Below are 144,179 nucleotides of genomic sequence, written 5' to 3' on the forward strand. Positions count from 1 at the left end.
AATACAGATTTCAGAGAAGCTATAACAGCTAAATATCGTCTGATAATAAGATATTTAGCATCTGGAGACAGTTACAAAAGTCGACACAATTTGTTTAAAGTATTCACCCAGGCAATATCAAAAATTATACCTGAAGTCTGCAGAGCTATTAATAACGTTCTGAAAGATTAAATGAAGGTAATGTGAAACATGTTTGATATTTTGTTTTTAATATTTTTTATTAGTTTGAAGAGCTAGGTGTACAAAAATATTAATCAGTGTTCTGTACAATTGTTATTACTTATACACTAGTATCTTTGTAAGTTTTCTTGAATGCTTTGTTAATAATGTTTTGTCTATGAGGCATGATTATTTTATCAGATACTGGTACCAGTATTACTGTAATTGTAGAGGTGGGCTTTGAAGGGTTGGATTCGGTTGAGTAAATAGTTATGTTGTCATCTCTATTTCGAGGATGTGGTGGTGGTAAAGGAGTGGAGGATCTTTCAAAATTTTAGATGGAATTGGTAGTGAAGGGGTCATGACTTGGAGTAGAAGGTTCAAAAATGACCTTTGAACACGTGCTGAGCAGTTTGGTACTATTATATATCCACTTGACACTGATGATGGTCTAGAATATTGAAATGAATTATGAGGGGATGGTGTTTCACACGAAAATGACTTCTGTTTAATTCTTTTGATAAATAAATCATCTATTTCCTGTCATCTTGAGGAAGTTCCTGCATCTTTTTGGCTAATAGCTTAGCGTACAGATCACATTCATCATCTTCAGCATTTGCACATGATGGATGTTGACTAAGTACATTCGTTAATTGACCAAATTCTGTGGCCATTTGTCACAGTTATTATCTATAGTTAGTTTAAATATTCATTTACAGTGTAATAGCTATTATTTAGTAAATATTTTTTAGTCTTTGGCTAAAGGTGTGGGTATCATTTATATTTTTTATTTCTTGGGGGTTAATTATGCTGCCAGAAAAATCTTTGGTCTTTTGCGAAAAAGCATTAAAAGTCTGTCAGATAGCCTGCCAACATTTAAAAACAAATTATGGTGAAGAAATCGTAGATGCAGGAGTCGAGGAACCCATCACACTGTTATAATTTTCTGTCTCCTCGGTTTCATCCACTGTTTCTTCGCCAGCTGTTTCTGATGATCTTGACTACTGCAAAAATTACATTTTATTGATAATTCTACGGCGCAAAAAAATTATTTCAAATTTTAATTATTATTTTAACATTATCTTTTCAGATGCCCTCTACAGCGGAAGATTGGATTAATATAGAAAGCGGATACAGCAGTAAATTCGCGCATTGTGTGGGATCGTTGGATGGCAAACATATAGTTATCGAGTGACCGCCTCATAGTGGAACTGAATATTTCAACTACAAGAAAACTTTCGGTACAGTGATTTTGGCATTAGTTGATAACAATTATAACTTTATATTTGTTTATATAGGATGTCAAGGAAGGATTAGCGAAGGTGGTATTTTTAACAATTCATTATTATGGCGAAGAATCTGCAGAAACGAAATGAACTTCCCCACACCATGCCCACTTCCTGGATCGAATAAGAACGTAAATGTGCCATATGTATTTTTAGCAGATGGAGCCTTTGCACTCAGTACGCATGCTATGAAGCCTTACCCTGGACATCATGAGATAGGATCACCAAAAAGAAAATTTAACGAACAATTGTGTAGAACCAGGATTGGAGTGGAGAATAATTTTGGCATTTTAACTTCAGTGTTCAGAATTTTTCAAAGACCTATTAATTTAGATCTCGAAACTGTGAAAGAACTTTCTATGACCTGTGTACTACTACATAACTTTCTCAGAAAAAGTATATCTTCTTCAGAAAGATATATTCTCCCTGGAACTTTGTATGTATGGGATAGTAATGGGAATCTGATAATACCTGGTGCATGGCGGAATATAAAAGAATATAATGCAATAAAAAATTTGCCACTTGTACCTCGAAGATCACCGCTAAATGACGTCAAGATCAGGGATGAATTTACTTCATATTTTTGTAGGAGTACGAATGCTTCATGGGGAGTTCTGACTTCTTAATTTTAGAGCATGTACTTCATATTACAGAAACAGTAAAAATCAAAATTGATAGATTGCAAAATACTGAAGTGTTTTTGCTTACTGTATCTGAGTTCAAACCAATCTTGTTGGTATGTATTGGCAGAAGAAACGATTACATAAGCTGGTATGCAAACCAAACTGGTTCGTAAATATCTTCTTCGACTCCTAAGGGAGAATTATTATTACTTATTATTTACGTCATATACATACTTATTTTGTTAGTATCACAACTATTTTAGTAAAAATAAATATGGAACTTTGGAAAATATACACTTTGTTCCAATCATCTATTTATGAAATTTATTGTATATATCCTGTAAATATTAATAAATAAATAAATTTGTTCCTGAGCCAGAACGAATAGAATCTTGTTTCTTCTTTAAATGTTTACGAAATGTGACCATAATAGTTTCCTTTTTGTTTTCAATCTCCTGGACAGGTTTCTTTAAAACTTCACTGAGACGACTCCAGGCGTCAGCCACTTTTTTGTATCTTTATGGTCTTTATTCCTCGGGTCCCAAACGCAGGGTTCTGCTTGATAACATTCGATGAATTGTAATGTTTCCTTGTTGGACCAGTTACCGGTATTCATTTTCCCTGCTGTAGCCTACTTCTATACAAAGAAGGAACGCACTTCTATCCGCCGCCAATGCACAAACAATACTAAGTCCACAACAAACGTGTGGACGCATCGCAAGAACCTCCTTTGATTTGTGCCAAAAAATCGACGCTCGACCGGATCGACCACAAGCGCTAGCAAGCCTACGCAAGTCAAGCCAAACGCCCCATCCACACGTTTGAATTTGTGATTGCTTGTCGAGGTTTGGCAAGCTTGTGGACGCGGTATGAAAGGAATAATGACCACCGATCAAATAAGAACTGAATTACCTGCGTACACAAAACAAGTGACTTGCTGCCAGTTGTGTCTACATTCCCATTGATTATGTATCACAATATATTCTGAAGGCGTGTTAGCATTTACTAATGTCTCCTCTACAGAGTGTGTCTGTTTAAGGCTAAAAGTTACCTTCCTGTAATTTTTTTTAATAATGGTGGCTAAATAGTGCTACAAGCAAAAATAAAAGTAGCCCCCTTGGTGTGTGACAGGTGTGAGTTCTTTGCCTGTGTTATGTTGTCGCCATACGTAAACACGTAGCAGCGTGCTCAGTGTTTTGATGATGTGGATACCGACTGTTTTCCTTTGATGTTTGAAGTGTAGTTAATAAATTGCCCATCCTGCTCATTGCCATGCCCGAGGAGGTTTTGCTGCGAGAAAAGTACGGTCCCTTCGGCCGAGAAAAAATTTACGTTAAACCAGAATGTAAGATATTCATTTCGTGTATTTGGGTTTTACTGCTTGACGCTTTTTGCTGTTAGCATCGTCTTTATAAAATCATGTCGACCTACCTTCTTACTGCTTTTGCTTCTGTAATAGTTTTTCGTTGCGTCCTATTGTCACGCGTTGATATTTTGCGGGCTAGGTAGTGCGTAGTCGGTGGCTTGTTATAAAAGCATGTATCAAAAATAGTTTTGTCAGGTTATAATAATCTTACACATCAAAACATGCAAATTTACGAAAGAAGTCGAGTTAGTACACATAAAGTCATCAGAATAATAAGATCGTGTTCATAAATAACCTGTAATGCATACGAATTAATAGGTGTAATGCTGCTCCTTCCAAGACAGTAACCATTCTGTTCAGCAGCTCTTCCGATTCCTTTGCCATTTCATTCATAATTACGATGTCATTGGCGAACCTCAGTGTTATTATTTCATTTCCTTGAACTTTAATCCGGTTTCCGAATTCCACCAAGGTTTTCTTTATGGCTTGCCCATTGTACAGATTGAACAACTTTGGGGATACACAACAACCAAGCCTCACTGCTATTTCGACCACTTTCCCTTCCATGTCGTATGACCCATGTAACTGCGGTCTTTGTGCACAAATCGCAAATTTAACCATTTGGTTCGTGCATTTTATACCTGCTGCCTTCAGAATTTCGGAGAGTGTAAATCTGTCAACATTGTAGAAGCTTTCTTTAAATTTATAAATGCTGCAAACGTTTGTTTGTGTTTTTTTAACCCATCTTCTGAAATAAATTGTAGTGTCTGTAATTCCTTTCATGTTTCTTCATTTCACTAGAACACATAGTCATCTCCCTTGAATTTGGCTTATTCAAAGATTGTAACTTTTCATAGATAATAATTTAAACAATGTTTAAGAGATTGTACTTTAATAGATCACATTCTCATATGACATGGTTAACAAGAGTAACGAACTGACTGGTTAATGAACAATCATAATACTGCCTGAAAAAGACAGGGAACATATATATGAACACCATACATGACAAGTAGCAACAAAACTTCAGTAAAGAAAAAAATTAACTCTGAACACTCTTACTCAATTATTTTTGTTTTTAATTGTTCAGCTTTCAACATGTTTTAAATTGATAGTCTCTCCATGAATGTTGTTAAATGAACTTTTATGAAGTTTCTGTGTGTCTCTTGCCTCACGTAATTTTGCCTTTTATGTTTTTTTTCCTCATGTTGTTTTTCGTTTTCAGTATGTTGTTTTCATTATGTTATTTTTCCTTCGTGAGTATTGTTTAATGTATATATGACAGCTTAATTGTCAACACACAGTTCTGTTGCCTGGTTCAACGTGAAAGTTCAAGTTCTTCTCCATGATGTTGTATTCAACATTATATCTTTGACTGAAGAGACAGCGGCTCTGTAATCTGTTTCGGCTGTTGAATTTGCCACAGGACATTGCTTTTGCTCTTACTAAATAATGGGTCATCCTCACATGAAAGGAACTCTGCTGGTGGAGCATGTAATTGCGATACCACCTCAATAATCAGAATCACTCCAGACAGCAGTGCGGAGCCTCCATCAAAGAATACACCATATTACATAGTTCCTTTTAGGTGCAGAAAAATACATTTTACTATTTTCCATTGTCTAATGGCTTATTGCTAAATCTGTTTAAGTAATTAATAACAAAATAATTATATATCGTTTCAAGGTACAGTAGACTCCGTGTAGCTTCTTGATAGCATTCAGTTCTTTCATTTGGCTCATCATTGACAAAATTTTCTTCGTCTGTCACCATTCCACACTCTGTGGATGTATCTATTGGATTTAAATCATGGAACTAAAAATGTCATAAAATGGATATGTAGTTTGTATACAAAAATTCCCTGTGAACTTATTTTGGCAAATTTTTAAGATATGATATTTGATTTTGAAATGTCCTGACAAGCATTGTTTTAAAATTTGATTCAGCTTCTTCACAACATCATAATGTTGTCTGTCTTCTGTTCAATAACTAGTCCTTCATCGCCATTGAACTTTGCTTTCATAATTTTTCTTACTCTATACTATATATGAGGATCATCATCAGTGTTTACATATCCAGGTGTCATAATATAATTTGAGATATTCTTGTTACAGTTTTATGGAGCTTATTCTAGGCAATATAACTCTTATTCAGCTTACTACAAACTCTTATTTGTATGACAGTTAAATTCATCAGGCTGCATCATGTAAAATTCCTTATGCAGATCACTGAAATGCTGTCCTTACATCAAAACTGTTGTTTTAACTTTATTTGTTACTGCAAGACTAAGAAGCATTGTAATTGACCCATAATGAGCTATAGCACTAAAAGATTCTGAATGTCTAGCCTACCCTCTTGCTTAAAACCTCTTGTAACTGGTCTGGCTTTATAACATCTGTCTTGCTTTTTACGCAGTACTCTGACACAAGTTAAAGGTTTTACATTCTAGTTTATTTTGTGAAAGTCTTAACTACAGTAACTTCATCTTTATCTTTGATTATTATGCCAAGTATGACATTACCTTAGGCAGGATGGTTGATTGCTCTTTGCAGTCGCCTACATTTAGTACGCAATCAAGGTCTCAGAAAGTCAGTTTTTGACAAAATAGCACGCGCGCGCGTGCCCACACATGCACGCGCGCGCGCGCCCACACACACACACACACACACACACACACACACACACACACACACACACACACACAGACTGTGGTCGTGTGTGTGTGTGTGTGTGTGAGAGAGAGAGAGAGAGAGTTGCGTTTGCGTGAGTGTATGTTATATCTCCAGTGAATATCTTGTTGGCCGAACGCTCATTTTCTTACAGGACTTCTTTTTGTTGTGCCTATCTGCCACTCAGCGTCTCCACTACACGGTGAGAAGCAACTATCCTTTGAATAATATTTTTTCCCATTTCTGAAGATGAAGCTGTTTCCAAACTGGTAACTTTCTTGAAAATGGTACCAAAATCAAATATGCTCTCACTAGAGATTTTCTTTATGAACTTGAAGTTTTTTCATATCAAAGCAAAAATGTGCACACTTTAACGAAAGGAAAAAACTGAAAGAGAAATGTACATAGTTATTGAGTAAGAACATATGCATGAAACCTGACTGAGAATCTGTGGGCTATAGCAATAAATTATGCAGTCTTTATGCTAAATCAAACTGGAAGAAGTTTAGGAGGAGGAAAAAGACTCACTGAATTGTGATTTGGACAAAAAATGGATCTTATTAATTTGAAAAGTTTTGAATATGGCTGCTATGTTCTAACTGAGGATCACAGAAAGACCGGAAAAAAATCAATGAAAAGAGCCTTTAACACATATGATATGCTATTTTGTCAAAAACTGACTTTCTGAGACTGTATCCAAAGGATGGAATGTAACAGTATTATGAAAAGGACAGTCGCTACTTACCATATAGCGGAGGTGCTGAGTTGCAGGTAGGCACAACGAAAGACTATCAGACAATGAGCTTTCAGTCAACGAGTCTTTCATTAGAGATAGAACAGATGAACACACATTCATTCGAACACAAAACACACACACACACACACACACACACACACACACGGCAACAGTCTGGCTGCTGAGGCTGTGTGTGTGTGAGTGTGTGTGTGTGTGTGTGTGTGTGTGTGTGTGTGTGTGTTTTGTGTTATGTTCGCATGAGTGTGTGTTGTCTGTTCTATCTCCAACAAAGGGCTTGTTGATGAAAGCTCATTGTCTGATAGTCTTTTGTTGTGCCTACCTGTGACTCGGCACATCCGCTATATGGTGAGTAGCAACTGTCCTTTTCATAATACTATTACATTCCGTCCAGCATTTTCAATTGTTGAAATATGGTAAAAATTGTCTTTAACCAACAAAAAATATCTATCAACAACATGAGATTCATTTCACCTATGCCAACATTAATTAAGCCCACATTTGTTGGATGAGATTTGTGAGTGTTTGCTGTAGATAGAACCAGCATATGGGTATTCATTCCAGTGTTTCATGTAATCAGTGCTATTTCATTTTATCACGTCTCTGATGTATGAGACATTTGATGTGCTAAATTTTTGTGCCACACATTTGTTAAATTCTGTTGTATGAAACATTTTATACAGCTGTCTTTTGTGTCTGCCTGTTGCAACAGATCCCAGATTGTCAGTGGTTTTCAAAATGGAGATATGTACAGTCTGAGCCTTTATGTAAGATTTCAATAAGAGGAAATAATTTAAAAGTTTTATTTGGTACATATAAAATGTTTAACATAAAGTTTTGTGTGTTTGATACCATGACATAATGTAAAAAACTAGGACTACAGAAATGTCCCATTCCACATGTCTGCTTTAACCCATGACATATCATCAGTAAGGCGGAAATGGTTATTCTAAGCATCTCCAATACGGTGCCTATGACATGAAAATACATATAAATAAAACAATAACATCTCCCTCCAAAAATACAATCAAAGTAATAGGACAATTGTGGGTAATTAGGCATTTTATGGTGGGGACAAGCTAAATAAAACAGTAACAAAAAGCAAACTATGATCCCGAAACACAACATCATGAAAAAAAAAAAAAAGTTTACAACATTCCACTACACCAACAGAATCTACAGGAATCTTGACACTTCCCTTGACCTATATAGGTCACTCACAGCTGACGCTACCAAAACACCAACACCTACAACTACAACTAAAACTATGAAAATTGGAATCGGTCGTTTCCCTTGACCTATATAGGTCAACTACAACTGTTGATACTAGAAAGCCAACACCTACAAGTATGAAAAACAAAAGCAAAACCAGAACACCTCAAAAAACCAAACATCCCTACGTACATTAAAACATGTTCAGTACACCCTAAATACACGAAACATCACAACTCGAGAAGAGTAGACCCAAAAAAACAATTACATACCACCAACAAATTCCAGCACTGCAAACTAGGTCGGCCATCCCAACTCCTCCCCCCCCCCCCCCCGCCCCTCCTTCACACACACACACACACACACACACACACACACACAAATACCACCACCACATGTTCCTGGCCCAGGACGTCAGAACTCTGCTCAACCTCATGTTCTTGCGACAAATACTACACTTCACAATCTCAGCAATCATTCAAAATAACTGGATGAATTTAATAATGGACAACATGTCCTCCCCATCTCCGAACACAACATAGCACTGTTATGTTTAATCATATCCGTACCTAACAACAGAAGCCACACAATAAATTAAATGTCTTGCTGCACCACAGACATCAAACCAATAACACCTAATAAAAATGCCAAACATGTAAACAAAAAAAGAAACAAAAAAATGGTAAATCACTGAAAAAACTTCCAAACTTTACGTTTGGAACTACAAACACTGCCAAAGACTTCATACATCCAACACCAAGGCTCAAATGATCTGTACAAACACAACCAACTCAAACTCCTTGCCGTATTGATGTTGCAGACCACAACACCCTTACGTCACAGGTCAAAGTAGACGGGTGGAATTGGGCACTTCCATTGACCCAATAACTATACTGTAAGAAACTAACATTTCAGTCACACTTGAAGTGCCCTCCTCTTGGGACTACACACAGTAGACTCTTAAGAAGGCCTGTGTAGTCATGGGCAAAATTCGCTGTTTTCTCCAGTAGGCCTATTTATTTCTTTTTTTTTACATTGTGATGTGGTATCATACCCAGAAAACCTTTGTGTTAACAGACTTCTGCCGCAGAAACATATGTTGTTAAATACAAAACATTCTCTGGAATTAAAGTAGTAGTGGAAGTCTGTAATTCGACATCTGCAACTCAAATTCTTTCTAACTCGGCAGCAACACGTTCGTACATTGATTCAGTTTTATGTAATTTGTTAACCAGACTTTTCTAATTGTCATGTGTTGGATGGTGGTTCAGTCTTCCTACCAGATGCTTTCTCAGTCAATCACCAATTTATGACATTTATGTTTTCAGTTGATAATCTAACAGTAACTAATGCTTGCTGCTTGAACTTTTTAATTCTTTATGACTTTTATTTCCCCTCATCTCATTTCTGTCTTATGTTTCATTTATACATTTGCTTGTGAAATAACCCTTTTGTTTATGGTTGTTACACGATTAATTCTCTCTACAGTATACTAAGTATTTGGCACGTGGTTTATTTCTGCAGTGTTCCTTCACATGTTTATTTTTGCCACATTTGAAACAATGAACTGTAGACTCTTCTTGCTGACTTGCTTTGACAAAGTGTTTGTTTTGTTTTGAGAGGAAAGCATTTCAGGACATGCTTGACTATTCTGTGTCATTTAATCTCTCTTCATCCAGTTACAAACATTCAAATAATGTTTTGAGGTTATTTTCAGCTGCTACTTAATTATCCCATGCAGTACGGATGGTAACATTCCAAGAATTTTTAACATAATCCAGCTGTCCTTCACAGCTTCACCTTCTGCTGCTAAATCCTCCACATGTTCTTGAGCTTATGTACAGTTTTTAGTAGCTGACTTACTAATATTGTATTTATAACTGAAGAAATTTCTCGACAAACCCTAACTTGTTAAATTTAATTCCTTGCTACACAGCTTGTGTAATTTTTTAAGCAGTTGACTACCCAACTTGTATTTGCTATTTTCCTGCCTATATTGCTTGTGCTATTCAGACATATAAAAATTTGTGCCTGAAGATCTTTCTCAATCCAAAGCATCACATGTTGTTCAGTTTTTCTTCCTGTCAGTTTAACTTTCTGTCCATGTGTTACTAATTATAACATCTTTAACTTCAGTGTTGTTGAAATTGTCAGGAAACACATGTAACATTTCCGTATTGGTCCTCGCTTGAAAGTTCTGACAAACAAAAATTTGCTGTGTGCCCTTGAAACATGTAATTGATCTGACTGCACTTTGTCTTTCAGCTGGTAGAATAATTCTGCTACTTTTATTTACTGATAGGCCTACTGCTTTTCACTATTTGCTGATTAGGAATTCATCACTGACATGCACATGTATTACTTCATAAAATCTGGTGAACGGTCACGTATGCAATTTTTGATACCTGCCCACAACCTGTTGAAAGATTCTAATGTTGTCAAGATAATTCACTTACGGAGTTATTTATGCAGTGCACTTGAAAGACTTGAATGAAAAGTACTGTTGGAACAGTGTTTAAAAGAGGGATCACATTCTTGTACAACATCCCTGCATTCTTATGCAACACCCTTAACAACAGTAACTATCTGACTGATCAAAGTGTAATTATTACAACCAAGAGTATCTGTGTAGTCGATGCTCATTACTTTCTCTTGGGGAGCATTGATAAGAATAGTGTAATAGTAACTGCACCCTACACCGCTGCAGGGCCACTCCTCATATTGAGGAGTCCAGTCTATAAACGTCTCTTGCTGCCTGCCATTCATAAACTGGTTTTTCTTTAGGAAATAAGGACTGTGCTACTGCTCTCTTTCAACTGTCAGTTGTTTATTTTCCATTGGATCATGCTGATATGTTCCTCATGTCAGCCATAGGTTTGAGGTGCCCATTCATCCATGGATGTACAGTTAGTAGAAATATTGTTGGATGATGACCACGGCATCTGATTATTGATGAACGCCTTACATCACTTTTGAGCTGTAGCTTTGTGCGAGGGTTGTTTTTTAAGTAAGGGCCGTTCGCGCGTATAGTCCCATAGTTCGCGCGGATGCCGCAATAAGCCACCGCGCCACTTGCCGGCATCCTTCCCGTTCACACTGATGCAAGTTGCAGCTCTGTAGCTGACATGTACGCATCGCTGTGCTACTTTATAATGTTTACGATTATTGAATCGCCCGCCGCGTGTGAGATACAGTCAGTGATACGTTTTTTGACCGCGAGAAGCCTATCAGCTGCAGAAATTCATCGTCAGTTAACAGAAGTTTATGGCTTGAATGCAATGAGTGAAGGTAAAGTGCGTCAATGGGTTAGAGAGTTTAAAAATGGCCGTCAAAACGTCCATGACGAAGAATGCTCAGGCCGGCCCTCTGTGATCACTGATGATTTGGTGGCTGCAGTCTAAACAAAGATTCGTGAGGACAGAAGATTCACAATTTCCACTCTTTCTTTGGAATTTCCACAAGTTTCAAGATCGGTTTTGTACAAAATTGTGTCTGAAAACCTAAACTTTAAGAAACTGTGTTCTCGGTGGGTACCCAGACTCCTCACAGAGGACCACAAAAGGAAGAGATTTGCCACTTCATTGGACTTTTTGATTCATTACGAGGAAGAAGGGGATGACATGTTGAGTCAAATTGTCACTGGAGATGAAACATGGGTATCCCATATCACTCCAGAAAGCAAGCGACAATCGATGGAATAGCGACACACAACCTCACCCATCAAGGTCAAAGCCAAACAGACGCTGTCAAAGCGCAAGATTATGGCAACTGTGTTCTGGGACCGGCATGGTGTTTTGCTAGTGGACTTTATGCCACGAGGAACGACAGTCAACTCAGATGCCTACTGTGCAACTCTAAAGAAGCTCCGCAGAGCAATTCAAAACAAAAGGCGCGGCATGCTGACAAAAGGAGTTTTGCTCCTGCACGATAACGCTAGGCCTCACACCTCTCAAAAGACTCGGGATTTGATTGATTCTTTTGGCTGGGAAGTTTTGGACCATGCACCATACAGCCCCGACCTTGCTCCTAGCGATTTTCACCTTTTCCGGTACCTGAAACACCATCTTGGCGGGCAACGCTTCAATGACAACAATGGAGTGAAAGCGGCCGTGAACTCTTGGCTGTCGGAGCAGGCGGCCGAATTCTTTGAAGAGGGAATTAAAAACTTAGTTGTACGGTATGACAAGTGCTTAAATAAACAAGGCAACTATGTAGAAAAATAGGTAAAAGTGTGTAGAATCGAAAAATAAAAGTTTTTTTACAAAAGTATTTGTATCTTTTTTTAAAAATAAAAATGGCCCTTATTTAAAAAACAACCCTCGTACTTTGTGTAGCAACAGTTCTTTTCAGTGATTGGAGGCCACAGTAAATGAATATTGATTTTTATGCACATGTTACACATTATCAGTCAAATATACTTTCTATGTAGATAGTGAGGCAACAAATATATTTAGCCTTCATGTGCTAAGGTGAATCATATGAATACTGTAAATTACCTCCAGTTTAATAATGTGTGCAAAATGCTTATATGTTTCCATGTAATTTTATATGTATGGTATTTTGTAATATGGTCGAATGACATATAAGTAATATGGTTACTACATACTGCCATCAATCTGTTCATGATGAGAATCAGAGCCATTTCACTTCACATATGTATATTCAGTTTCACAGACAAATGATGCAGAGTACAGATCTGAGAATTGCAAGCTATAGATCCATCACAACAATGATTACTGTTATCAATTCACAGAAATACCATATTCAGGGTAATTATATGCAGTTTAATTAATTTTATCATAAGTGTTGAATCATATCAGTAACTGGAAGTAACAACTGTAGTGCAGATAAATAACTACTCTTCCAGCAGAGATAGAATCCAAGAATTAACAAGACCCGCAGTGCAGGATGGGAAAAGCTTTTGAGCCTTTCCTCAACTCATTCCAACTACTAGAGGACATACCACCAGAGTATCTAAACATCTACAAAAAACCATCCCAGTACGTAGACCTACTTACTAAAAAACAGTTGAAAAGAGAAATGTGATTGAATTATTGAGCAAAAAGAAACAAACACAACATACCTTCACAAACAGTGGAACAAGAATATTGGTTGGTATGTTCAAAGCAGAACTCTGTAGTTTGAAGGTTTCCAACAGAAAACCCTAAACTGTAAATGAATTAAGACTGAGAATAGGATGAAAATTTTTGGTTACACACGTATTAAAATACAGAATATACTGCCCATTTTTTTCCCTCTACAAATAAAAATGTAATTATATGTGTGTCATATAACTGCAAATCCTCTGCTTAGATAATGAATACAAACAAATTTGGTAGTGTTAGCATGATAGTATCTCTTTTTGCTAGATGGCCAAGAAAAGTGACATTCTTAACAATGTATTGTGAGTGTTACTGATACAGCTGCCCAGAGACATAAATCCATGCCCATAAGGTAAATAAATTACTGACATGCCAATGAAAATTATTTGTTGTTGTCGTTATTGTGGTCTTCAGCTTGAAAACCAGTTTGATACAGCTATTGATGGTTCCTTGATACCTCAGAATGTGTCCTATCAAGCAGATCCCTTCTTTTGGTCACATTATGACACAAATTTCTTGTCTCCCAAATTCTATTAGTGTCTCCTCATTAGTTACGTGTACAGCATTTTTCTCTAACACCACATCTCAAAAGCTTCAATTCTCTTGCCTGAACTGCTTGTTGTCCATGTTTCACTTCTGTACAAGCCTACACCCCTGACAAATATCTTCAGAAAAGACTTGTTAACACAAATCAACACCAGATGTTAACAAATTCCTCAGCTTCAGAAACACTTTTCATGCCACTGCCAGTCTGTGTTGTATATCCGTTCTACTTCAGCCATAGTAAGTTATTTTCCTGCCCAAATAACAAAACTCATGCATTACTTTTAGGTCTCATTTCCTAATCCCCCCAGGGGGCTCATGGGTCTTTCGTGAGTTCGTGCATGGCGCAGATGGGGCCCCAAGCTAGTGCAGCCAATTTTTCCTTCTGTGGATGCATTTCCTTCTCCCTGCCCTCCCTCCCTCTCCTCGCTCCTTCCCCATTGCCACCTCCTTCCCTCTCTTGGTGTTCTGATTTCTGTTGACATGGTTATCCACTTGGTTTCCTGTGTTTGTTCCTCTTGCCTGTTCTTCCATCATTTTTGGCGTTTAGATCCCCACTTGAGGTTTGACCTTCACTATTTCCTGTTTTTAGTGTGACCCATGTAGGGAAGAACTCCCTCCCTAGCATCTACGGTGTGGATCCCTCTCCCCCTTCTCCCCCCTATCCCCCCTCTCTTCCCTCTCCCTTCCCTATTGTAGCCACCTTCCACCATGCTAGGTCACCAGCACGTGTAGCCAGTCCATGTGGAGGGGCTGTTATGAACCCATATGGCTGAGCCCCCTGACAACACAGGGCTCACACTACCAATACCTGAGGTGTTCCCTGTCCATGCAAGCCAAGGAATGGTTGCTTGTCATCTTGGATTATAGGAACTCCTGGCAATGGCCGCCATGCCAGGTGGCTCTTGCTGTGGCTAGATGGCGCCCATGGGGAGAGCCCTGGTCAGAGTGGATAGTATCAGAATGGATGCTTGGAGCATGAAGCGTATCAAACTGCAAAAATCCGACCGTTCTCAAATGGCCGTCTCTTTGAATGGTGAAGGATCATTAAATACTGCTTCATATGACCCGGCATCCTTCCCTTCCCTGGCTACACCATGGGAGGAGGGCCAGGCTCACCACCACCTATGCAGTGCTTGCGTTTTGGGCATATGTCTTCCCGCTGTACTGTGGTCCTTCTGTGTGGTGACTGTGGCCACCCACTCCATGAGGGAAGCCCCTGCATTCCACAATCTGCGTGTGTCAGATGTGTTGACCGGCATTCCCTTTGATCACTAGATTGCGCAGTGTACAAGAGAGAAAAGAAGGTCCAAGAATACTAGTCCCTGGATCACCTGTCTTATGCTGAGGCTCGCCAGAAGTACGCGAGACTCCATCCAGTGTCACTATTTCAACTTTTGCCTCTGTTACTTCATTTCCTTCTCCTCCCCCATCCTTAACCCAGACCTGTCCCTCCCCTCCCCTCCCCTCCCCTCCCCTCCCCTCCCCTCTCCTCCCCTCCCCTCCCCTGCAGTTCCCACAACCTCCCATCACAGAGCCGCTCGCCCTGTCCGGCCCAAGAAGTGCCACCCTTTATTAGCATCTGCTGGTGATCAGGCTCCTCTTGGGACCCTCGGCATTTCTCAGGCCAGAAGACCACCACTTGGTCACGAGATGCACCATCTGTGCACCCCAAGGTCACCCGCTCTCATTCGGTTCCAGATCTTTCAGAAGCCTGTACACCCCCTGTGCCCTGCCCTCCTCCACCTCAGAAAGAGAAGAAGAAGAGACACAAATCCCAAGACAAGGCGCTCCCAGTGCCCCTGGAGGTGCCATCTTCCCTCCTCGCAACCTGAGTCTGACATCTTATTTATGTATGTGACCCCATCGTTGTCAGTGACTACTATGAACCAAGTGACCTGTCCTCCTCCTCGGCTCTTGTCTCCTCCTATTCTGCATTCTGTCTTGTTCTTCAAGGAACACATTTCTGTGATGACCACTCTCCAACATATCGTGGTTATCAGGCATTCTGTCGGAACTGTAGTGGCCCCGGGGTAGTATCTGGTGTGGTCTGCATTTTGGTTTGCTCTGATGTCATTAGTGAGTGGATCCCCCTACGTACCAACTCAGAAGCGATAGTGGTTCGAGTGCAAATGACTCCGGCAATCACCATTTGCAATGTCTACGTCCCTCCAGGTAGGCCACTTCCTTATATTGCACCGCCTACCTTAATCCAGCAACTCCCGCCCACTTTTCTCCTCCTTGGGGACTTCAATGGCCAACATCCACTGTGGGGGAGTGTCACTTCAATGGGTAGGGGTATCCTAATTGACGAACTTATCACAGACCTTGATTTGTGTTTCCTCAATGACGGTTCCCCTACCCACTTCAGTGCCGCTCATGGCACCTTCTCTGCAATCAATCTCACAATCTCCTCCCTTGCCCTCGTGACTCCCCTACATTGGTCATTCCATGATGACATTTGTGACAGCAACCACTCTCCAGTGATTCTATCGTTGCCCTGCTGCCACCAGGCAGACAGGCCCCCATGTTGGTCATTTTGCATGGCCAATTGGCCTTTATATACATATTCTGTGCGCTTTTGACACCTCCCACTCGAATTCCATTGATATAGTTGTACAAGGCATCTCTGCCATTATTCTTCATGCTGCTGGCACTGCTGTCCCCCGATCCATAGATCGCCCTCGTCATTGACTGATACTGTACTGGACCGCAGATATTGCAGTCGCTGTCTGGGACCACCAACAGGCACTGCAATGATTGAAGCGACACACTTCACAGATTAACCTCCTCACTTTGAAGCATCTCTGTGCTAAGGCTTGTTACCTTATTAGGTGGAGTAAAAAGGAATGCTGGGAGCACTATGTTTTCTCCCAGGGGACATATGTCTCTTCATTGCAGGTTTGGTCGAAGCTTCGTAGCCTTCTGGGCTGCCACCAACAGTCCACTGTCCAGGGCCTGAACCTTCAAGGTTCTCTGTGCACTGATCCATTGGTCCTCGCAGAACACATTGCAACACAATTTGTGATGGCATCATCATCATCTTCCTAGCCTACTACCTTGTTCCAACAGAAATGCAGAGTCAAACAGACCCACCTCGGGGCATTTAGCCCAATAGTGCCCCATTCACTAAATGGGAATTGGTGCAGGCTCTTAGTTCCCCGCAAGATACAGCCCCCGGCCCGGATTCCTTCCATAGCCAGATGATGCAACATTTGGAAGTTCTCCAGAGGCAACAGCTCCTCAGTGTCTTCAACCACATTTTGCTCATGGGTGCTTTACCGTCACAATGGCAGGACAGTACAGTTATCCCCATCCTTAAGTCTGGGAAAAACCCAATGTCTCTAGACACCTATTGCCAAAGTAGCCTGACGAATGTACTTTGTAAACTGCTCGAATGGGTGGTCAGCTTCAGATTATGTTGGGTACTCGAATCCCACGGCCTTTTGTCCCCATATCAGAAGAGGTTAGCACTGGAAAGGAATTTGTGGCGGGCCGCATCAAACCAGTCAGTAGACTGATGACCAAAAAGAAAAATCAGTGTGGCTTCCAGGCAGGGCTATCTCCAACTGAACATTTACTTCAATTGGAATAAGCCATCCGACAGGCTTTTACTCACCACCAGCATCTTGTCGCAGTCTTCTTTGACCTATATAAGGCGTATGACATGGCTTTGCGCCATCACATTTTAGTTACCCTCCATGACTGGGACTTCCATGGTCCCCTTCTGATTTTTGTCCGCGAGTTTTTATCTCACTGGCTCTTCCGGGTTCGAGTTGGCACTTCACTCGGTGCCCCTCGGATCCAGGAGAATTGCATCCCACGGGATTCTGTGCTAAGGGTCACACTCTTCCTCATTGTCAACTACGGGCTTGTGACCTCTGTTGGGCCTCTGGTTACCCCGGCATTGTACGTTGACGATTTTTGCATCTGATGCAGCTCCCAATCGGTAGCATCTGCTGAGTGCCAGCTCCAAGGTGCCATCTGACAGGCCTCTGCATAGACCACCACCCATGGCATCAAGTTTTCTCCCTCCAAAAAGCAGGTTATGCATTTTTGTCATCAACGCACAGCACACCCCAACCCAGAACTTTATTTAGGCAACCAGCTCCTAAATGTTGTAGGACAGTCCTGTTTCTTGGGCCTGATTTTTGATAACAAATTGACATGGCTGCCCCACATTTGCCACCTAAAGACTACACATATGCGAAAGCTTAATGCTCTCCGCCTCCTGGCTCACACATCTTGGTGTGCAGACCGTTCCACTCTTCTCCATCTTTACCGTGCTCTGGTAGTCAGGCTTATGGCTCAGCATTTCCTGCCACTTTGAAACTCCTTGACCCTGTCCGTCATTGTGGGCTTTCGCACTAGTCCTGTTGATAGTCTCCTCACAGAAGTGGGGATTCCCACTCTACACATGTGTCCCCTGTGCTCTTTGCCAATGAGGGATGTCTCCGGCCTAACACCTGCCCACGGGTGGGATTGCTGGTTGGCATGTGTCTCACTTCCCTCTATCGGGATCTCCATCTCCACTCATTTGACTGCACCCCATGTCTCTCCTCCCATACCCCGCCTCCTTGTATGGTTCCTAGACCATGGATTAGGACCAATTTATTCCAGGATCCTAAGGTCTCTGTCGCTCCTGTGGTTTTCGGTGTCTTGTATGTTCCATCCTTACGGAGTTATAGGTTTCCACCATTTTTTACACTGATGGTTCTAAGACAGTCGATAAGGTGGGATATGCTTTCATGTCTCCTACTGGCTTTGAACACCATTTATTGCTGGGATCATGTAGTGAGCTTCTAGCCATTAACAGGGCCCTCCTTTTTGTTTCTCAGGCCTCTCTTCACAGTGTTTTAATTTGTTCAGACTCCATGAGCAGCTTGCAGGCTATCGACCAATGCTATTCTCGTCACCCTTTGGTCTCTGCTATCCATGACCTACTCTCTGCCCTTGAGCGTGCCACCTGTTCACTCATCTTTCTTTGTGTCCCAAGTCATGAGGGCATCCCAGGGAATGAACTGGCTGACCATTTGGCTAGAGAAGCAGATACTTACCACCCATTTCCTTTCATGATTCCAGCTACGGACATGCGGATCTATGTCAGATCTCTCTCTGCCCAATAGTGGAATGCCATCTAGAGCACTACTACTCATAGTAATAATCTCTGCACAATCAAGGAGTCTACTGCAGTTTGGTACTCTTCCTTCCACTCCTCTCAGGAGTAGTCCACTGTTTCATGCATTTTACACATTAGTCATAGCTGGCTCACCCATTGTTTCCTCCTATGTAATGACCCAGCCCCACAATGTAGTTATGGAGCCAGAATGACGATATCTCACATATTGGTGGAATGTCCCCATCTTTTGGCCCTTCGTGTTAAATATAGTCTTCTCAGTTCCTTAAATTTAATATTAGCAGATGATCCACAGATGGTTGAACTGGTCCTGTGTCCACAGTAAAAGTGGTTTTTCTCTTCAAAGTCCTTCACTGTCGTTGGCAGAACTACACTATCATCAGCAAACCTCAAAGTTTTTATTTCTTCTCCCTTAATTTCAATTCTTACTCCAAATTTTTATTTGGTTTTGTTTGCTGCTTGCTGATTGTACAAATTGAATACCACTGAGGATAGGCTACAACCCTGTGTGACTCTCTTCATTACCGTTACCATCACTTTTCTTTCGTATCTCTGTACCACTCTGCTTTCTGGTTTCTGCACATGTTGTAGATAGCTTTTTGCTCTCTGTTTTTTACCCCTGCTACCTTCAGAATTTCAAAGAGAGTATTCCTGTCAGCTTTGTTAAAAGCTTTCTCTAAGTCTACAAATGCTATAAACATAGGTCTGCCTTTTCTTAAACAGTCTTCTAAGAGAAGTTGTAGGGCCAGTATGGCCTTGTGTTTTCTTACATAGGTCCAGAATCCAAACTGATCTTCCCCAAGATTAGCCTCTACCAATTTTTCCATTTTTCTATAAAGAATTCATGTTAATATTTTGCAACTATGACTTATTAAATTTGAAATTATTACATTCTTCTTGAAGTCTGAGGGTATTGTGCCTATCTCGTATGTCTTGTGTACAAGCTGGATTAGTTTTGTAATGGCTGGCTCTCCCAAATCTATCAGTTGTTCTGACAGAATCTTGTGTACTCCAGGGGTCTTGTTTCCACTTTGGTCTTTCAGTGCTTTGTCAAATTCGTTTTTCAGTTTCACATCTCCCAGCTCATCTTCAGCTATGTCCTCTTCCTTTTCTATAATACTGCTTTTAAAGTTAATCTCCCTTGTATAGACCCTCCTGATACTCTTCCACCTTTCCCATCTTTGCTTTTGTACTGCTTTTACATTTGAGCTCTTGATACCTATGGTACAGCTATCTGTATTGTTGAGGCATGCAAGCCACCCCACCAATGGCAAGGTCCGTGGTTAAGTGGGGAAAGAGGGAGGGGTGATTATTTAACTATTCAGAATATTTTTAAATATTTGGTTTAGAAAAGATTCATGAAGGTAGTGTTAGGCCTGAGATAACAATGCCCTCAGTGACTCAGCATTCATTTGCTGAGTATGGTGTGGTGAAACCGAGGTTCATGAGCTGGAGACTGGTATGCGCTGCCAGTCCTCTGTCACTGTAAGCTGTGGGCATGCTTCAGCGAACACCATGTGGTGTGGGATGGAACATTGTATGTCTCAGGGAACAGGGTATTGGCTTGATCATCTGGATTTTGAGGATGGAATAAATCTCTATGAAAAAAAAAAAAACTCATCTCAAGATGTGCTGCGTGCTGATGAGATGCATGGATGTTGCGGTAGAACCTCTGGATGTTGAGGGCAACCTCTGGGGAACCTGGCACACCTCAGCTTATTCAGGCACATGGGTCTCTGTTTGAGTGGACCATTAATTCCATAGTTGCTCATGGGACCAAGATGGAACCCTTCAAATCTTCTTCTTCTCCTCCTCCTCCCAGCAGGAAGGCTGTACCACCTGGGAGTATGCACACTCAGTCCAAGAACGAGGGAGGCTAGCCCTCCTGACAATCAGGATCAGTTGAACTATAGTATCAGACTTCAAGAATTCATAAATCAGAATGTTTTTTTCGTAATTAACATTTGAAAATGTGTTGCCCTTGTACATCCATAAAGGCTTGGATGGACTTGCTGGTAGCCTGAAGTGTATAAAGCAACTGAGGAATGGGTCCCTACTGGTTGAGACTAACAAGTCAAAGCAGGTGGAACTACTTAGGAAGTCCAAAAAAAATAGGTGAAAATGATGTAATTGTTAAATTGCATAACTCCCTTGACTCGAGCAAGTGTGTGATCTCATGCCAAACTTAAATAGGGATGGGCATTACTGGGGATTGTGGATGTAGAGCAAATGATACACAGGAATAATGGAGAAATTGAGAAAAAAACACCTTTATTCTGACCTTCAGTTTTCCAGTGCTGCATGAACACATAATGGCAGGTTCCACTGATTTGGGGTTAGGCCTTATGTTCCCAACCCTACGCAGTGCTACAAATGTCAACAATTTGGTCTTACAGTGCTGAGTTTTGGTGGTGAAATGACCTGTGGGAAATGTGGAAAAACAACCCATGAAGCTGGGATTGACTGTCTATCTCCAGCGGTCTGTGTTAACTGCTCTGGGTGCCATCCAGTCTGGAGTCAAGACTGCCCTGTTTCTGCAGAGGAATGAAAAATTCAGGAGCTAAAATCCAAGTGGATCCCCTATGCAGAAGCCAAAAGAATATAAGGTGATGAAACCTCCCATCTTTACCTCTCCCTATGCTTCTGTGGTGCAGAAACCTGTTCCTAATGTCGACACATATGACGCCCAGTGTACAACCATCCACCACCACCACTATACTTGCCTGTGTACATGCCAAGGCAAAGCTAGTAAAGATAAAGCAATCCAAGCAGCTGCCACAGGAAAGACCAGCAACAGTTCTGCAGTGAGTGTCAAGAAGAGAGACGACAAGCAGGGTGCTTCTCAATGCTCCCTTTCCTCCTCACCCTCAGAGGGACAGGGTGCAGACAAAGGATCGTGAGGTTTGGGTCAAAAGCTGTCCGGAGTGCCATCAGACATAATTCTTTCATGTCTGACTGTTGGAGAAGGACATTATGGAGTTAGATGCCTCAGTTCCCGGCAACCCCTCCACTCCCCTCTGTCTTCAAGTGCTTCACCTCTGCAGTGCAAAGATAGGGGTAAATTGAAACAACACCAATGAAATGGCTCCCATACTACAGTAGAACTTGCAGGGATTCAAGACGTGTGTGGAAGAACTCCGTCTACTACCTCAGAGTAGACCACTGTGTCTGTGTCTCCAAGGGACGAGGTTCAATCAATTTTATACCCCTGAGCTACAAGGCTATGTACTCCACAAAAAGGACAATCCGAATGGAAAGACAGCTAGAAGAGGTGGAGGTATTTTCGTCAGTATCGACAACCACTCCTTGCCTCTCCCCCTTACAATGAATTTACAAGCAGTTGCCATAACAGTGCACATGCATCAATCGTCGACAGTATGTTCCCTTTACCTGCCCCCACATGATGTGCTCGACAAAGATGCCCTAACCAACCTCAATACACAGCTCCTCCATCACTTTAACCTGTGTGGTGATTTTAATGCACACAATGTGCTTTGGGGCTATACAACTACCTGCCCCACCTGTAGAGAAATTGAGAGACTTCTCATGTCATCACATCATCATGTGCATATTTGCTAAATATGGGACAGAGCATGCATTTCTGCATTGCAACTGGGTCATTTTCTGCCATCGATGGAGTGCGAAAGGAAACCGCTGTGATGGATGCTCAGTAAAATACACGGGACATTTAATAGCCAGTTGTTCCAATTTGAACATTGTGCCAATGTCTAGGTATGGGTGGATCATATTACCAAAATGATCCACCATGCCTCTGAAGCACCCAGTCCACTGGACAACTGAAGAGGCAACCTATCCCTTGATGGAGTGATGAATGCCACTCTGCAATCATCACTAGGAGTGCAGCTCTACGTAGGTTCAAGTGTTGGACAACGGCAGGGAATCTTGCAGCCTTTCGGATGTCGAGGGCACAGTGTCGCCAGATTATTCAAGAGAGCAAGAAGAGTTTGTGGGAACAGTTCCTGAACATTGTTGATTATTCCATGAAGAGTTCCGTTGTATGGGAGACCATCAGGAGAATTTCTGGGAGAGGAGGGAGATGCTCCTTGGCTGATGTAATGGGAGAATGGCACTCTCCAAACCAAGCCAAGAGACATTGCCCAGACTATGGCAGCCTATTTTGCCACAGTTACTGCAACCACCAATCAGGATCCAGGTTTCCAGCACCATAGAGCAGTTGCTGAATGGAGCATCTACTGCTACATCTATGTTATTGCTCTGCTATTCATAGTAAAGTGCTGGCAGAGGGTCCAGTGAACCACTTTCAAGCTGTCTCTCTACCGTTCCACTCTCGAACAGCGCATGGGAAAAACAAGCACTTAAATTTTTCTGTGTGAGTCCTGAATTCTCATATTTTATCATGATCATCATTTCTCGCTATATAGGTGGGTGTCAATAGAATGTTTTCGCAATCGAAGGAGAAAACTGTGATTGAAATTTCGTGAGAAGATCCTGTCACAATGAAAACGCCTTTGTTTTAGTGATTGCCACTCCAATTCATGTTTCATGTCTGTGGCAGTATCTCCCCTATTTTGCAATAGAACAAAATGAGCTGCCCTTCTTTGAACTTTTTCGATGTCATCTGTCAGTCCCACCTGATGCAGTTCCCACACCACACAGAAATACTCCAGAATAGGGCGGAAAAGTGTGGTGTAAGCAGTCCCTTTAGTAGACCTGTTGCACCTTCTAAGTGTTCTGCCAATGAATCACAGTCTTTGGTTTGCTCTACCCACAACATTATCTATGTGATCATTCCAATTTAGGTTATTTTTAATTGTAATCCCTAAATGTTTAGTCGAATTTACAGTCTTCAGGTTTGAGTGGCATATCGCATAGTTGAAATTTAGTGGATTTCTTTTAATACTCTTACAAAAAACTTCACACTTTTCTTTATTCAGGGTCAATTGCCACTTTTTGCACCATACAGTTGTTTTATGTAAATCTTTTGCAATTCGTTTTGGTCATCTGATGACTTTAAAAGACAGTAAATGACAGAATCATCTGCAAACAATCTAATAGGGCTACTCAGATTGTCTCCTATGTTGTTAATATCGATCAGAAACAATAGAGGGCCTATAACACTTCCTTGGGGAACACCAGATATTACTTCTGTTTTACTCGATGATTTTCTGTCTATTACTATGAACTGTGACCTTTCTGAATCCAGTCTAAAAATATGGAATCAGTTTGACATCCCCTGTCGATAGCACTCATTACTTAATGAGTATAAAGAGCTAGTTGTGTTTTGCAAGAACGATATTTTCTGAATCCATGCTGACTATGTGTTAATAAATTGTTTTCTTCGAGGTCCTTCATAACGTTCGAACACAGTATATGTTCCAAAACCGTACTGCAAATCAACGTTAATGATATGGGGTTGGAATTCAGCGGATTACCCCTATTTCCCTTTTTTGGGTATTGGTGTGACTTGAGGAATTTTCCAATCTTTAGGTACAGAACTTTCTGTGAGTGAGTGGTTGTATATAATTGCTAAATATGGAGCTATTGTATCAGCATACTCTGAAAGGAACCTGACTGGTATACAATCAACTGCTTTGCTACACCGAGGATATATACTTTTACGTTTCTCATCTTGGCAGTTGTTCTTGATTGGAATTCAGGAATATTTACTTCACCTTCTTTGGTGAAGTAGCTTCAGAAAATTGTTTTTAATAACTCTGCTTTAGTGGCACTGTCATCAGTGACTTCACCATTGTTATCACGCCGTGAAGGTATTGATTGCATCTTGTCACTGGTGTGCTTTACATATGACCAGAATCTCTTTGGGTTTTCTGCCAGCAGTTTGGACTTCCGGTCCACCTCTGATGAAAATTGCAACTGCCCATTTTCCGTGAGGGAGCTGGATTCTGCATTGTTTGCTGCTCATGACATATAACCTGGTCACAGTAAAATCAATTGCAGTGTCACCTCACAAGGCGAATCAAAGATATCCTCCTCACACTTTTTATTGCCATTTGTGCGTCAGTCACTTGCCCAACTAATGGTGGGAGGCAACTTTAATTTTTCTTTTAAAACCTGGGAAAGACCATATGTGCCCGAGTAGTTATCATAGTGTTGCCCTCACCAGCTGTGTGGGGAAGACCTTGGAGCAGATGGTCAACTGCCACCTTGTCTGGATCTTACAACCAGGCAACTCCTTAATTGCTTTCACTGGTTCAGGAGGTATCACTCCATCTTTGATAATATGGCCCTCCTGGAGGCGGGCATTCAACAGGCTTTCCTGTGAAACTTCCTGGCAGATTAAAACTGTGTGCCCGACTGAGACTCGAACTCACTGCAGAGTGAAACAGAGGCTTTCCTGTGCCGGCATCACCTTATAGGTATATTTTTTGACATTGAGAAGGCCTCTGATACTACTTGGAGGCATCTTATCCTCGAACAGCTTCACAAATGGGCTTTTCGTGGAAGTCTTCTCATTTTTATTCAGTCCTTTCTCCCACCTTGGTATTTTTGATACCGAGTTGGTGACATCCTGTCTGATCCCTTTCAGCAGGAGAATGGTGTCCCTCAAGGTAGCATTTTAAGTGTGACTGTCTTTGCAATAGCTATTAGTAATATTATGTCAGTAATGAAAAGTCCAGTCCAGTGTTCTGTGTTTGTGGATGAGTTGTGTGTGTTTTGCTCATCTTCACGCTTTGCAACGACAACATGTCAGTTGCAACTAACTCTTCAACATTTGGATGAATAGGTGCAGAAGAGCAGTTTTAAGTTTTCAACTGAGAAATCTGTGTGTGTTCTTTTTAACCATTCTTGTTCCATTTTGAACTTTTCTAAGTTGAGGAATAGAAACACTGTCCGTACTTTTAAAGACACATGATGTTTCTGGGCGTCATATTTGACTGTAAACTTACATGGTTGCCACATCTTAAGAACCTGAAAAAACTTTCCCTTAAGTATTTTAAAATGTCTTAGCCACAATACATGAGGAGAGAGGGGGGGTCAGACAGGACGTGTCTGCCCTGGTTTTACAGGGCATTTGTGCGATCTTGGCTAGATTATGGGTGCACAGTGTATGAGTCTTCTAGACTCTCTTATTTAAAGACATTGGATGTGGTGCACCATGAAGAGATTTGGTTGGCCACTGGGATGTTTAGAACAAGCCCCATACCAAGCCTCTGTGCAGAGGCTGGTAAACTGCCATATCACATCAGGCAACAGCTACTTACAGTGCACCAGGCATATAAAACACTGTGCACACAATAACACCTGCATACCATACCATTGCGTGGCCCCAATGGAAATGCTTTTTCGTAACCAACAATGGGCAACAAGGCTGTATGGGATTCGCCCATAGGATTGCCTTTTAGAGATGGTTGTGGTCCGTCTTCCAGCAGATTTCCAGCTTGGCTCCCCCGGAAGTCCAGACTTATTTTAGACTTCACCAATTTTAAGAAAGATCATACATCACATTTTACACTTCAATCTCTATTTTTTAACGTTTTAGATATGCATCACGGTTTTACCGTAGTGTACAGTGATGACTCCAAACAAGGGAATTCCGTTGGCTGCTCTATCGAGTTCCCTGACCCTGTCACCAGGATTTGCCTTCGTGACAAGAGTACCATTTTCTCTGAGGAGCTCCATGCGATCCTGAAGGCACTGGAGCAGATGTGTCGGGCAAAGGGTTTCTCAAGTGCCCCCAATTCCCTCTGTGCCTTACAGTCGTTACAGAATCTGCAGAGGACTGAATGTGGCACATTTTCCTATTCACTTGCAGGCTGTCATTTCTGCATTACATAGGAAGTTCGTGCAGGTATGGGGTGAGGAATGACTGGTGATGAGGGACAGAAAGCTGCAGTTGGTGAAGTCAGCTATGTGGCAGTGGCGTTCCTCCTGCCAGTTGCTCAGGTGGGATGAAGTGACCCTTACACTTCTCATCGGGCACTGCCTTCTTACAAGTGGTTTCTTAACTATGGCAAGAGGATCTGCCATTTTGTGACGCTTGTGGCGTGGAAATCACTATACGCCATATTTTAACAGAGTGCATTTTATACCGTGATACAAGGGCAGAGGCAAATTTCGTTGCCGATCTGCCCTCTATTTTAGCTGATGCAGACACAAGTGTGATTAAAGTTTTAAAGTTTTGTGATGTGTCTGGACTCTGGCCTATACTTTTAGACTGGAGGTTTTAGTGTGTTTGCAGAGTGGCCAGCTCCTCTTTTTTTATTCTTATGGTCAGCCCATCACATCCATCAGATACATTGTTTTAACTCCTTGTACCACTTTCTTCCTGTTTCATTAAGGTTCTAATATTGGCATGATACCTCATTTCATGCTTCCTTGTGGGTACACTCATAGTTTTCAACTGTTTGTTCCTTTAGTTTCCATGTTGTTTTATACCATGTTTGGAGTCCTTTTCTGAACTCGTCTCAAACTGTTTTCAAATGGCTGCTAAAGACCTTGCTGTTGTGTGCTCTTCCCTACATATCTGCAACCACACATTGAGATAGCAATCCACAATAAAAGTTTGACAATTTTTGTCACTGTCATTAAGAGCAAATGATTATGACAGATTTACTTCTTCCCACATGAGGCTTTTTTTAAAATCCTTTATTTGTCAGGTTTATTACATAAATTGCCATTTTATGGACTTGGCTTGGTTAGCACTTGCCTAGTTAGTCAGTAAATGTGCATCTACATACATCTTTCTGATTTTCCCAATTTGCGAATCAGCTATTGTGATATTATTCAGTGCATTAGCAAAGTAAATACTACTAATGTGATTATTATTTATCTCAAGTTGAAAGTGCAGCAACAATGACATGGCATCTAAATAAATTGTTTGTATGAGCGAGCGCTGCCTGTTCTTTCAGACACTTAGTCACCTCAATGGGCTGTGAATCCACCACCTTTAGTGTGTATGCACCATCACGTTTAACCTCCTGTGGGAACCTCAAAGTAGCGAGCATGGAGGACATGGATGGGGACTGGAGATAGGTGGCACTCTGTGGGAGAGTGGGTCAGCCGAGTGGCGTACCGAGATAGTTCCCGCAGTTATGATAAATACTGTGTCGGTGTGGCACAGTACTTAACCCAATTGCCTAGTAAGCAGATCCCAGGTTGAAATCCTGATCTGGCACACATTTTCAGTTAGCACCACTAACGCCACATAAAGTCCCGATGCAGGTGACATCATGAGCTCCTTCCCTTTCCTCTCCTTCCCTCCTCCCCAACACCCCTTCTCCCCCCATCCTTTATCTTCAGTTGTTGACACAATAGCAAAAACTAGCATTAATTACACCTGGATGTAGCATGATGTCATGAGGAATTGGTCACAGTATTCGACTTCTGATCATGTGTGAGCAATCACCGTATTCATCTTGCTAATGGCGTTATCAGTCTTAAATGTATCCAGAATATCAAATACTTATTGAGAGGAGACATTAAATTTTCGCTATCCTTTGCTCATAACTTGAAAATTTTCTGATACAGTAATGTTGATTTTATTGACAATAACTCAGTTTTTCTGTAGGAAACAAGGCAAAGCCGTGGACCCAATTTGTCAACAAGGCACTGTGCAAGCTACTGCTGGCTCCATAACGGTGTGGGCTGTGTTTACACGGAATGGAGTGGGTCCTCTGGTCCAAATGAACTGATCATTGACCGGAAATGGATATGTTTGGCTACTTGAAGACCGTTTGCAGTAAATGATGATGGAATTTTTATGGATGACAGTGTGCCATGCCACCAGGCCACAACTGTTCATGACTGATCTAAAGAACATTCTGGAAAATTCAAGCGAATAATTTGGACTGTGGTTTTTAGAGACTAGGACTGTGGTTTTTACAGAATACTTGAGACACTCCGTGTCAAACATGATAATTCAGTGAGAAAGAAATGTAGTGAACCATTTGAAGATTATATCGGACTATATGACTAGGCATAGACCACCGATACTGTATCATGTTTTCTTCTATTTTCTGATTTTGTTTTCCATGTTAGAGATGTGCTTCATTAACAACTGAAATTCATATTCTCTGTTTCAGTAGTCAGTAACACACCATTCTGCTTTTAGAAGATGTTAGTGGATTTCTGGTAAACTAAACAAACTGATGAAAGTCATGAGATACCTCCTAATATCGTGTTGGACCTTCTTCTGCCCAGTGTATTGCAGCTATTCCACATAGCAAGGATTCAACAAGACGTTGGATGTTCCCTGCAGAAATATTGGGCCATGCTGCGTCTATAGCCGTCCATAATTACGAAATTGTTGCCAGTTCTGGATTTTGTGCACAAACTGAACTCTCAATTATGTCCAATAAATATTCGATGGGATTCTTTTCAGGCAACCTTAATGGCCAAATTATTTGCTCCAATTGTCCAGAATATTCTTCAGACCAGTCATGAACAGTTGTTCGCATTGCTCATTGTCATCCAAATTTTGTATTGTCACCCAAAAAAATTCCATTGTTTGCTGCAAATGGTATTCAAGTAGCCAAATATATCCATTTCCAGTCGATGATCATTTCTTTTGGACCAGAGGATCCAGTCCATTCCATGTCAACACAGCCCACACCATTATGAGCAACCACTTGCTTGCACAGTGCCATGTTGACAACTCAAGTCATTGCTGTAGGGAGTCTGCAACACACTCGGACCCAACCATCATCTCTTACCAACTTAAATGTGGACTCATCTGACCAGGCCATGCTTTTCCAGTCATGTAATGTTCAATCGATATGGTCACGATCCCAGGAGAGGCACTTCGGAGAGTGTCTTGCTGTCAGAAAAGGCATTCACATTGGTTGCCTTCTGCCATAGCCCATTAATGCCAGATTTTGTATCACTGTCCTAATGGATATGTTCATTGTACATCGGGCATTGATTTCTGTGGTTATTTCACAGTGTGTTACTTATTTGTTAGCACTGGTGACTCTGTCCAAACACCGCCGTTCTTGGTTGTTAAGTGAAGGCCATTGACCACTGTCCTGTGCTTGGTGAGAGGTAATGCCTGAAATTTGGTGTTCTCAGCACACTCTTGACACTATGGATCTTGGAGTATTGAGTTCCCAAACGATTTCTGAAATGGAATGGCAAACATGCATCACTCCAACTACCATGCCATGTTCGATGTCTGTTAATTTCTATTGTGCAGCCATAACCACATGGAAACCTTTTCGCATGAATCACCTGAGTACAAATGACAGCTCCACCAATGTGCTACCCTTTTATACCTTACGTATGCGATACTACCGCCATCTGTACATGTGCATGTAACTATCTCATGACTTTTGTCACCACAGTGTGTCCAGGTTTGTGCAATTACTTCTTGCAGGTGAGATCGTCTTTGAGGCAAATAGCATGGAATGTAGAAATGGAAAATAAGTAATTCAGTTTGAAAAAATAGTGTAAGATACACCCCCTCCCTATCCTCAACCCACACAGATTAAGCTCAGGCTAAAAAAAAAAAAAAAAAAAAAATAGCAAAGACTCCATGGATTGATGATATTTTATGCTCCTGAAATGGTTAGTAGCTGTGTCATTCCTATATTTTCCAGTAGCAAGCACCTCTCTTTTTTTGTTTGGATAGCTGCAGGACAGAGTTCTTCCATGATGTCAGCATTGTCAAAACAGTCTTTGCCCTTTTTTTTTCCCAATATGAACCACACTCTCTTATTGAATCTGACCTTCAGTCTCCTTGAAATATGTTTGAAACATGGAAACATTCAATACTGCACTCATATTGTTAAAACTTGTACTGTTCAAATCATTGCAGGTAGTAACAATATTCTTTATGTCCTCAGTTCGGGACGACATTGTTTGTGTGGAATCATCAGTTTCTTATACTCACACATATCGTGTCCGTCTCTTGGAGTTCCTACGCCAAGTGTTTCTGCCACAAGGCTACCCTGATAGTGTTAGCAGTGACTACTTCAACTACCAGATATGGGATACAGTTCAGGTGAGATGACAGTTTCTGTAGCTTGTAAATTTTTAGGCTACTTTACAGGCGAATTTAATTTTGAGTACACACGTAATTTATTTATTCATTTATTTATTTCATTTTTGAGAGTTTTGATGCTATTGATGGTTATGGTTTGTGCAAATTGAGCAATAGATAGGATACATACAACAACAATAAAAACAGTTAAATCATGTAGATTTACATACATGCAATGCAATAAGTTAAAATTTTAGGTCTTTTTTTGCACAGTAAAAAAATTCCTCTATTGCACTAAAAGCCTTCTTTTTCAGCCTGTTTTGTAGAAGATTTCTGAAGGTTTGTAATGAGGTAGTAAGTGCTTTTGGTGGCAGTGCATTGAACAATTTTATGCGAAGGTATGTACAGCTGCACTCTGCAGAGTGAAAATCTCATTCTGGAAACATCCTCCAGGCTGTGGCTAAGCCATGTCTCCGCAGTACCCTTTCTTTCAGGAGTGTTAGTTCTTCAAGGTCTGCAGGAGAGCTTCTGTAAAGTTTGGAAGGTGGGAGACGAGGTACCGGCAGAAGTAACGCTGTGAGGACAGGGCGTGAGTCGTGCTTGGGTAGCTCAGTTGGTAGAACACTTGCCCGCGAAAGGCAAAGGTCCCGAGTTCGAGCCTCGGTCCGGCACACAGTTTTAATCTGCCAAGAAGTTTCAATGATGGTATTGGTCATCACATCTGCAGTGATGATTGGCCCCTCTCGAATTATACCGAGGGTCTCACTGAGTTCTTCACAGCGTGTAATTATCCTCCCAACCTTGTACAAAAACAAATCTCCAGTGCCTTATTTTTCCACTCTACAACCAACACAATATACTCATCCGTCCCTATGCAACCCCTGCTCCCAGCCCCGTACCTCATGGGTCATACCTTTGTAATAGACCTAGATGCAAGACCTGTCCCATTCATCCTCTCATCACCACCTGTTCCAGTCCAGTAATGAAACATCACCTATCCTATGAAAGGCAGGGCTACCTGTGAAACCAAACGTGTCATCTACAAGCTAAGCTGCAACCACAGTGCTGCATTCTATGTGGGCTTGACAATCAACAAGCTATCTGTCATAGCCGTGAGCAACAGGCGAGCAATGCACGGCAGAGAATAGATGAGAAGCCACCAGGTAGGGAGCTGCTGGAGGTATCGCTAACAATGAAAAGACAGGACAGATGAACAAGTAGGGCACAGCAGACACTATGACCGACCAGAACAGAACACAAAGCAAGCAAGCAAGAACTGAGGTAATAAACATGGCCAGATGACAACAATGCAGGAACACTCCAAACAATGACAATATGTATCTCAACATACAGAACTAGAATGCAGTACGGCCGATATGCACACACAAACTGCAGCGAGTACCAGATTGCTGGGATAGCACCATGTGGCCACCTAAATACGTGACCACGGGAAACACGATTGGCCGTGGACTTCACGTGGTACAAAGAATGGTACACTCGCACGGCGAGGCTCGCGGCGCAGATGCACACGAGAGCACAGATACCCCTAGTGGGTATCCAGGTCCATACCCTATGGCGCGCATTCAACTTCCGCGCCTTTCAACACCAGATTTTCTGTCCGCATGAATAGCCACCGACAAACTGTGGCCAAGAAACAAGTGGACCACCCTGTTGCTGAGCACACTGCCAAACATGACATCCTTCGTTTCAGTGACTGCTTCACGGCCTGTGCCATATGGATCCTTCCAACCAACACCAGATTCTCTGAACTGCGCAGGTGAGAACTTTCCATGCAATATATCCTATGTTCCCGTAACCCTCCCGACCTCAACCTTCATTAGTCGTCATCCTCACCCATCCAGCCCCTTCCCTGTTCCCATTCCAGCACTACACAGCCCTCATTCCACCATCAAACCCAGTCTTTTTACATCTCTCCTTTTCCGCTACCCTCCCCACCTCTCCCCTGCCCTCTGTCTAACTTCCCAACTGTACATAACTGCCCTACACCCTCTCTCCACCTCATCCCTGTGCACTCATCAGCACCACTGCACTGACAGTCACCCATATCCTACTATCCCTCCCCCCTCCCATGCCAGACTGCTCCTTACCACCAACCAGTCGCTACTCCCATCATGCATGGTGCTGCTGCTCGCAGTGTGGCTTCAGGTGCCTGAGACTGCAGGTGTGTCCGCTATATAGTGAGTAGCAACTTTCCTTTTCATAATATTGTTACATTCCATCCTGTATTTTCCATTGTTTGATTAGTTGAGTTATTTGTAGGATCACTTATCTTTCTGGGACAGTGTCATTCAGAAGATCAAAAATCTTTGTATTGTAGTCCAGATGTGACATTAGGTCCATAGTGTTGCCCTTGTCAGCAGCAGAATTAGTTGCCTTGTCCTCTCACAGATTTTACAGTGGTACTCGTTCTTTCTTGGAGGTGTTGGATCTTATCATTGGTGCATACCTCTTCTACTGCTTCCGGTGGTAGTAAAGCTGCAATATGCTCAACAGAGCTAATATAATCTTCTGTTGGTAGCATTTTTGCAGTGGGTGCAAAATTTAACCCCCTTAAATCCTTGTCCAAATGTTTGCCAGTGAGATTAATTACTGTTGGGCTGTGTGCGCTGTGGCTTGGCTTTTTGTGCAAGATGTCAAGGTTTTCTTCCTAGCATACAGACACTAAGGGAATGTGTGTTTCAAGGAATATCAGTAAAGGCTATGAATAACAAAAGAGAACCCTATCATGTAGGTGGCATTGGTAGTCACTTCGCTATAAACAGTGACCCGGGGCCAAAAGTAGTTCATAGTCGAGTTGGAGTCCAGTGAGTGAGCACACTTAACAGCAAAACAGCATCTGAAGAAGATGAGTGGGTTGGTTGGCAAAGTATTGTACATAAAATGTAACCAACAGCTTTGTTGTGTACCAGGAAGTAACCATTATGCAGGAGTACCTCTGGGAAGTATGGAAGATACGAGTGAGTTACCAGTGGAAGTGAACTTGAGAGGGTGGGTTGTGAGTCGTGCATGGATAGATGAGTCAGGAAAGCAATAGCCCATGAACGACGAAGGTTCCTATTTCAAGACCTGAACCAGCACACAGTTTCAATCTTACAGAAAGATTTAAATCTATGCTTACATCACTGCACAGAGATGATTCATTCTCAGGACAGAATTGCTATCGAACTCAGTAATTATATATAACAGTTATGAAAATTCATGGATGGAACAATACATAAAATAAAGGAAAGGGAACCACTCATCTGTAGCTGATAAATGCATGGAGCACAGGAACACATAACAGAAAACAGCGTTCACACTAGCGTTTGAGCAAGAGCTCTTTTTTTAACCAAAGTACGCACATACACACACAACCACTCAGACATCCAAACATACGCTCCTGTAGCCACAGTGAGACTAATCATGGACACTTGATTATTGAAAGCAGTTGGGAAAAGGTAAGGTGAGGGAGTGGGAAAAGGTTAGCAGAGGTATGGCCAGGGGCCTTTGAGTATCTAAATGATGTGCATAGTGGAACCACTGTTGAAGTCATCTGTAATGTTACTTAAAATCCGTCTTGATTGCAAAAAAATTTTTTATTATTCATATGACCGGTTTCAGATCTGAAGATGGTTCTGAATGAACCGAAACCGGTCATATGAATAATAAAAAAATTTTTTGCAATCAAGACGGATTTTAAGTAACATTATAAAATCACTGATTGCTGTTATCCCATAAGACATTATGTCTGTTTTTGCGAAGTCATCTGTGTTGTGAGAAGCAGTTACAAACACTGGATAGTCACGTTTGTGGCTTGCCACAGTTTGGCTTTGGCCATTCGTGTAAATTGACTGTTGGTCATTTGTCATGCGCACATTGAATGCTGTATAGTAATAGCAGCATGGCTAATATATAACATGGCTGATTTCAAAATGGTCATGCCTTTTATTAGGTAGAAAACACCTGTGACTGGACTATGGTAGGAGGTAGTTTGTGGATGTATGGGACAGGACTTGCACCTTGGCCGACGACAAGGGACTGTCCCATGGCGGTGCAGGATTGGGAGTAGGATTGTAATAGGGATGGACAAGGATATTCTGTAGGTTAGGTTGGCAGTGGAGCACTATTTGTGGGTAGTATTTTGGGTAAGATAGCCTTCATGCTGGGGCATGAAAAGAAGTAGTTGAAGCCCTGGTGTAGGATGTGGTTGAGATCTAAAAGGCCAGGGTGATATTGGGTGACCAGAGTTGTACGGTGGCTGGTTAACAAATTTTTAGGTGTCAGAGGAGCAGATGGCATGGAAGATTAGTTTGCAAATGAGCTTAGTAGTGTATTGTATGTCAGTAAAGGCTCTGGTAAGGTAACCATTATATTTCAATAACTCCTGCTTACCACTGTTGATGCAGCATCCATGGATGGCAAGGCTGCAAGGAAGATATTTTAACATGGAATGGTTGAGAGCTGTGAGAGTGGAGGCACTGTTGGAGGTTGGTGGACTTGATATGGATGGATGTACATGTTTGTTGAGCCAAGTGAGAGGTGGTGATCGATATAAAGGCAGGTTCGCTTTTGTGTTGAGAAGGATCGGGTGAAGTGGTTTTGGGAATACGTGATTAGGTTATGGAGGGAGGAGCAAAGTATGTCCTTGATGTGAGTCCAGATCATGAAACTGTCATCAGTGAAACTGAACCAGATAGGTGGTTTTAGGTGTTAACTGTGTAGAAAAGATCCCTCCAGATGGCCCATAAACAAGCTGGCATAGGATAGCACCATGAGAGTACCCATGGCAGTACCAGGGATTTGTTTGTAGATTTGTCTTTCAAAAGTGAAATAGTTTTGGATCAGGATGTGGTTGGTTAGGAGGATGAGGAAAAAGGTGGTGAGTTTGGTATCAGAAGAATGATTGGAAAGGTAGTGTTCCATGGCCACAAGGTGTACAAGAATGTTGTGTCCAAATTGACTAACAAGGAGTCTGTTGGTAACAGGACAGGAAATGTGGAGAGGCGGTGAAGGAAGTGAGCAGTGTCTTGAATGTAGGATGGTGGGGTATGGACAATTGTTTGAAGGTTTTGGTTAACAAAGGCAGAGGTTCACTCTGTGTGAGCATTGTACCCAACCACAATTGGGCACAACTGGTAGAGAGGCCTGCGGGGTTGGGTTTGCAGAGTTTGGTAAGTAGGTGTGAGTGGGAGTGTGGGGAAATTCCTGGTTTGAGGAGGTAGATGCATTCAGATGTCAGGTTTTTGGATGGACCTAAGGCCTTGAGGAGGTGCTTGAGATCATGTTGGACTTCTTGGATAGTACCATGGTTGTAATGTATGCGTGTTTTTCCTTCCTACATTGTTTTTTGCTATACCTTCTGTACTTTTTTTGTATTGCACAGCCACACACACATCTGGCCAAAGACCTGTCTCTTTCCTGCTACCCCCTCTTCGTGTCCTTCCTTATCCCCTCCCCACCTTCATCAGTTCAGACAACTGCTTTCAATAATCAGTCAATAATTAGTCCTCCCATGGACATGAAAGTATTCATTTGGGTGTCTGCTTGGATGTGTGTGTGCACTTTGGTTAGAAAAAGAGCTATTTCTCAAAAGCTATTGTGAATGCTATTATCTGTAAGGTGTTTCTGTGCTCCATGCATTGATTCACTATAGATGAGTGGTTACCTTTATTTTTTGTAAAATTTGTAATTAAATGTAATTATAAAAGTTGGCACTTAGTTTTTGCATTATTGTCTGTGTTGAATCCAGATATCAAACAGCAGCAGAAGTGTTAGATAAAAAAAAAGAGAGAAAAGACAAGGGCAGTTGTCAAAATATTTCATGAAAATGAAAGTGACAGCTTGTCTGGGTACCCAGAAGGGCGTGTTTTTTATGTAAATTTGGAAATGATTGAAAGCTTGCAATACAGCCAGTTATCGCGTAATTTTAAGAAAGGAATTCATAGCATGGACACTTTGACATGTCTTGATTTCAAAAACTAAGAATAGAAGCAACTGTAATGAATGACTGAAACTCTTAAAATATTCAGAGTTCTCTGACAAAGTTCTTCTGACAGTTTTGTTTTCTTTGGTGCTAGGCCTTCTGCAGCACACTGACAGGTACTTTGGCAGCACGTGCCATCATGGCTGGTATTGGGGTTGGTAGTGCTGATGCAACACCACTGGCAGCTGCCATAACCTGGATATTTAAAGATGGCACTGGTATGGTTGGAAGTATATGTTTCGCATGGTGGAAGGGGTAAGCTTTCTTAGTCATAGTAAAATTAACTGTGATGTGCATTCCCAGAGCTGGCTGCTGTGGCCAAGCAGTTCTAGGTGCTTCAGTCTGGAACCATGCTGCTGCTATGGTCACAGGTTCAAATCCTGCCTCGGGCATGTATGTGTGTGATGTCCTTAGGTTAGTTAGGTTTAAGTAGTTCTAAGTTCTAGGGGACTGATGACCACAGATGTTAAGTCCCATAGTGCTCAGAGCCATTTGAAGCATTTTTTTGCATTCCAGAAGCAAGTTCTGTTGTTAAATCTTGGCTACGTTGCAGTCGTCTGTTATACTATATATGTCATGATAGGTTTGTTGTTTTTGGCTGTGAATACATGCTAGTTGCATTTTCTTGGCAATTGCTTATTAGTGAAGACAGGTTTGAGTGTTAAGTTGAATAAAGGAAACTGCACCAAAACTGAAATATATGGGCAGTTATTTATTTATTCCACATGTAAAATATAACAACAGCAACAGATAGTCATCATCAAATGTGCAGATTTTATGGGAAAGAAAGCTGGATCCAGATTTTCAGTGCGGGAGGTGAGAATGTTTGCAATTAACTGTGATGTGAGAGTCTGTGGAAGATGACTCGGAAATTAAGGGAAGGGTGAACATAGCAAAAGAGAATGAATGTTGCATGATGTTAACACTTGTATTTCAGTTTGTAAATGTTTCATGGACAATTATACATGAAATTGTGATTATCAGATTCAATTATAATAAAGTATGTGCTCACAGGTTATTGATAGTAGCAACAGAAGAATAAAAAAATGAAATTACATCACATTGTAAGGGGCTTCTTGAACTAATACAGAGCTGAATGTGATGACATCTTAAGCTCTGTCATCACAGAGGACAAGGTACTGCAAACATAAACTGAAACAGAATGACAATCAGGAGAGTGGAAGTTACTGTTATTTTACAAAACAAATATGTAGCCAGTACGACTATGCGTGGCAGGGAGATTTGATGGGACAATTTCCTCTTCCTCCTTGCTGTCCTTATCTGACTGCTAGTTATCTTTAGTTTTTTCTGCACCTTGAATTGTTTATTTCTGAATTATTCTTCTATTATTATAATGATTTCAAAAAAAAAAAGAAAGAGCTTTCAACAGTCAGTCATCACTAGTGTAAATTTTAGTGATGAGGGCAGATGCCGTCTTTCCGAAAAGTTCCATGACTGATTTTATTCAAGGCATATAAGCAATGTCAGTGCAGTAACTATGGTGGCAGTTCGAACTGTAAACAACAGCTGTGCATTCAACCAGTCGGTTGTAGGCAGGCAGTGTTAAGTGGTGGATGTGCAGTGGTAATGTGCCTATGTTGTGTCACAAATTGCAGTAGAGCAACATCTCTTAATCAAGTGCTCTGGACGTTGTCCAGAATTCTTTGAAGAAAAGAAAAGTGTATGCTATACGTTTCCCTGTTAAATATATGTGCATTCACATTGGGATTTATTGCCTACTCATGCTCCAAATGTACACACCTTAACTCAAATTTACTTCTAACAGTGCCCGTGCGGGACCTGACATACCTTGACACTGATGCAGTTGTGCCTGTGACTTACATGGCTTAACTCCTTTGGCCCCTAAGGGGGCATAGGGCATCCAGGAGTACTCACCATCCATCTCAGTCTTTGCCATTTCTCAGTTCCACCCAGGTCTTTCAACTCAACTTGCTTCTCCTTCCCTTGTCCTCTTCCATGTAGAACTAGGCTTGCGTCTCTTCCTTTTTCCCTGGAGATTCCATGGCAGAACCTTTGTAACTGCTTTGTCTGGCTTTCTGGGTGTGTGCATCAGGTATTTTCACTTTCCCATATGTGGTCTTTGTTATTTATCTGGTTTGCTTTCCTCCATAGCTCGTGATTATTTTTTCAGGCCACTAGATATTCATGGTGGAGATACATATTTATAAAGCTCTGTAACTGTGATGATGTTACTTTCTTGTCTACTTTCTGACTTTCACTGCTTATAGGGCACCTTAAAATATCAATTTTTGTTTTGCTTGTGATTTTTCTGTTTTCCACATTGAATATGATTATATGAAGGCAGCATTTGCCTTCTTTATGCTGTTCACCACATCTTCTCCAGCTCCATCATCATCTGTCACCACACTACACAGATAGAAGAATGCATTGACAGTCTCTGCCAGCTGCCCCCATATAAAGAGACACACTTCCATGTTCCCAGAATTTACTCTCATTTCCTTTATTTTATGTACATTTATCTTGAGGCAGCAATCTCTGCTTCTTTTTTTGGTGAGTTTAATTTAATTTTCATATCTGTCGGCCTTTGAGCTAACAAAACTACCGTATTTACTCAAATCTAAGCTGCGCTTGAATCTAAGCTGCACCTGAAAAATGAGACTCGAAATCAAGGAAAAAAAATTTTCCCGTATCTAAGCCACACCTGAAATTTGAGACTCGAAATTCAAGGGGAGAGAAAAGTTTTAGGCCGCACCTCCAAATCGAAACAAAGATGGTCCATTGTAATATGAGACACAATTTAGGTCGAATGAATGACGATACAGCTACAGTAGTTTGGTTCGAGTCGCAAGCTTAGCAGTTAAGCTTTACCAGGTAGCCATTGCTATGCGTCAGGCGCTCCGTCTGTATTTATACAAGTACCCTTCGTTTTTCACGTGCTTCATCTGGTGTCAATTGATTGCTCGTTTTTCTTTGATCTGATAAGTGCCGTTCTCTTTGTTATAGGTGTTTATGTCACTCTAAGCTGAAAATGCATTACTGTACTGTGTCATGCATTGTTTGTCGCATTCTGATAATGAGTGTTCACAACCTGTTGCCGCTCGTGGCATGGCTTGCTTTTGTGCGCGCTGCCGTCGCTTACAATTAGAAAAAAAAAAAAGAGAGGAATTGTCTCATTAGCGAAACAATGGCAAGAGACTGCTGTTTGTTGTTACTTACACTGCTGCTTTCTTTGATAATGATCAACAAGAACCAAATAATAAACTGCGTATGATAGGAGATGTTCTGAACAAGATTTTAGCGAAAATTTTTCTCCGTTTGAAAATCTTTGCAGATGCCTCTTTAGTACATTACTTTCTGCACAGAAATTAGAGTCATCTTAGATTTAAAAATCTAGTCAATTGCTGTGCTTCATTTCTGACTGTATCACTATTAGGCATAAGAATAATATGAATGTAAACATGACATGATATGTGTATTCTTCCGCATTTGCTGTTGTCTCACTCTAGTTTCGTAGTTTATTAGGCAGACAGGATTTAAATGAGATAGCAGCAAACACGAAAGAATACATGGGAAAATGTTTATACTCGTATTATTCTTATGGTGAAGAGAATACTGCATGTGATTCACAATTCATAAAAGTTCCTATTAGCAAACATCTCTTCTCACAGGTAGGAAAAAATTCAGAACATAAAGTTGGTCATATTGACAAACTTTCCAAACAGTCTTGCCTGTCAGATTTTCATAGTACATTGAAAAGCTGCTACATTCGAAGATGAACAATATGGAATTTGTATTTACTTCGTTGGATAATGTATGAAAATTTAGTGGTCGAAATTCTGGGCGGAGAAAAAAGCTCGTCTTCCACCTTTTTTTTAAATTTATTTACTGACGCAGAGGTTTTGGCTCCAGTATTTATCTTTGTGCCTGAAAAGCATGCCTGTGTAGCGCTACATATATTCGACGGCAGAAGTTATTTGTGGCGGCACCTACCAACATATTTCAGAACTCGATTCTAAGCCGCAGTTTTTTGGATTACAAAAACCGAAAAAAAAAGTGTGGCTTAGATTCGAGTAAGTACTGTATGTTGTCTGCAAAATCCAGATCCTCCATTCATTCATGGATCCGCCATTGGATTCCTCTTCTGCCATCTGCAGTCAATCTTTTCATTACTGAGTCAAGGATAAGTAGAAAAAGCATTGATGACAAAGTATAACCCTGCTGGGCTCCAGTTATTGCCTTTATTGGATCTGTGAGATTTCCATTTCAGAGCACACAACATCTGGAGCCATCATACAGATCTTTGATGATGTTCAGAATCTTCTGTGGTATACCATACTTCTTCAACACCTATATGATTTTACAAAATTTATGGCCTTTTTGAAATCAATCAGTGCCAGGTTCATGGTTGCTTGGAATTCTTTACTTTTCTGTAAGATGATCCTTAGAGCATTAATAAGATCAAAACAACTGTGTTGTGTCATAAAACAGCCTGTTCTTTTTTCACTTGCTTTTCAAGTGAATCTTTAAATATGATTAAAAGAATTCTGGTGAGGTCCTTGCAGGACACTAACACCAATGTAATACAGGGTCCCACACCAGTTTTTATGAACTGTCAAATTTCCGTTTTTGTGGGAGCTTTACCCCCAGTCCATTTTTCCACTTCATTGTGGATTTCTATTAGAGCCAAATATGCTTCAACAGCAACAGGGGGTGGTGGATTTTAGCAGTAATTGCAAGATTGGCTTTTGATAACTCTGTTGCTATGTTTTGTACCCTGGAACCATTGCATTTTTATGCGTCTCAAAAGAATCCTAATTTTATCTGTTGTGGAAACATCTCTCACCTGTTGCTCGAAAATTGTCTTCAAAATTTAACATCTCCTTGAAATGCTCTCCCCATCTTTGTAGCTGTGCCTGTTGAGTCCTAATCACCACACCTTCCTTCCTCTTAGCTGATCCTTCCTGTTTAAAGTTTTTCATTGACAGCCGTTCGTTGATTTTGTGCTCTTTTATAATTTCGCCCCCGCCCCCATCTTGCTGCCTTGTTTGCTAATTGTGCCTGATTATCTATCCATTTCCGTTTACTCACCTTGTTCATAGTTTTAGTTTTAGTTCTTTCTTGCTGTCACTGTGATTCCACGTCATCAGAAATCCATTCTTTCCTTTTTTTCCCAGTGAGAACCTGAAATCTGTTTTGTAGTTCAACAGCAAATCTTTCGTTGATGCACTGGTTTTATAACATTTCTGTGTGTGTTTCCTTTTCTTTTCTTTTTTGCTCCTATGAATGAGCTTGGTTTTATTTGCCCTTCTTCAATCAAAACTCTATCAAAACTAGGTGGTGGTCACTTCCAGTGTCTGCTCCCTTTCTATTTCCACATGGAACAGTGTGTGTTGAAATGGTTTGTGGCTATGTGATCTATTTGATTTACATTGACATTATGTGGTGAGACCCATGTTGTCTTAGGGCAGGTATGATGTGGAAACAGTGTACCTCCAGTGATTAATTCATGCTCAGCACACAGCAGTTCACCATTTACATTTTTGTTTCCAATGCCATGGACACCCATGATGTGTTCAAACCCTTCATTTTCTGAATCAACCTTTGCGTTCAAGCACCACATTAAAATTTTTATATCTCCAATTAGTTTGTCCAAGGACTCCATGTAGCTCTGTATAAAATGCATCTTTTAACTGTCCTTCATCCACTTCAGCTGCTGAATATCATTGAATTTCAATGATATTTTGCACATTTGTTTTAAAGCACATGATTATTATCCTTTCTGAGACTGGTTTCCACTCCACTCCAGTAAGCTCCTTTTGCAGTTCTTAGATTGTAAGAGCCCTACACTAATCCTGGGCAATGCATCTTCACCCGTCTGTCATACATACAACAGAACTCCAACATTTTGTATGAGCTTTCCATACTCTGGTTACCTAGTTTCACAAAGGTCCAGTAAACCCAATTGGTAGTCCTCCATCTCTCTTTTCTGGTTTAATCTTCCTGCCTCTCTGAATGTTCTTACATTCCAAAATATAACATGTGTTTTCCTTTTCAGACCAGAGTTCATATCCTTAAGACCCATCCAATTATTTCTCCATTTACGTTCTGTATTTCAGTTTATTTATTTATTCACACATTTTTTTGGTGGTGCAGGTTATCAGTCCACATCCCTCAATTGTGGTGGTAGGACTGCCACCTCATGGCTTGGACACCTGCAAGGTTTTATTTCAGGGCCATACGCAATAAATAGCTCATCACCACCTCGACTGCAGACTATTTCTTCATAAACACTAGTCTGTAGTGCATGTAGTCACTTCTGCAATTCATCAAATTTTCTGCTGTCGACTTGGTTGCTGGGGACAACAACAGCATTTTTCAATAAATCTTCAATTTCTTCTTACATCTAATTTACAGTAAATCTTCTTTTTAAATTTTTATCTCTCTCCAGTGTATTATAATTATTCTGGTTTGTGTCATGATCTCCAAAATGCAGTGTTTCCCTTTAAATACGAGGCGCATTCAAGTTCTAAGGCCTCCGATTTTTTTTCTAACTAACTACTCACCCGAAATCGATGAAACTGGCATTACTTCTCGACGTAATCGCCCTGCAGACGAACACATTTTTCTCAATGCTGACGCCATGATTCCATGGCAGCGGCGAAGGCTTCTTTAGGAGTCTGTTTTGACCACTGGAAAATCACTGAGGCAATAGCAGCACGGCTGGTGAATGTGCAGCCACGGAGAGTGTCTTTCATTGTTGGAAAAAGCCAAAAGTCACTAGGAGCCAGGTCAGGTGAGTAGGGAGCATGAGGAATCACATCAAAGTTGTTATCACGAAGAAACTGTTGCATAACATTAGCTCGATGTGCGGGTGTGTTGTCTTGGTGAAAGAGCACACGCACAGCCCTTCCCGGACGTTTTTGTTGCAGTGCAGGAAGGAATTTATTCTTCAAAACATTTTCGTAGGATGCACCTGTTACCGTAGTGCCCTTTGGAGTGCAATGGGTAAGGATTACGCCCTCGCTGTCCCAGAACATGGACACCATCATTTTTTCAGCTCTGGCAGTTACTCGAAATTTTTTTGGTGGTGGTGAATCTGTGTGCTTCCATTGAGCTGAGTGGCGCTTTGTTTCTGGATTGAAAAATGGCATCCACGTCTCATCCATTGTCACAACCGACGAAAAGAAAGTCCCATTCGTGCTGTTGTTGCGCGTCAACATTGCTTGGCAACATGCCACATGGGCAGCCGTGTGGTCGTCCGTCAGCGTTTGTGGCACCCACCTGGATGACACTTTTCGCATTTTCAGGTCGTCATGCAGGATTGTGTGCACAGAACCCACAGGAATGCCAACTCTGGAGGCGATCTGTTCAACAGTCATTCGGCGATCCCCCAAAACAATTCTCTCCACTTTCTCGATCATGTCGTCAGACCGGCTTGTGCGAGCCCGAGGTTGTTTCGGTTTGTTGTCACACAATGTTCTGCCTTCATTAAACTGTCGCACCCACGAACGCACTTTCGACACACATCCATAACTCCATCACCCCATGTCTCCTTCAACTGTCGATGAATTTCAATTGGTTTCACACCACGCAAATTCAGTAAACGAATGATTGCACGCTGTTCAAGTAAGGAAAACGTCGCCATTTTAAGTATTTAAAACAGTTCTCATTCTCGCCGCTGGCAGTAAAATTCCATCTGCCATACGGTGCTGCCATCTCTGGGATGTATTGACAATGAACGCGGCCTCATTTTAAAACAATGCGCATGTTTCTATCTATTTCCAGTCCGGAGAAAAAAAAAATCGGAGGCCTTAGAACTTGAATGTACCTCTTATATATCTCTTCAGATTGGAATTTATTGTCTTCTCTTCATTCTGAACATCTGTACATAAATTCAAATTTATTTCTAACCATGCCAGTGCAGTGCTGATGGTTCTTATTACCTATGCAAGTGTGCTTGTGTGGAAACTAATAAACTTCTACAAAATTCCAACTTTCTCTAAATGAATATGAAGTATTCCTTCTGTTACCAAATCCACACATTGTATTCCATTGTACAATAGCTTCTTGTGTTAAAACATTATGTAACAGGGAACATTACTTGTATGAACCTCTTGAAAACTGACATTGTTACAGCATGTGCTTTTACTAGTGGTTAGCTGCACTACTTCAAGCCCAGAACGATGTCTATGATGACGATGACCCAAGGAAAAAAGCACACAGTCCTTGAAGATAGCACAACTCACAGTAATACTGTGGTTGCCATCCCATCTTTAAGATATGTGGTGCCACCCATATACGTCTCACATACAAAACAGATAGTAAAAAACCCACAAGCAACTTTCTATTCTCAACCATTAGACTATTACATGGTTTGGTGAGTGGAACTGTTTATCAGATAGGTGGATGTAGGGTTACACATCAGAGTGCTAGTTTGATATGTAAGACCAAAGTTCAGAGTATATCCTGCACACCTCGACTCTTGAACAAAAATTACAACACATGGACACCTGTTGTGACTTGATTTAAACACAAAACGCAGACAATTTTTTCTCTAGAAATAACCACAATGGGCGATAAGACTTTGTGTTACCAATACGAACCAACCAGAAAACAACAAAGTACAGAAATTTGGGTGTAGGGTCAATAATTTGACAATATAACTGCCTTCATCTTCTTTCTGAAATGTTTCTGCATGTACAGATTGTTACGAAAGTGATTCTCAAACCAGTGTGACACATGAGTTGAACATCCCAACATCCCAAAGAAGGATTTTTCTGGCCATTTCACATTGTTGTATGTGTGTTCTTTACATTGTACACAAGTGGGTGATTAGAGGGGTAGAGGGCGGGGGGAGGAGGGGAGGGCATTACGTAGAACTCCTGAAGCAATGGAACAACTATCTTAACCTTTCTGTTTCTTATTAATCCAGTCTCAAAACATTCGGAACTGATGGTTTATGTATTCTGGTCTCTCTTATGATAAATATTTCAATAGTGGAGAGAAATTGAACAAAAGTAGCAGGAGACAGCTGCTTATACTGAATGTAAACATCATTGTTACTGCATATAAACATCATTGTTACTGCCATTTGTATGTTACTTTTACATCATAATGGAACTTACTTCCCAGATGACCCTCATGCACCACTTCCTTTTAATTTTTGTATGACCTATATTCTTTGCCTGCTTTCCTTGTGACAATGTGTTACAACATATTAATTTTGATTGAGAATGGAGACTAGCATTCAGCATTAAGATAAGAAGCTGAGTGACATGTAAGAAACTAAGATGACAGCTTGCCAAAATTTTGTTTTCCTTATTTATCAGAGCAATATACCATAATTACCTAAGTATAAAACGACCCTGAATGTAAGATAATCCCCCCTTTTCTTTAAGATGCTTCTTGTCTAGCTGAAATTACAAACTTTTATTGACATAAAGTATCTACGTAACCAATTAATATGATGCCTGTACTAAACATATGCCATTTATTAATTGTCTACATTTTGATAATACAAGAAGAAATAAAATAAGCAAAAAAGAATTGTTTACATTAATTGTTATCTTCACTGTCTTTTTTGTTTCCTCAGCCTGTCATCTGTCATGTTACTGTTTTTACTGATCATCCCAACAGGACAGCCGTGAAACTTATATGTTCATTGTAACAAATATTTGGCTATTTCTTCTGAACATGTTGTTTTTTCTGAGGCTGTGGGACCTGAGAACACAGTTGTTTTTTTCTGACCACGTAGCAGATTTCGCTTCTCTACTGATGTGAGAATATTAGGAAGCCTCTAGCTTCCGATGACCATCTTCCCGTCATTGACTGTGTGGATGCAGCAGTAGCTGATATACCTCTTATAGAATTACCTTGCCCCCCATAGTCCCCATCATAACTCACAGTGAGTTCTGACAACACTGCTGCACGAAATATGTAAGTAGGTCACTGGCCCCAATCTAGACTTTTAGCATTTCCCACAGAAAAGTGTGCTATTATTGAGTGTTAGTCCAATTTTAAAGTCAGTTAGATTCCGAGTACAAATTGATTCAGGCACATTGCAGTCTAAATACTTCCTTCCTTTGTTTGAGGATTACAGCACTGGCAAGAAAATCTCGGTAAAGGAGAGGAAGGTGGACTTACGTTGCATAGAGGGTTAACATCACTCCTCTCTTTTGTTAGTTATTTATTATCTTTTTCCATACCCACCTTGCCTGCTTTGTTGTGTGCCCAGTTGTCATGGCATTCATTGACCTGTGACAGAAATCTTTGTCTTCTTATTTCTGTGCCTCATTCCTCATGGTCTCACTGATGTGTCTCTCAGTGCTATATTTGTATGTCCTTCTCCCTTCCTCCCTCTTTCGTGCACATTCTTGCTATCACTCATATGCATGGTGTTAAAAAAAGTGTTGTGTATTTTGGGAAGTGATAGTATGACCAAAATAATGGAAAAATGTCTAGTAAACAGGGGCTCTACAGAGCACACTATAAGCAGTTTTGCGTGTATAGCTGGAATCAGCCCATATAAATACTGCTCATCACTTCTTTCGTACTACTCCCAGTGTCTATGGAAAGTATTGGTCCGTTTCCCATTGCAACCAAAATTATTTTTAACGCAAAATTTTATGTTCCTGTTTGATAGAGTGGTTCCAAATTAGTGTAGAGTGATATTTGTTTTATTGATGTATATTAATAGGGAGAGTAAAAAACAAAGATTAAGTTGTACTCTAGCAGCAGCTGAGCAACACTGCTGTGTGGTGGTAGCAATCAGTGCGTGCCAGGGAGGTGCTGTTGCTGCTGAAGTGCTGTGCTGTGCTTTTAACACATTGTAGACAGATTCTGAGTTTACTGTCATTTTGCGTGTTCTACACTTTGTCTGTAGTTGCCATCTACTATGACATATTTCAAGTAATTCATCTATTTAGTTGTTTATATCAGTAGTCAATGTATCAAACTTGATTGTCTTGAAATAAATTAGCTTATTTAGCATTTTGATTGTATTTTGATATTTCATCTTGAAGTTAGTCCTGCTGTTAGAGGTGGCCCTGTTCAGAAAACAGAAGGAAATGAATGAATCTGAAGTACTTTTTTAGGTCTTTGACAACGATTATTCATATGTTCCTAGTGAGAAGGAAGAGTCAGATGACTGTATGAATGAATGTTTTTATGGTTCATAAGGATAACTTCAGTGACAGCATCATCATTAGACCTGTAAATAAACATAAAGTGGCAGTGTTTTCAGGTAATTCTGATGATAACAGTGAAAGTGAGTCTATTCTTATGAATGATTCATTCTGTCATAATGTTAACTGTATGGTGACAGTGCCTGAATCTCATTCACACACAGGTTATGCCAGTGCATGAGTGAGACATGGGCGTAATCTTGAATGAGTTAATACGTATCTATAAAACAAATGTCACACTAGACTAATTTGTGATGAGTAATCTGCATAAGCAGAAACATTTCAGGAACAAGAAGAAGCAGCCTAATTTGAGACCGCTCTATTGAATGGGCACATAAAATTTGGCTTTAAAAATAATTTTGTTTGTAAGGAGGAAAAAAACTGATGCCTTCTGTTGACACTGAGCATCACTTGAAAGACGTGATGAGCAGTATTTGTTGAGGAGACTCCAGCTACACATTCTGAAACTGAAATTGCAAATATCTGGCAAAACAAGATGAGGTTAGGACAAGTGGCTGGCTGTCATCTTGCTGAAGGAAATATCCTGGCATTTGCATGAAACAATGTAGAACAGTCACAGGAAACCTAAAGTGGAATGGCCGCATAGAGCAAAAGCCATCACCCGAGTAAGAGGTCAGTATCTTAATAACTGCACTGTCTCGTTCAGTTGATTCCTATTATGTTCTTTTGATTATACACTATTTGTGCCAAATAACTTATGAAACATAGTTTGGCATTGCATCACAGCACACACTGTGCAAGACCACGAATGTGCTGTTAGTCCATTGCTTTCCCATGAGTCTCATCAGATAATTGACCCCAGGCGTGTTAACGTGCAGCTATGCCTCGTGCAAATCTGTATGTCCTCCCTTCACTCTTTCTGGAAAAATATGTTCTCTCATGATGAGTGAGCTGTTGAGCTCAGGAGAATGACAAGAGATTACAGGCATGCAATATAGATCTTGGCACATAATTTTCTTGTAAAAACATTACAGTGTGATCATGTATTTAATGTGGTGGGATGTTAGAGTAGTGCCATTTCACTTTTAAATGCTACTGTGAATCCTCTTAGTAATCTTTAAGTGTGTGGTTTGCATTACTTGTAAAGTATGTTTCAGCTACCTCTTTGAACTCATATATTGCAGTAATTTTTGTCACCTCCTTGGGAAATTTATTATACAATTGGGGCACTGAGAACCATAAAAGGCTAAAATACAGACACAAAGTGCCCATAGGGTAGTGAATATCAGATACATTGGAGAGATAACCTTTCATGAATGTTCATATATACAATGTCGGCCTTCAGCACAGATAAGATCATTCACTATAATATCAACAGATGTCACCAGCATGCATACATGTTACAGTCTCAAAACTACAGGTGTGCTTTAGGTTCTCAGTGCTTCAGTTTTATTCCCTGATAAAAAATATTGTTTTGAATTTTGTGTGTGTGTTTTCCTTGTAAATGTAAGTCAAAACTGGCTCTTGTTCCATGAGTAAGTAAAGAACTATTAATGTTTGTCCAGATATGGACAGCCGGGTATATGTACTCACTTGGTGCGGTAAGGATACCCAGTTTTTGAAGTAGTTCTTTACAATAAGGCTGTCTACTACTCCTCTTTGTTATTCTTACAGATCTTTCTGCAGTTTGAAAATAGAGTTCATGTTCAGTGATAGAACCCAAGGGTTTCATTTACTTTCTGTGTTAGGAGAACTAGTGTTGTATCACTGGCTATGACGTTGTTATTTTCAGTAAAGGGAACTCTGTAATGTCTGGTACTGTACTTCTCCCACTTCTGAAACCAGACTGTGCTCCATTAAAAGGCTGCATTCATTCATGTAACTCATTTTAGTCTGTCATGATCAATTCAGTTAGTTTTGAGAATTTTGTAGTTTTCTATGCCCTCTACATTACCTTTCTTGCTAAGGTCACGACTTCCACTTGCTTAAGGTACTGAGGAAAAATACTTTTAACTGAAGGACTGTCTCAGTAGTCACCTGCCATCTATCACATAACCACTGCCCAGCAACAAAGGAGTTCTCCTCTTGTGACTCAGCACTGCCCAGGATTGGTGCAACTGAATCACAATCTCTGCCAGGCTTTTGACTACCTCTCATTGTCCCTTTTAATAAGAAATATCCTCCCTACCCCTCCAACAATGGTGTTTTGTTGCCCACCCAACTTACGCAATATTCTGTTCTGTCCCTACTTCACTCCTGCTCTCAGCACTTTGTCTCATGTTTCATATCCCTGTAATAGACACAGAAGCAAGACCTGTCTCATACACCCTCCTGTTACCACCTAGAGCAGTCCTGTCACTGGCATCTACTATCTCATAAAAGGCAGACTACTTAAGAAAACAGCCATGACAACTAACAGGCCATCTGCTTGCATGATTGGCCATGCCAAATTCTAGCCAAGATACAACTGGCCACACAGGTGCTGAATATGCAGCACAACAAGATGTGCTTCTCTTTGTGACTGCTTCATAGCCTGAGCCATCAGATCTCTCCCCACCAACACCAGATTTCCTGAATTGTGCAGGTGAGAATTCTCCCTGCAGTGTATCCTTCGTTTCTGTAATGCTCCACCCCCCTCCCACCTCTTCTCACCTCTCCCACCAGTAACCTTTGTTAGTCACTATTCTCCACCTGCCTGTTCCCTTCCTTGCCCCTTTACTTCACATGTTTTCTATCCTGCTAACACACTGACATAATCCTTTCTTCTTCTCTACTTCTGTCCTCTCTCATCTTCCTCCCACCATGCTCTCTCACACATAGCACTGTCTCCTCCCTGATGCTACAATTGGCAGCACTATCCTGTCCGCATCACATCCCTGCACACTCCCACAGTTAGGCCTGGCATCGTCATCCATGCTGTCACACTCCCCCCTCCAGGCCCCTTCCTTACCTCCTGCCAGGGGCGAGCATACTGGACTTGCATTCAGGAGGATGATGGTTCGATCCTGCATCCAGCCATCCTCATTTAGTTTTCCATGATTTCCCTAAATCGCTTTAGGCAAATGCCAGGATTGTTTGTTTGAAAGGGCACGGCTGACTTCCTTTCACATCCTTCCCTTATCCGATGGGACCGATGACCTTGCTTTTTGGGTCCCCTCCCCCAAGTCAACAAACAAACCTTACCTCCCCTACCCATCCCAGCAGATACAGTTCCAGTTGGGCAGTGGCCACATGTGTATGAGTTGTTGTTGTTGTTGTTGGTGGTGGTGGTGGTGGTGGTGATGGTGATTGTGATTTGTGTGTGTGTGTGTGTGTGTGTGTGTGTGTGTGTGTGTGTGTGTGTGTGTGTGTGCACATGTGTGAGAGCGCGCGCACTTGAGTGCGTGTGTGTGTGTGTTTTTATTTCTGAAGAAAGACTTCATCTGAAAGCTTAAATATGTCCAGCATTCTTTTTCATTGTGCCTATCTGTGGCTCAATGCCACCTCTGTATGATGAGTAGCAATCTGTCCTTTCCATATCATTGAACTAAAGGACTCATTTATTAGTTGTAGATGGGGCTTGTATGCTCTCTATGCATCCCTTTGGAACAGAGACTGGGTGTATCGTCTATGCCTGCTGTGACTTCTTAATTTTTAATTTCAGTATTATAGTTCCGACTTCGTGCTCTGTTGTGGGGAACATCACCATTGTGCATGTTGTATAATTCATTATAGGTGCTGCATGTATTTTAGCATTATTTTATTGTAGCTTTTCTGCATTACCAGCGATATAGTTACTTACAAAACTTGCCAATTGCTGAAGATATTCTGTTACTCTATTCCCTTCTTTGATGTGTATGTTGTTATATTTCTGTCTGCCTTTTCCAGTTACATGTTCTATGACATTGTATACTACTTTGCTTTTATTTACTGTGTCATATGTTATTTTCTCATTTGAATTATTTGTTTGCAACATACCCTTCTGTATATCCCTTTATGCCTGTGATGGTAATCTAGGAACTGTGGATTAGTGCAGTGCATTTACGAATAACTGATAAAATTAAATATCAGGAACAACTTTCTAATAGTAGCAGTTACTTGTCTATTTTCCATAGCTCTGCTGTCGAAGTGGCTACTTTTGGAAATGCTGCCTCAAAAATTAATTCAGAAATGTGCTTGAATCGATAAATATTATATATTTATTGTCGCCATTCTACATATTTTGTAAGTGTTTTTAAACTATTTTGCTTATCTAATTATGCTTTGGGATTTTTGTTGGCATCCTCATTCACTAGGACCTCACTGGACGCAGACTGCAAAAAATGGAGACTAACAGCTGATGTCCTGAATGATGTTGCATTTTGTCTTGAACTACTTTTGCCATTCTTCAGAAATTGGTCCACACTTGTTCTGTGTGTATCCACAACCTTGAAAGCAGTTGTAGGTGTTGCAGGAGGTGCAACAAGGGCAGCCATTACACAACATCAGGTTTGTTGGAATTTTTGTTGCCTAACTGTGTGTAATTCCCTCTCAATACACCAGCCAGTAAGGTATGTTGAAATATATCATGTAATAGCCTGGTAACTGTGTCCTCTGTATCTTTGGTAAGAATGGAACTTAATTTGGAGTCTTGTTAATATGTGGTTCAGGCTAAAATAGACACTGTGTCTGTGGTACTATAGTGCCTTTGTCATGATGGTATAGAGAGCTAACCTGGAAATTACTGGAAACAAATCATTCTACAGAGAAATTGTGAACAGATAATTTTCTCAAACCGCTTGATTCACCCGTTGAACTAGATCATCAGTTGATACTCATCTCCTTCTCTGACTGCTTACATCATAAATGTCTTTAAGTTCTACTTCAAAGTAGCACTTTTATGTCATTCATGAAAGTTTCGCCGTACTCATTACTCATTTGTCAATGAATTTTGGCTGCATTGCACCTTTCAGCAGGATGAAATTAAATGGTGGCCAGCAGTACATGCTTCTCAGAAGACTCTATTGTTCTAAGTATGTTTACGTGCACACTGCACCTTCAGAACTGGTAAGAGCAATGTGATGCGATTGATGGGCATACTAGAGGCAAAATGTAATGCAACTGCACCAAATGTCATCAGATTTTCACTTTTGTTTTGAATTTCACAACCATTTGGCTTTTATTTATTTATTTCAATGTCTTGACAGAACAGACATAGACACACGTAATATTTTTATAGGCTTGACATCCAAACATTCAACCTTCAGAGCACATATTTTGTTTCCTCTCATTGGAATATAGGTCACACTGCGAGCAAGGAGTGCATGGACAGGGATGCTGCATTGGTGTATGACAAGTTGGGAATTTGGGTCGATTGGGAAGTGTGTCCAGATGGTCGAGGCAGTAAAGGCAACTGTTCTAGAGAAACAAAGCATACATGTTTGAGACGCAGCCCAGCACAAATTTTCAGCTCTCATCATTGATTAGTTTCAGTGCCCTAATTTGCCGCCACCAGAAAAAAATTCCTGAGTTTACGATTATTATGTACAAAAAGACACATAATTGAAGCACCACAGACAATGCTTCACAAATGTAAAAAAAGAGAAAAGTGTGGACAGTAAGTATCTGATTTTCATGTGTAAGTCCTCTTCTGCATTCTTTCCCCCTCCCAGATTTTATTTTTAATTCACTATCAAATGAGCTTAGTGATTTGATGTTCCATTTACCTTCTTGTAGCAACTTCTTTCTCTTCCTTCTCAAGCCTAGTTTACATGATGACATTGGTTTTCATATATATTGTAGACACTGTGATGCCAGTGTACACATCAGTTTCTTCATTTTGTGGGTGCTTGTGTTATGTCTGAAATGAAAGTTTTGGCAGCTGCATGAGTTGTGGCAGAGTTAATACCCATTGTGTTGAATCACTGCTGACAAAAAGAAAGAAATAAGAAATTTGTTTGAGTGCATACCTGGATAAAGAAAACATGTCAGCATTGTTCCTCAGTACCGTGCTGAAAGAAATTGTAGTGGATTTTAATGATATTACAATGGGACTAGCACAGTTCATATTTCTCTTAAGTAGAATTAATAATGCAATAAAAGAAATAAAGATACTGTAAAACATGAAGCATTGTTGCCAGAACTGAAATTACAATCACATTATGTGCAGTACAGTCCAAATCTCTTGGCCTGCTAGAAGATTTAGTTGGTGATGGTGCATTTCCATTAACACCAATTATTCTTAAAATTAATAGGATTAGTTGTTTGAAGCAGGCCACATTAGGACCATAATGGTGTCCAAACATGGCAGTATTTCAAAGTTTAAACATATGTGGCAGCACTGCTATGGGATTTTAAATAAATGAATATTGAATAAAGAATTCAGCTTTCCAGATTTGTGTAGCTTTTCCTCCTGTCAACAGTTTTCCTCAAAAAAGAACTGACCAACTTAAATCACATCTTGTAGATTCGAGCAGTTCCACAGCTAGATATTTTGCTTGCCTCCTGCTACTTAGTTCATTTGTATATGTGCTCTTTACTTAATGAATTTTGCCCTGTAGCTCAGTTATTGTCAGCCCTTCTATGTTCAGATCACGTGGGGCAGTCTCAAGTTCAGCAACATGTCACTGCTTGTTTTTGTAACCAACATTACTGATATCTCAGACATCTATGCAAAGCATAGATTACCAAAAACTAAAACATTATCCTCCATTCCTCACTTGATATTTCAGTGTGTTTGCACTCTAATGACACACTTAACCTCAAGTCTAATGCAATGAGTGTCAACAAAGTTGGAATAGGCTGAAATTGTTTAGTTCCACCAACGAGTTGCCTAAATGTGTAGTGCGCTTGCACTGTGGCCAGTAGCTAGTGTCGTCATGTAAACTAGGCTTCATTCTACAAACTCAAACGTGATTTAGTCATAGTTGTACTATTGTGATACCTGTTATCAACTGTTACCCTTTTGTTTGTTTGTTTGGTTTTCCATACCTTTTAGTATTGAAATTTGTCTCTATTTATCATATTCATAAGTTGTCTCAGAAGTGATACAGTTTCTTAATTTGCTACTAGTTTCAAATTTATTGAGAGAATGTCAGATAGCTGAATACAGCACAGCAGTGCTGTTTGGTTTTTGTTTTATGGAAACCATTACTTAAGCTGTTATTAACTATTCACATATGAAAAGTGATTGTTGTTAAAAATGCTTCTCTCCATCTATAGAAAATACTTTTGTTCATTGTCAGTAATATTGTGAGAAGGAAAGTTGCTACCCACCATATAGCAGAGATGCTGAGTCGCAGATAGGCACAAGAAAAAGACACACACACACACACACACACACACACACACACACACACACACACACACACGACTGCAGTCTCAGGCAACTGAAACCACACTGCAGTGTTAGTCCTGCCCACTATCCTTCCCACCGCTCCCACAGTGGTATTCTGCCGTCCACCAAACCTACGCAATATACTTGTCCATTCTTGCACACCACCTGCTCCCAATCCCATACCTCATGGCTCATATCCCTATAATATACCTAGATGTAACACTTGCCCCATACATCCTCCCACCGCCACCTACTCCAGTCCGGTCACTAACATCACCTATCCCATCATAGGCAGGGCTACCTGTAAAATCAGTCATGTTATCTACAAGCTAAGCTGCAACCACTGTGCTGCATTCTATCTAGGCATGACAACCAAAAAGCTGTCTTTCTGCATGAATGGTCACTGACAAAATGTGGCCAAGAAACAAGTGAACCACCCTGTTGCTGAACACACTGCCAAACACGATATCCTTCATTTCAATGACTGCTTCACAGCCTGTGCTATATGGATCCTTCCCTGTTCATAGTCAGTCCACTGTTAACTATTTCAAATTTCTGTAACTGTATACTTCACAAAAACAATGAGTGGAATTAGAGGTGTGCACCTCACCTTGTTTCATGTTGTTGTTGTGGTCTTCAGCCCTGAGACTGGTTTGATGCAACTCTCCATGCTACTGTATCCTGTGCAAGTTTCTTCATCTCCCAGTACCTGCTGCAACCTACATCCTTCTGAATCTGCTTAGTGTATTCATCTCTTGGTGTCCCTCTACGATTTTTACCCTCCACGCTGCCTTCCAATGCTAAATTTGTGATCCCCTGATGCCTCAGAACATGTCCTACCAACCGGTCCCTCCTTCTTGTCAAGTTTTGCCACAAACTCCTCTTCTCCCCATTTCTATTCAATACCTCCTCATTAGTTATGTGATCTACCCATCTAATCTTCAGCATTCTTCTGTAGCACCACATTTTGAAAGCTTCTATTCTCTTCCTGTCCAAACTATTTATCGTCCATGTTTCACTTCCATACATGGCTACACTCCATACAAATACTTTCAGAAACGACTTCCTGACACTTAAATCTATACTCGATGTTAACAAATTTCTCTTCTTCAGAAATGCTTTCCTTGCCATTGGCAGTCTACATTTTATATCTTCTCTACTTCCACCATCATCAGTTATTTTGCTCCCCAAATAGCAAAACTCCTTTACTACTTTAAGTGTCTCATTTCCTAATCTAATTCCCTTAGCATCGCCCGACTTAATTCTACTACATTCCATTATCCTCGTTTTGCTTTTGTTGATGTTCATCTTATATCCTCCTTTCAAGACACTGTCCATTCCGTTCAACTGCTCTTCCAAGTCCTTTGCTGTCTCTGACAGAATTACAATGTCATCGGCGAACCTCAAAGTTTTTATTTCTTCTCCATGGATTTTAATACCTACTACGAATTTTTCTTTTGTTTCCTTTACTGCTCGCTCAATATACAGATTGAATAACATTGAGGAGAGGCTACAATCCTGTCTCACTCCCTTCCCAACCACTGCTTCCCTTTCATGCCCCTCAACTCTTATAACTGCCATCTGGTTTCTGTACAAATTGTAAATAGCCTTTTGCTCCTTCTATTTTACCCTTGCCACCTTTAGAATTTGAAAGAGAGTATTCCAGTCAACATTGTCAAAAGCTTTCTCTAAGTCTACAAATGCAAGAAACGTAGGTTTGCCTTTCCTTAATCTTCCTTCTAAGATAAGTCGTAGGGTCAGTATTGCCTCAGGTTTCCAACATTTCTACGGAATCCAAACTGATCTTCCCCGAGGTCAGCTTCTACCAGTTTTTCCATTCATCTGTAAAGAATTTGTGTTAGTATTTTGCAGCTGTGACTTATAAACTGAGAGTTCAGTGATTTTCACATCTGTCAACACCAGCTTTCTTTGGGATTGGAATGATTATATTCTTCTTGAAGTCTGAGGGTATTTCGCCTGTCTCATACATCTTGCTCACCAGGTGGTAGAGTTTTGTCAGGACTGGCTCTCCCGAGGCCATCAGTAGCTCTAATGGAATGTTGTCTACTCCCTGGGCCTTGTTTTGACTTAGGTCTTTGAGTGCTCTGTCAAACTCTTCACGCAGTATCGTATCTCCCATTTCATCTTCATCTACATTCTCTTCCACTTCCATAATATTGTCCTCAAGTACATCGCCCTTGTACAGACCCTCTATATACTCCTTCCACCTTTCTGCTTTCCCTTCTTTGGTTAGAACTGGGTTTCCATCTGAGCTCTTGATATTCAAACAAGTGATTCTCTTTTCTCCAAAGGTCTCTCTAATTTTCCTGTAGGCAGTATCTATCTTACCCCTAGTGAGATAAGCCTCTACATCCTTACATTTGTCCTCTAGCCATCCCTGCTTAGCCATTTTGCACTTCCTGTTGATCTCATTTTTGAGATGTTTGTATTCCTCTTTGCCTGCTTCATTTACTGCATTTTTATATTTTCTCCTTTCCTCAATTGAATTCAATATTTCTTCTGTTACCCAAGGAGTTCTACTAGCCCTCGTCTTTTTACCTACTTGATCCTCTGCTGCCTTCACCACTTCATCCCTCAGAGCTACCCATTCTTCTTCTACTGTATTTCTTTCCCCCATTGCTGTCAGTTGTTCCCTAATGCTCTCCCTGAAACTCTGTACAACCTCTGGTTCTTTCAGTTCATCCAGGTCCCACCTCCTTAAATTCCCACCTTTTTGCAGTTTCTTCAGTTTTAATCTGCAGTTCATAACCAATAGATTGTGGTCAGAGTCCACATCTGCCCCTGGAAATGTCTTACAATTTAAAACCTGGTTCCTAAATCTCTGTCTTACCATTATATAATCTATCTGATACCTTTTATTATCTCCGCGATTCTTCCATGTATACAACCTTATTTTATGATTCTTGAACCAAGTGTTAGCTATGATTAAGTTATGCTCTGTGCAAAATTCTACCAGAAGGCTTCCTCTTTCATTTCTTACCCCCAATCCATATTCACCTACTATGTTTTCTTCTCTCCAATTTCCTGCTCTCGAATTCCAGTCACCCATGACTATTAAATTTTCGTCCCCCTTCACTACCTGAATAATTTCTTTTATCTCATCATACATTTCATCAATTTCATAATCATCTGCAGAGCTAGTTGGCATATAAACTTGTACTACTGTAGTAGGCGTGGATTTCGTGTCTATCTTGGCCACTATGCTGTTTGTGGTAGCTTACCTGCACTCCTATTTTTTGATTCATTATTAAACCTACACCTGCATTATCCCTATTTGATTTTGTATTTATAACCCTGTATTCACCTGTATTCTTGTTCCTCCTGCCACCGAACTTCACTAATTCCCACTATATCTAACTTTAACCTATCCATTTCCCTTTTTAAATTTTCCAACCTACCTGCTCGATTAAGGGATCTGACATTCCACGCTCCTATCCATAGAATGCCAGTTTTCTTTCTCCTGATAACGATGTCCTCTTGAGTAGCCCCGCGCAGAGATCCGAATGGGGGACTATTTTACCTCCGGAATATTTTACCCAAGAGGACGCCATCATCATTTAAGCATACAGTAAAGCTGCATGCCCTCGGGAAAAATTACGGCTGTAGTTTCCCCTTGCTTTCAGCTGTTCGCAGTACCAACACAACAAGGCCGTTTTGGTTATTGTTACAAGGCCAGATCAGTCAATCATCCAGACTGTTGCCCCTGCAACTACTGAAAAGGCTGCTGCCCCTCTTCAGGAACCACACGTTTCTCTGGCCTCTCAACAGATACCCCTCCGTTGTGGTTGCACCTACGGTACGGCCATCTGTATCGCTAAGGCAAGCAAGCCTCCCCACCAACGGCAAGGTCCATGGTTCATGGGGGGGGGGGGTGGGGGGGGGGGGGGATTGTTTCATAGTGTTGTTTAAAATTGCAGTCTTGTCTTCATATAAACTTCAGAAGAATTAAAATATTAGATTTTGAAATACTTTGTGTGTTGATATACACGGTGGTCAGAAACAGTCTGAAAAGCTTGCAGGATAGATTGTGCTAAGAAAAAAATTAAGGAAAAAAATTCAGTACATTGTGCCATTTCCGAGTTAATTAACATTGATATTAGCCAGTCAGGTAGCTAGGCAAAAAAAAAATTCAGGCAGCATGCCAGGTACATTACTACTCAGCCTTTTAATTGGGTTTGATCAATACTACCATCCTACGTCCAATTTTTGGCTCCCTATCTTGTTTGAGTTTAGGATACCAAACAGAGAACACATTGAGTTACACCATCTCTAGCGGCCCACTTGAATATGCATATACAACTGCCTGATTGGCTAACTCCAATGTTAATAAACTTGAGAGTGGCATAATGTATTGAATGTTTTTTAACAATCATATCTCAGCGCAACCTACCCTGGAACTCCCTTAAAACTTTTCAGACTATTTTTGACCACCAGGAAGGAAGTTGGCCTGCCCTTTCAAAGGAATCATCCTGGCATTTGCCTGAAGCAATTTAGGGAAATCACAGAACACTTAAATGATGATAACCAGCTGTGGATTTGAACCACTGTCCTTTTGAATGCAAGTCCAGTGTGATAACCACTGCGCCACCTCACTCGATGTTAGTGCTAGTGTGACAGAAGATGCTCAAATTACCACTGTCATACATGTTTCTTAAATGTCATATCAATTTTATTTACTACTTTCATGAAACCTGAGACTTTTCTAATTTATTTCTCCTCTTTGTGATGATGTGTTAGGATTTACAATGCATTTATATTTTATTTGATATTCATTTGAAATACCTAGAATGTTGGAAGGGGTCAATGCATTTATATTTTATTTGATATTCATTTGAAATACCTAGAATGTTGGAAGGGGTCAGTTTGGCACCATTGTAATTTGTCTTCTGGATATATGTAAACTACCCAACAGTGAAGTGGTACATCTTGGTAGGTGCACTTTCCAGCATGCCACAGTTTATATTGTGCCATTCAGGTCATATTCTTTTTTCGATGAAAAACATTTTCGAACACGTTTTGTCAGCATGGATTTCATGATCAAGAAATTTGTGATTGAGGGGGAATTAGTTGAGAAAGATTCAGATGCAGATCTACTTCAATCTTCATCCATCCATCACAGCTGGCAGAGTAGAGTGCCTCTACAAAGGCAGTTGTGAGGGATGGGACTGAGTGGGCACTTGCCAAGTTTTTATCATCTGAAAGATGTGAATGTGCTAAAGGAGAGAGGAAGTCCCACTACTTACACTTGCCAACAAGTAGGCGACTCTGTCATCGGTGTTATTTTTGATGAAGCAGTGCTATGTATCATGAAGAAATACATAGAATCAAATGTTCAAAAAGCACTAAAAAATAATGATCGGACTGTGTCACTTGAGGAACTAGACAAAATGATATGTGTTACATATGCTCAGGGATCATTTGTACAAAACATAAGTCTGTGGATGATTTTTGGCTGCATTCATGGGTGTGCACCTTAATCAAAGATGTTATACTGAGAGACTAATTTCAGAAGCTTCTCAGATTTCTCCATTTTGATGAAAAATCAACCCGAGCTGACTGCCTGCCAGTCAGCAAATTCGCTCTTTTATCTGTCATTTGGCGAAAGTTCTTGGAAACAATATACATTCCTATCACCCTGGCGAAAATATAACCATAGACAAGCAACTATTACGAAGCAAAACAAAGTGCAGGTTCACTCAGTTCATGCCCGACAGATATGGTCTTCGTTGTGCACTGCTGCCAGAGTGTTATGACACAGAATATATGTAATGCTTTCCCATACCTCGGAAAAGAGGAAGTGCATAAAGAGAAGCAATCACTTGGAGAGTACATCATTCTGTGTCTCATGGAGCCATTTCTAAACCAAGGAAGAAACATGACACCAGACAATTTTATCACACCTCTTCAACTTGCTGAGAAGCTCAAATAAACCAAAACTTCATTAGTTTGTACAGTGAACAGGATCTGTCATGAAAAGTCTGATGAGGTAAAGAAGCCAAATGCAGAAATATGCACCACCACCTTTTTGCACCAAACTAGCAACATGGGCTGCATCATGATGCTCACCAACTGCTTGTTAAGTGGCAGTAAACAACGAAGGAAAGAAGGAAACTTAAAAACTATAACATCAGGTGCCTTGTAAATGTATTGCAAAGGTTGTATGTAGGATATGATCGCCTACAAAATCAAAATAGTAATGAACAAGAAAACGGAAAGGAAGTACTTCCTACTTCAGCCGACGAGTGAACTCACAGAAGAAGAGGTTATATGATCAAAATTATCTGGAAAATAAAAGAGGAGCCATATCAGTCTCTGCAAAGGCAACAAGACCATTAACAACAGTGTGAAGTTTGGAAAAGCACTGTGCAGAAAATGTGCATGTAAAAAAAAAAAATCTTCACCATGTCTATCTAGCAGATTCTAATGAGTTGAGTAAAAAACACCATGTGTAGAACACACAATAGTATAATAAATGCATCTAAAAGGCTCTACAAATAATTAATATATGAAACTTCCCAGTGTAGGAAACTTGTTGCAGTGATAAATAGGCAAGATATTTGTTGTTGAATTAAGTAAGTAATATATTAATTATCATGCTAAATAATTATTGTTACAACCTGAAAAAGGAATGAACATACCCTAAAATAAAGTTCACTAAACTCTTGCTAATCCAGCCATTCCTTGCATGTATGAGTGCCAGATTAGAGGAAGTGTGTATTATCATCTCGACAACTAAAAATTTTGGGCACATTTCATAGTTAGTTATACTACTGTATATGTACACACCAAGGATTAAGTTTCCTATGGATTTAACAAAGTACAATGCCTATGTGTTCACATTGAATTTATGACACACACTGGATGTCGAACTCCAACTACCTGAGCATGCTAGCCAAATATGCTTTTATATTCTTTTTCGCCTAACTGCTAGACGGCTGCTACAAAATTTCACTAGAATACGAAATTAAAATACTTTTTGATTCCACTCCCATGTCAGCCTGTTGCATAAGACTGGTGGAAATTTTTTTGCTCAAGTATAATATGGTGCATTATTCATATGACAGCAGTCTGTAGGCACACTGAAGTTCTACATCCAGGTAACAGAGTGACCACGGATAGATTTACGATGATTCTTTTCATAAAATCTCTCTCTCTCTCTCTCTCTCTCTCTCTCTCTCTCTCTCTCTCAGTGTGTGTGTGTGTGTGTGTGTGTTTTAAGACTGGATTTTTTATTTTATTTATTGTCTGAAGGGGAGAGGGAGAGGTAGTACAGGAATTGTATATCTAGGAGGACAATAAAAACCGATGTGAAAATTTATTTTGATTGTTTTTAATATAGCTTTAAAGAGAAATTTAGTAATGTCAAACAATAGGTTTTCATTTGGCTACTTTGTGGTTTCAGGCTATACGTGATAATATGGCAGATGTCTCAGCCAAAGATGGAAGTCAGGAGAGGTTTGTGAACCTCACTGCATGTCTTGTTGGTATCTTTTTACTTTCAACAATACCAGAAGGCTGGTAAGTTTAGGCAGTGTAATTTGCAAATTTCCTTTCACAGTGTAAACCTGTAATTGTTTTGCATGACTTCGAACTTTTTTCACTTACATGCTCCAAACATTATCTTTTCATTTGTATCCTGCTTTGTAACTCGTTTATCAAGTAAATTTCCATGAGGTAATTTGTAGAATTGTGTTTTCAGGACTAATTAATCAAAGATTTACCATCAGACATGATATAGCACTGGTATTTTCCAAAATCATTTCTGCATTGGTTCTGAAGATTTTGTTGGGTACATTTGTGGTACTGAAAAAAATTTATGAAATTTCTGGCAAGTTTCTACCCACAATAAAGTATGCTCTGTCATATATGATGGTAAAGGGATGCATGAGGAAGCTTTTATGTCATGTTAAGTAGAAGGAATAGGGTACAGGAGACACTTTATCATATTTGTAGACTTCTATATGCAATGTTATTGAATCCCAAGCTAGGTTGTGAATATACCCTCTTTGGAAGTTCGATTAGGATTAATCATTCCCAGTACCTATGCAAGAAATGTCAAATTGGCAATGCAGAATTGCTGGCTCAGTAGGAGAATGTGAAAGAAATGAATGTACTGCTGCTGCAGTAAGATTCACTACCACCCTCCACTATCTTTATATATTATATATATGTCTTCTTGTGTCTGTATATGTGCGGATGGATATGTGTGTGTGTGCGAGTGTATACCTGTCCCTTCCCCCCCTCCCCCCCCCCCCCCTCCCTCCAAGGTAAGTTTTTCCGCTCCCGGGATTGGAATGACTCCTTACCCTCTCCCTTAAAACCCACATCCTTTCATCTTTCCCTCTTTCCTGATGAAGCAACCGTGGGTTGCGAAAGCTTGAAATTTGTGTGTGTGTGTTTGTGTTTGTTATTGTCTCTATCAATGTACCAACACTTTCATTTGGTAAGTTACAGAATCTTTGATTTTAGATATATTTTTCCCACTTGGAATGTTTACCTCTTTTATATATGCACATGACAGAAGTGTAACTTAAAGATGTGTTCAAAATGTAACAGAAATAACACAGTGTCTGATAGTGTTTAGTGACTGATTAAAGATATCCTTAATATGTGAACATAGTCTTTAAGAAAATATAACACAAGCTTAGAATGTAATTTTAATAACCTAAAACATAATGGTAAGTGTTGTAGTCATTGTCTTCTGGGTTTCAGTGAAATGAACAAGTCACCGGTACCACTATTTTTTCTGCAGTCAGAAGCTGTATATTAGATAAATTTAAACAGTGGAGAATCTGTGATAGAATAAGAACAAAATGAAAGAAATTAGATTACTACTCACCAGACAGAGAAGGTGTTGAATGGCAGACAGACACATTGAAAGAAGACTGTTCGATACTACCACCTATCAGACAGAGTCCTTGTCTTCTCCAGGTGCTAAGGTGATGACATTAGGTGTGTGTGTGTTTGTGTTTTTCTATATGTGAAGGAGGACTCTGTCAGATAGCTTATAATATCTAACAGTATTCTTTCAGTGTTCCTCTCTATCGCTCAGCACCAATATGTGATGAGTAGCAACCTAATCCTGTTTCATACTGTTTTTGTAGATTTGACATTCTTAAAACGCTTAAGGTGCCAATGTTACAAAATTGTATATAGAATTTTAAACATTTGAAGTTAAATAAAGATTTCCTAGCATACAGTGAAATCATTTGAACCCCCAAAACAGGCGAAGTAAATGTACAGGTTAGGGAGAAATCATGTATTACCATTCATAAGACCTGAAATGGCATGTTGACTAGACACTGTTGTAGGAGGCACTATATGTAGGAAAATAAATAATACAAGGGACCTCCAAAAAGTAATTACTCAATATTATGGCATGCCAAGTAACTTTTACTGAATGCTGCACTACGTATCAATGTGACACAGTTACATAACATAATTGACACTATTTTTCAACAAAGTCACAGTGGGGAAACACTACCACTCATTCAGTTCCTCAGTTTCCTCGATGATAGAAAACTGTTTCTTGGTCAGGGAGCCATTCGAGAACTGTTTCTTGGTCAGGGAGCCATTCGATAACTGTTGTGTGAACATCCTCATTGTTGCAAAATCTCTTTCCTCCCAGATGTTCTTTCAGCTTAATGAAAAGACTTACTGGGCATTGTTGGCTGTGGTCAGTGTTAATGGCCTTCCGTCCAGGTAAGCCTCACCCATGTCTGTGCAGCCTTTGTCACTATGGCCTTTCATTGGTTCACTATCAGATTTTCACAGTGAATCTGTGTGTAATTAGTAAGTTTTCCCTACAAGAATGTTACTGTCTAGCGTAGAGTATGTTTCCAGTTGCAGCGTCCTTTTCTTAACTCCTTGTGATGCACACTGTTATTCACACTGCAGCAGAACTGTCTCTGCAGGAGACTCTGAACTTTTACTCTCTTCTGGCTATGTGCCACAGTTGTTGTACAATGGTCATAGCTTGGGATGACTTACTTTAGAAGTCCATTGATAACTTTTTTGGGGTGGGGATTATGTATCTAATTTCGTCATTGGCTATAACATTGAATTTAATTAGTGCTTTATCTTAATATAGGGAGAGAGATGAATAAATTGTTGTGTAACATATTATTACAGGTTTGTGTGGGTGATGTTTGCTCTCTTAACCATCATCCACATTTATGCTAACTTCAAAGCTGTACAGTCCCTGACACTGACAACACTGAACCATACCAGATATTGCATCATTCTTGATACGTTGAAAGAAGAGGGTAATAAATTTATTATTGACTCGCCCAAAAATGTCAACAGACGGGAACTTAGCTTTTCTATTAATGGTGAGTAAAGAGTTATTTTGTGCATACTTTAATCATGGGCAATGTGCAAAGTGGTGGCATTAGGGGCCATCCCATGTGTCTCAAGTTGTCATGATCAAGATCTAATATATGAAAACATGTATACGGAACTTAATTATTGTCGATAGTAAAAGAAACTTTACAGCAGATGTTTCACAGTAAACTGTTAACCTACCTGCTGAACTGCTAATTGGTGTTAACTGACATTGAACTTGGGATAATGTCAGACATAAGGCATGGTTCACACTGAGGTGACACGATATGCGACATGACTTGTGATGAGACTCGGAAGCAGCCTGCATCGATGGAACATGTAGAAACATGATAGTACCAACATAACCAGTTCACAATGGGCCGACAATGTTGTGACACGGACACACCTCTGTTGCATTGCCCAGCACAACACTTGAGTGCTGGTTGCTGCAAGAACTTTTCTTGATACAAAGGGAGGGAAATTTCAGGTCATCAGATGTGTCTCAAAAACAGTTGTTTCACATCCATCTCTGTTGTTAGTATTTCAGTAAAACTTTTACTTTTCAAGTAAAGAATTAAAAACCTCTGTTTTGTGATGCAAGTGTGTTCTCTGATATGCAGGCTTCCTTGTTTGACTTTGAGGAAACTCTCCAGTAAACAAAAAAGTTGATTTTTCTGCGTCTGACAATTTGGTATTACAGCTTGATAATGAGCTGGTTTTTGTTTCATTATTGCCCATAGTTATTGTTATATGTCACAAATAAGTAAATCACCAGGCATATTTTGAAAAATTTGCAGTGAAGAACATAATTGCTGGCCAGTTTACATTGGTGGGTTTTAGGTCATAGATTGCTGTGTATTGTAGTGAAATTGTTTTAGTGGTGGAAGGAGAGCAATACATCTTTCCGTTCTTGAGAAACAAACACGAGATATGTTGAAGGTTGTCCTTGGTGAGGTTGGCAGATGTGTGACACTATTGCCACATGCTGTAAAATGCTTGCTATGCAGAGTACGTAGCTGCCTCATGTTCCTCTTTTCTGAGTGCTGCCGATACAAGCATCAGCTGGAAATGATATACACAGGGAGGTATCAGCTGATGATGCTGACTTAATGTTTTTTTCAGTCTATGCTCTCTGATTTCAGGGAATTTTGTGACAGGTGTAAAACAGATTTGAAAGCTGTATTCATGCTACTGAATTTGCAGCTGCTTGAAGCCGAGGAGGACACATTGGAATTTTTCTAATCATCATGGGCATCTTCCATTTCTTCAAATACATTGTCTATGTCTACACCGAGTTCACCACTCACTGCTACACCATCAGTAGTGACTGATCCCACTTTAGATCCAGAAACACTTCTTCTGAATTCTCCCCAAGATAATCATATATTACTTCACAAAATTGAACAGTTGTGGAAATACTATCCCACCTTTATTAATTTGCAATCATAATTTATAAAAGTACACATGGAATAAAGCACCATTCTAGGTGGTACAAAGAATAAACTTTTCATGATGGAACTTTTAATGAAATTTGCACACACAACTTATCCTCTTGTAATGAGTAACTTCTCAACAGGAGAAAGAGTAAAGCAAAAATTTGTATCTTATTTTGTCTGAGTACCGTATTTACACGAATCTAAGCCGCACTTTTTTTCCGGTTTTTGTAATCCAAAAAACCGCCTGCGGCTTAGAATCGAGTGCAAAGCAAGCAGAAGTTCTTAAAAATGTCGGTGGTTGCCGCCACAACTTAGTTCTGCTGCCGAATATATGTAGCGCTACACAGGCATGCTTTGTAGGCACAAAGATAAATACTGGCGCCAAAACATCTGTGTCAGTAAATAAAATTTTTTAATAAAAGGTTGAAGACAAGCTTTTTTTCTCCGCGCCGAGTTTCGACCACTGCATTTTCATACATTATCCAACGAAGTAAATACAAATTCCGTATTGTTCATCTTCAAATGTAGCAGCATTTCAATGTACTACGAAAACCCGACTGGCAAGAATGTTTAGGATGTTTGTCAATATGGCCAACTCTACGTTCTGAATTTTTTCCCATCTGTGAGAAGAGATGGTTGCTAATAGGAACTTTTATAAATTGTGAATCACATGCAGTATTTTCATCACCATAAGATTAATACGAACATAAACATTTTGCCATGTACTGTTTCGTGTTTGCTGCTATCTCATTTAAATCCTGTCTGAGTAATAAACCACAAAACTAGAGTGAGACAACAGCAAACACGGAAGAATATACATAGCATGTCATGTTTATATTTGTATTATTCTTATGCTAAACTAAGATGACTCTAATTTCTGTGCAGAATGTAATGTACTAAAGAGGTGCCTGCAAAGATTTTCAAACGGAGAAAAATTTTCGCTAAACTCTCGTTCAGAACATCTTCTATCATACGCAGTCTATTATTTGGTTCTTGTTGATCATTATCAAAGAAAGCAGCAGTGTAAGTAACAACAAGTAGCAGTCTCTTGCCATTGTTTCGCTAATGAGACGATTCCTCTCTCTCTTTTTTTTTTATTTGTAAGCGGCGGTAGCGCGCACAAAAACAAGCCATGCCGCGATCGGCGACAGGCCGTGAACACGCAGTATCAGAGTACGACAAACAAAGCATGACACAGCACAGTAATGCATATTCAGCGTAGAGTGACGTAAACACCTATAACAAAGAAAACTGCGCTTATCAGACCAAAGAAAAATAAGCAATCAATTCAAAACAGACGAAGCACGTGAAAAAGTAAGGGTACCCGTATAAATACGGACAGAGTGCCTGACGCATAGCAATGGCTACCTGGTAAAGCTTAACTGCTAAGCTTACGACTCGAACCAAACTACTGTAGCTGTATCGTCATTCATTCGACCTAAATTGTCTCATATTACAGTGTACCAACTTTGTTTTGATTTGGAGTAGCGGCCTAAAACTTTTCACTCCCCTTGAATTTCGAGTCTCAAATTTCAGGTGCGGCTTAGATTCGGGTATTTTTTTTTTCCCTTGATTTCGAGTCTCATTTTTCAGGTGCGGCTTAGATTCGAGTGCGGCTTAGACTCGAGTAAATATGGTAGCTGAAACTATATAGGGAGGTTGCTTCAAAAAGTGGAAATGGTCTGGACTCATTTTGAAGAATTCGCATAATTTTTTATGTTGACAAACCTCACAAGAAACCATAACCGAATTAAGTTTCATATTTATAGCATTGCATGGGCGCTCTCTGCTAGTTCCATCACTTTCTAAGTTTTCTAAGCTTTAAATGACGATATCCCACAATAACATCCTTTTTGGAAGAACTCATGATTGCAAATTAACCAGAAGCAGAAACATGGTTCTTTCTGTCTTATTTCTTGTTCTTCTGCAAGTCACATCGCATATTGTATCACCTCATTGTGAACCATGCATAAACATGGTGCTAAGACAGAAAGATAATGATATGAAAGAAGCTAAATGAAATAAGTTGGAGCACTTCTTACAGCAGTAAATGATGATGTACATGGACAGAAGAGAGAGTTTATGATAAAAGTGACTGGTATGACAACACAACTTCCCCCTCCCCCCTCCTCTCTCTCTCTCTCTCTCTCTCTCTCTCTCTCTCTCTCTCTCTCTCTCTCTCTCTCTCTCTCTCTCTCTCTCCCACCCTTTCCTCTCCCTCCCTCCCTCCCCTTCCCACTCACCCCCCTGTCCTCCTTCCCTCCCTCCCTCCTAATGGAAATACTGAATAAACTGTGCATACTGGACTAGCACTGGGCAGTGATGTTAAAAATTCTTGCCCATCCACTTAGATTAAGGTTTTCCATTGTTTCCCAAAATTGCTTAAATCAAACGTCATGGTGTTTTTTTAATGTACACAGCCATTTTACTTCACCATCCTCCCCTGATTAGAGCTTGTGTTCTGTTCCTGATGACCTGATCAGCAACAGGTTGTTAAAACACTTAATCATCCTCCCTTTTTTTTCCAGTACAATATTGTGGATCATCATTTCTGCAGTTGTGGTTTTTGCCAAGCACGCTTGTCCTTCAGGGGTAGTAGTGCCATGGAAGATTCTGGTGCAATATTTTAAAATGTGTGCCACCATCCCTGAACATCAGGGAGGGATGACACATCAGGAAGGCATGATTGTTATAATAACAAGCACTTAAAAGTTGCTTCTAAAGAGATGTCTAAAATCAGATATAGAAGACTGGCAGTTCATGTTGTGCTGTTGGTCTTGACACATGTCTTGTCCAGTTGCTATGCAGGCTGTATGCAAGGCTGACCTTCTCTGGTTGCAAAAGTTGCTTGTGTGTAGAAGTTTGGATGTATTTCTCGGAGACATATCCTTGTTGTCATTTGCTGTTTTCTATATTTTTAATTTACTATGTTTGATTCTCTTCTTTTTTGTGCTGATGTGGTCAGATGCCATCATAACTACTGGTCGAGTATTCCTCTCTTCCTCTTGCCTCCAATGCCCATCTGGTAAAGCTTGGACAGTCCTGCCATTGGGAACATTTGGGCAAATGATGGAGTTATTGGTTGTGGTGTTGTGTGACAGGTTGCGATCATATTCTATTCACTTTGAAAAGCAACCTTTTTCTGCACTGTTTGAGGTGAAAACAGATCATTGTATTTTTTCTGGTTTTAAGTCCATTGCATCTTTAGATAGTGGAGTATATTGTTGTTGAAGCGTGGAATGAATTTGTGTGTATTTATTCTTACTTTTCTTTTGATGTAGTCTGTTGCCTGCTCTGTTCTGTTAACTTTTTCAATTTTGTTTTGTTTTGACTTGTACCAACAATATTGATTGCTTAGGCTAATGATTAGTGGAGATTGTTCAGTTGTACACCTAATCTGAATAATTTCTCCATAAAATTCTCAGTTTGAAAACACCACCTTGTAGTCTCAACTCCGAGCAGACGCTCCTACATATAAAGTGCGCCAACCAGAAATAACACTGTTTTGTACCATTCCATTGTTGTTTTACAATTATGATTTCATACTTATTCCTTCATTATTGCTTCAGCTAGTGCAGTGATAAGTTTATGTTGTCATGCATCCAAGCTAGCAGCTGTAATAAAATACAAACAACGAGCCAGGTGAAAAAAAATTTAATATCCTTATAAGAAAATGCTGTAGATTTTGAGCTAGCAGCACAGCATCACAGTAAATTAGTTGTCTATGACATAATTAATAATCGAATAAGCACTTGGCGGGGATCTGATGCAGCTGCGCTTGTTAATGCTCCGTGTAGGTCACTAGTGTGGGGTAACACTTGGACATGCCAACAAAGTGACACAACGAAAATTTATTTTATTATTATTTAATTAAACAGTGATTTAGCTCATATAATATACATTTATTTAATCTTTGTTTAATTAAACTAAGATTAAACTGTGGTTTAGCTCACACATCCTAATCATGGTAATATAAAAACAGGAATTCTTTAGACATGTACAAAGCACACCACAGACTCGCTTGTGTTATGAAAATCGGCGCGCCCACTCGAGGATTAACTTGTGTTAAACAGCATTCCCTCTTTCACAGGGGAACACATTTTCCATTCACAGCCTGATAGTGTCTGATTATAATTTTCTATCACCTTCCCTAAATCCTTTTACTTTCTCCATATCGACAGGTACCTAACATTTAAATGTGCTTTTCATTTTCCGTTTGATAAATGCAACTTTCAGAAATTAAAAAATTCTCCATAATTGTGAATTGTCAATTCTATCTTGTGTAATCTATTCAACAGTTTGGACAATAATTGGAGACACATTATCACGTTTTTATGTATTTCACTTCATAAGGGTAGACTTTTTGTCCTTGTGAGATAGGGCAACTGTTAATTAGTTAAAACTGACTATTTATGCTACTTAAATGTGAAATTATTGCAAATACAAGGCCAGTGAGTAAATTTGCTGTCTAACAGTTTCGTTGCTCGTAAGAGATGTTATTGGCTTATGGCCTGTATAGCAGTTGTTTCCTCATGGTGAGAATGCCATTTTAACTTGTTAAAATGCCAATACTGCCAACAGTATGTAGTACTTTGTTATTAAATAATTGTGTTGACACATACTGAGAACTTTGCTTGTGAAATCTGTAGCCAAACATATTTCATTTCTTGGCCACTCTGTCTCTTTAAATACTTTGTACCTCATCCTGTATCCAGAATAAAGGCGACACATCAGACTATTTGTGTAGCTGTCTTTAATTCTCTGAAATTCACTCGTACATTCTCTGCTTGATGACCATGATTTATTTTGTTTACTCAAATTAATTTAATTTCAGAAATTCATAACCTGATCCCTGGTATATTTCTGCTGACACCTGTCAAGGTCAAGAAATCTTTAAGTTGTTTGTTATCACTAAGTTCTGGGCATTGTTGGAAGCAACTTCTTCTTCTTCTTCTTCTTCTTCTTCTTCTTCTTCTACCAACTTTTCATAATATCTGTGGTCTCACATAAGGAATTTTAAAGAAAGGCTGATGATCTTTAATTTGTAGCTTGCATGCAAACTTCACTATTATGCTTGTTCTCAGTGAATACACTTTTTCACATCCACTTATGAAAGGCATTTCTCTTCTTTAAAAGTCATGACATTTCAGTGTTCTTTTGGACTATTTCAGTATACAGTAGAGATGTGTCAGCTCCTGTGTATTGACTTCTGCTGGTAACTCCTCCTAAAGAATTTGTGTCTAGAAATCTTTCCCTTTAAATAGGAGTGTGTGAGTTTGAAGGGCTCCTACAATGCTGTGTAGCTCACATTATATTAGATACTGGAAGCTGTTTAAAATTCTAAATTAAAAACAGCAAGATGTTGAGGAACAACTAAAGCATATATCTAAAGGATAGGCTAATGTTACATGAAGGTGGTGTATTTGCCACAGTTGGTAAGAAGCCCAAATCCTCCGAGATATAAATTGAAACTGCATGTGAGATTGTCTGGGCAAGATTCAGTACCAGGGGTGGTCATAAACTTATAATCTGTTAACCACCACTCACCTCCAGATGTAACCAAAAATTTAGGGTAAATCTAAGTGTGCTCCTAAACAAGTTTCCGAATAATCCTGTCATTATTGGAGGAGAATTTAATGGTTCAACATCAGTTGGGAAAATTACAGTTTTTTAAATGGTTGTAGTGGCAAGACAACCAGCAAAACTACTAACTGTGATCTCTGAGAACTATCTAGAAAAGATTGTTTGAAATTCAACTCGTGATGGAAAGATATTAGATCTAATAGTAATAAATAGATATGATCTCATTGAAACTGATGTCAGTGACCATAAGGCAGTTGTATCATTGATGATTACCAAAGTACAGAGGGCAACTAAAACAAGTAGATGGTTTTACATTTTCAGCACTGTAGATAAAGAGGCAGTAGTCTTCTATCTTGATAAGGAATTTGAAACATTTAGCTCCCAAGAGGAGCACTTAGAACAACTGTGGCTCAGTTTATAAGAATAGTTGACCACGCACTTGATAGATATGAACCTAGTAGAATAGTTAGTAATGGGGGTGGACCCTCCGTGCTATACATTCACTGCAAAGAAATTTCTAAAGAAAGGCAGACTACTATATAATAGGTTTAAAAACAAAGAATGGTGCTATAGATAGGGGGATGCTAAATGAAACATGTTTGGCTGTCAGGATGGCATGCTCAACTCCTCAACAATTACAGTACCAGAATGTTATCAAAAGATCTCTTGCAGAACCCAAAGAAATTATGCTTGTGTGTAAAGGCTGTTAGTGATATCAAAGTCAGTGTCCAGACACTGATGGAGAAGACAGGGGCTGAAACTGAGGGCAGTGGAATAAAAGCTGAACTCGATTTTCAAATGTTTCCTGACAAATTAAAATCCAAAGTTATTGCACCAATTTAATTCACGCACCACTGCATAGATGAATGGTGTAGACATTAGTTGCAGAGGTGTCAAGAAACAGCTGAAATCACTAAAATTGAACAAAGCTGAAGCACCCACAGGAATCCCTATCAAATTCTATATCAGGGTTACAGTTGAGGTAAACCCCTTTTAACTAGAATGTACTATGGACCCCTCAAGCAAAAAAAACTGTGCCCGGTGGTTGGAAGAAAGCTCAGAAGGCTTTCGACACTGTTCCTCACAGGGGTCTTCTAATCAAATTGTGTGCCTATGGAATATCACCTCAGTTGTGCAGCTGGATTCGTGATATCTGGCATTCCCCAAGGAAGTGTTATAGGCCTTTTATTGTTCCTGATCTACAGTGTGGTCAGAAATTCCCATTACAAACTTCTAGGACATGTAGAGGGTGGTGAATACATAACATTTTGAATAGGAACCCATGTCCGGAAATGTATCTTTTCTGTTCTACTACAGTTTCAATGCAGATGATTATCTCATCCACACCCACGTGAGGAATGTACTTAGTCATGACCCAGTACAATTGTTGCAATCCATTTGAAAAGAATACTGACTCATTCTGTTATTACTTACGCATTTGCATTGGAGGAGGTATGGTCCCATCACATGACCGTGCAGAATACCTGCCCAAACATTAATTCCAAACCTGTCTTGAAATCCCTGAACATGTGTGGCATGAGGGTTTTCATCCGCCCAGACATGGCTATTTCGAGCATTCAGAACACAATCCCTTGTGAACCTACATTCATCTGTGAAGAGAACTCGACATGGAAACAGGGGCGCGTCGATGCAGCAGTGCAGGAACCATGTGCAGAAGGTGACGCATTTCTCTTTCATCTTTTACTACGAACTGTGACCTTTCTGATAGTAAATCATGAATCCAGTTGCACAACTGAGGTGATATTCCATAGGCACACAACTTTATTAGAAGACGCTTGTGAGCAACAGTGTCGAAAGCCTTCTGAGCTTTCTTTGCATTGTGGAAAGTCTGCTGGACCCATAGTGTGTACCCTTTGTAAGTGGTACAGATGTAATTGTTGTTCATCCAGGACATCCAAGACGGTACTGTTACTAACAGCCATTGCACACACAATTGTTCGCGAACTTGTTTATGGGCTATCTTCAAAGCGACGCACTACACCTTCTTCAAATTCGGTGGTGTGGCATCACCATGGAGCACCACAGTCCTGCCTCCTCACGGTGAAGGTACCCGTTTCTCGTAATGGAAGAGCTGCTAGTCGGCTGTATCATGAACGTTTTCCACACTGTCACACTCCATTGCACAACTGTTTGCCCAAGTTACACAACAGCTGTATTCATTCAGTATCTGCTGTTAGTCCAATCTGGTATGGGTCCCATACACTTGAGCAATATTCTAGAACCAGTCACACAAGTGATTTGTAAGCCGTCTCCTTTGTAGACTGACTGCACTTGCCCAGTATTCTACCAATAAACAAAAGTTTACCACCTGCTTTACCCGCAACTGATCCTGTGTGATCATTCCATTCCGTAACCCTTCAAAGTGTTACAGCCAAGTATTTGTATAAGTTGACCGATTCCAGCAGTGACTCATTGATATTAAAGTCATAGAACATTATGTTGTTTTGTTTTGTGAAGTGCACAATTTCATTTTTGAACAGTTAAAGCAAGTTGCCAATTGTTGCACTTTGGTCTTATCAAGATCTGACTGAACATTTACACAGCTTCTTTCAGACAGTATTTTGTTATAGATAACTGCATCATCTGCAAAAAATCTGAGGTTACTGTTAATATTGTCTGCAAGTTCATTAATATACAACAAATTTCCCTGGGGCACACCTGATTTTACGTCTACATATGATGATTACTGTCCATCCAAGATAACATGCTGTGTCCTTCCTATCAGAAAGTCCTTAATCCATCACAAATTTCACTTGATACACCATAAGATTGTACCTTTGACAGTAAGTGTAGATGTGGTACTGGGTCAAATGGTTTTTTTCAAATCAAGAAATATTGCATCTACCTTACAGCCGCGATCAAAAGCTTTCAGTATGCTTAGTAAGAAAAGTGCAAGTTGGGTTTCACATGATCGATGTTTTCAGTATCCATGCTGGTTGGCATGGAGGAGGTCATTCTCTTTGAGATACCTCATTACATTTGAGCTCAGAATATGTTCTAAAATTCTAATATAAATTGAAGTCAAAAATATTGGACGATAGTTTTGTGGATCACTTCTACTACCCTTCTTGTAGATGGGTGTGAACTGAGCTTATTCCAAGACGTGGCCACCATTTTTTATTCAAGGGATTTTTGGTAAATTAAAGTTAGAAGAAGGTCTAACTCAGCTGCAAATTCAATATAGAATCTAACAGGGATTCCAGTGGGCCCTGGAGATTTGTTCAATTTTAATGATTTTAACTGTTTCTCAACACCACTGACACTAATCATCCATCGCTTCAGTGATATGAGGATTAAATTGGGGCAATTCTCCTGGGTTTTTGTTTGTAAGGGACATTTGAAAATGGAGTTAAGCATTTCAGCTTTTGCTTTGCTACCTCAGTTTGAGTTCAAATGAGGCAGTTCCTGTCTCATTTTCTAGGGACTGGACTCAAACTTTGGTGCCACTCACAGCCTTTTCATATGACCAGAATTTCTTTTGGTTTTGTGAAATATCATTTGGAAGGCATCCACGTATGTTTCACGGGATGTCTTATCATGCCCACCATTTACAAAACTGTTATTTTCCCAATAGATTGTTGAATGATTAAAGTCTCCCCCAATGGTTACTGCATGAATATGTACAAGTGAACTGATTGAGAGACAGAATGGAACTGTTTGGATATATTGAACCCCACATTATTGAAATTCCAATGAGGAAAACTTTGAAATAATAGTTTGAAGCAAGACTCCTAGGCAAAAATGCTTTGATAGAGCTAACAATAGTTATTGAATTCATTTAAATGACAAACAGATAGCTTCTGTATGTGTTGACAATAATTTGCCATCGTCCGCTTTAGAAAGGATCAGCAAAATCAGTATGGACACACTGCTAAGGACCATCAGGTCCAGGCTGATTGAAAAGTTCGTGACATTAGGCTACCTGGATGTCCGCACATGCGTGACAGTAGGCAGTCATCTTTTCAGCCTGCTTATCAAGACCAAGACATGTACAATGTTGGCGTGCTAACTGCTTAGTTTTAATGCTTCCCAAAAGTACTGTATGTAAAAGTCTCAAAACTTTTGCTGCAGTGACTTGCATTTGATCATAAGACATACGCAAAAAGTCGTATCATTGTGAAGAGAAAGGCTGTTGGGTTTTGCATGGTATTTGCACGCTAATGTATCTGAAACTGACTATGAGGCTATCTTGTCTGAATTTAGTACTTGAATATTTGTAGTGACCGATCCTTTGCAGTAGCTTGTGCAATCCCTTGATGTTCAGTGGGAAAAGCTTGCAGTGCTTGTGAAGCAGCTCAATCAGTTTAAAGAAACGAAGCTTCTTAAATGTCACATTTCACATCATTTCCCATAGGTAAGCAAGACAGTGTGTATGATTTGTATGCTGTGCCATAGGGAAATTAAGAATTTCTATTGGTAAGTGAAAAGAATAAAGACTGACATTGCAGCTTCTTTGTTGTACAGTCAGGCATTACTTTAATTGGATGTAAAAGAACAGTCAGTGACATGATAAGTCAGAGAAAAGATTTTCTGCCACACAAATATTGATTAAATTTTGTGTTGCCACTAAGGCTCCCTTTGACAGCTCACTTTAGTCGAGTTTGGCCTTGTTGAATGTCATAGACATAATTCTTGTGGGGCATTCATTGTTTCCAAACCTTGTGAAATAAAATTGCCCCTTATCTATGTGATGATGCATCAATGGCAAGCATTACCAGTTTCTGCTGATTGAAATGAATAAGAAGTGGGCAACTAAACAATGCAGTTTCCAACTTATGAAATGATCATTCATATTATCCAGTTCATTGGAAAGGAACATTTTTATGCCAGAAGCAATGGAAAGGAGCAGCAACTTGTACTGTGTCCGAAATAAATTTAATGTAATAGTTAAGTTTTTGCAGAACTGCTTGTAGTTCCCATAGATATTTAGGCCCGGTAATCTTAGTCAAGAACCAAGTGCTCTGAGTGTCAGTGAGATGTTCCAAACATTCAGTCTTTGTATTGAAAAAATTCCTGTAGATTGCACTTGAGTCCTGTGGAAGTGAAAACTTCAGAAAGAGGTTCCAAATTTTTGAGATATTGTTCTGGTGTTTGGTTGAATTATTCCAAATTATTTGAAGAGGATGGAACTTTCAACATCACTTATTCGAGAAATTGTTGAAATGATATGGGAGCAGATGCTCTTCCAAAATGAAAGCAGTGGTATTGGTACAAGCTGATGTGCATATTGACCACTACAAATGTTTTCATTTCTTCATCCAGGGGAAGTTGAAAGTAAGCATTTGCTAAATCAGCTTTGGAAAAGAATCTTCCACCTACTAGGTGATCAACTAGCTCATTGATATGCAGAAGTGGGAAAGTATCAACAACTCTCTGAGCATTAACTGTTGCTTTAATCTCTGCAACAACTCTGTTTTTACCATTTGATTTTCTTTTGGTAACTAGAGGAGATGCCCATAGGCTTGCAGAAATGTAATTGGAACACCGAGTTGTTCCAATCTGTTGAGCTCAGAAGCAGTTTCATTGCAAATAGTATAAGGTAAAACTTTGTTCGAGCATTGAACTTGGGTGTAACATACACTTGAAAAGTTTCTGCCTGTCCCAATGTGCCATCAAATAAATGTTCATATTTTTCATACAATTGAATGCTCCATGGGACTGTTGATTATTGATAGTGTGCACATTGTCTTGAATATAAAACTGAACGAATCAAATAAATCCTTTCCAAAAATATTCAAATCAGAGTGTGATTGAACCACTGTGAAAGAACTAATGTAGTCATACTTTCATATTTTGCTTGCAAAGTGTCCAGAGAACAGGGATACGTATGCTGTTGTAGACTGTGAGGTGCAGATGTGATTTCTGTAGCTTAGGGTGTCCCAGTTGCTCATATACAGTTCCTGTGTGTATCGCCAGGAGGAGTGGGTGAGGATTCAGATTCTGTCATCATCATTTATTTCCATTTTCTCAAATCTACATTTGTGTGGAACAGAAGTTACTTTGAGATTCTTTAGCAGGTACACTTTCTGTGTATGTCCTGACTTAAGGCAGTATAGGCATTCTATGCAGCAGAAACGCAGTGTTTGCAGTCATTCATTATGTAGCACTGAACAAAAGACTCCAGAGTGAACGAAATTGCTGGAAAAGTTGCCAGGCTCCCTATGCCCTGTGTATGCCATTGCTTGCGGCTTTCGTCAACATGTGCCACTCAAGGCTGGGCCCTCTTAGAACTGTCTGTGGTCTTCGTTGCAACAGGCACATTAAAGTGTAGCTCCAGGAAGTCTTGCACTTCCTGAGATTGTCACTTTAAGTTCATCAGTGAGGAATTGTACAGTAAGACCCACATCAGTTGTCATGAATTACAATTAAAGTTCTTACTTCACAAATATGTTACTCAGTGATGGATGTCCACTGCATCAAATCCTTTGTACATCAGTGAGATGAGGACTGCAATGCTTGAAAATCTCAGCCCATATTCTGTTGTCAGTAATGTTCTGAATGATTGCATTGTAAAGCATTTTGTCTTAAAATAAAGCTCAACATGCAAAGTTAAATTTGCAATTCACAGTCATGCCATTGAGTTCAGCAATCCATTCCCTGTAAGATTGATTACTGTGATGGCACACACAAAATAACTTGAAATGAGCAGCAGCCATATGGACCCGGGAATCCAAAGATTCATCTAGCTTACTAACAACTTTCTCCTAGGTAGGGTTTGGGCTCTACTAGGGGGAACAGTTTTCAACACAGGCACATTATTTCAATCCCTGTCCACAAAAAAGAAAGAATGCTGTGAGTCATCTGAGATTTTGTAGACTGAGAAGTGTTGCTACATCTGCAGTTCATACTCGGTCCAGTCCTCGTGTTTTATATGGTAGGAATGAAGGAAGGAAGTGGCACCTGGCCCCCAGAATTTTGTGTTTCAGTTGTAGTTGGTTACTTGGCTTGTTGTGCATCCAGGAGTCTAGTAATGACCAACAGTAATGTTGTTATTTGCTGGCAATGAAAACTTAATAACTGTTATGAGTGATGGCTCTCATGTGGTTGCTGTTGTATACAGAAATTAAGTACACAAGGAAAAAAATTAGTCACTTTCTAATTTGATGTTGTCTGAAGTGGTTGATGATTAATTCTATCCTGTGCTTCCTAAAACCATTGTCCCGTCCTCATCATGAGAAATGCCTATTGTGTCCATAGGTTGTTTGAGGTAGCTGGACAGTCCTTGAACACTCCAGACATGTAATAAATGATTAAAACACAACACAGTATTCACAACATGTGCAACAAAGTAAACTAATACATACCTTTAGTGTCACTGGTTGTCTGTTCCACGCTGTTTCAGAAATAGTTCTGTATTGTCATTGAATATCAGTAACATTGTACAATGATCATAGTTGTATTCTCACTGTGAGTCTTTGGAGATCCGAGGCAGAGCAAGGTGTGCAGCATTTTAAAAAGACTGGTACAGTTGCATGCAGTCAGTAGAAGTGAAGAGGGCATGCTCTGCTGGCACCATCCATATGAATAGGCAAGCCTTAGTGGAGAGTGCCTCATGGAGGCATCTACTGACGTTATGTTTAAGTCCCACATATTCTGCTTGGATATGGGGAGTATGTGATGTGCCCGGTGGGCAGGCATCATAAACACTGTCGATACTGCTGAACTGATGTGCTAAACTACTGTCCAATATCGTTGACACACATTTGCTGTAGAATCTTAGAACATATTCTGCCCTCAAATGGAATAAGTGTCTCAAACAGAATGACCACCTCCATCTCATCCAACATGGGTTCAGAAAAAATAAATCATATGTACCCAACTCGCATTTTTCTCACATGATATCCTGAAAGCCATGAATAAAGGCAGTCAGGTAGAGGCAGTATTTCTCAAATTGTAAAAAGTGTTTGACTCAATACAGCATCTATACTGATTATCAGAAGTATGATCATATGGGATACAAAGTGAAGTTCATGACTAGATTGAGGATTTCTTGATAGAGTGGCTGCAGCATGTTATCATGGATGGAGAGTCATTGACAGCTGTGGAAGTAGCTTCGGATGTGCCCCAGTGAAATGTGTGGGGATCCTATCTGTTCATGTTGCATGCTAATGACATTACAGCAATATTAATTGCAATTTAAGAGTTTTCACAGATTGTTAAGTTATCTAAAATGAAGTACTGTCTAAAACTAGATGCAAAAATCATAAAATCTTGATGATATTTGAAAGCGATACAAATATAGGAAACTTGCTTTAAATGTTTAGAAATGTAAATTGGTGCATGTTACAATGAAAAAAAAAAGTAGTATACAATGATTACAGTATTAAAGAGTGGGTGTAACAGACTGTAGGGTTTTGAAATGGAATGAGTATGTGGTACCCCTACCAAATAGGACTAGCATAGATATTACACATATACAGAGAAGGGCAGCATGAAGGGTTAGGGGTTTGTCTGCCCCCCCCCCCCCCCTCTCTCTCTCTCTCTCTCTCTCTCTCTCTCTCTCTCTCTCTCTCTCTCTCTCTGTGTGTGTGTGTGTGTGTGTGGGGGGGGGGGTGCACTTGTGAGGATAAGAATAGATTAATTATAGCATCCACAGCGGAATTTAAACAATATTTTTTCCCACAATCCATGCATGAACAGAACAGGAAGAAAGCCTTCAGAGTAGTTTGCAGAGTATGGATGTAGATGCAGATGTGTAGATCAGAGACTCACCCACTCTATAAAGCGGGAGTGTGTTCTGTGGCAGATCTGACTACAGAGTACATTACTGATGCAGGCATACGTTTTTTGGAACACACCATTCAGTGTAAACTGTTGAATGTGGGATTTGGTAGGAGATGACTCCACGTTGACTGTGGAAACAGGTTGCGTGGTCGGATATATCAAGTTTTGTGTTATACAAAGTTGATGGTCATGCACCATCATCCACATAAATGGCATTTTTAACTCTGCAATGTTCCAATGATGCAGGACAGTGGAGGCAGTACCATACCATGGAGGACATTCACCTGGGCTTCCATGGGAACTGTAGTAGTAATCAAAAGGTACCATAACAGCTTGGACTGTGTGAACATTATCATGGACTACCTGCATTACTTCATGCCATTTACCTTCCCTGACAGTGATGGCATCTTTCAGTAGGGCAACTGTCCAATCACAAAGTCATAATCATGCTACAGTGATTCGAGGAGAATGCTAGTGAACTCGCAATGATGTCTTTTGATCTGAACTTGGTTTTAACTCATCTGTGAAACTATCATATTTTCTTCCCACTGACTGTTGGGGAAGTACAGTATTCCACTTTTCCTTACTGACTGATTGAATTTAACACATTAGCTATTGTTGATATGCGGGTTTCATATGAACTGCCCCTCCATGTTGCCTGTTATATTTCTTTGTTAATCTGAGTAACTACTCAAGGTAGTCCAAGAGAGAACTAACTTGATTGCAGTTGTTCCATCGAATTTCAGAATTCTGAACAAATGACATTCTTAAATTTCTTCTTACAACTAATTGATATGATTGAGATTCCATGAAAAGGAAGGACATAGGCCACTCCAATGCTGGCCATATACCCTTGGGACCTTAGTTTCTCCTTGAAGAATTCAAACCAAGACTTTGCTTTGAAGAGCCTGTCAGATTCTTTGAATTACTGATATCTCGTTATGCAGCCTGCCCTACTGGAATGCATGCTGTAGGTGGCTTACCAAAAATCTAGTTTCTATTTTTTCTTACCATGTCACAGATAATATCGTATGAAATGCTTTTAAAAATAGTACTGAGTGGACATCACCATAGAGTTTAAAGATGGGGACCTTCTGTGCAAAATTTAAGCTCTTCCCACCTGTTTTTCTTCTTCTGGCATTCTTTCAAATGCATTCTAGTTTTTCCTTGTACCATCTCCAAGTTGATCTGGAGAAGTTCTACACCCTCCCTAATTTATTTGCAAGTTCATGCACAGCAGAAGTTTAATTATGTGACTCTCTGTATCTCACTATGAAGTCCTTCACTTCTATGTGTAACTGTTCTACATCTGTCATCATAAAGACAGATGTTGGGTCAGTAACCCTCATCCTAGTGTTAATATTCCATTAGTTTTCTCTGACATCCAGAAACAATTTCAGTAACTTAAGATTAAAATTTAGTTCCAGGTTCTTTACCTTTTTCTGTAACACCTAATGTAATTCTCTCTTATTGTAGTGCTTATGTTCTCTCATGTTTATGTTACACAACTTGCATTCAGTGAAAAATTTGGATCTACCTGGCCTCCTTGTCTTTCCAGTGACTTTAGATATCAACTTTATTTTTATTATTTTAATGGCAGTGGCTAACCAGCTGCTCATATCTTCTACATTTTATCAGTGCCTTTAAATTTGTCCTCTGTGCTATTTTGTCTGTCTGAAGCCTTTGTTTGAATTTTTTAATTGCTTGCTGTCTCCTAAAAATCTCTTTCATGAATAATCCTGTATGCTTTCTGATTTATTGATAAAGGTTTCAAGTCTTTGTATACAGCTCTCAATCAAGACAGTTATCCTTATCTCCATATGGGACCCGATCTATTGACATGTTTCAGTAACCTGTGTTGTGCACCAAATAGTGCCTCTGCTTTCGTTGATTAAAACTTTAACTTCCTCTTTCTAGTGTTCCCAACAGTCTGCTCTATCTTACCATAGTAATTATCTCATTAAAAAAATAACTGGATAGATCCTTCTGTGTATGCGCTTGGGGGTGGGGGGTGCTTTTCTGTACACAAGTTTGCTTTTGTACCTGGTGAGTGAGTGCATCTGGATGTGAGATTTATGCCATTGTTTAAGTTTATACTAATGCTGAAGCCTGTATTGAAGCCAAAACCAACGTAGTCAGTGTAAACAGTGGAGGCAACAGTGTTGGCTTTTTTGCCAAATCTGCCAGGGTCAAACATGCACTCAGTATAGGTATAGATATTTTATTTGCTAACAAAAATAATTGTTGCCAATGTATGAACTTGATTTTTGTACATCACATAATTACATTACATCTATAGTGTTGTTATACGATTTATGAGGTGCATTCAAGTTCTAAGGCCTCCGATTTTTTTTCTCCGGACTGTAAAGAGATAGAAACATGCACATTGTTTTAAAATGAGGCCACGTTCATTGTCAATATGTCGCAGAGATGGCAGCACCGTACGGCAGATGGAATTTTACCACCAGCGGCGAGAATGACAACTGTTTTAAATACTTAAAATGGCGACGTTTTCCTTACTTGAACAGCGTGCAATCATTCGTTTTCTGAATTTGCGTGGTGTGAAACCAATTGAAATTCATCGACAGTTGAAGGAGACATGTGGTGATGGAGTTATGGATGTGTCGGAAGTGCGTTCGTGGGTGCGGCAGTTTAATGAAGGCAGAACATCGTGTGACAACAAACCGGTCTGACACATGATCGAGAAAGTGGAGAGAATTGTTTTGGGGGATCGCTGAATGACTGTTGAACAGATCGCCTCCAGAGTTGGCATTTCTGTGGGTTCTGTGCACACAATCCTGCATGACGACCTGAAAATGCGAAAAGTGTCATCCAGGTGGGTGCCACGAATGCTGACGGACGACCACATGGCTGCCCGTGTGGCATGTTGCCAAGCAATGTTGATGCGCGACAGCATGAATGGGACTTTCTTTTCGTCTGTTGTGACAATGGATGAGACGTGGATGCCATTTTTCAATCCAGAAACAAAGCGCCAGTCAGCTCAGTGGAAGCACACAGATTCACCACCACCAAAAAAATTTCGGGTAACCGCCAGTGCTGAAAAAATGATGGTGTCCATGTTCTGGGACAGCGAGGGTGTAATCCTTACCCATTGCGTTCCAAAGGGCACTACGGTAACAGGTGCATCCTACGAAAATGTTTTGAAGAACAAATTCCTTCCTGCACTCCAACAAAAACGTCCAGGGAGGGCTTTGCGTGTGCTGTTTCACCAAGACAATGCACCCGCACATCGAGCTAATGTTACGCAACAGTTTCTTCGTGATAACAACTTTGAAGCGATTCCTCATGCTCCCTACCACCTGACCTGGCTCCTAGTGACTTTTGGCTTTTTCCAACAATGAAAGACACTCTCCGTGGCTGCACATTCACCAGCCGTGCTGCTATTGCCTCAGCGATTTTCCAGTGGTCAAAACAGACTCCTAAAGAAGCCTTCACCACTGCCATGGAATCATGGCGTCAGCTCTGTGAAAAATGTGTACATCTGTAGGGCGATTACGTCAAGAAGTAACGCCATTCCCCTTGATTTCGGATGAGTAGTTAATTAGAAAAAAAATCGGAGGCCTTAGAACTTGAATGCACCTCGTTCTATGCAGTAGATGAAACTAAATTTAGACTTATCCTATTTTCCAAAATCTTTAGGGTTTTTCCAGTGCTGGATCGGGTATCAAAATTTAGGGAAAGTTTCTGGAAATGAGCTGAGTGTATCCTTGATAAACTGTTGCACTGTAATTAGTCTTCTTCTGACATAAGAGTATTTATCTCAATAGTTGGTTGTTCTATGACTTCACACTTATTTTGTACTGATTATCTTTCCTTTCCTTATACATCCCTTTAGCGACAAGCCTATGTCCTATATCTTCCCATGTATCTCCTCCCATACAAGGTGGTAAATTCCCCCTAGTTGGGCTGTTACCATTCTTTGTGCAAGATTTTCCCAAGGCAGTGTGCTAATCATTTATGTAACACTGTCATTCTTTAGATTCCCATTACATAACTGGTTGGCTTCTGGTGTACATCATCTATCTGCTTTGACCAGTATCTTTGCTAGTGATCCCATATTTCTACAGAATATTCCAACTATCATCTTTCGGTGGACATGTAGGCTTTCTCCTTTGCATTGTGGTTCCTCCCATCCATTCATTTCCTTCATTAACATACACAGAGATCTGTATTCCTTATTTACTAGCACACTGACTGTAGTTTCCCAGCACTCAGTGTCACACACAGGTGTTGGCATGTTGGCATTGTTGTTCTGTTTTGATGTTGTCTGGTCCCAGGTTTTACTAATATCTTATAAAATTCCTGCTATTTGGAAAGGTGACCAGTCGACTCTTCTGTGCATTCTGCAAAATGCCATTTTTATGCATCCAGTATTATGATGACTTCTAGATTCTTCTGCAGTAATCACATGTATGACATGAATTTTCATCGAGTACTGTGTAGCTGAGCCACTTATTTAGTGCAACAGGCAGAGTTTTGCATTTCAGTAATCAAGTTTGAGTGTGTCTGAGAGTAATTAATTTGATTTTTTCTAATTCTGGTCTTCACAATAATAGTGTGGTATACACTATTTCTTAAATGATACATATCCTATGTCTATAGTTCTTTTGGTGCTGGACATAACAGTTGTTGGTCAGACATGTCAGTCATATTCATGGAGCGTAATAATCAGCTAAAAATGAATTTCATGCCATAGGTTGAAACAATACACAATTTTATAACATGGAGATGTTAAACATACATATTACATCTAGTAAGAGCAGCCATTTCTAATATTTTGTGTATGCTACCAGTGACAGCATTTCTTTCACAAAACATACATAGCCTTCAGGGCCAATTCCCAAAGCTACCTCTCTGCATCTTCAAAGATTTGGTGACTTGCTGGGTCATACCTCTCTGAACTTTTAGCAACATAGCTGCATCCACAGTTCCAAGAAAAGCAGGGATGTGTGCTGCCAGTTCTTCCACATTCCTCAGTGAAACAGACAAAAGAAGTTCCATCAAGTGTCCCCAAAAGGAAGAAATTCAGGAGTGTTGGGACAGGCCATGAAACAACCGCTGCAACCAGTCCATTACGTGGGAAAGGCTCTATGTAAATGCCATTGCATATTTCTACCAAAGTGTGCAGGTGCACCATCATGTCAGAACTACAACCTCTGACAAACATGAAGTGGAATATTTTCTAATGCTGTGGAAACTTGTTTGTGAGAATGCACAATCATTTCACACAGGTAATGGGTCCGGCAACATGTAGGGGTCCAATATACTATTTCCCAACATACTGGCCATATGTTGATTCTGAAGCAGATCTGACATTCATGGTCACAGATGATACACAGGATAATTTCACGCCCATGGTGGGAGATTTGCATATCAAAGAAATCGTCTAGTTTGAACACAGTTCCCTCAGAACATATTACAGTTTTTTATGATATTAGATAGGAAATGCCAATTTTCTGAGGATTATATTTTTTGGTCACAAACTGGCTTTCAGATTCTTAAGCTATTGTCAGGTAACAACTGTATGTTGCAAACACAGGTAGAATGATTTTCAGCTTACACAGATATTATTTATACAGAAGATACAAAAGGTGGAAAAAATGATGACACGTAGAGTGTTTACTTAGGGAAGTACTACATTGTTTTTTGTTACACAGAAATAGTTACATTAACTAAAAAAGGAAAGCTGACACTTTTGTTTTCACACTGTAGCTGACTTTACCAGATATGATGTGTTTTTACAACAATGTGTTGCAAGATATTAATTTGTACCATTTATATCAATGTTAACCACATGTGTTGAACTGTGTGTTTGTCGTCCTGCACAGTACATAACAATATGATGTTAATGGTCTAAGAACATTGTACTCGGTAATGGCATACAGCTGTAATATAGATTGTACAGAAGAAAAAGACAGTAATATACAGTCAAATGGTGGTGCATTATTTCAAAAAATACTGTATGACCGTGGCTCAGCACCATCAAAAACTTTTTATTGAAGCTTTTTATGTTCGGATAGATTTAAAAATAACGAAAAATAAAGTTGAATTTTCAATTTTAATACAGTATGTATAACTAAGATGTAATTTAATGGAGGAAAAAAAGGAAATTGAGTTTGGTCATTTAATACTAAGCTGGCATTCTGCATCATATATTTGTTGATTTATGGAAGGGTCAGCTTCATTGCTTTCTTAACTGAATGTAAAACTTCGCATTCTACATTATATGAGTGGTCTTCAGTTAAAAGATGGTTGGCAAAGGTAGACTCTTTTTTTTTTGTAAGCTGCAGCTCTGCCCTGATTGATAGCATCCTATGAAAAAAGAAAAAGTGTAATTTACACCAGTCGCTAGTAAGAAAACTGGTACATCAGTCCATATATTGCTAAAAAGTTAGATAACCACAGAAAAAAAGGTAAAATCTCACAATAACAGACATGCACTTTATAGTACTGATAGCATACCAAAATTTTTATTCAATAGTACAAACCCGCTACAACCATTGGCACAGAGGGATGTGTATAAAATCACATGCAAGCACCATGGAAAAGTATGTGTTGGTGAGTCAGGTAGAGCTGCGGCAGTTGGGTTATCTTAACACAAGAGAAGATGGAGATTAGGAAAGAAAGAGTCAGGCTATGCCAATCATCTTTAACTGAAAACCACACATATAATGTAGAATGTAAAATTTTACATTTTTCAAAGAAAAGCAGAAAGATGGCCCTACTGGGAGTCAACAAACATATGACACAGAATGTCAGCATAGTAATAAATGACCAGACTCAGTTTCCTTTTTCCGCTCTGTTAAATTAAGTTTTAGTTACAATTACTAGATTAAAATTTTAAATTCAGCTTTATTTTCCCTTAGTTGTTATATTTCTCTCCACATGAAAAACTTTGTTTCCTCTTTAGGTTTCTGTACCTCAGATGGTAAAAAAGGAACCCTTACAGGATCGCTTTGTTGTCCGTCTACCTGTCCAACTGTTACAAACACAGCTTCTCAGGAACAGGCAGATGTATCAACTTCAAATTTATGTCACATACTAAGGTCTGTGGTCTGTTGGTGGTGTAAAAAAGTTAAGCTTGTAAGTCAGTGCAATCAAAAGATATGGCCATTTGTCTCACACATTTTGTTACAAACTCACTCATTAAAACCTATAGGATACTTCCTGTTAACTTCTGTCACCTCAGAGTACATTACTACTTTCATTTAATGCTAATTTTGTTTGTTGTTTCAGAACAGTACATCTGTGGATTCAAGATAATTCTTGGTGCATCTTTAAGCACTTTGGTAGCTAGAAAGATAGTGACTTATGAGAAAATAAAGTTGCTGCAAGATCTTTTCCATGGTAAAAAGTACATGTTGATTCCAGATTTAGACTCCAGAACAGTCAGTGTTGTCTTCAAGCCAAAAGAAAAACCATGTGATGTAATAGAGGCATTTTTTCATGCAAATTTGCTAACTTGTATGGTTGATGTTAATTATGATAATGTGGTAAGTTTATTTTCATTATTCCCAAATTTACTGTTGTTGCTGTGTTCATACTCAGACTTTTTTGTGTTTCAACACATTGCTGTTACATCAGAAACTGTGCTGCGTTAACCAAATTCAGCACATTCTCTTTGTATGTATTTAAAAACAGTGCTTGGCGTAGTGGTGATCTAACACATTACTCTTGCTGTTGCTACAAAGCTCTATTGTCAAAATCAATTATGAGATCATTCATAAAACTCAATAGGACACTTAATTTTTTTTTAATTTTTTTATTTTTATTTTATTTTATTTTATTTTTTTTTTTAACTGTATGAGTAAGAGTACTACATGATAGTTATATATTGCAGAGTGAAACGAAATGTGGCTCATTATGTACACAAGACTGTTTTAAGTTTGGAATATATTTTATGTTGGGCAGGACAAGCTATTAGTAATGGTAAGAAGTTTAATGTGCAGTGTGTTAACTCTTAGTTGGCAGATGGCTTCCTAATCCTGAATTGAAGTCAATAGATGTTTGTAAGGTAGCTATTGCCATCTGATTTGTTATTTATTTTATTTTTATTTTACATGTTTAGTTGCGTAGGACCAAATTGAGGAGCAAATCTCCAAGGTCATGGAACATGTTAGTACATGAAATTACAACATAAAAGTTCAATCCCGCGTCCGGCCATCCTGATTTAGGTTGTCCGTGATTTCCCTATATCACTCCAAGAAAATGCCGGGATGGTTCCTTTGAAAGGGCGTGGCTGACTTCCCACCCCGTCCTTCCATAATCCGATGAGACCGATGACCTCGCAGTTTGGTCTCTTCCCCCAAAAACAACATACAACATAAAAGTAATAACAGATAAAATAAAATTTTTATGAACCCAAAAAAAAAGACAAGCTATAAGTTTATGTAAACACTAGCTACAGGCAGTATAACATTGGAATCTGCTTAATTTTTCAAGGAACTTCTTGACAGAATAGAAGGCATGACCCATGAGGAAACTATTCAGTTTTGATTTGAAAGCATGTGGATTACTGCTAAGATTTTTGAATTCTTGTGGTAGCCTATTGAAAATGGATGCAGCAGTATACTGCACATCTTTCTACACAAGAGTCAAGGAAGTGCAGTCCAAATGCAGATTTGGTTTCTGCATAGTATTAACTGAATGAAAGCTGCTAATTGTTGGGGATAAGCTGATATTGTTAAAAAGAAACAACAGTAATATATATATATATATATATATATATATATATATATATATATATATATATATATATATATATATATATATATATATATATATATATATATAGTGTTATAATAGAAGGAAACATTCCCCGAAGGAAAAATATACCTAAAAACAAAGATGATGTGACTTACCAAATGAAAGTGCTGGCAGGTCGACAGACACACAAACGAACACAAACATACACACAAAATTCAAGCTTTCGCAACAAACTGTTGCCTCATCAGGAAAGAGGGAAGGAGAGGGAAAGACGAAAGGATGTGGGTTTCAAGGGAGAGGGTAAGGAGTCATTCCAGTCCCGGGAGCGGAAAGACTTACCTTAGGGGGAAAAAAGGACGGGTATACACTCGCACACACACACATATCCATCCACACATATACAGACACAAGCAGACATATTTAAAGACAAAGAGAAAGTCTGCTGAAGGGCAAGTTCCCATCTCCGGAGTTCAGACAGGTTGGTGTTAGTGGGAAGTATCCAGATAACCCGGACGGTGTAACACTGTGCCAAGATGTGCTGGCCGTGCACCAAGGCATGTTTAGCCACAGGGTGATCCTCATTACCAACAAACACTGTCTGCCTGTGTCCATTCATGCGAATGGACAGTTTGTTGCTGGTCATTCCCACATAGAACGCTTCACAGTGTAGGCAGGTCAGTTGGTAAATCACGTGGGTGCTTTCACACGTGGCTCTGCCTTTGATCGTGTACACCTTCCGGGTTACAGGACTGGAATAGGTGGTGGTGGGAGGGTGCATGGGACAGGTTTTACACCGGGGGCGGTTACAGGGGTAGGAGCCAGAGGGTAGGGAAGGTGGTTTGGGGATTTCATGGGGATGAACTAAGAGGTTACGAAGGTTAGGTGGACGGCGGAAAGACACTCTTGGTGGAGTGGGGAGGATTTCATGAAGGATGGATCTCATTTCAGGGCAGGATTTGAGGAAGTCGTATCCCTGCTGGAGAGTCACATTCAGAATCTGATCCAGTCCCGGAAAGTATCCTGTCACAAGTGGGGCACTTTTGGGGTTCTTCTGTGGAAGGTTCCGGGTTTGAGGAGATGAGGAAGTGGCTCTGGTTATTTGCTTCTGTACCAGGTCGGGAGGGTAGTTACGGGATGCAAAAGCTGTTTTCAGGTTGTTGGTGTAATGATTCAAGGATTCCGGACTGGAGCAGATTCGTTTGCCACAAAGACCTAGGCTGTAGGGAAGGGACCGTTTGATGTGGAATGGGTGGCAGCTGTCATAATGGAGGTACTGTTGCTTGTTGGTGGGTTTGATGTGGACGGACGTGTGAAGCTGGCCATTGGACAGGTGGAGGTCAACGTCAAGGAAAGTGGCATGGGATTTAGAGTAGGACCAGGTGAATCTGATGGAACCAAAGGAGTTGAGGTTGGAGAGGAAATTCTGGAGTTCTTCTTCACTGTGAGTCCAGATCATGAAAATGTCATCAATAAATCTGTACCAAACTTTGGGTTGGCAGGCCTGGGTAACCAAGAAGGCTTCCTCTAAGCGACCCATGAATAGGTTGGCGTACGAGGGGGCCATCCTGGTACCCATGGCTGTTCCCTTTAATTGTTGGTATGTCTGGCCTTCAAAAGTGAAGAAGTTGTGGGTCAGGATGAAGCTGGCTCAGGTAATGAGGAAAGAGGTTTTAGGTAGGGCGGCAGGTGATCGGCGTGAAAGGAAGTGCTCCATCGCAGCGAGGCCTTGGACATGCGGAATATTTGTGTATAAGGAAGTGGCATCAATGGTTACAAGGATGGTTTCCGGGGGTAAGAGACTGGGTAGGGATTCCAGGCGTTCGAGAAAGTGGTTGGTGTCTTTGATGAAGGATGGGAGACTGCATGTAATGGGTTGAAGGTGTTGATCTACGTAGGCAGAGATGCGTTCTGTGGGGGCTTGGTAACCAGCTACAATGGGACGGCCGGGATGATTGGGTTTGTGAATTTTGGGAAGAAGGTAGAAGGTAGGGGTGCGGGGTGTTGGTGGGGTCAGGAGGTTGATGGAGTCAGGTGAAAGGTTTTGTAGGGGGCCTAAGGTTCTGAGGATTCCTTGAAGCTCCGCCTGGACATCAGGAATGGGATTACCATGGCAAACTTTGTAAGTAGTGTTGTCTGAAAGCTGACACAGTCCCTCAGCCACGTACTCCCGACGATCAAGTACCACAGTCGTGGAACCCTTGTCCGCCGGAAGAATGACGATGGATTGGTCAGCCTTCAGATCACGGATAGCCTGGGCTTCAGCAGTGGTGATGTTGGGAGTAGGATTAAGGTTTTTTAAGAAGGATTGAGAGGCAAGGCTGGAAGTCAGAAATTCCTGGAAGGTTAGGAGAGGGTGATTTTGAGGAAGAGGAGGTGGGTCCCGCTGTGACGGAGGACGGAACTGTTCCAGGCATGGTTCAATTTGGATAGTATCTTGGGGAGTTGGATCATTAGGAGTAGGATTAGGATCATTTTTCTTCGTGGCAAAGTGATATTTCCAGCAGAGAGTACGGGTGTAGGACAGTAAATCTTTGACAAGGGATGTTTGGTTAAATCTGGGAGTGGGGCTGAAGGTGAGGCCTTTGGATAGGACAGAGGTTTCGGATTGGGAGAGAGGTTTGGAGGAGAGGTTAACTACTGAATTGGGGTGTTGTGGTTCCAGATTGTGTTGATTGGAATTTTGAGGTTTTGGAGGGAGTGGAGCTGGAAGTGGGAGATTGAGTAGATGGGAGAGACTAGGTTTGTGTGCAATGAGAGGAGGTTGAGGTTTGCTGGAATGGTTGTGAAGGGTGAGTGAGTTGCCTTTCCGGAGGTGGGAAACCAGGAGATTGGATAGTTTTTTAAGGTGGAGGGTGGCATGCTGTTCTAATTTGCGGTTGGCCTGTAGGAGGATGCTCTGAACAGCCGGTGTGGATGTGGGAGAGGAAAGATTGAGGACTTTTATTAGGGACAGGAGTTGATGGGTGTGTTGCTTGGCTGAGTGGATGTGTAGGTGAAGGATTAGGTGGGTGAGGGCAATGGATTGTTCGGTTTGGAACTGGTATAGGGACTGATGGAAAGAAGGGTTGCAGCCAGAGATGGGAACTTTAAGTGTGAGGCCTTTGGGGGTGATGCCAAATGTCAGACAAGCCTGAGAAAATAAAATATGGGAGTGTAATCTGGCTAGGGCGAAGGCATGTTTGCGGAGGGAATGTAAATAAAACTTAATGGGGTCGTTGTGGAGGTGTTGTGAGGGTGACATGGTACTAGAAGGTGGAAAGTGGAACACGAGGCTGAAATGAAAATGAAAATAAATATAAATATATATGGGGAGAGATAAAGGTAAAACTAGAAATCAAATGGAGATCTGGTGTGAAAAAAGGCAAAAAAGGGTTGGTTAGAGCTGGGCTATGTTGATCCTATGGTGAACTTGTGTAGGTAGATAATGATGTGCATAAAGGTTAGGTGGTTGTGTTGCCGCCAAAACACGTTAAAGGGTGGAGAAATACGGGAAAATTTCGAAAAAACTACGTGAGGATGTATTAAAAGGGTGGTTTGGTGGTGGCAGATTATGGAAATGAAGCTAAAAATTGTCTGATGAAGAAATAATGACGTTAAAACCTGTGGGAAGCGGCTAAAAATGATTGATGATGTGAGAAAAACGGAAATGGAAATAAAGCAAAAGATATTAAAACTGGCCGAAAAGGTTGTTTAATAGCTGAAAGGAACTGTTTGTGAACTGGAAACGGCGGATTTTATAGCAGCGGTAGTGTTGAAAGCGGAAAAAAATTTTTGGTTATGGTTTGGAAGTGGGTTACGTATTATTACGTATTATTGAGTATATATCGGCGGGATAAAATTGTATACTGGATTACGGTAAAAAAGGAGAAGGTGAATAGAAAGTAAAACAGATGGCAAAAACAGAAGGAGGAAATAAGAAGACAGAAAAGACTACGAGATGTAACAGTGACAATAACAATAACAAACGTGATTGTTGGCCTGCCTACACTGTGAAGCGTTCTATGTGGGAATGACCAGCAACAAACTGTCCATTCGCATGAATGGACACAGGCAGACAGTGTTTGTTGGTAATGAGGATCACCCTGTGGCTAAACATGCCTTGGTGCACGGCCAGCACATCTTGGCACAGTGTTACACCGTCCGGGTTATCTGGATACTTCCCACTAACAACAACCTGTCTGAACTCCGGAGATGGGAACTTGCCCTTCAGCATATCCTCCCTTCCTCACCTGTCTTTCATCTTTGCCTCTGTACTTCCGTCCCGACTGACATCTCTGCCCAAACTCTTTGCCTTTACAAATGTCTGCTTGTGTCTGTGTATATGCGGATGGATATGTGTGTGTGTGCACGAGTGTATACCTGTCCTTTTTTCCCCCTAAGGTAAGTCTTTCCGCTCCCGGGATTGGAATGACTCCTACCCTCTCCCTTAAAACCCAAATCCTTTTGTCTTTCCCTCTCCTTCCCTCTTTCCTGACGAGGCAACCGTTGGTTGCGAAAGCTAGAATTTTGTGTGTATGTTTGTGTGTCAATCGACCTGCCAGTGCTTTTGTTTGGTAAGTCTCATCATCTTTCTTTTAGAAATATTTTTCCCACGTGGAATGTTTCCCTCTATTATATATATATATATAATCTCAAGAGGCCAATGTCAGATTACCCAGACTAGTGAAAAGGGGGCACAAGAGGTTTGCGAACTTACTCCAATATTTCCCGAACTGCCCATTTCTGAGGCAAAAATATACTTTGAGAGTGGAAAGAGTTACCACAAAATACAATACCATATGACCTAAGTGAATTAAAATAAGCAAAGTAGACTATTTTTTGCATTGGGCTATCGCTAACTCCAGATATCATTCAAATAGTGAAAATGGAAGCATTAAATCTTTGAACAAGACCTTGAACCCGAGCTTTCTACAACAGTTTACTATCTATCTGACCACCCAGAAATTTGAACTGTTCAGTTCCACTAACCATGTTCCCATTCTGTGAAATTAAAATGTCGGGTTTTGTTCAATTGTGTGTTATAAAACGTAAAAATTGAGTCTTACTGTGATTTAGCATTAGCTTATTTTCTGCAAGCCTTGAACTTGTGTCATGAACTGCACTATTTGAAGCAGAGCCAATGTTTCAGACAACGTTCTTTATCACCAAGCTAGTGTCATCAGCAGACAAGTATTTTAGAATTCCCTGTAATACTAGACAGGATATCATCATATAAATAAGGAACAGGAGTGGCCCCAGCGCTGATCCCTGGTGCACCCCCCCTTTGACCGTGCCCCACTCAGACTCCACATCACAGCCATTCTACACTGTGAATAAAGGTCTTTTGCTGTCCGTTGTGAAAGTAAGAGATGAACCAATTGTGAGCTACTCCCCATATTTTTTGTTTAATCCATCCAGTACCCCACAGAGAAAAGAGAATGTAGCATTTTCAGTTGTTAAACCACTTCTAAAGCCAAACTGTACATTTGATAGCTAATTGTGTGATGTAAAATGATCAATTAGCCTTACATGCACAGCCTTTTCAATAACTTTAGCAAATGCTGGTGGCATAGAAATGGGTCTAAAATTGTCTACATTATACCTTTCTCCCTTTTTATAAAGCGGCTTTACTACTGAGTACTAATCATTCAGGAAACTGACCATTTTTAAAGGAAAAATAACAAATATGGCTAAGTACAGGGCTAACATGCGCTAGGCACTCCATCGTATCTATGAGAGTCCTTTGTCTTCAGTGATTTAATTATTGACTCAATCTCCCCCTTGTCAGTATCACAGAGAAGTATTTCAGATATCAGTCTCAGAAAGAAATTTTCTCGAAGAGTTATATGATTCCCTGTAGAAACTAAGTTTTTATTTAATTTACCATCAATGCTCATAAAATGATTGTTAAATACTGTACATATATCTGACTTATCACTAACAGAAATATTTTTACTACAAACTGAAATTATATCACCAACCTTGTGGTGCTGACCACACACTTCCTTTACAACTGACGATATGGTTTTAATTTTATGATGTGAATTAGCTATTCTATTTGTGTACCACATACTCTTTGCCTTTGTAATAATATTTTTAGCACCTTACAATACTGTTTGTAGTGGTCTACTATAGCTTGATTGTGACTACTTCTAACATTTTGATATGATTCCCACTTTGTTCTACATGATATTCTTATCCCACTAGTCAGCCACACAGGCTGCGTTTTTCTGCTAGTACCCTGTTTAGAAAGTGCTAATGAAAAGCAGCTTTCAAAGAGCATGAGAAATGTGGTAAGAAATGCATTATATTTGTCATCTATGTTATCAGCACTATAAACATCCTACCACCCTTGTTCCTTAATGAGTTTTCAAAAACTCTCTTTTGCCACTGGATTAGCTTTTCCACATAGTTTGTAATTATATATAACATTTGTTTGAGTACTGAAACCTTTTAGTGTTCAAATTTGTGCATCATGGTCTGAAAGGACATTCACCCTTTCACTACCCTAATCCACATCTAGTTACGAACAATGCACAAAAGTACTTTCTGTGGCTGGCTACTGTTCCCCTGTGTGCTGGTTGGAAAAAACACAGCTGCATCAGATCATATTAGTTTAGGAGATCTTCCAACATCCTTTTTCCGGCACAATCACATAAAAAATTAATATTGATGTCACCACGCGCAAAGAACTCCTTGAAAAGCAGCCAGCTAATCTGTGAAGGAAGCCTCTGAATTGTCAAATTGTTTAAGTAATGCCTCGATATACCAGTAACGTCAGAGTCAACATCTACAAGCAGTTCACTAACTTTATCTCTAATACCTCTTATATTTTGGTGTAATATGCTAATTCCTTCTCTGCTTGAATACCTGACTTCCTCTGAAGGTGCTTCCTTTGTTAGGAGAACTTCCTTTAAGCTGGGACACCTATCAGTTGACTTCAGTCTAAAAAGGTGCAGCTCTAACACCAACTACTACAGTAATTTTTCCGTGAGTGATCCCACCACCATCCACCACAGTGTCACCTGTAAGCTTTGCCGGCCTCCCATTTCCCATATCTATTGAGGTGCAGGCCATGCCTAATGAAACCTGATCTATTGATAGACTCAGTTGGCAGTATTGCAATGTGATCCATGCCTTCCACCATCAGTGCCTTCTGTGGCCCCATGTTAACACACCCAACAGCAGCATTAAGCTAAGGCCAATCATGATACTGAAACACTTGCATGAAGTGCACATTAGTGCCACCAGTTTGACTAGCTATCTTTACCAGGCCCCATCTACATCATATTCCCCACCTCTATCAATACTATTCCCTGCTCCACCCACAATCACTACCTGATCCTGTTTCATAAAATTCCTTCATAACTCCCCTATTCCCCAACAATTCCTGCAACTGCTGGTCCACACCTCTGCCATGTGAAATACCTAGCAGCAGAACCTTCTTCTTTCTGTTAGAATTTGCAACTGACATACGGTTCCTAACTGATGAGGACTGTTCCTTTTTTACTACGCCTACATCTACAAGAGGCTTTTCTTCACTCTACTTTGGCAGTTGATCAAATCTATTGCATATTTGCAAAATACAACTGTGTCCTTTTGTGTCTTGTAACTGCACCTGAAGGGCACAGATCTTACGCTCCTGCTCCTCTTTCGACTTATTTCTGCTACAGATTCTGCATTCCCAGTGGAGGATCTCACTGGAATGCCCACTGGCTTCCCCATTGTATCCCTACCCCTACCCCCCCCCCCCCCCCCCAATGAAAATACTTTGAGCAAATCCCACACTGCAACCCACTACTCACAAACCTACGACAAAGCCCACACTTCTCACTTATGGTAAAATTTTAACAGTTACTGAAAAAACTAAATGTCATGTAAACTAAGTTCAGTTACAACCACAAAACTATTTAAAGAAGTAACAATAGTGGTCTCGAAATTGTCTCTCTTCTAAGAAAGAAACAACTTTTATTAATACTACTAAACCACAACTAATACCGATACCACCAGTTCCTAGCACATCCCGGTAGCCGCCAACAATGCCTGCCGGTAGGGCTACTGTTAGAAGGCAATGCTAGCAAAAGTATATTGTAACAATACCAGAGAAGGAAAGTTGCTGCTCACGCAAACACAGTTTGCGCACATGTCTACAGTCTCAGAGAGCTGAAACTACACTGCGAGCAGCAGCACCAGTGCATGATGGGAGTGGCAATTGGGTGGGGGTAAGGAGGAGGAGGCTGGGGCAGGGAGGGGGAGGGATAGTATGGTGGGAGTGGCAGACAGTGAAGTGTTGCAGTTTAGACAGAGCGCAGAACAGAAGGTACGGAGGGCGGGGGGGGGGGGTGAAAGTAGTGGAACGGAGAGAAATAAAAATAAAAAGAAATTAAAAGACTGGGTGTGACGGTGAAATGACAGCTGTCTAATGCTGGAATGGGAACAGGGAGGGGGGCTGGATGGGTGAAGACAGTGACTAACAGAGGTTGAGGCCAGGAGGGTTACGGGAACGTAGGATGTATTGCAGGGAAAGTTCCCACCTGCACAATTCAGAAAAGCAGGTGTTGGTGGGATGGATCCATATGGCACAGGCTGTGAAGCAGTCATTGAGATGAGGGGTATCATGTTTGGCAGTGTGTTCAGCAACAGGGTGGTCCACTTGTTTTTTGGCCACAGTTAGTCGGTGGCCATTCATGTGGACATACAGCTTGTTGGTTGTCATGCCTACATAGAATGCAGCACAGTGGTTGCAGCTTAGCTTGTAAATCACATGACTGGTTTCACAGGTAGCCCTGCCTTTGATGGGATAGGTGATTTTAGTGACCGGACTGGAGTAGGTGGTGGTAGGAGGATGTATGGGACAGGTCTTGCATCTAGGTCTATTACAGGGGTATGAGCCATGAGGTAAGGGATTGGGAGCAGGGGTTGTGTAAGGATGGATGAGTATATTGTGTAGGTTCAGTGGACGGTGGAATACCACAGTAGGAGGGAAGGATAGTGGGTAGGACATTTCCCATTTCAGGGCACGACGAGAGGTAATCGAAACCCTGGTGGAGAATGTAATTCAGTTGCTCCAGACCCGGACGATACTGAGTTATGAGGGGAATGCTCCTCTGGGGCCAGACTGTGGGACTTTGGGAAGTGGTGGGAGACTGGAAAGATAAGGCACGGGAGATTTTTTTTGTACAAGGATGGGAGGATAATTATGGTCAGTGAGACCCTCAGTGTATTTAGGGAGGGACTGCTCGTCACTGCAGATGCTACGACCATGGGTGGCTTGGTATGGAGTGAGTGGCAGCTGTCGAAGTGGAGGTATTGCTGGTAGTTAGTAGGTTTGATATGGATGGAGGTACTAATGTAGCCATCTCTGAGGTGGAGGTCAACATCTAGGAAGGTGGTTTGTTGGGTTGAGTAGGAAAAGGTGAAGCAAATGGGGGAGAAGTTGTTGAGGTTCTGGAGGAATGTGAATAAGGTGTCCTCACCTTCAATCCAGATAGCAAAGATGTCATCAATGAATCTGAAACAGGTGAGGGTTTTAGGATTCTGGGTTTTTAGGAAGGACTCCTCTAGGTGGCCCATGAATAGGTTAGCATAGGATGGTGCCATGCGGGTGCCTGTAGCCGTACCACAGATTTGTTTGTAGGTAGTGCCTTCAAAGGAGAAGTAATTGTGGTTGAGGATATAGTTGGTCATGGAGACTAGGAAGGAGTTTGTTGGTTTGGAATCCATAGGATGTCTGGGAAGTTAATGTTCAATAGCAGTTAGGCCATGGGCATTAGGAATGTTAGTGTACAGGGAGGAGGCATCAATAGTGATGAGCAGCGCACCGTGTGGTAAAGGGAAAGGGACTGTGGAGAGTCGGTCGAGGAAATGATTGGTATCTTTTATATAGGAGGCTAGGTTCTGGGTAATAGGTTGAAGGTGTTGGTCTATGAGAGCAGAGATTCTCTCAGTGGGGCCACAGTAACCGGCAACAATGGTGTGTCCTGGGTGGTTGGGTTTATGGACTTTAGGAAGCATGTAGAAGGTGAGAGTGCAGAGAGTGGTAGGGGTAAGTAGAGAGATGGACTCTGGGGAGAGGTTCTGGGATGTGCCTAAGGATTTTAGTAGTGACTGGAGATCCTGCTGGATTGCTGGAGTGGGATCACTGTGGCATGGTTTGTAGGTGGAAGTATCTTGCAGCTGACAGAGTCCTTCTGCGATGTAAGCCTTGCGGTTCAAAACAACGGTGGTGGAGCCTTTGCCTGCAGGTAGGATTATAAGATCGGGATCAGTTTTTAGATGGTGGACTGCGGTTCTTTCTGCAGATGTAAGGTTAGTATGCATGTTGAGGGATTTGGGGAATGGTGGTGAGGCAAGGTTCGAGGATAAGAAATTCTGAAAAGTTAACAAGGGGTGGTTTGGAGGCAGTGGGGATGGATCACGGTTGGATGGAGGAGTGATTTGAGTTAGGCAAGGTTCAATATTGGTCTTTGGTTGAGTCTGATTGGTCGGGTTGGTAGCGCAAAAGTGTTTCCACTGTAGGGACCGGGAGAAGGAGAGAAAGTCTTTAACTAGCCCTGCATGGTTGAATTTGGGAGTGGAGCAAAAGGCAAGGCCTTTGGAAAGGACTGATACTTCTGTGGGACTAAGGCTTCTGGAGGGAAGGTTCATGACTATGTTGCAGGTCTGTTTAGGTTTTGGGTTCTGTGTGGTGGTGGGAGGGAGTTTTGGAGGGTGGGGTAAGTGTAGTAGGTGTACGAGACAGGGTTTGTCAGCTATGAGGGGGCATGGGGGAGGTTTGGAGGTTGTTTTAGAAGTGTTGGACAGTGGTACTCCTAGGCGGGAGTAGGAAGTGAGCAGGATGGAGAGCTTTTTGAGGTGGCATTGTGCATGTTGCTCAAGTTCCTGCAGGGCAAGAGTTTCAATGTTTGTTATGGGTTCCAGGAATTTGGGATTACATAGCAGGAGAATTTTGCGGATGGAGAGAAGGTACCGCAAGGAGGATTGGGCTTGGTTGATATGGTTTTGCAGGACTATGTTGGTGAGGGCTAAGGATTGGCAGAATCTGAAAAGGTGGAGGTCATTGTGGAAGGAGGGGTGGCAACCAGAGATGGGTAATTTGATGGTAAGGCCATTAGGGAGGATTTCGTGAGCCAAGCAACAACGCAGGAACATTATGTAGGACTGGGATCTGGCTAGGGATAAGGAAACTTTTCTGGTGACGCAGATGGAAGGAGCAAGAATCCATGGTGGTGCAAAAATGCGAAAAATTACATAAGAAGATAGAATTACATTCAAAAAATTACGCAAAAATACACCCAAATACGTGTGAAAAGTATGAAAGGGACGAAATGGATGCACAGGGGGGGGGGGGGGGGGGGGGGGGGGGGAAATGGATGCAATCTGAGGAAGACAACGATAGTGGAAGGCAAAAACTCACTAAAATTGGCGAGAAGTCACAAACGTCAAAGTAGATAATAACTAATCATTAATAAATATATGTATATTACTGTGGGTAGCAGGTTTGAGAGTGAATAAGCGTAAAGAAGGGGGACGGCAGATGTGACTGGATGAGATGGATTTAGTGGTAGTGAACAGGGATAGTGCAGTAGCCACCAGAAAGATCGCGGGAGGCGCACATTGGCATGGTGCATCACGGATGGTAGTTGCCGCAAGTAGAGTCCCGTCCACCAGAGGGCACGCGAGAATTCGGACGTGACCTCTGCCGGCATAACAACAACAACAACTCTGGCAGCACGGGCCGTGCCCAGTCAGTTAACATCGGGCATGCCTAGGACACAGTCCCGGTCTACGCTAAGTGAAGTACGACGTAAACGTGAACAGTGTTACTACAGATAGAATGGAGAAAGTGTGAGGGGTGGGGAAGGGTTCGTAGTTAGAGATGTAAGATCCTGTGGCACCAGAAAAGTGCAGGAGATAACATGCAAAAATATGGAAACTGACACAGAGACCGTGATCAGTTTTTTATTGTGCCTATCGCGACTCAGCATCTCCGCTATATGGTGAGTAGCAACTTCCTTCTCTGATATTGTTACATTCCATCTGGATTTCCCATTGTTTGATTTCAAAAGTATATTGTGTATGATTGCGTGCTGCAAAATGATACGGGAGCAGAAAGAATTACTGCATTCAACAAATCCTCTGTGAGCACTGCTTCATACACAGGAAAAATCATGCGTAGCGTTAGGCGGATCATAAGGTTTTCAAAAATAGTCCTGGTGAATTGCCAAAAACACCTGAGAAGAAAAGAGGACCTTTCATTTCAGATATTTAGTTTGAGATTGCTTTGAAGGTGCCCTCTGTTTCATCCAAAATATGCGTACTTTATATTGTATCTTTCATTACTGCTGTATTGCTTTGTATGAAAACATCACTGGTTATTGTATTATTTCAAAACACATTCATGTTGTAATTAAATTTTTCTTGAGACATATGAGTCTCAACTTTGTCTACGATAAAGATAGAAGCTGGAGAAATGAAGTAAAGATTCTGTGATGGCCTGGACTTGAACATGAGTCTCCTTGCTTACTAGGCAGATGTGCTAGCCACTGCACCACTGTAGCAGTATAGTTAACACAGCTGCATGGACTAACCTAGTCCAATACCCTCCCTAACACAAACTTCAAATCACATTTTCATTGTGTTTTTCAATACTGGAGAGCCTTGGAAATAGTGAAGATTTAAGAAGAGGAAAATAATCTGGGGACATGCATTGAAGTTTGTGTCAAGGAAGGCATTGGACTAGGGTAGTCCATGCAGCTGTGTTAGCTATACTGCTACAGTGGTGCACTGGCTAGCACATCTGCCTAGTAAGCAAGGAGATCCAGTTCAAGTCCAAGCTGTGGCACAAATTTTAATTCACTGCTTCAGCTTCCATCACATTCGTGTTGCACAATAGTCCCACTGTTGATGAAAGTATCATTAATGCAACCTCATCAGCTGTAAGTGAGGAAGAAGATCAGGACAGTGAAACCAAATGACCTTGTGGTTCAAAATATTTTTACAAAAGTATGACATCTTCAGTAAATATGAAAAGCAGTCTGCCATTTATTGTGTTGCAAATTTTATTTCTATTTAATACTATTTCCATTCCTTGCAATAAGTGTACTCTATTGCTACAGTTAGGATTTTTATTAACCATGTTAATGCATAAGAGAATTTCAGTTTTGTTTATGAACAACATTTAAAACGCTATATACTTCGGTGCATGACTACTGTTTTCATAGAAGCATGATGTGCAGTTTGTAATGCCAGTACTGCACAGATAGGTATGCCTTTGTTCCCCCTGCATAGCTCCTCTCCTTGCGTAAGCCTATATGGCGTCTTGGGCCTGCTTCCTTTTCTTCCTGCTGCCCCCGTCTGTCCTCTGTCACGTTCCTGTATACAAGCATTAGACAGTTGTAACTAAACATTCAGTGCAAATAGTTTGTTAATTTTTAATGCATTTAATGTGGTTATGTTACAACTGATTTCAGTAAGACTCATCTACAACTTATAACAACGAAAACAATCAATTTTTGACAATATAATGTAATTGGAGAGATAAAAAATCTACTCACCAAGTGGCAACAGAACAGGCACATAAAAGTTGGTTATGATTTAGTGAACTCTTGGAGCAGGTAACTCCTTCTTCGGGCAGAAGGGTTGAAGGGGAAGGAAGAGGGGTGAAGGAAAATGACTGGAGAGGTCTAGGAAAAGTTTCAGATTTCGAAAAAGTCACACAGAACTGCAGGTCAGAGAAGACTTACTAGATAGGATGAGAAGGAAAGATTGATTCTTTTGGTCTTTCCTTCTCATCCTGTTTGGTTAGTCTTCCTTGAGCTGCAGTTCTGGGCAACTTTTCCAATCTGCCATAAGGAGGAGCCACTGGCTCCGAAAGACTGCACAATTATAACCTTCTTTTATGTGTGTGTTCTGACGCCGTGTGTGTGTGTGTGTGTGTGTGTGTGTGTGTGTGTGTGTGTGTGTGTGTGCGTGCGTGCGTGCGTGCGCGCGCGCGCTTGTAAATGCAGTCGCCAGTTTTTTTAAGATCACAGTTTTATATTTTATTTTTTTAATCAATACTTTTCAACCCTCTATACAGTGCCTGCTGGAGGATATTTTGTACCAATGTTAATAATTTTTATATTACATTTGTGCTTTCAGTAATAAAAAAGTGTGTTTATTTGCATTGGGAAGTGTTCTGGTCTGTCGTTATCATATTATCACGATCTCCATCAGAGATATATGATGGTGGCAGCTTATTAGTGCACATTCTTTCTCAAATACTGGTCCTTTTCTAAATTTACCTGGCAGGTACTCATGAGAACAACATTACTTTTGTTCCAGAGATTTCCATTTAATGTCCTTGAGCATTGCTGTTGCACTTTTTCACACTCTGTACTAACATGTTATAATCAAAGCAGGGACTCTTGAGAACAACATTACTTTTGTTCCAGAGATTCCCATTTAATGTCCTTGAGCATTGCTGTTACACTTTTTCACAGTCTCTGAATTTGTTTGATATCTGCTCTCATGTCTGCTTCATAAGGACTAAAAGTGCTTGAGCAGTGTTGTAGAACCAGTCACTCTAGTATCTCGTGCATAATACTTTCTCAGAACCCTACCAACAAATCCATGTCTTCTATTCATCTTTTTACTACTAATTTCATGTCTCCATCCCATTTCACATATTTCATATGGCTTTTTAGTATTATCTATAAATATTTAAACAATTTGATGAGCTCTGTAAGTTATCACTAATTTTGAAACTTGCTTCTGTTAGGCACTTTCTTTTTTTTATGAGTGTTTTGTTACACATTTAAAGAGGGCTTCCCTCCATTACACTAAATGGAAATTCTGTCCAAGTTTTTTCCATTTCTACAACAATACCTTCCTGTAGATGACAGCACCATCTATGAACAATCCGACAGCGGTCTCATCAGTTGTTTATTAATTTATTTATTTGATGCAAGGATCATCTCTCAATGATTGTGGAGTTGTCAAAATAATACAATGAAAATCAATACTCAAAATTAGCATACATATGACAGCATGTCTACCAATATGTTCCAATACACCCTACACAGCATAAAAAACAGGATTTTTCCAGGGCTCATACCTCAGGTTCTGCTTGTGATATAGGGTCAAGTGATTTGGGTAGTCCTAGGGCTACTGGAACTATCCTACAGCATAGCTGCCTACCTTGATAAGAGGCTGTCTCAGTAATCACATAGCAAATATGGAGGTGGGTCATCCCTCATCTCCACCTCTTCACCACCAGGAAATTTTAAAAATTAGAAGCCTGATTTAAGTCTTCAAACACTATAGCTCATACATTTTCTTAGACTAAATAATCAAGATAGGTTTAATTGATCTTATATTTATTTTTATTTTGATATTAAAATGAATGCAAGGAACCATTCCCAATAAAGAAAACTACTTCAGCCTCTCACTCATACTTCCAATGAATGTGGTGAGGGCATCTACAATTGGTGATCCCACTGCCACATCCAAGTTTGCTACTAACTGCTGCCTCCTACAACCATTCATTTCTGCCTTGTAGAAAGCATCGTAAATTTGCTTTTTTCCCATCCACCCTTTTGTATGGCAGCAATTGGTGTGGTGTAACTTGCTGAAAACAAATTTTTCCAAAGTCGGATAACGAATCCTGTTGTAACTGTGACTCAGATAATCCCAGAGCCACTCCTCTGCCTTACGGAGTGTAACAAATTCATAAATTTTGCTGTCTGTGCCCTCCATTTGGCGAAGGAGCTCTACAGACAGAGCAAAAACAAATGCTAGCACTGCATACCAGCATTTAGTGGTAGCAAGCCAGGAATTATATTCCTATGCTCATTGACTCCAGATCGTTCTTTTTTATTTCACCATTTTGCACCCCCATGCGGGTTCGGGGGTTAGAATAGGGCCGCGGTATTCCTGCCTGTCATAAGAGGCGACTAAAAGGAGTCTCAAATGTTTCGGCCTTATGTGATGGTCCCCTCTCGGGTTTGACCTCCATCTTTCTAAATTATTCCGAAGGGCGAGCCAATTGGAGAAGGCCGCCTTACATGGTGCACTGTATCCGTCGTGCATTGAGACCTTTAGCAGGCTTTTTCGTTGTTGCAATGGTGTCCCACTCGTTTTCCATCTCTTGGGCGAGGATACGTCCCTGGGTGCGATTACCACGCTGCACTCTGCAGTGTTGCTTTTAACTGCGAAGACGACATTGGACATTTTTGCACCTAAGATCCAGCACAGTAGCCAGTCCGTTGTGGTGGGGCCGCCATGTACCCTGTTGGTTGTAGCCCCCTGACAACACAGGGATCGCTCTACTGATGCCTGCGCCGTTAACTCCCCACGTATGCCAAGGAATAGATGCCCATCTCCCTGGGGCATCAGGACTCCCGGCAATGGCCATCCTGCCAGGTGGCTATTGCTGCGGCTGGGTGGCACCCGTGGGGAGGGCCCTTGGTCAGAGTAGGTGGCATCAGGGCGGATGACCCGCAATGAAGCGTGGTACATCATCTCTCGCTGGCGGCCAGCCACCAGCAGTCTCTAAGCTTTCGAGGGCTCATTTTAAAGCTAACATTTATGACCCCAAATCATTCCCATCCCTGGCCACACCATGGGAGGAACGAAAGGCAATGAATGACAGTGACATGTATTCGCCCAGGTATCTCGTCTGTACCAGAGCTGATGGTGACTCGTTTCTATCCATGAAGCCTCAGTTCTTTGTAGAGCATTTAGAGGACAAGTTTGGGGAGGTGGAGGGCTTGTCCAAAATGCGCTCTGGGACAGTTTTGATAAAAACGGCATCCTCTGCCCAGTCACACAGGTTACTTGCTTGTGACAAGTTGGGGGATGTTAACGTTACCATCACCCCCCATAAGAGTTTAAATATGGTCCAGGGTATTATTTTCCATTGGGACCTACTTTTGCAGTCTGATGACGAGCTGCGCGCCAATTTAGAGCGCCGAGGTGTTCCATTTCGTCCGGCATGTTCATCGGGGTCCGGTGCCTTCACCTTGGCCTTCGAAGGTAATACATTACCAGAGGTCAAGGTGATGGTCTACCGATGTGACGTCAAACCGTATATCCCTCCCCCGATGCGGTGCTTTAAGTACTGTAAGTTCGGTCACATGTCCTCTCGCTGTACTTCTAGCCTCACACGTCGAGATTGTGGACGCCCATCTCATCCCAATACTGCATGTGCTCCGCCTCCCGTCTGTGTCAACTGTGGAGAGCCTCATTCCCCTTGCTCACCGGACTACAGTATCTTACAGAAAGAACGCAAAATCATGGAGTATAAGACCCTGGACCGACTGACCTACACTGAGGCTAAGCGGAAATTTGAACGGCTACATCCCGTGCGCCTGATGTCATCTTATGCCTCCACTGTCACTCCTGCTCCAGCTCCTTCAGCTGCAAGACATACAGTCAGCTCTCAGAGTCAGAGGACCTCACCTGCCCCCTTGACGATGGGGGCCCCTTCTCTCGCTGTTGCTCCCACACCATCTACCTCGGGAGCAGCACCCACTAAACCACTGGGGACACCAGTCCCCACTTCTAAGCCGGAGAAGCGTAAGTCTTCTTCGGCTTCTCTCGCTCGGAAGGGATCCCTTGGGTCACTCCCTTCCCAGGTTCCTATCAGTGGCACAGCAGACACCAACCAGTGGCTGAAGAAGCCACAGGTCGCTGGTCGACGGGCTTCGCAATCCTCTTCGGTCCCGGAGACTGCCTCCAATAAGCCCTCCGAACAACGGCAACCAAAGGAACAGCGAGAGAAAACGACTTTGAAGACCCGTAAGACCAAGACACCTGCAGTGGCACCTACTCCACCACTACCTAAAAGCTCTGCGTCTGACGATGAGGTGGAGATCCTTGCGTCCGCTGAGGACCTCGATCTCGCCAGTCCCTCAGACGCAATGGATAGCACTTGCACGGGTGCTCCATCGGAGGCAGCAGGTGACCCAGCGGCGTAATCTGCCTTCCCAGTCCCATCACGCCTTTCTCCACCATGGACAATACCATCCTGCAGTGGACCTGCAGCAGTTTCTTCCACCATCTAGCTGAGCTCCGCCATCTTATCAGCCTTCACCCTTTCTTCTGCATTGCTCTTCAGGAAACTTGGTTTCCAGCAATGCGAACCCCCGCCCTCCGTGGCTATCGGTGTTATTATAAGAACCGGGCAGCGTGTCTGGTGGCGTCTGCCTCTATGTCCTTCACACTCTGCACAGCGAGTCTGTCCCTCTGGCCGGCCGGAGTGGCCGAGCGGTTAAAGGCGCTACAGTCTGGAACCGCACGACCGCTACGGTCGCAGGTTCGAATCCTGCCTCGGGCATGGATGTGTGTGATGTCCTTAGGTTAGTTAGGTTTAAGTAGTTCTAAGTTCTAGGGGACTTATGACCACAGCAGTTGAGTCCCATAGTGCTCTGAGCCAGTCTGTCCCTCTCCAAACACCTTTAGAGGCTGTCGCTTTTCGGGTGTGGACGCCACAGGCTGTTACCGTCTGCAGTCTTTACCTTCCACCGGATGGTGATGTCTCGCAGCATGTCCTGGCCACCACCTTTCTTGCTATTGGGCGACTTCAATGCCCATAACCCTCTGTGGGGTGGGTCAGTGGCAACAGGTCAAGGCGCCACCGTTGAGCATTTATTGTTGCAGCTCGATCTCTCGATTTTGAATGATGGTGCCTTCACACACTTCAGTGTGGCGCATGGCACATACTCCGCCATTGACCTTTCCATCTGTAGCCCTAGCCTCTTACCGTCTGTTCAATGGAGTGTGCATGACAACCTGTGTGGTAGTGACCACTTTCCAATCTTTGTCACTACCACAGCATCACTCTTCTGGGCGCCCTAGCAGATGGGCTATGAATAAGGCTGACTGGGACTTCTTCTCCTCCACTGCCGCTATTGAGCCTCTCTCTAATGATGACATTGATGCGGTGGTTCAATCGGTCACCACCGGCATCGTTACTGCTGCCGAATCTGCCATTCCCCGTTCCTCTGGGTCCCCTCGGCGGTGGTCTGTGCCTTGGTGGTCGCCTGAGATCGCTGCAGCGATTAAAGATCGCCGGCGGGTGCTACAGCGTCACAAGCGACATCCCTGCATTGAACACCTCATCACCTTCAAACGGCTGCGTGCGCGGGCCCGCCGCCTTATCCGCCAAAGCAAGCAGGAGTACTGGGAGTGGTATGTGTCCACCATTGACCTCCATGTCTCTCCATCGCAGGTCTGGGCCAAGATCCGACACCTCTATGGCTATCGGACCCCTGTCAGCGTCCCTGCATTTTCACTGAATGGAGCAGTTTGTACAGACTCCGACGAAATTGCCAACAGCTTGGCAGAGCATTTTGCTTTTAGTTCCGCTTCTTCCAATTACCCACTGGCCTTCTGCTCCATTAAAGAGCGGATGGAACGTCGGAGCCTTTCGTTTCGCACCCACCACCCAGAATCTTACAATGCTCCATTCAGTGAGTGGGAATTTCGCAGTGCCCTAGCCGTTTGCCCTGATACCGCATCCTGGGCCAGATGGCATCCACTGTCAGATGCTGAAACACCTTTCAGTGGACTGCCAGCGGCGCCTCCTCGATCTTTACAACCGTCTTTGGGTCGAGGGGGAGTTTCCGTCGCAATGGCGGGAAAGCGTTGTCATCTCCGTTTTGAAACCTGGAAAGAGCCCTCTGGAGGTGGACAGCTACCGTCCCATTAGCCTCACCAACGTTCTTTGCAAGTTGCTTGAACGGATGGTGAGCCGGCGCTTGAATTGGGTACTGGAGTCTCGGGGCCTTCTGGCTCCGTCTCAGGTTGGGTTCCGTAAAGGCCGCTCCGCCGCCGACAATCTGGTGAGCCTGGAGTCGGCCATCCGTACTGCCTTTGCCCGCCGTCAGCACCTGGTCACTGTCTTTTTCGACATGCGGAAGGCGTATGATACGACATGGCGTCATCACATCCTTTCTACACTTCATGGATGGGGTCTTCGGGGCCCTCTGCCGATCTTTATCAGAAATTTTCTTTTGTATCGTACCTTCCGCGTGCAAGTCGCGGCCTCATATAGTTCCTCCCACGTCCAGGAGACCGGTGTGCCACAGGGTTCTGTTTTAAGTGACTGCCTGTTTTTAATAGCCATTAACGGGCTCGCTGCGGCCATGGGAAATTCTGTCTCCGCTTCCCTGTATGCTGACGACTTCTGCCTTTACTACAGCTCTACTGGCATTGCAGCTGTTGAACGTCAGCTACAGGGCACTATCCGCAAGGCGCAGTATTGGGCTGTAGCTCATGGGTTCCAGTTTTTGCCAGCCAAGACCTGCGTTATGCATTTCTGCCGGCAATGTACTGTCCACCCAGAGCCGCGGCTTTATCTTGCTGGCGAACTTCTTTCAGTGGTGGAATCAGACAGGTTTTTGGGGGTGGTTTTCGATGCCCGGTTGACTTGGCTGCCTCATATCCGGCAGCTTAAACAGGCGTGTTGGCGGCATGTAAACGCTCTGAGATGCTTGAGCCACACCCGCTGGGGCGCCGACCGATCTACCCTGTTGCGGCTCTACCAGGCGTTAATCCAGCCCCACCTGGATTATGGGAGCCTGGCTTATGGCTCAGCATCCCCATCTGCGTTGCGGGTGCTGGACCCAATTCTCCACAGCGGGATATGCCTTGCCACTGGTGCTTTCCGCACCAGCCCTGTGGACAGCATACTAGTGGAGGCAGGTGTCCCTCCACTGTGGTCACGATGCCAACAATTACTGGCTGCTTATGCTGCCATGTTTTTAGCTTGCCCGGGCATCCAAATTACCGTGTCCTGTTCCCGCAGTCAGTCGTCCATCTGCCAGAACGTCGGCCCCGGTCGCGTTGTCCGATCGCCGTATGCGTCAAAGAGATCCTCTCTGGGCTTGGGTTTTTCCCAGTTCCACCTCCTTTCCGGGCACCTCAGCGCACGCCCCCATGGTGTGTGCCTCGCCCTTGCCTTCGGCTCGATTTGGCACAGAGCCCGAAGGACTCAGTCCCTCCGGAGGCCTTCCGATGCCACTTTTATTCCATCCTGGCCACGTATCAGGGCTCTGGAGATGTTTACACCGACGGCTCGATGGTCGCCAGTCGAGTCGGTTATGCGCTAACTCTAGGGGACCATTCCGAACACCGTTCCTTGCCGGCTGGCTGCAGCGTTTACACTGCTGAGCTGGTCACCATCTTTTGTGCCCTAGAGTATATCCGCTCCTGCTCAGGTGAGTCCTTTGTTATCTGTAGCGATTCCCTGAGCGGTTTACGAGCTCTCGACCAGTGTTTCCCTCGTTCTAGTCTGGTGATGGCTATCCATGAGTCCCTGCATACTCTTGCCCGTTGCGGCCGTTCTGTGGTCTTTGTGTGGACCCCCGGTCATGTCGGTATCCCGGGCAATGAACATTTTGACCGCCTGGCCAAACAGGCCACTGGTGAACCCATCCTGGACATTGGTCTCCTGGAGACTGATTTGCGGGCAGTCTTACGCCGCGAAGTTCTCTCGCTTTGGGACACTGAATGGCGCGATCGGATCACGCCCAATAAACTCCGTGCCATTAAGGAGACGACGACTGTGTGGCGGTCATCCATGCGAGCCAACCGCAGGGACTCAGTCGTCCTTTGTCGGCTCCGCATTGGCCACTCCTGGCTGACACAGTTACTTACTGCGTTGGGAGGACCCTCCTCTGTGTCGCTGTGGGGCGGCTTTGACAGTGGCCCACATTTTGTTGGCTTGCCCCCTTTTAGCGGTGGTCAGGCAGACATTTGCGCTGCCTGATACGCTCCCTGCCCTTTTATCTGATGACCCTGTTATGGTTGGCTTAGTTTTACGTTTTATTCGGGCAGGGGGTTTTTATCATTTACTCTGAGTGTTTGTTATGTTCTTTTGTGTTGATTCTGGCCATTGGCCTACAATTTTAATCTGAGTTTTTAATGCGTTTCTCGGTGGTTGGCTTTTCCTTTTTTGTTTCTATGGTCGGTCAACCACTGTCACACTCTGTGTGAGTTTAGTTTGTCTTGTCTGGTCTTTGTCTAAGTCTCTCTTGTTCTGTGTTGTCTGTGATCTATTCTGTTACTCGTTTTTATTCTCTGTGGGTGTTTTTAGTATTTGGAAAAAGGGACCGATGACCATCGCAGTCTGGTCCCTTTAATCCCACAAACCAACCAACCAACCATTTTGCAGAAAAATATTTTTTAGGAACTTTTGGGGGAAACAGAAACCTTGGGAAAATTTTTAGGGAATAAAATTTTGATACCGGGGAAATTAAGAAAGTGTTTTATCTGCCAAGCAGTACTACTAATGTCATCTTTGATATTTTAGTTCAAACAACTCATATTTAGTTTTTGAGATATTCATAGATGTCCTCGTACCTCAGAAATGGAATTATCAAGGTGGTTATAGATTGGGATCTTAGGAATACATCGTAAAAATTTCAGCCATATACTGTGCATGATAGTTTTTGAATCCATGGCTCAGTTTTGCTTGCTGAAACCCATGGTTTTGGGATGTTTCTCAGTGATGAATAAAAATTTTTGGGAACTAGAAGATGACACTTCTAGATAAATCATAGTGAGTATACCATAAAAAATTGAGCGACTTGCTGTGGTTAGTTATTTAGATATGCTTATGACAAAAAATGGTGAAAAACACTTTTAGCAGGTTTTCTCAGGAACTGCCCATGATCTATTTGGCACGTACATAAGCCCCTTAGGGTGCACCATAAACAACATCTGATGCAAAAAGAATCAAATTATTTGCTCCATTTACCTATGCTGGAAGAATAAGTAATATTCAAACTTTGATTCCATACTGTAGCATGGCTGCCAACTGTTACAGATTGTACTTAATTGCTATGGATTTATCACCTTAATTGGAGTTATGAAAAATTACGTAAATAGGCATTTTACTAATTGATGTTTAAAAAGAAATTAAAAAAGGTGCTTTTTACATTTTTGCAACTTCAACATTAAGTTGATGTAGCACAAGCAACATTTTCATTTCATGATGTATTTATTACAAATCTGACACGGTTGCAGTATATATATTTTGGTGACTAGTTTTGAACCAACTGTTTCATTCTCAGTCCTGACCAGCTGGGGTTACCATGCAAAAATAGAGCTAAGTGAACAGTGTAAAGTACAAATATGGACAGTAGTTAACTATTTGAATTAACACATACCTGCACTGATCTTAATGAAAATCAACTAAAATTGGCAATACCTGCATCACCCAGTGAAGATCAATAAATGCCACATTATGCTTTTGCTCACTATACAGGTCAGAATCAAACTGAAGGCAAATATAGCCAACAGTAGTACCAGAAAATGTTTGTTGGCACTAGTGTCATGCCTCATATTCAAGCACATGTCAATGCCCAATGAGTGCATCACATCTTAAATAAGAAATAGTTTTAATATATATACGGCGTCTGTTCTTTCGGACATGTCTGAAAGAATAGCCATTATGAATTAAGACACAAAGGTATTACAGACATCAGCTGCGAGCAGGCACTGATTGGGAAAAGTGGAAAATTTGTGCCAGACTGGGATTCAAACCTGTGTCTTCTACTTACTAGGCAGATGCTATGACCACTGAGCCAACTGCATGGACTATCCTAGCACACCTCCTAACAGATCCAAATTCACAACTTATCCACGCATTACTAATGTAGTTCCCCTTACCCAGTTTCCTTATTACTAGTGGCATTTTGCCAATTCCTGTAATAATTCAAGCCTGGTGTGCATCTGCTCTGCAGAGGTCATTGTCCGTCTCACCTTAATTATATGAATACAATAGAGGGAAACATTCCACGTGGGAAAAATATATCTAAAAACAAAGATGATGTGACTTACCAAACGAAAGTGCTGGCAGGTCGATAGACACACAAACAAACACAAACATACACACAAAATTCAAGCTTTCACAACAAACGGTTGCTTCATCAGGAAAGAGAGAAGGAGAGGGAAAGACGAAAGGATGTCGGTTTTAAGGGAGAGGGTAAGGAGTCATTCCAATCCCAGGAGCAGAAAGACTTACCTTAGGGGGAAAAAAGGACAGGTATACACTTGCGCGCACACACACACATATCCATCCGCACATACAGACTCAAGCAGACATTTGTAAAGGCAAAGAGTTTGGGCAGAGATGTCAGTCGAGGCGGAAGTACAGAGGCAGAGATTGGAAAATTGCTTTAAATGTTCAAAAATTTAATATTATATTCTTTCTCAAAATACAGAAATATAGTATACAATGACAACAATACCAGTAATTGGAATCCACTAACTCATACAAATACCTGGGTGTAACAGTTCATGGTTATATGAAACAATATGATCACATATGCATAGTCATAGGTAAAACAGGTGACACCTCCGTTCATTGGTGGGCTAATGGGAAAATGCAGTCTGTCTATGAAGGCATTGCTTCTGTTACACATCCTAGAATATTGCTCATCTGTGCAAGGGTCCAGACAAAACAGGACTAATAGGGAGTGCTGAACATGTACAAAGAAATGAAGCATAAATGGTCACATGTTAGTTTGTCCCATGGGAGAGTGTCGTCATGAAAATGCAGAGAAATCTGAACTTTAGACTTGTTTAGATAGACGTTGTCTGTCTACCATGCTCTTCACATGTTTTTACAGTGTGTGGACGTTGATGTAGGTTGTTTGCTTCAAACATTGCACTATGTCACAACACCAGTGACATTTTCTGTATTATTTAATTCAGCTGTGTGTAAGAAGTAGTCATTAAATTATGAATAGGTATTTACAATGGTACTGATGTTCATTACTTCCATTTTAGTGAGATTTTGTACATCAGCATTAAGTTTTCTTTGTTTAATTTCTGTACAGCCTCCTCATGGAATGATTCCCAGAAAGAATAAAAGGCCACTTGGTTACCTCTTTACTTCACCTAATCCTGATTCACATCAGTTCACGGCAGCAGCCATTGAGAAGCTTAATGAAACCCATAGTGAAAAATTTGCCCAATTTTTAAAAGCACTCCATGCTTCAGGTAAGTGCATAATACAATTATCTCGCTACAGGTACAGAAAAATTTTCAATTCCTAATTTCCATTGTTTGTGTGCAGGCTGGACCACAACTAACCACCACTTGATTGTAGATGAATGGAGAGTTCAGTGGACAAATAGCAAGGATAATGAAACTATTTGGGATAAATCCTCTAAAGATGACTGAAATTAAAAATAAATAAGCAAAGGACAAAGAAATAATGTGTTTGTTTCTTGTTTAATAATGTTACACTTAGTTTTTACCTTTTTTTGGAAGTTTTAAATCTTACTGCAGTTTTGCCTGTGAATTATGTAAAACTCTTTCTTCTTAGCACAAGATACTTCAATTCCAGAAGTTATCCATGCCTTATCATTATTTCTCTTCAATTTTGCTCTTATTTGTTTTACAGGAAAACAAGACTCAACGTGGTGTAGAAATAAGTTCAAGAAAGAGATAAATTTTCCAGCAACCCTGTCTGTTTTATAAATTTCTCTCCGGTGTCATTCCGGTAATTTCTCTCTCAACACAATGACAGTTACTGTTTGTGATTCTGTGAAACACTTACTACCATTATTGGAGAATCCTCCAGTCTGTCATTAAAAAAAGCAAAACTCCTGTACTGTACTAGTGTGAGGTTCATTTTCAGCATTGTGTCTTATGTCATTCCCATATAATTAAGTTTATTGGCGAAACTATTACCTACGCCCTCTACTATTATCAGATATTCTTATAAAGATCCTTACCAAAGAACTTAAACCATAGGGAACATCAGTGAGCCTCGCGTTTGGCTGAAAACACGTTACCTCGTAATCACTTCCCACAGAGTTCTGTATCAGTTCTGTATAAGACTTCTGTCCAGAATACCAAAAATATTATGCACATTGGAGTTTGCTACCTCAAGGCTGCAAAATTTGTGAACACTATGCACATTTGACACTGCAGGAGTCCAGTACCTTGCTTGTTTAACCATAGTAATGACTATGTGAAGACGGTACCTGTTCTTTTGGACATGTCTGAAATATCAACAGGGACAGTTAAAAACGTGTGCCCCGACTGGGACTCGAACCCGGGATCTCCTGCATACATGACAGATGCTGTACCCATCTGAGCCATTGAAGGCACAGAGGATAGTGTGACTGCAGGGACTTAACTCTGGCACTCTCCCCGTGGGACCCACATTCCCAACTGTCTGTCCACACACTACATTTGTAGTGTCCCTGCCCACTATGTAAGCAGGAGATCCTTCGTTCGAGTCCAGGTCGGAGCACACATCTTCAGCTGTCCCTGTTGATATTTATTCACGCCTGTAAGCAGGTTCTGGATTTTATTGTGCTTTCATAGTAATCACTAGTCACATAAGCCAGAAATGTAGAAATGTGTCATGTCTGCTGTGTTGTTGTCATGCCACCAGGCATGGATTCGGAGAGGGGGAGTGTAATGGGGGTCATTAAACTGCCCCCTTCCCAAATAGCAATTTACTCAAAGTATTTCTGACAAAGTTTTGAACCAACCTTAGGAGAATTAAACTTACATGAAATCTGTGAGCCTCGAAGGCAAAGAATATTATGGGACTACAAGCTACATTTAAAATAGGACGCTTCTCTAGTCATCATCTGAGGCCTAGCAGACATGGGTGGACTTACAGCTTGACTGGCTAAGGGAGATATTCCCATTAGGGAATGATGCCCATTTGAGAGCTGATGGCCGATGGTAGGCCTACCTGCTGAGAACAACAAATCCCATGTGGTCCGCAAGTCCACAGGTAGAACCCGCTGACCACAGGAAGTTGAATAATGCAAGATGGGAAGAAAGAACATTATTGAAAGGCTGACTTTTCCAAAACTTTGTAATACACTCAGATTGCCACAACTTGCAGACATATATTCATGATCATTATGTGAAGTGAAACTCCGCTGATGGTAAGTTCACACTTCAATTTTATAACATGCGAAATATGGCGTTGTTGAAGTTCTGAGAGTTTGCTGCTACACTTCTTAAATTAACTACAGCACATGCGTTGTTCCCGAATTGTTGGATGAGTGCTTTTCAAATGATACATTTATCTGAATAACAATTTCTTTGAAGCTGCGCAAAGTGATGTACTAAGCAATGATGCAAAGAAAACCAGTTAAAAAATTTATTGCTCACCAACTAATTTAAATATTTTTGTAAAACATATTTTAAAAAATATTAAGTCAGACGCACAAGGAAAGTAGTATAAAAAAATAAATACGAACCATATGTTATCATATGACATGAACTAAATTACTTCTAACTATTTGTACTATGTGACTGTAAATAAAAAAAAAAAAGGTGGTTGATTGCAGTTCAGTTTGTTTCTGATGGTTGCGTCTGTGCCTGTTTCTAATGCAAGTGTGCAGACCATAGGAGAAAGACATGTTGGTACTGAAAAAGTGGTGCAATTTAAACATATGTGACACATTGTTTGCACGTGGCTTTTCTCCTTGAATTGGTATCGATATATGAAAACTACACTGATGAGCCAAAACATTATGACCACTGCCCACCACTAGGTTCAATGTCTCGTGGTGGTGTTGCAGGAGTATGACACACTAAGGAAAGAATGTAAACCCAAGAGAGATGGATGGGCAGTCATTACCGCAAAAATGCAGAAATCCACTGACAATTGTGGTTATGACAAAGGGCATATTGTTGTGCCACTATGGCTGGAAAAGAGAATATCTGAAAGCTGGTTGCTTGTTGGCATACTACTGTTGTGAACACCTATGGAAAGTGGTTGAAGGATGGTGAATAATGAGTAGGCTGTATGTTTCATCACAAAAGGGAGGGCAGAGGAGCCCGCACTGTGTAATCCTGGATAGACAGCGATCTGTGGCAGAACTGATGACAGAGTGCTGTGCTGCTGCAGGTACAAGTGTTTCTGAGCACACCATTCAGAGGCCATTGTTGAACATGGAGTTCCACATCACACAACCCCTACATGTTCCTGTGTTAGCCCAATGACATCATCAGTTATGATTGCAGTGTGCAACCATCACTGAATTTTCACCATGGATCAATAGAAACGAGTCAACTGTTGAATGAATAGTATCTCTTGTTCCACTATGTTGATAGTTATGCTCCATGACCCGGGTGAATATCTGCACAAAATATGCTCTGCACCACAGATGCAAGCCAGTGAGAGCAGAATTGTGCTCTGGGGTACATAAGAGTTGGGCTTCCATAGGATCTGTGGTGGTAATCAAAATACATGAACATTATTGCAGACCACTTACATGCTACCCGTACAGCAGTGACATCTTCTAGCAGGATAACTGTTCATATCACAAGGTCAAAATCATGCTACAGTGTTTTAAGGGGCATTGTAGTGAAACCACATTGATGTGTTGGCCAACAAATGTACCTGATCCATACCCATTGGAATACATACCAGGCGCAAAGTGTGTGCCTGTAAACCACTAACCTGTAATTTGTGGAAATTGCTTGACCTGTGTGCAGACATCTGGTGCCATATACTTCTAGAATCCTGTCAAGGACTTGTAGAATCCATGCTCTGCTGTACTGTGTTTGAAAAGTGGAACAACACGCTATTTAACAGGTGGTCATAATGTTTTGGTTCATCGCGGTTTACACCAAAAGTACTGAATCAAGGCCTGTTGAATTACTAATTGTATCTTTTAATTTTGTGTTCAAAAGCTTTCATCTCATTGAACTTAGGTATTACTTGAAAAAGAGGTCATGTAGACCTGTGAAGGAGATTGGTGGCCTTGATATCTAAACAAAATGTAGAATTCACAGTCTTGGTTATGATTGTTAAATGTAATTGAAAAATGTTACTCTCAATAAAAATTTGCTTTTTAAGATCTGTGACCACCTCTTCCTCTAGTAACCAGATATGGTATCACAAACACTTGTCAGTTGCTCAGTTAATGACTACACATTCTCTGTTTCACTACCTTCTTTTTCTTGTTTGTATGTAACACACTGATGTCCATGTTTCATAAATTATAAAATACTTTTAGCTATTTAATTTCTCTTACATATATCTGATGATAGCTATAAAGCTGAAATTGGTTATCTGTGCAAATAAAATGTCACGAACAATGTGAATTCTATGAATTATTTAGATAAAATTTACTGGATTGTCCCATAACCTGTACTTTTCAATATTATGTTCTCAGGGCTAATTCCTCTATTTCCTATCAACTGTTTAGAGAATTGCTTCTTGTGTCCTTAGGTGCAATAATTACATTCACTTTGACATTTCCAAGTGCCTTTCTGCACACATGCAACACAATATTTCACTGTGACCTTAAATTACTGCCAAGTTTCCTACTTCTTGTTTTTTCCAATTCTTACTTCATAACATCCCCTTGTTCTTGAATTTATCAACAGTACAGTAGAACTGTATAGTAGAACTAGTTGAAAAACCTGGCATTGCCAAGGTATTCATTTTGACAGTTTTGTTGTAGAAATGAAAACAAAAAATGAACTATGTTTGTAGAGTAATACTGAAAAAATTCATTTCCATGTATTTGTGAAAATACTTTTGATATAATGAAACAGTCATGCAAAGAAACATACATATTGTACAGATGTATAAGTATATAATCCAAATTAAGAAACACAGTATTTCTGTAGCTGGGTGCAGCTGTTCACATGTCTACAATGTAGTTTGTAAATGTGTTTATGGTAACACCTCTTAATAGATCTGTAGACAGCTGTTGTTCGCCTACAGCCATTTGCATGTCACAGTTGAAGGCTGTGAAAAGCGCAGATAGATTGAGATTTCCTGACTTGACTGTTGGACTGTCTAAACAATAAATGTATGAAAACTTCATGCTTGATGCAGCACTTTTTCATACATCTCAGTGTTTATGACATCATATCATTTTAACAATGTATCGTAGAATGCTACAGTGTTGTTGGTATGTTCAGTGGCATATGTAGATACTGTCTGCAAAATGTGCTGTGAATATGGTTATCAGCAAAGGAGTAATAAATTTAAATGTCATGCAAGATAAGGTAGTTTCTCATGCATCTCATTGTTCAAGATCATGTCTCCTGAACTATGATATGGAGGTGGTTCTTACCTCAACAGCGATTGTTGTCTGACAGTAAGAGATATGTGCACCATGGTTGAAATTGGCCACTTGATTGTGAATCGTTGAGCACTTCCCAGGCAATGGGCTCTGCAAGGGCAAGAGAGTACAGGGTGAGATCCATAATGGAGAATGATGCAGTACCCATGCAGAAGTGCGCCATTTCCCCAATATTAAGTGTACAGACACTTGGTGTGCTCTGATGTAATAGAGTAACAAGAATGGACGGGGGAGTTGTCGTATCAGATCCATGTATAATGCATCATGCTGACAATTACTCCATTCCTACATCTTCTATTCAGTCTAAAAGAAAAGCCATTCATTGGTGGAAGGAGGAATGTCAATTAGCAATTAGGGACAGGTGTACTGTGTTACGTCACTTTAGGAGAAGCTCAAGGTTAGGCAGTCTCGCATCCTTTCAGCAAGTGAGGACCAAAACTAGTTGAGTAATCAAGGAGAGGAAATGGAGAGTGTGGAGAGAATGTTTAACATCAATTAACCATTCCACACCAGCAACAAAGGTGGAATATTAAATAATGATGTCTTCCAAACAGCACCTAGAAAAATAGTGCAGATGTTGGCAAAACACTTTTGTTTTGACCTATAGACCATTAATTCCAGCAACATGGGGAACACATGGAAACACAGAGTAGACTTTTCATCTGACAACTCAGAGCCTTATAACTGCACTTTCTCCTTATGGGAACTATGTTGTGTCGGCAGATTAGCCAACACAATGCACACTAATTTAGAGGAGGCCGAAATGCACGCGTCAACTCATGCAGGCTGGCGTTAGGTCTGAAACAGGATACGTAATGAATGCTATAAAGAAAAGTACGTAGCTGCTGGAATACTTAACTTTAATCCATCATTTGTATACAGCATTCTTGATGATACAACTGAGACTCTCTCTAGAAATGGTTAATGGCACCTTGCTAGGTCGTAGCCATGGACTTAGCTGAAGGCTATTCTAACTATCTCTCGGCAAATGAGAGAAAGGCTTTGTCAGTGTAGTTGCTAGCAAAGTCGTCCGTACAACTGGTGCGAGTGCTAGTACGTCTCTCTAGACCTGCCTTGTGGTGGCGCTCGGTCTGCAATTACTGACAGTGGCGACACGCGGGTCCGTTGTATACTAGCGGACCGCAGCCGATTTAAAAGCTACCACCTAGCAAGTGTGGTGTCTGGCGGTGACACCACAAACTATAGTCTCCACTAACTGCTGCACATGATACAGCTCAAGGACCCAATGGGATTTAATATGGCATGCTGCTATGTCTAAGCATGGAGGTGAGAGAACTCCTGTACCTCTGTAATCAGATATGGGCTGAAGGCTATTAGCCAGATCAGTAGCCACATAGGAAAGATCCTCTAGTGGATAGTAAAATGACACCCAGTGTGGATTCTGGAAAGCAAGTGTTTGCTCAGTCATTTCCAATCTGGTTCCAAAAAGACGGGTCGACACTTGGCAGGCTCCTCCAATTGGAGGGAGTGATATGAGAGTCGTTCCTATACAAACAGTAGTTTATTGGTATCCTTTTCAATGTGGAGAAAGCATATGCTACCACCTGGAGACACAATATCTTCCATCATGTACTTGAATGAGTATGTCATTGGTATCTCCCCATCTTGCTGCAGTCCTTCCTCGCTGAACAATATTACCATTAGCAAGTCGATGCTACGTACTCCAACCTATTCCCTCAGTAGACTAGTGTTCCTCAAGATAGCATTCTGAGTGTCACCCTTTTTATTACTGCAATCAGTAGTATCTCTTCCCCACTAAGGAACTCGGACAAATATTCCTTATTTGTGGACAACTTTGCAGTAATGTGCCTTTTCTCCAGTCTCACAAATACTACATGTCAACTACATCTAACTGGCTGGAGGATTGGGCTGGTACAGCTGGTTTTAAGTGCTCTACATAAAAAACTGTTTATCTGTACTTTAATCATTCATGTTAAACCTTTACTTACACAGAACTCCAATTGAGGGGCACCATCTTGGATTTTAAGACCTCAGTGTGGTTCTTGGGCCTCACCTTTCATGAGAGGTTAATAGGCTGTGACACCTCTGTGATAAGAAATGCAGGTGTCTAAAGGCACTAAACATCTTTAAATGTCTTAGCAGTAAGGGCTGGCGAACAGGGCGGTCCAGTTTTGTCACTTTCTATAGAACCTTTGTGGCATAAGACTTGACTATTGCAGCATAATGCTATGGCTCAGATATTAAATTCCATCCACATGCAGGCATTGACTGGTTACAGAATCCCACCGAACTAGTCCCATTCCTAGTTTCTGTGCAGAGTCTGATGAGCCAACTCTTATGACAATATGAGAACTCTTCACAGTGTGATCATGTATACAAAATGAGATCCATCTTCAAACATCAAATTTGTGAGTATTGGGGCTGAACATTCCATACCATGAAAGTTAACGAATTGCTGTGCAACTAGGCCTTTTTCTGTTCTTATGAAGAACTATCCTGAGTAACTTAGAGAAGCATACATATCAATTCTTAAATCGGGATGAAGCAGATACCCATCTCGGATGATTGATAGATCCACTCGTAACAGGGACATGAAGAGCACAAGTTCACTACTCCACCTGTGGTTTTAAAAAGGATTTTATCGGCCTTTTACCAGAGTATCATGAGCGTGTGTTGGCTTTTACCAATGTGTCAAAGCAAGGAGTCAGTGTCGGGATTTCTGTTGTTTACTCAGGTTTCATCATTAAAATCTGCCTACCCAGCCACTTCTGTGCAGATCTCTGGGTGAACAATGTGTTGGAGCACATGAGGCTTTTTGGTGAAGAAAACTCTTGTTTGTGTGTATTCTCTAGTGCTCTGCAGGCTATTCAACAAATGTTGCCAGCATATAGGATAGATCAGATGGCTGAGAACACTACTCACCTGCACAGGCAGACGAAAGAGGTGGCCTTCTACTGGGTCCCGGGACACGGGGGAATTGAGAGAAATGAGGAAGCTGACAGCAGTGAGCAGTCTGCCAGGAAAATATAACAGTTCAATTTAATGTGCACCTACAGGCTGCTGAGGCATGGGTGACAAAGAGTATTTGCTGAATGGGAGAGGCAGTGACTAGAAGTGGCCAATCAAGTTGGTCGAACTGACTATTTGCCCATGTTGCACTGCTTTCCAAACTCCCCAAAGGGATGAAGTGGTCCTCTCTTGCATTTGTATCAATCACTTCCCATGATGTGTGCTTATCACTTGTGGCAGGAAGACCCACTGGAATGCAGTGTTCATTGCATCGCAGTATTGACATACCATATTTTAACATCCTGTGTTTTGTATGCTGATAGGAGGGAAGCCTTTTGTCTTCTTAGAAATGAAACAATAGCAACAAAATTGTTGGTATTTTGTGTGACCCAGTTTAATTGGATGGAGTGTTTAATGTGTTTGTGAGTGGCTGGATCATCCTCTTAGTTCCACGATCAGCCAGCCATATTAATGTGTTCCAGCGATTTATTAATTCCTTTAATGTGTGATAACAGTGTGAATAGATCTACTGGAGATTAAATGTGAAACTTTATAAACTATGGGCTGTAGTTATATGACCTATGCTTTTCATTTTAGCAAGAGTAACTGCTCATTCACCAGCACAACAATCTTGTGAAAGAACACTGGTGTCCATGCTATTTAGTGCCCAACAATTTTAAATCCACCCATCATCTATCCAGCTCTTTGGTATTTTCTTTGTGTGGGGTAGAGGGATACTATTAGTATATTTCTTAATGATGCACAAGTCTGGGTTGGTATGTGTGTTCGACATTGCAGATTGGAAAGTTTTTAAGTTCAGGATTTAATGACAGTTGCTGTTTGGCTTGTCAGTTTGTATCCTGTAATAGCTATTAATTCTTTTTGCTGGAGTTTCTGGTGGTAGATAAGTTTCTTGAAATGTTAAAATAGCAGTGCTACAAGTAGTTGCCAAACTACTTAGGTACCCACATTTGTCTTTAGGAAGTTGTCCTACATTGATTTGCAAGATATTTCATTTGGGAGCAGAATTCCTTGCAACTGCAATTAAAAATTGCTGTCTTTTTTTTTTTTTAATTTTTTTCTGCTACTTGTAAAACGTGATAGCTGATTCAGTACAGTTGTCATTTGAGTTGAATTTTTTGTCATTCTATATCTCCTTATGTGAGATGAATGTCAGAGGAAGTAGAAACATTCTGCAGTTTGTCACATGTGCAGATTTTCCGAATTTCCTCAATAGCGATTTGCTTCAAATTTGTCTTTTCTCCATCCAAGGATTCCCATATAAATTCGTGGAGCACTTACATAGCACTCTCATACTGATCAAAGAAGCCAGTAGAAAAATATAAAAATAAAATATCTAAAAGCACATCTCTGAAATGCTTTGATATCTTCCTTTAATCTCACCTGGTAAGGATCCCAAACATTCCAACAGTACTCAGCAGTTGGTTGCACAAATGTTTTGTAAGTGGTCTCCTTTACAGGTGAGCTACACTTTCTCAGAATTTTCCCAATAAATAAGAATTAGACATTTTCCTTCCTTAGAACTGATCTTTTGTGCTTCTTCCATTTCATGTTGTTTCACAATATTACAGCAAGGAATTTAGTCAAAGTCAAGCAGCATGCAATTAATACTATTTTCAAACATTACAGGAATGTTTTGTTACCCATCTGCATAAACTTAAGATTATCCACTATTAAAGTAAGCTACAGTTTATTGCACAAAACAGAAATTTTGACAAAGACATCCTAAATACATGTTCAGTCATTCGACAGTGATAATTTTCTGCACACAGTCGTGTCATCATCAGACAGTTGTAAGTTGCCACCCACTCTGTCCCACAGATTATGTAAGGGTTGTAGGAAAGTTATAGTAGACTTGAAATACTTCTGAATGAAAGGAGGTCACTCACTGTAAAATAGAAGTGTAGAGTCATCAATATGCACACAAGAAAGAAAGAAAATGTGCTAGATTTTGGAGTGCTCCTTTTTTGGGACAGAGTAAAACACACACACACACACACACACACACACACACACACACACCTGTGCCCCTGCATAGTGCTGACACGCTGCACAGTGAGAGGATAGCAGTTTGCTGGGTGGGCTAGGTTGTGGTGTGGGCTAGGTTGTGGTGTGGGATGGGTAGAGGGGGGGAGAGGCGGAAGCAGGCAGAGGTGGTGGGTGGTCGGAGGAGCATTCCAAACACCACCTCCATAAATTGCCCAAACTGTTGAGATCCTATTCCCACCTTGATGAATCCCCTATATTACGTCCTTCAAAACTGCCTCCTTCCCAGCACTCCACAATACCCGGAACCCAAGCAAACCCAAAAAGCTGTTGTTAACATTCCCATCAAAAACCTCAGTACTACAGAAGCTTCAATCATATTCGGAGGCCTCACTTTCATCACTAAAATCAAGTTTAACCAAGTTGGGCTTGCCAAAGAACTACTGTCCTTCTCCCCATTCCTATAGTGGAAACACTTTTTTGCCACCAAACCCTCCAACTAAAGCCAATCAAATCCCAAAACTGAACCTTGCTTCTCTCAGTTCATACCATTATCCAACTGTGACCCTTCCCTGCTTCCACTGAACCTCCCTGGTCACATTCCAGGAATTCCTTACCTCCAACTTGGCCTCACGATCCTTCCCCATGTTCCTTCATAACAACATTGACCTTTCAGAAGAAGAAAGAATGGCCATACATAACCTGAAAACAGATCCAGATCTAATAATCCTCTCTGCAGACAAAGGCTCCATAACTGTCACAGTGAGTCACAATAAGAACTTGACAGAAGGCCCAACTGTCTGACTCCTTCACCTACAAGCTGCACTGTAGTGATCCCATCTCAGAAGGCCTACAGCTACTACAGAAATCCATAGGCCCTTCCCAGAACTTCTCCCCTGAGTCCATTTCTGTCCTCATTCCAATAATACCCAAAACATCCACCTTACTAGTTTTCCCAAACACCCAACCCCTCGTCTGGTTCACATTCATTGATGATATCTTCATGATCTGGATTCAGAGCCAAGAAATCCTATCCTCTTTATTCACAACATCAATACCTTCACCCACATCCACTTCACCTGGTCCTCCTCTACCCAACATGCTACCTTCCTGGACATTGACCTGCACGTCCCTAATGACTTCATCTACACTTCTGTCCTCATTAAACCCACTAACCACCAACAATATTTGTTTTTTGACAGTTGCATCTTTTCCACACCATAAAATCCCTCCCATATAGCCTAGACACCAGTCGACAACATATCTTCTGCGATGAGGATTCCTCTCTGTAGTATGCGGAATGTTTCATGTCCCATGAGATATCCTCACACGACCCCAATACTCCCACCATCTCCAAGTATCAGCTACAAAGGACCCCCCCCCCCCCCCCCTCCAATCACCGAATATCACCCTGGACAGGAACAGTTGTATATTCAGGTCTTTGTCTCTCATCATGCACTAAAATAACAGACATCACACCTAAGGACCTAAGATACTTGCCACCTCTTCTAAAGTGGTGTTCCACCACCCACCAACCTACACAAAATCCTAGTCCATCCCTATGCCACTCACACTCCCAACAACTTCCCTCAGGGATCATATCCCTGTGGTAGACTAAGATGTAAGACCCACCCAGTCCACCCATCTAGCACTACTTACTCAAGTCCTGTCACAGTCTTATCCTACCCCATAAAAGGCACTGCCACCTGTGACAGCAGCCATGTCATAGACCAACTCTGCTGCAAACACAGCACAGCTTTTTATGTTGGTATGCCTACCTAACAGCTGTCCACCAGGATGAATGGCCACCACTAAACTGTTGCCAAGAACAAAGTTGACCACACGGTGGGACAACATGAAGCTGAGCACATTCCCTTCACATCCAGTGTCTCTGAACTGCACAGGTGGGAGTTATCTTTACCACACATCCTCTACTCATGTATCGTCCTGTCCCCAACCTCTTGTAGCCCCTGCGCCTACACCCTTAACCCAACAGTTTCCCTTTCCTCCGTCCTGTCGCCCCCTCCCAGTTCACGTCACGTACATTGTGTCTGCCATTCCTGATCCAACAACCATGCATCTTGTGCCCAGACTGTGTACCTATCTCCATGCATTCCTAGCAGGCAAACAATCTGCCTCCCTCCAAGGTGCTAGTCACCCAATCCCTCACCCTGCCTCCAGCCTCTCACCCCCTCTACCCATCCCACCTGACACAACCCCCACCACAATCTAGTCTGCTGAAATGCAGCAGTGCATTGTTCATCCAGCTGGCACCTCATAGGGGCATAGGTGCTCTATTTGTAAGTGGAGCAGGAAGGGAAATCACTAGTAGTGGTACAACGTAGCCTTCACCACACACAGTGTGATGGCTTGTGGAATATGTATGTTGATGTAGATTTAGATATCATTTTGCACAACCTTTCTTTTTTGCCTTCTGATATACTGAAGTAGCCTGTACTTTTTTTAGTTACATTGGAATGTTCAGTGCATGGCAAATTCAAACTAAGAAATGACCATTGACACTAATTGGAAATCCATCAGCGAATGGCACCATATTCATTTTCAATGGTTTCATTTGCCATCCACCACGTAGGGTGCTTACTTTTATTTTTTTAATTGATTTATTTTGTGGCTTCTAGCATATCAGGGTTACCACAAGTTTTCCCAAGTAAAATTCACTGATATTTCCCAGTGTTCCAGATAAGTTTTAACATTTTTCCTGACAGATTATGAGATCACGAGGGTAAGTAAAGACATAAGTTGACAAAAAAAAAAAAAAAAAAGGTACGGATTTCTGTATTTCTAAACATGTTGTTGATCTTCTGGTTTTGAATGAACTGCAAGTTGTCTCCTTTACAAGATTTATGATCTGAAAGGTATATAAACAGATCAGTTGTGTAAATGGAAGCTGTTTTTAGACAAAGAATTTCTGTTGTTATTAATGGGTTAATTCTTAACTTTGAATTAACAGCAATCTTGTAATTGGTAACACTAAATCAGAAAAAATTGAGACAAAAACATTTTATTCAAGAAATTTTCTTATATTACTCTCAGCTTACTTTTTAGTTGCTTTATTTAATTTTTTAAATACACAGATGGAGAACATTACAATGTAAAACACTCAGGTAAAAGTGCTACAAAAATATCAGTCCTCTTCAAATGCAGAACAAATACTGCACACATCTGTAAGTCTCTGATGTATCCTTAAAAACATACATTTATCAAAGCAAAGAAGTAAAGTGTGTAGAGAAAAATTTGTTTGTCTAAAATTGGTTTTCATCTAATAGCTACGACAATGACATATTATGAAATCATAATTTAAAAGAAACTTTTTTGGCAGAACCCAATATTTAATTGCAATTGATGACTCCTAAACCTCATACATCATGTTAAATACATTGATTTTAAGGTGTTTATATTAAGACCATTTGATGGATTCAGTTAATGCTTTTTAAGATAAAACATATTTTCCATGGAATCAAATCTTTTACACACATGTGATAGCATCACATCATCATATGAATTGTTTGAATCACAGTGGAGGAATTTAATATGAATAGAAAACTGTTCTTCAGATTAAAATTAATAATGAACTTGAAATTTTTCAAAACTGCTTTTATGTCAAAAGCACCAACAATCTTATGATTAAACGAAAATTAAATAGAAGTTTTGCCTTTTCATTAGGTGTTACAATATGTGAAAATTCAGTAATTTTCAGCAAATTAGGTGACATTTTTAGTCCTTGTGTGTAAAATTCAAACAAATTTTAAGCTGTGAGAAAACACATTGTATATATAAAATGAGCAGTGAATGTATTCAGGCATTATTTTGAATCTTAAATGATAGTGTGTATTTGTACATAGCTGCAGACCCAAAAATTACAAGCAGTCCCAATAATTACCATCTGAGACTGGAGAACTAAGCAAATGGATCAATTACACTGAAGCGCCAAAGAAACTGGTACAAGCATGCGTGTTCAAATAGAGAGGTATGTAAACAGGCAGAATATCGTGCTGTGGTGAGCAACACCTATATAAGACGACAAGTGTCTGGCACAGTTGTTAGATCAGTTACTGTTGCTGCAATGGCAAGTTATCAAGATTTAAGTGAGTTTGAACGTGGTGTTATAGACAGCGTAATGGGACACAGCATCTCCGAGTTTCAGATTGTATTGAGCGGCATAATGAATTGCCCATGCCATAAAGAAAAGTTAATTAACTTGACCTTTGACTTTGAAACAGATATGACAGGTACTGCACGTAAACTCTCTTTCGATTTTTTGCCTAGATACATAGATTTTAAAATTTTGACTTGTCTGATATAAAAATCTGTGAAAAAATTTGCCTATAGATGAATATGTTTTCTTTGTGGCTGCTGTAAGGAGAGAACAGGTTAGGTACAGGATGTGTTGGCACTTGGGTTTCCATTCCTCTGGTTCTCAGAGAATGCCAGACAAAGTCAGAAAAAAATGCTACAACTTGTGATGAGAACTCTGTGTCTTGTGACAGCTAAAGTACTCACAGTCGCCGTAAGATTTTCTGGAAACACTTTCAGAATGAGAAGTTTGAACAACAGTGGTAGTATGATATCTTCTTACTAACAAACTGGTCATTAGGGAACATCTTTAACACACATCCTGATGGTGAAATATTTTGCATCGTTCGGACTGTGATAGTAGCAGATTTGCCCAGGATTGTTAATTTGCAAAGAAATGACTATGCACTGGATTGCTAAACACACTAATCATTTTATGAAGGTCTGGGGATCCAACGTTGAATAAAAGTTTGTAGACAATATTTACCTTCTTTTTCACAAGATAAAATTTTTTATAGTTTATAATTGCAATTACAAGTTGCACCTCCTCTGCAATTCAACTTACATCTATATGCAAACTACGTGTCTGACCCCCCCCAGAAACAATGTTTAAAAAGACTGTGAAGTAAAGGTTCATAAACAGAATTGTTGTGAGGCTATTCACAACTGATGGAAATGGAGTAACAAACATTTTAAGATACATGGCTTGAAATACTTTTTCGCATGAGATTGTGTCACACATCTTGTAACTAATTTTGTTATGTACTTTCTTTTCTTTTTGTGCAGTGTACTTCTGGCACATAAGACACATGGCCATTAATTTCCCTAAATTAGCATGGATTGTTATGGGTTGTTTGCTTCGGTCAATGTTCTGGCACTAAATATTACAAGTGAGTTTGGAAAAAATGTACACAAACTAGAGTATGTAAAACACTTTCATATCCTGATGAGCATGGCAGACTGAACAAAATATAGACAGAGGTCTTTTCAGTCATCTTTGCATTAGTTTTTCATACTTTTGTAACACCCTCATCTTACCATATAGGATTTATGACCTACCAGGCAAGATGCTGGATCAGACAAACATGAAAAAATATATTGTATAATATTACACTGAAGTTTAAAAAATAAGAGTAGGACTGGGGTACATTTAGTGACTTTTCTCTAGCACATAATAATACTCTGTATTTTGTCAGACTATTTAAATCAATCAGTGAAAACCAGTAAAAACTCCTTTGTGAGAGAAGCGATCTTTTCACCAATTACACTCAGCACAGTGACCCTTTTGGCCAGTATCCGTGTCTTTTTGAACCTCTTCCATTTAGCTGTCTCAGCTGCTTCATCATCTAAATGTTGCTTCTGCTTTAAAGTTTCAACATATCAATCTCGAGCATTGGGATAGTCCAGAATCACTCTGTTAACATCAGTCTTGAATACACCACCAGCTGATTTCAGGTCATCATATACTTGACATATGGCAACCAATGGTTTGGTCTCTTGGCTGAGTATCAAACACTCTTTATTAATGCTCTACAAAGCCATCATGGCTCAGAATGAGAACCTTATGAAGAAAGCCATACAAATGCTGATAGGTGGTATCACCAAACAATAAGTCTCTCCAGAAGTGGTTGATTCTTGTCTCAGTCCTCCTGTAGTTTGCTCAGCGATCCAAAAACATCTCCTTACCAAGCAGTCACTCAAATTCTTTCTCAACTTTATCATAGCCCTTAGCATTTATCCAATACTGTGAAGAGAATTTCTGCAAGGCATTCAAGACTCTATCATGTTTTATTCTTGGGCTACTATTTATCACAACTGGGTCACAAAAGCTTATGTATCTACAAATTCTACACTGAAAAAGTGAGTTGAGGAGGAGGTTTGAGCACATTTCGTTCAGGAAGCCTCTGAACTCGGTCCTGAAATTTAAAATGTCTTTGACAGGCACTTTTACTTTTTTGAGCTCAGACCATACAATAAGACCTAAGTTCATGTCTATTGCAGGAATGAGACGAGCTTTGTTATTAACTTTTGTATCACACACTGATTTTGCAGGAAACACTTCAGTCTTAACAACTAGGGTCATCACATCAGCAAGTAGAGATAAAAAAAGCACTGCACAGGAAAGGTGTCATGGAGGCCACACATTGGAATTCCCTCAAAAAGTGCATGACTTGCCCCAAAACAAAGCTAAAAAAGATATTTTAGCTGGCAGCAGAGGATCTTCGAGGTACTTCAACTTCATTCGCCATCTGTAAGAATCTATTTCAGTCTTGTGCTCCTTTACTTTGTCTGCAGAAGTCCTTAGAAAGGGGATGATTTTCACACCCTAGTCAGCTGACTCCTAGTTTTGCAGCCAGAGCAAGTAGCAAATTTTTTAAAAGAAAGGGCATATATTTGGGTTTATCAAATCTTTTACAATCAGCTCTTCGTGCAGGTACATTCTTACACACATTATAAATCAATATCAGAAAAGGTACTATACACCAGTTAGTCTTTAAGGATGCAGTCTTGAAAGTGATGAATTTCATGAAGATCACAAAATTCCACTTCAATAAAAGTTGATGCACTGTGCTCATGAATACTATTCAGATCAAGATACAAATCCTTCAAGAATGCTCAATTGACATTATGCCCATCCATTGATACCTGAAGCATTTTGGTAAGCCTCAGATCAGAAGTTTCTATCTTTAAAGCATCCACCATATTAGCAGCAGTGGTGTGGCCTAAAAATGCAGATGAAAAATAGTGCATTTCAAATTGTTTGTTAGCTTTGTGACAGTATCTGAGAACAATATCCATTTGCTGCAATTTGGCCATGTTGTTAAGGCTGTCATCAAGTAAGATTACCAAAGGAACATCCCCTTCAATATCTTTGAAAATATTTTTCCTAAAGTGCGGAGCTAACCCATGAACAATACTGTATGATGTCTTGGTCCACTCAAGTTGCATCTTACTAGCTACATTATCATTAGGAAACATGACCGGAAACAAAGCAGTCTGCTTTCCTCTAGTAGAAAAGGACTCATGATTTTGGCAGCCCTCAAAGTACAAAGTCCATAATGAAGTTTTCACTCTGCAGCGGAGTGTGCACTGATATGAAACTTCCCGGCAGATTAAAACTGTGTGCCGGACTGAAACTCGAACTCGGGACCAAGTTCGAGTCTTGGTCCGGCACACAGTTTTAATCTGCCAGGAAGTTTTACAGAGTCCATAATATTTCTGCCCTTGTATCATCATCCTGAATCCATTCTTCAAAATACAACTGTTAGGCGATGCAGTGTTAGTGTTAGGGGTAGTGGTGCAGGTGACAATAGGACTGTTAGTTAATGCAGAATTAGTGGCAAAGGTCGAGAAGACGCCATGTGGCAATACCTCAGACGTCGACAAACCAACAGTCAACTGCGAGCTTCCAGATTAACTAGTCACTGTGATCTTATCAAGCGTCAAGGGAGCATCTTTATTTTGCCCAGTTATCTCGCCGGGCAATAGGGAGCATGATCCGGAAGTACCAGTGCCCTGAAAATAATCGAATATCAAAATAAGATGATGGCGTGGCCCTTGTGGTATTACATACCTGACAACCTTTAAAATCCAGTTTTAAAAAATCAAGAGGTACAAACAATCACAAATTGTAGCTCATTTCAGTAGTCCCCAGACAACTGATGTATTTCCTGTGACGTCAAAAAGGTATATAACGGCTATAAAAATACAAATAAACACTGGTACTAACCAAAACATCAAATCCATGCCTATTATCTATTGCGCCGTTCAACTGCAGTACTAGTTTGGGATGTTTTTTGACCATTTCTCCTATTATTGGCACAGTTTTTGTTCTTCCAGAGCAGTTTTTTTTTCTGTAGTGCCATCCAGTAACGTTCTCCTGAACAGCTCACTTGCAGGATCAGAACAGTTAATTATGAAACTGTAAATGATATTAATAATTCTAACACTGAATTCCATTTTTTTAATTAGTCACAAATTTAACATTTTCTCAGCGATTCAAAACATCGCTTTTTCCCTTACACGATATACAAAGGTCACGTCTGCAAAGGCAAGCTATCTGTATGGTGTGAAAAGTGGCAATTGACACTAAATAAAGAAAAGTGTGCGGTACTAAAAGAAATCCATCAAATATCGGCTGGAAGGTAAATTGCAAAAATCTCAAGGCTGTCAATTCAAATAAATACCTAGGAATTATATTTATGAACAACTTTAATTGGAAGGACCATATAGTTAACATGCAGGGCAGGCAAACCAAAGACCGCACCTTGTTGACAAAACACTTGAGAAGATGCAGCAAATCCATTAAAACGACTGCCCACACTACACTTGTCTGCCCTCTGTTAGGGTACTGCTGCATGGTGTGGGATCCTTATCAAATAGGATTGTGGAGAATATCAAAAAAGTCCAGAGAAGGGTAGCTCATTTTGTATTATTGTGATATAGGGGAGAGAGCATCAAGAAAGTGATACATGAGTTGTGGTGGCAATAATTAAAACAAAGGTGCTTTTTGTTGTGGTGAGATCTATTTACTAAATTTCAAACTATTTTCTCCTCCAAATGTGAAAATATTTTGTTGATCCCCATCTACATGGGGAGAATGTATCATAATAATATAAATCAGACTGTGAACAGAAAGATTTAGGTGTTTATTTTTTTCTGCACGCTATTTGAGGTGAAATGGTAAAGAAATAAACTGAAAATAGTGAAAGACCCCCTGCCAGGCACTTAACTGTGAACTGCAGGCTAGTCATGTAGATAAAGATTATAAAATGCAAACAACAGATCTTTTTTGACATAATAATGCACGGAAATTGTTGCAATATTGCTCCAAGAAAGCAGAATGAAAAAGTTTGAGGTAGACTGATTCAGAAATGTTGAAATGATTGCACATTGGTTGAAACACTGTAATATATTATTGTCATTCCTAAAAATTTGGTCATGCTAATGTCTGTTGATTCATCAGTTACAATGATATACTTGCTGTCAACGATATCTTGCTTCCAATTTTCCACAAAATAGAGCCTTAGTACATATTTTATAACTGCACTACACTTTGTTCTATGTATTTGAAGTTTCCAGGCAACATCAGTCTGAATTAACTCACATACAACTCACTTAACTGACCACATGATATGATTGCACAATGGCTTAAAAATGCAAGGGAACTCTCAGCTTGATTCACTTCCAAAGATTCTTTCATGGTTTTGATAGTTTGATAGGTATTTTTGTTTAGGGTACTGCAGCTGTCTTGTATGGATTGGTTCTTTTTTATTTTTTAAATGCCACTATGTCTTATATGTTGGCATAAGATGCTAGCAAAGTACTACATCAAAATGTGCAAGATGCTCTTGTGTCATCACCATTCTAACCAATTTCCAAATTTAAATTTACTATCATGTAGCTATTGCGCATGACATTTCTGGGCATACTGTGCCTTTACTTTCCCCATGTTTAGTGCCAAAACAATATCTGTTGATGTTAAAAACACCACATTCACACCAGCACTGTAGGTATGCACAATGAATTTAGCTGATGATTTCTTAATACTAGAATGGTTAACAATGCAGAAACAAAACCATAATACTGAATATTATAAAAGTTTAGGTGATATAAATTCAAGAGCTAGTAGATGTTAAAAAATTAAATAGTGCTATTGTCTGTATGTTGATTTGATCAAGTGATTTTTAAAAGTAATTTTGCTATAGAGCCACCGAAATATGCTCAAAATTTATTATAATTCCCACTTGCCACTAGACAGATACTACTCAAAACCACCAGATTCGGTGGTAAAACCACTAATTTGGCAGCACTGGCACAGTGACAACACACAAACGCAAGTTCAAACATAGCACAAAACTGAGCAATATGAGTATCGTATTTATGTGAATCTAGCACACCCGTTTTTTACTGTACGAAGTACTCAAAATTGGGTGTGCATAAGATTTGATGGCACATTAGATTCTAGTACAAACTTGAATAGTTCACTGGTATTTCTTACCCTATGTGATCTGAAGTAGCAAAACATTAAACTCTAGCAAGAAAATATAGATATGGTATCTGTGAATAAATCGGGTAAGACATTATTGAGGTAAAAGAGCTGGTATATATTTCCAGTTCTGAATTCTGTTCGCAGGCATCAGAACAAAATTCATTACTCTTGAGAGAGGAAATTTTCTTTAGGCATTGGTTCAAATAGAATGTGTCTTGCTTTGTTTGTTTGTTTTTTATTTGCTCGTTGAAATTTAGATACTGTCCCGCACATTACAACACATTGTTGTACTTCTCAACCTAGCTTCAGTTTGTTCACCTACTACAGTACTTCACATTGTGTTTGCATTAGGTAGTCATGAAATGGAAGGAAAGCAGAGTAGAATATCATATGAAGCTACTTTCAAGCATAAAGTAATCCTTCATGCTGGAAAATATGTTAATGGAAGGGCACAAAGAGAGTTCAGTGCAGATGAGAGTAACATTTACTTATGGAAGAAACAGAAATTGGGATTATTTGCAACTACTGCTACTAGAAAGAAATTCACTGGACCTTGCAAAAAGAGACATCCTGACGATGAAGTAAATGTTTTAGAATTCATCCAGGAAAGAAGGAAGACTGGGCAGCCTGTGACCAGTGACACCATAATAAAAAAAAGCAAAAGAAGTGGCTCAAGCTCTTAATATACTGAAGCAAGAGTGTAAGGCTAGCTGTGGATGGGTTGATCACTGTAAGAACTGAGTGGGCATATCTCTGCGACATCGTACAACAATATGCCAAAAGCTTCCACAGGATTTAGAGAAGAAACATCAGGAATTTCAGCAGTATGTTATCACACTTGGGAAAGAGAAGAATTTTTTATGGGCCAAATAGACAACTGATGAGAGTCCAGTTTGGTTTGATATATCACGTAATTACACGATTGATGAGAAGGGTACAAAAGAAGTTACCATTGAAACATCTGGGTGTGAAAAACAGTGCGTAACAGTAATGATGGCAATCACAGCAGTTGGGAACACACTTCCTTCTTTTTTAATCTTCAAGTGAAAAACAAGTCCCAAGACTCCACAAAAAGTGAAAGCTACTCCCTGATGATGTCATTGTTCAGGATCAAGAGAAGGGATGGATGACTGAAACTTTGATGCTTGGCTGGCTCTAAAACATTTGGGAACTCCATCCTGGTGAGCTTTCCACAAAATCATCAAAAGTTTGTCTTTATGCATTTCATGGTCATCTCACTGACAACGTAAAAAATAAGATCCAAAGCCCACCCAGTAACCTTGTTGTTATTCCTGGACGAATGACTTCTGTATTAAAACCCATGGACATTGGTATAAATAAATCATTCAAAGATTATGTTCAGGAACAGTGTGAGAAATGGTTTTGCAAACCAAATCATGAACTGACACTGACAGGAAGAATTAAATGTGCTGCACCCAACATTATTGCACATTGAGTTTCAGCTGCCTGGAAACACATCAAAGCACCAATGATTGTAAAATCATTCAGGAGACGCTGTATTTCAAATACTTTGGATGGCAGTGAAGATGATGTGCTCTGGAATGACACCAAGGATGGCAGGGAAGAAGGAAATGAATCTATTTCTGATGTAGAGTCTTCCAAGGATTCCAGTAATGATAATATTAGTGAATAATGATGCATAATGTCTGTAATTTACAGTGTGTTTCTTTGTATGCCATGTAGATAATCAAGTTAGGCATTCTTTTTTAATAATGAAAATGTCACTTATTAACATAATGAGTAATTTAAAAATAAATTATTGTTGTTTTTCATAGTTCATGTATATATTCACTATTGTTTGAAATGAAGTTAGGATTGTAAAAAGATTTCAACATTACAAAAATACTCTACCAGCAATGTGCCGAAATTTCTTTTTTTTTATTAATTTAATTTTTAAAATTAAGGTGCGCATTACATTCAATGGCACATTAGATTCCTGCGAATATGGTATACATACTACAAAATGCACAGGAAAGAGTAAAAAGTACAATCAGTAACAGGTCATGTGCAACTTCCTGATTTTTACAAACTCTGAGAGGTACATCAATTGAAAAGACTAATAATAAAAGGACTTTTCACAATTGGCCAAAAACCAAAATGATGGGTTTTCAAAAGAACCATATTAGGATTGATGATCATTAGCTAAAAATTGGAATGGAATAATCGGGAGGTGGGAGAAAAAGTTGAAAACTGGGAGTCTTTCACCTAAATAAGGAGAGTTGGCAGGTATGTACTATCAGGGGAAGAACAGTGGCTGTTAACAAATGGGTATGCCAGGTTTCAAACACATGTGTGGTGAAGAAGCTATTAATGAAATCAACCCCCTCATATAAAGAGGAAACAAGGCAGTGAGGCATACCTTGCCGATCCTCCCTCTTCACTGAAAAACCATTAGCAAGTTTCTGTAATGACTGCCAGAACTTGACATTAGAAAAGGATAGGTTACATCAAGCTGCACAAGAGTACACCAAAAATGCCAAAGTCTGCTGGTCACTTCTGAGTGCCAGCAACGTTTCCCAGCTGGCCTGATCTTCCTTCTTTGCTCGCTTATGTTTTAAGGCATTATTGTAATACTCTTTTAATGATCTAATGCATCACCAAAATGACAAGGTAAAAAACAATGCAGTCACTGAAAATAAAATCCAATTAAGGTCAGTGATATGTTGTGCAGGCTTTAAGAGTTTATGCATTGCTCAAGAGTCGTAACACTTCACTTACCAAGGACTAACAAAAAAGGTGAATGTCCACTGTCTTCTTGACTGCTGCAACTTCTTTGGAGCGTTTAGGTCCTTCCACATGCCTGATTACAGCAATCTTCCCCATTTGTAGAGAGTAAAAGACTAGCTGCATACTGTGCAATATGCCTGGAATCGTAATGTCTTGTGTGCCTTGATGCCCTTGAATCTCCAGTCATTCAGCATTGAATTCCACCTTGCTTGGTTTCACCATGATATACTATTAGAACACTGCAAGAGTTGCCACATGACTGAGGATGGAAAACTGTTAGTTGACAACACTCCTGCAACAATCAAAAACTGATGGCATCCGTGTGGTCCAATAATTGAAGTGACATCACCATATCTTTATGGAGTATGCCAGGATCATCCCAGTGAATTACACGGTAGAAATGTGTTAACCACTTTGCACTCTTCCGTATCTTAGCACACTTCACATACTTGAAAGACATTGGTGATGCAATGTTTGCTGAGAATGCAAATCTCGCATACATGTCATACGCTAGACTGTATACATTTTCATCCCACTGCAGGTGTAAATTGTCATATGAGCAGAACTCTGAATTCAGTATACTCTGGCATTAGGTAATCTGCAGTTGTCGAACACAGTGGAATCATTTGCTATATTCCCTCTTCCCTCAGTCTGAAAAGCAAGTATGAAGAATCTAGGTGTCCCAAGTTGCGAAGAGGTTCTACTAATAGCCCGTCTCTGTCTGATTGCAGTTGGTAGCACTGGGTATTTGAAAACCTCACACAAGTGAAATGTTAGTGATAGAAATGTACCGGAATTCAGAACTTTTAAAAGCTTCAGACACTCATCTGATACACTGATATGAGGCATTTTCCATATTATCTTTCTGATTGTGATCATATTCTCCTCTTGAGCTCCTTGAATGTATGAATTATTATCCGTCACATTCCGTACTAGAATGAGTTCCTGTTTAGCATTCTTAATAACCTGCCTGATGTCTTCAAAGTAGCCCACAAGCATTTTTAGAGGTATGCATGCAGTAAATTGCTTGTACTCCGCAACTGTTCTATCCCCTGGATCGTCTATGAATCATCCCACATTTTCTAAACCATTCAAATCCGCGGGTGATGCAGAGACATATATTTTAAGGGTTGACGTTATGCCGACATTGCATGTACGGTCGATCTCCACGCACTGAGTTCATAGGATCCCACTACATCGCTGCCTTCAGTTTACTTGAATGACCCCTCCAAATGTATGAAACTCCTGCATGGAAGTGTCAGCGCGTCTTGTGCTGGATGACAGTCCTAATTTCATCAATCTTGTTAAATGTGGTCGAAGCGTAAGGTTCATCCAAGAAGTATTCCTGACATGTAATTCGCTCACCATTCTCTACTGGACTGGTTATATTGAGTGAGGATGTCATCACGAGGATTCAAGCCAACTGATTTAAGAAACTCGTAATTTGCATGTGTTATGACTTTGCGGTTCGGCAGTGAAGTGACATGCTGCGGCTTACATACACTGGTTTTATACCTTACATCCATTCTGCCTTATATCTAATCGTACAATGATTTCCTCATCACGAAAGTCAACAAATTGATTATTCTGGTCTACAATACGCAACTCCAAATAGTCAAATTCCTGAACTTTCATTGGAAGGTATATTGCATTGATAGGAGTCTCAACAATCTTATGCCATTTTGCAACTGAGGGGAAGAATCTGTAAATAGTATGAATCACACACTTGACTCCGATTGTGCTGACTTGTAAAATTTACTAGGATCCTTCTTCAAAACATGCCCTTTTGTGAAACCCAATAGGCGCCCTATTGAATCTTTCTGGTTAAAGTCAATCTTTGCATTTACAGTCCTTATTTCAGATTAAAGTGTATTCATGTTTGCACGTAGCTCAATACTTTTCCAGACTGTTTAAAGACTTCGTTTAAATCGTCGATATCGTATGTACCCGGTTCTATTTCCACAATGTCTTTTTCGCCATTAATATCCAGATGCAGTTTGTTGTTAGTCTCAGTGATATCTGGGATGCTGTTGTACGTCTCCAGTCAAATCAATGCAATACTCCATTCACCAATGCTGAAATAAATTGGCGGGAAGTAATTTGCACGCAGTACAGATGATCGATCTTTTAACGTAGAAGCGTACGACATTGCATGTGAACCTCAACTGATGAAGGAATGTTTAAAGCTCCTCATTAAAATTCTGCTTCTTCTTTGTAAACGTCAGAGAAATATGATGCATAGATGTCCTCAGAGGTGTATATTAAAGTCCTGATAGCGCCGAAAATTGTAGAACACACGTCTTCTGCGAGTGAAGTATCGTTGTAATTCTTCTGGTGATTGCAGGTCACCAAATGAGTCGCAATAGTAGACAGTATCCGCATTTTTCATAACATATGGCACCCAGTGGGTGCCGGGACCTCCAGCAACATCAAAATTCAAAATATCACATTCACCAGTTTTCCACATAGTCTTCGGTAATGTATCGCGCATAAACACACCACAAAATCTTGGAATGTTGAATTTTTTCCTAACGAACTTAAGAAATTCAGTATTTGTGAGTGGTTGATCTGGTAGGACCGCTAATGGGCTTTTTTTATTTATGAATAAGCCAAGCCCTTTCCTAGTACTTTTCTGATGGCTGCGGCTTCCATCATGCGGCTACGTCTTCTTGCCTCTTCTAACTGCGCTTGGGAGTTTTGCGCGTCCTTGACTGTTGGAGCAATAGCTGAAGCACCACCAGCGAGGGACCCTACCGCCGAGAGGGCTGGGAAGAAAACTACAGTCGACTTGGGTATTTGTAGAACTCGAGGCGCTTTAACCGATCCTCTTCTTCTTCTTCCCGCATCTTTCTTCTTCAGAGCGTTTTTAGCTGCATACATCGCTGTCAGGATACAGCTCTTCCAACAGCTCTGCTTCCTGCCCTCCTCCTCCTTGTTTCGTACACAACGTACAGCATTCATAATTCGCTTGAAATTCATCACTCGTAAACCCAGCTTAATTTTTCCCTGCATGGTTTTATCAATTGCAAATGCTGCGATGCGTTGACCTATACCAATATCCTTTCTACTGCGTATCGCCTTGGCCTTACCAGCTTAAATCCTATCTGCAATGTGACGACTTGAGACATTTTTATTTGAAGCGTATGCAATGTCATGTTCCATACACGCTTCGTCGGACAGTTTAACCCCCTTATCAGCTCGTGCCAAGCGTTTCTGAAGCATTGTTCCAGGTCAACAATAGATATATCCCGGAATGTGTAATTCCACGAGCAGTTTGTCTACAATACCACCACTTCCTCTAATGCGTCTCCTAGCACGCATGTTTTGTATTGCAGGAAAAAGAAAGCCATTTGACGAGTGCTCTATTTCCCCGACGTCTTACGACTCTCTCCACGAGAAACACATCCGGTTCTGAGGTGTTCTGTAACTTCTCAGTGTAGAAGCAGCCTGCAATTTCTTCGCCTTTACTATCCTTCAGTATATAAGTTCTAGGATTCGTTCTTTGCACCTTTGAAACTGTAAATATCTCCGCTGATCAGTTCGGTAGGTATGATTTCTCAAATGCTGTCTTGTGTTTTGATATACGTACCAAATCACCTATATTACATTTCTGTCTGCGTGGATCCAGCATTTTAATGCGATAGTACACCGTATACGTGAGTCCATTATCACGAACATTGATTGGTCTCATTTTTATTGTGCTGTGTTTGGTTCGATTATACTGAGCAATTATATCTTTCCATTTGCATGAGCTGCGAAGGTTAAAACGCTTCCACATTCGACTTTTTATTGTTCTGTTCAAACTCTCCACGATACTGCCTTCAGGTGGGTGAATGTTGAGTAGTGACTGCTGCATCACGATCTTGAAATACCTATTGTAAAACTCCCCACCATGATCGATTTGGAGGTTATCTGGGCATCGATTCGCCCCTGTCTGTCGCAAACACTCAAAAACATCCGCGACATTTCTACCCGTTTTTGTTTTAACAGGTAATGCCCAGGCAAATTTGGAGTATGTATCGATAATCATTAAATTATATTTGAATTCATTATTCTAATGTGAATATTCCCTCATATCTACAAGATCAGCTAGCCATAAGTCATCCAAACCTTTAGTCATAACATGCCTACGAAGGTGTGTTTTGCGTGCTGGTTTGTGCAGTTCTCGAACTACTGTCTCCATACTTATTCGATGACACCTCTCTCTCTCTAAGCTCGGAGATTATTGAAACAGCCTCATTCGAATGAGCTATATTACCTGTCGCAGCTGATGCCGTGAGCAGCCGTAGTCGATTTGCACGTTGGGGTTGTCATAATGTGTATACTGCGGGATTCGATTGTTCACTGCTATATGCTCAATGCCAATACCATCGCCGCTGTTGTTGTTTTCGCCATAAAGTATTGGTTTTATAATGGTTTTATACTTCTTGTTGCTATGTCTTTTTGCGATCTTATGTACATCAGTCAAATGCAGTATTTCACGGTATATTTCCCTATCATTAACTTAGGAAAATAAGATTCATTAAGCCAGGTATTCTCTCAAACCGCCTATCTCCAATCTGTATTGTGTCATCAGTTACATTTACAGTGTGCATGCCCACCATGTACGGTCTTCTCCTGCTAACGCCGAATGTTCTATCGAACTGAATGCAGTGGAAATGTATTCACATCTGTTGGACGAATGTAATGAAAACAAACACTTCAAACCGACATTTCACCTAAGTCACATCCAATGAAAATACATACCGCAGCCAACTGTGTGTCGTGCTTATAACTATGTATTATTTGTATTTTAGGACAATTAATCTGTGAAAGAAACATTGTAATGAAAGCATGAACCGTCTGAAGATGAATCATAACGATTCGAAACAGGTAACGGTACCCTTTGAATGAAGGAACTGAAAATAAAAATTTGTGGGTGGTTGCTGTCTCAACACCATCAACATTTGTCTCCAGATAACAGCCACGGTCTCCAACCATGTCATCATATGACAAAACTGCATTCTATCGATCTGTCCAGGGGCGTGACGGATAATGAATTCGTCAATGGCAACACCATCGTTGTTGTCGTGTGGTTTTGTTCTTGCTGGGAACTGCCTGAGAGATTCAGTAACCGGCTTAAAGGTCTCTCTTAGTGTTTGCTGTCAGTCCATATGCCCTAACCTTAGAAACCGTAATTTCTCTGGAAGCGCTTTCCGCGCGTAAATGACTTTGTGCTTCGTTGATACCTCGGTGTATACTAATCAGAAGTCTCCGCAGCATGAGGCTTTATTTATCCGCCTTCTCAACAACAAGAGCCTCTACATCTATTTTCCCCTCAATAGCCTCGGCCTTTTCAGTTAAGTTTATTTATTTATTTACACGTCAAGTTCCGTAGGACCAAATTGAGGAGCAAATCTCCAAGGTCATGGAACGTGTCAGTACATGAACTTACAACATAAAAGTAATAACAGATAAAAATAAATGTTCATGAACCTGAAAAAAAGTCAGTCCATAAGTTTAAGTAAACGCTATCAGCAATACAATAAGAATCAGCTTAATTTTTCAAGGAACTCATCGACAGAATAGAAGGAGTGACCCATGAGGAAACTCTTCAGTTTCGATTTGAAAGCGCGTGGATTATTGCTAAGATTTTTGAATTCGAGTGGCAGCTTATTGAAAATGGATGCAGCAGTATACTGCACTCCTTTTTGCACTAGAGTTAAGGAAGTCCGATGCAAATGGAGGTTTGATTTCTGCCGAGTATTAACCGAGTGAAAGCTGCTTGTTCTCGGAAATAAACTAATATTGGTAACAAGAAACGACAATAAGGAATATATATAGTCCGCCGCTCGTGGTCTCGCGGTAGCGTTCTCGCTTCCCGAGCACGGGGTCCCGGGTTCGATTCCCGGCGGGGTCAGGGATTTTCACCTGCCTCGAGATGACTGGGTGTATGTGTTGTCCTCATCATTTCATCATCATCCAGGAAAGTGGCGAAATTGGACTGAGCAAAGATTGGGTAATTGTACGGGCGCTGATAACCACGCAGTTGAGCGCCCCACAAACCAAACATCATCATCATCATC

The 144,179-nt window shown here is 40.7% G+C and overlaps 1 protein-coding gene across 2 annotated transcripts; it reads left to right on the forward strand.

The window, feature by feature from the left end:
- The first annotated feature begins 2,886 nt into the window (after window positions 1-2,886).
- LOC126165201 (RUS family member 1) lies at window positions 2,887-115,173 on the forward strand. Of its 2 annotated transcripts, none has more exons than XM_049920300.1 (9): window positions 2,887-3,413; window positions 30,635-30,792; window positions 36,849-37,009; window positions 52,155-52,347; window positions 62,598-62,713; window positions 65,327-65,526; window positions 88,540-88,796; window positions 114,819-114,981; window positions 115,058-115,173. In XM_049920300.1, the coding sequence occupies exons 1-9, from the start codon at window positions 3,341-3,343 to the stop codon at window positions 115,162-115,164; spliced, it is 1,428 nt and encodes a 475-aa protein (XP_049776257.1). In that variant the 5' UTR covers window positions 2,887-3,340; the 3' UTR covers window positions 115,165-115,173. The 2 variants fall into 2 exon arrangements, with proteins under 2 accessions (XP_049776257.1, XP_049776258.1); XM_049920301.1 differs by having other exon boundaries at window positions 2,888-3,369.
- Window positions 115,174-144,179: the final 29,006 nt, after the last annotated feature.

This window comes from Schistocerca cancellata, chromosome 1 (assembly GCF_023864275.1).
Source record: "Schistocerca cancellata isolate TAMUIC-IGC-003103 chromosome 1, iqSchCanc2.1, whole genome shotgun sequence".
NCBI classification, from domain to species: domain Eukaryota; kingdom Metazoa; phylum Arthropoda; class Insecta; order Orthoptera; family Acrididae; genus Schistocerca; species Schistocerca cancellata.

What these genes read in the sequence shown, in the direction of transcription:
- LOC126165201 (XM_049920300.1), top strand. Translation starts at nt 3,341, where the DNA reads ATGCCCGAGGAGGTTTTGCTGCGAGAAAAGTACGGTCCCTTCGGCCGA. An exon ending in TCAACAATACCAGAAGGCTG is followed by an intron (nt 62,714 to 65,326) that starts GTAAGTTTAGGC and finishes ATATTATTACAG; the next exon opens with GTTTGTGTGGGTGATGTTTG. An exon ending in ATGTTAATTATGATAATGTG is followed by an intron (nt 88,797 to 114,818) that starts GTAAGTTTATTT and finishes ATTTCTGTACAG; the next exon opens with CCTCCTCATGGAATGATTCC.